General features: G+C 43.9%; 7 protein-coding genes and 1 long non-coding RNA gene across 9 annotated transcripts in view; 2 read left to right on the forward strand and 6 right to left on the reverse strand.

Annotated features, from left to right (window-relative positions):
• Positions 1-2,607: 2,607 nt before the first annotated feature.
• On the reverse strand, positions 2,608-4,689 carry LOC311139832 (homeobox protein Hox-A11b-like; the record flags this gene model as incomplete). Its single annotated transcript, XM_084174808.1, has 2 exons — positions 2,608-2,840; positions 4,056-4,689. The coding sequence occupies 2 exons, from the start codon at positions 4,687-4,689 to the stop codon at positions 2,608-2,610; spliced, it is 867 nt and encodes a 288-aa protein (XP_084030934.1).
• A 7,752-nt stretch (positions 4,690-12,441) lies between these two features.
• LOC311139896 (homeobox protein Hox-A13b-like) lies at positions 12,442-15,053 on the reverse strand. The gene is made up of 2 exons (XM_084174893.1): positions 14,381-15,053; positions 12,442-14,090 (listed from the first exon to the last, which is right to left on the reverse strand). The coding sequence occupies exons 1-2, from the start codon at positions 15,024-15,026 to the stop codon at positions 13,849-13,851; spliced, it is 888 nt and encodes a 295-aa protein (XP_084031019.1). The 5' UTR covers positions 15,027-15,053; the 3' UTR covers positions 12,442-13,848.
• Positions 15,054-22,628: 7,575 nt separating this feature from the next.
• On the reverse strand, positions 22,629-33,434 carry LOC311140771 (3-hydroxyisobutyrate dehydrogenase, mitochondrial-like). 2 transcript variants are annotated; one of them, XM_084175986.1, is made up of 8 exons: positions 33,187-33,434; positions 29,948-30,108; positions 29,434-29,543; positions 29,113-29,234; positions 25,291-25,424; positions 24,993-25,069; positions 24,500-24,656; positions 22,629-23,449 (listed from the first exon to the last, which is right to left on the reverse strand). In XM_084175986.1, the coding sequence occupies exons 1-8, from the start codon at positions 33,254-33,256 to the stop codon at positions 23,279-23,281; spliced, it is 1,002 nt and encodes a 333-aa protein (XP_084032112.1). In that variant the 5' UTR covers positions 33,257-33,434; the 3' UTR covers positions 22,629-23,278. The 2 variants fall into 2 exon arrangements, with proteins under 2 accessions (XP_084032112.1, XP_084032113.1); XM_084175987.1 differs by having other exon boundaries at positions 22,629-23,431; positions 33,187-33,280.
• Positions 33,435-35,268: 1,834 nt separating this feature from the next.
• On the forward strand, positions 35,269-68,880 carry LOC311140772 (tax1-binding protein 1 homolog B-like). The gene is made up of 17 exons (XM_084175988.1): positions 35,269-35,368; positions 39,822-40,015; positions 53,506-53,608; positions 54,224-54,414; positions 54,530-54,814; positions 55,992-56,180; positions 57,905-58,090; positions 58,438-58,689; positions 59,699-59,887; positions 60,022-60,094; positions 60,388-60,506; positions 62,036-62,161; positions 63,658-63,744; positions 65,595-65,787; positions 65,947-66,107; positions 67,087-67,175; positions 67,733-68,880. The coding sequence occupies exons 2-17, from the start codon at positions 39,839-39,841 to the stop codon at positions 67,932-67,934; spliced, it is 2,622 nt and encodes an 873-aa protein (XP_084032114.1). The 5' UTR covers positions 35,269-35,368; positions 39,822-39,838; the 3' UTR covers positions 67,935-68,880.
• Positions 68,881-71,122: 2,242 nt separating this feature from the next.
• Positions 71,123-106,796, reverse strand: LOC311139423 (juxtaposed with another zinc finger protein 1-like; the record flags this gene model as incomplete). The annotated part of the gene is made up of 5 exons (XM_084174299.1): positions 71,123-71,296; positions 76,228-76,406; positions 77,370-77,566; positions 80,248-80,320; positions 106,682-106,796. The coding sequence occupies 5 exons, from the start codon at positions 106,794-106,796 to the stop codon at positions 71,123-71,125; spliced, it is 738 nt and encodes a 245-aa protein (XP_084030425.1).
• A 3,436-nt stretch (positions 106,797-110,232) lies between these two features.
• Positions 110,233-114,332, reverse strand: LOC311139130 (synaptonemal complex protein 1-like). Its single transcript, XM_084174020.1, has 15 exons — positions 114,262-114,332; positions 114,077-114,158; positions 113,311-113,515; positions 113,139-113,201; positions 112,933-113,049; positions 112,741-112,851; positions 112,531-112,623; positions 112,350-112,424; positions 112,174-112,260; positions 111,898-112,077; positions 111,698-111,772; positions 111,489-111,557; positions 111,237-111,344; positions 110,930-111,019; positions 110,233-110,727 (listed from the first exon to the last, which is right to left on the reverse strand). Exons 6-15 carry the CDS (start codon positions 112,765-112,767, stop codon positions 110,587-110,589), a joined length of 945 nt encoding a protein of 314 aa, XP_084030146.1. The 5' UTR covers positions 112,768-112,851; positions 112,933-113,049; positions 113,139-113,201; positions 113,311-113,515; positions 114,077-114,158; positions 114,262-114,332; the 3' UTR covers positions 110,233-110,586.
• Positions 114,333-119,114: 4,782 nt separating this feature from the next.
• LOC311139131 lies at positions 119,115-119,611 on the reverse strand. The gene is made up of 3 exons (XR_014614077.1): positions 119,543-119,611; positions 119,353-119,426; positions 119,115-119,198 (listed from the first exon to the last, which is right to left on the reverse strand). It is a non-coding gene; the product is annotated as an uncharacterized lncRNA (long non-coding RNA).
• Positions 119,612-135,051: 15,440 nt separating this feature from the next.
• Positions 135,052-144,179, forward strand: part of LOC311139291 (cyclic AMP-responsive element-binding protein 5-like) — a gene marked incomplete at its 3' end in the record, with an annotated part of 54,418 nt that continues 45,290 nt past the window's right edge. The window contains exons 1-3 of the mRNA XM_084174177.1: positions 135,052-135,104; positions 140,649-140,726; positions 141,140-141,233. Of these exons, the coding sequence (XP_084030303.1) occupies positions 140,673-140,726; positions 141,140-141,233 (148 nt within the window). The 5' untranslated portion in view covers positions 135,052-135,104; positions 140,649-140,672. The remainder of the gene's footprint in view (positions 135,105-140,648; positions 140,727-141,139; positions 141,234-144,179) is intronic.

Below are 144,179 nucleotides of genomic sequence, written 5' to 3' on the forward strand. Positions count from 1 at the left end.
GACAGTATGAGGCCTATGTTTAAAGCTATTTGCCGTTTAGCATATTGGTTATATTGAGATGTATACTGTATAAAATAACCACAAGCTATTATGTGCTGTGAAACGGTAGGTAGGCCTATTCAGTCGTCCTCTTCCACACGGAATACATTGGTCCTTTCCAGCAATGAGTGGGTCAGCCCGGTCTCCAACTGTACTAATATTATAGGTCCAATAATGTGTATTTGAGCTATATTCTATTTACATTTACGTTATTTAGCAGACGCTCTTATCCAGAGCGACTTACAAATTGGTGCATTCACCTTATAGCCAGTGGGATAACCACTTTACAATGTTTTTTTTTTTTTTTTTTTGGGGGGGGGGTTACTTTATCCTATCCCAGCTTTAGAAATTATGTTGTAGCAGGATGGAAATACTCATTACAAAAACGCCTCACTTTATCCCATTTTACCAAGAAAAAATTGACCACACAAGTATTTTTCTCCCATTTCGAGCAGTTTGAAATATATTTAGATGAAAATAAGATCATATTCAACAATAATACACACATAGGGATAATTACCTGAACAATGAAACCATGTAATGTAATGAGTCTGTGGATCTTTGGATGTTTGATGCATGGGAAGAAGAGTCTCGGCCAGAGTTAGTTTCCGTCCACATCCACGGCATTGATCCATGACATTGATCGGAGTAGCGCCCCCCAGTGGAACAAACAACCACGTTCGAACTGCAGATTCCAACCTGAATATATTCCTGCCCGTGCACGCTGAGCTGCTGAGACAAATGAAGCCGCAAAAGTCCGCGAACACAAGCTTTCACTGCTCCCAGGCGGCAGCCGTTGTTTTTAAAGCCCTTAGTCACAGTTAATAACCTTGGTCTCAGACGGTTTATTGCACTACACTCCAATTGTACAAATGCTCCAGACGAAGACGCGTTTTATGGCCAAGTTGCTGCAGCAACAGGGAGGATGTGTCAGTAAAGGCGGCATTTCGGCTAGCCTGACAGGCCAGGATGAACCATCACGCGTACTGGCTGCAGCAGGCCGTCTACACCAGCTTATTGCTTGTTTTCACTAGCCCACTATTCATGAACGCCCATAGGCTTTGAACTATAAGACATTAACCGAAATATTGCCAAACATCAGCCAGTTTTACACATACGCCTAATACATAATCAGTAGGCCTAATATTAGAATTTGCCAATATAATAAAACAACAACTGATCAAGTTTTTTTTTAAATGTAGGCCTACCTTAAGTGTTTTACTTTATTTATTTAAGGTAGGCTATACATTCTCTTTTATAGGCCTAGTCTTATTTTTGAAACTATAACCTTAAACGCGGGCCATTTAAACTCCAGACGTTGATTCTATATAAAAGTCCTCCCGTGATAGATGGTTTAGCATGGTACATCAAGTTGAATAAAATAACGTGCTAGACAACCTTTTGGGTGGAAGTTCCGTAATGGATATTTAACGTTAATTACAGAGGATCCCATTTCGGCACATGGGGGCAATGTAAAGTCAAATACATCATACATCTGATATGACCCACGCAGCCAGGTTTTATGTCGAGAATCATACAAGGAGATATTTTCTCGAGACATATAGACCCTATAGAAAATAAACTAAGAAAACAAATGGAAAGGTCTCGACCTGTGACTCGTATGTCTCCAATAGGGTGTGTGAAATAGGCTAAGCCTATATAGGGCCTAATCATTCCAAACAACATCGTAGGCTGTTTACACAGAGGAACATTTGAATAGGCTAAAAAATGAAGACAAATAACTAAAATGTCCCACAAATAGGCTATTTCGGCTCAATATATTGGAGCAGCTTATCTCTTGCCACAAACGCAGGCAAATGGCTGACATGTTCCGACATTGAGAACTTAAACAAAACGAACACTTTCAAGTATCAGGGTTGATTGAACTATTTTACAATATAACCTTTGTATGTCGAATATTTCACGAGAACAAAAACAATGGCAATCAATGCATAAATAACAGGCCTATATTAAACTATAGGCTAGTTCTTCTGTGCGTGTGTAATGGCGACAACAAACAACCAACAAAGTTTGGGATAAATCATTCCTTCTCGTCATGGAAAAGGTATTTCCCCTTTGTAATAAATGTAAAGATACAGGTTGTTAAATATTGTACACAGTTAAATGTCGAATTTGACATGAAATAGGCGCGCGTAAATCAAACGTTCGTGTAATTCATGCATTACGCATTGATGACAATGCGATGCTCGAAAATATGACTTTTACGCAAGTTAGGATTCGACCAAATATATTTTCTGTTTTGGTGGCACCACACTTCGTAACAACAAATAGCAAGATCAAATGATCAATACTGTGAACAAGAAAACACCTAAAATGAAAATAGGCCAATAGGTCTAATAATAATAATAATAATAATCATAATAATCATAATAAAACAGTAGATATTACTTCCAAAAAATGAAGTGTGGTGGACAAAGAAATCTACAAATGTCCGTCCATCACAGGAGGGGTGTAATCAGAAATTTGCAGACAGTAACGAACTTGAAATTAGCGATTGAGCTTCATGCATGCCTTGTCTGAGGGAAAGACGAAATCCATCAGTCAGTGTTACAGCATAGGGTTCGTTGTATAATACTGCAAACGGTCTCTGTTCAGTTTCTTCTCTTTCATCCTCCTGTTTTGAAACCAGATTTTAACTTGGCGGTCGGTGAGATTGAGCATCCTCGAAAGTTGAAGACGTTTCTCCTTGTTGATGTAAACACTGAAAAAGAACTCCCTCTCCAGTTCTCTGATTTGGTATTTGGTGTATGGACATCTCTTCTTACGCGTTCTCTGTCCACCTGAAAAGAATAATTGCAATTCAGATAGAAACTGGATAAATCGTTTTGGCCAGGTTTTGCTTTTAATAAGCTTAAATCCCAACATTTCTATGCATATTTAGGGTACATTATGCAACATAATCATGACATTTCTTAGAGTTCAGTATATGGAAATGATGGGTGGTAAAAATCAATAGCCCTAATAATAACACCTCTCGACAACATCAAACACGAGCCCTCACAAAAGGAACATAATTACAAAAACGCAGTGGTAAACGCTTTCTATTGTATACTAGCCTAATGTATTATACTGTGTATGCTGTGCTTTCTACACATTTTCTATGTAATGTGAATGTTTTTATAGATTTTGTGGATCCCAGGACTCCCTGGAAAACAGTGCCGCACTGGGCAAAAACTGGTTGAATCAACGTTGTTTCCACGTCATTTCAACAACAAACAAATGTAATATGATGACGTTGAATCAACGTGGAAAACTGATTGGATTTGCAAAAAAGTCATCAATGTAAGGGAATTCCATAATTTTTTTCATCCAACTTCTAACCTAAATCCAATGACATGGTGAATTGTTTTGTTGCTTTCATGTTGATTTCACGTTAGTTGACAACTCAACCAAATGTAAATCAAAACTAGACGTTGAAATGACGTCTGTGCACAGTGGGTGGCAATTGTTACTGAGTGGACTATCCTCCTGGCTAAATAAATAAATGAATCAATGAAATCAATGAAATGTTAAATTATTTACTTTATCACCTTATACTATATCTCTAAGATTATATTAATATAATAACAATATAACAATCAGGTTATAGGGGGAACCATGCAGCACAAAAACAGAGAAACACGATTCAATTCGTCCCTGAGTTATAATGTATGAAGATATAATTTTGCAATAAATCTATAAATTCATGAAGTTCTCGTTGCAGTCGTTTGATACGTTATGAAAAGTAAGCCGAGCTATGCGTCTATAAACTACAACAACTAATAGGCCTACAAATATGCTCGAATATTTTAGAGGGGGAAATGCTCTGTCTTTCACAGCCAATTTCAGTCCCAAGCACGTGATCTTGTCGTTTATAACAACGTTTTTGTTGGGGTAGATCTACAGCCCCTCAATAAACCTTATGCGCTTATAAAACAGCATATAAACGCCTTAACAGCAGCGCGTTAGATTGCAAACTTTCTCACAGAACTGGTGCGCGTCGTCTTTATACTCACCGCTGCAGCTATATTTCTCCTCATTGTTGCCGGAAGAAGACACCGGGCTGCAGCTCTCCTGGCGCGGCGGTCTCTCCTCTGTACCCCGGCACTTATCGGAGCCGGTCACCGGAACTGGAGGTAGTTTGGTGGCAGTTCTGTCCACGGAGTGTTCGTTTGTTGGTGTGTTGTCTACGCTTCCGTGGGCAGTATCGAAAAACTGATCAAAGGCTTGTGGTAGCACTCCATTCCTGCTCACACTGCCATGGAGACTGGATATGGGATTGGAGGTGCTGGAGTGATAGACATCACTGTAGTTATTTTTCGTGAATATTTCCCCCAAGGAGGTCGAGCTTGATAGACAGTCCCTATGCACCGTGTCCTCAGTGGGGTAGCAGTGTGACATACCGCCCCTATGGTGGTGCCATTTACTGGAGCTAGCAATGTCATGATAGTCCCTGAAAGCTACCTCTCTGACAGACGGAAGCTGTGGCAGAGTTGAGGATGGGTAGGAATATGTCATGGGACTAGAAGACTGACTCTGGTGAGACAAAAAATGAGGGAGGCTTGAGAAGTCTGATCCGGAGATGTAATAGGTGCAGCTGCCGGGCAAATACATATTAGACCCAACTGGGACCCGCTCATCAAAATCCATAATGATTCGATCTTGCGTAGCCTGTAGCCTACTATAATAGCCTACCATGCCTTCCTTCGCATCGTTCCTCTGTGCTGCTAGGCTCCAGTCACTTTGAAGCAAATCCGTTGAGCAACAAATTCTAAGACGTGAAGCTGACGTGCAGTTTGTTCTCAATCCATTCCGTTCCTGAGAGCGCCAGTCATGTGACCAGGGGCAGAATTGGACAGATATGTCTGTTCAACTGATGCGTGGCAATGAGTGAATGCGTTTCTTAATTAAAGTGTGTTATATGAAATAATTTTCCGAATTTATAAGTAACCATACCAAAGAACGTATTAGTATGATTTGAAACACATTTGAAGTCACGGTAAATCAAAGCCTTGCTGCAGCATGTGCGAATAACCTTTGTTATTAACGATAATCTTGGTGTTCGACATTTATTAATACTTTTAGAATATATTTTTCATGTGTTATATTCTCACATCTTTATCTCTGGAACATACATTGATCACTATGGCGCATATGCTGTTGTATGGACACATAAAGGCATTGTAAAGTGTATGGGTAAAATATAATTAAACCAGAACAACCCAGAGCCTTCTATTTGTAATAAAAGGCTCTGGATCAACCCATTTCCACAACCACTATGCCTTTTCCACTAATGTATTACGCTAGTAGTAATATTAGCCTACAGCCTGTGGGCTAAGGCTACAAGAAGAAAATGGTATTATACAGAAGCCCATCTCAATCTAGCGCTATATCAATATATTTGGAGGCATTTCCATTTGTAACAGTAATGGTTAGGCGTTATGCAAATTCAGAATCAGTTTCCGTTTATATTTCCTATTAGGCCTATCCGAAGTTAGAATTGTCAATTGTTGCCAAAACAGACCAAAATAATCTGTCGTCCTAACCCGCTGCACCAAATTGGCTAAACAATTTAGACAATTTGGTTCAGGGCCGAAGCATAGCAAGACTAGTGTCAGATTACAATACTGTTGTGGGGCACTCTAAAAATGAATATTGTGTCGTGCGTCCAACATTACAGAAAATGGGACATCTCTTGGATATTCTAATACACATATAATATATAGCTTAATAATAAACTAAACTGTTGCACATAGTGAGAGAACGATAAATGAATGGAATGGCAGCATACACGCGCCTAATGCATTCTCTTTCCTATCACCTGCATCTCCGGACACGTTTTGTGCTGACATTAGGGTTTTAAAATGCAACAATAGAGTTCAGGGTATATAGCACCAACCAACAAAATCAGCTCGAGTCAGACATGTTTTATAGCACTTTGCCGTTGTCTGTGTCGTTGCCATTGTCAGAACAGACATGTGGGGACTGCTGCGGCCGGCGTGCTCACCAGACGACTAGCTGGCATTCATGAAGTTCAATGAAACGAGACTCAAAACAAGGCTCCGGGTGAGTACTTAGGCCTGTGCGTAAAATGGAGACTGTAATGTCTTGGAATGCATGTAATATAGGCCTATAGGCTACGAAATATTGAACGATTAAATGGTTCGTTAAAGAATATAACTTTATAGCAAAAGCCTAATGTTTTTATTCTCTGTGAGCATGCCTCGAGGCCCTTAGGCTAACTATATATGCTAAAGTATGTCGTTTGTTGTATCCTATAGGATAACACATGGCAACATATAGCCCATCTATCAGACTGCACCGTCAGTCTCTTTTTGCGTGCTGCAGAACTCAAGTTCGGGGAAGGGAAAGGGTCATTATTTGTGAGAAAGGGGTCACAAACACCCCTGCCCCGTGCCCCGGATGAAGTTCATTCCTGTATAAGTTCATTCCTCGTTAACAGTTAATTCCCGTTAACTGTTTGATAGGCCTATTGCAGGGTTTCCCAAACTCGGTCCCGGGTTTGGGAAACCCTGCCCTATTGGACAGGTCACTAGCCGAAATACTTCAATATTCTTTGTGTATTGAGAAACGATTGTCTTTTATAACCATATGTTAAAATGTTGTTAATAATATATCCCAATTTGTCATCACAAATTTGTCATCATGATGGAAATACTACGTCCGTTTTCAAATCTGGCAATCATTTAGGTAGATAGGCCAATAGCGTACCAATTAAACCAGATAGGCCAATAGCCTACCAATTAAACCAGATAGGCCTATAGCCTACCAATGAAACCAGATAGGCCTATAGCCTACCAATTAAACCAGATAGGCCTATAGCCTACCAATGAAACCAGATAGGCCTAACTTTTGCAATGATTTGACATGTTTAACTAAATTATGGCGTTTTCGATGACTTTTCCAATCTAGCCGAATTAAATAAGCCTATACCCATAGCCACAAATGCTGATTTTAAAATGGAATGGTCTCGTTAAGAACTCGTCAACATGTGAGAGGCAGGTGTAATAGAAAAAGTGGTAACTTAGTTATGTAGCTTACACGCTCCATTGCCACTGATTTTAAATAGAAAACATTTGTACTTTACCACTCTCTTTGGGTGTGAGACATTTTTCCACTGGCGCGCTCACATATTTATGCCATTTAGATGTTATTTTCTGTATAGGCGCTATAGGCCTTACTAACTTTAACGAGCATTTCTACAGGCTGGGGTGGGGGGAGTTTAGACTATATTTCTACGACCCAAGTGTCTTGCACTTGGAAATGTGGAACGTCACAGCTTAATGTCTCTCTATACTACCTATACTACCTCTTTACAGTAGATGAGATGGGTGGCGGGAAGATTACAGCTTTAAATCTGTCTCTATACTGCCTCTTTAGGTGAGACGGCTGGCAGCAGGAGAAGCAGAGCACAGAGGAGAAGAGAAGAGGCTGATAGACCTAATCTCATCTCTAAAGGCATCATGATAAAGGAAGACGTACGGCAAGAGATGCTTATATGGAAGATATACGGCAAGATATACTTATATGGAAGATATACGGCAAGATATACTTATATGGAAGATATACGGCAAGATATGGTTATGGAAACGAAAAGGGAGTAACTGAGTATGCTTTAGTTGGGAGTGCCATAAGAACCATGGATGCATTGGATGTGTTGTTGCAACAAGCGGAACTCCCATCACCATCCTCCTAAAAGTCTCGGATAATTAAAGGACATACTTGCGGTCAAGAGCCCTGGAAGCAGGATTTTAAAAGACAGCTTTGGGTGTGGGACGGACCTTTCAACATGTGAACCCCTAGATATTATTTACTTGAGTTATAAGGTTATAATCGTTGTAATAATAAAGTCATATTTGTAATCACACCATTAGCTACCATTATTTCTTATTATAGCCTATTATTATTATTATTAGTAGTAGTAGTAGTAGTAGTAGTAGTAGTAGTAGTAGTAGTAGTAGTAGTAGTAGTAGTAGTTGTAGTAAATAGCAGTATAGTTCTAGCAGGCATACGTAATATTATTTTATTTATTATTACCATAACTGATTATAATGACAAAGGTGCATTCTATAATTTAAAAGGGTTCTTCGGCTGTTCCCATAGGATAACTATTTAAAGAACCCTTTTTGGTTCCAGGTAGAACCCTTTTGGGTTCCATGTATAGCCCTTTCTATAGAGGGTTCTACATGGAACCAAAAAGGGTTCTACCTGGAACCAAAAAGGGTTATCCTATGGGGACAGCCGAATAACCCTTTTCGAACCCTTTTTTTCTAAGAGAGTATAGTGTAGTATTACATTTGATCGAATGATATACACCTTCTCACATTTTAAAAACGGGAATGTTTCTAGACCCCTGAGCCATTTAATTGCATGGCAAAGCACCTTTAACAGTCACTACAATACTTATGTTTTTGGATTGGTGTTGGAAATTGGGCAATAAGTAATGTGAAGAATATTCTAATTCATTCCATTGAAAGTCCAGGCTGTAAGGCAACATGTGCAAGGAGTATTCTTTCCATGGGTACTGTACATGTCCAAGGCAAGCATACAGAAGTTTAAAACAGTTATTTAAACGAGTATATATATTTGATTCAATTAAATTGATGTGTACGGACTTGCTCACTTGAATGTCAAACCACAATTGCATGAATTAGAAAAATCTAAATAGAACAAGAGTATATATTTTTTAAATAAAGTATAGCAGGGATGAATTGGAATTCCCATTGCCCATTTTATTTCAATTATCTTTCTGGTTTAAGAAGATATCTGATGTATCCCCTGTAGCTCAGTTGGTAGAGCATGGCGCTTGCAACGCCAGGGTTGTGGGTTCGTTTCCCACGGGGGGCCAGTATGAAAATGTATGCACTCACTAACTGTAAGTCGCTCTGGATAAGAGCGTCTGCTAAATGACTAAAATGTAAACATGTATTCCATTGACTATTATAGTTATTTGTATCTCATGCAGGGAATTGAGAAGTCCTCTGCTGGTCTGCTATAGACTACACACAAGTGTATACCGCACAAGAGTCACTTGAAATGTTGCTATCAAATTAGACTTTGGGTGGCAGCAAAAACAGTACAATCATAAATCGAATCCATTAGTGCAAAACGTTTTGCAATTGAAAACTTTTCGCAATGAAAACGGGTGTTCAAGTTCAGGTTAGCCTCTCCCTTTTCCAGTTTGTTTTCTTCTCTTTGGTGACTAGTGAATAGGGCCCAGGTTATATACGTAAGAAGCTCCAGTCCAGACTTGCACAAAGTCCAGCACCACAATTTCCCTCAACCTGGCACCTTTAGTGGGACCTCTCCTTGGTGGGACAAACTGAGTAATGTGGGTATGGCATAAAGGGACAGTTCCGCGATTTGACATGTTTACATATTTGTTTCCTTACCTTGAAAGCAGTGACTGCAATCCACCCCATTAGCATGCTTTAAATGAAATCCCCAAAATTAACTCATTATTATAATTTAAAACGAACTCATTGAGTAACAATCCATTTAAGAGATGATTTGGGCATGCCCTTTTAAAGGAGAAGTGAATCCACCTCCTGGACACAGCTGTTCCTAATGGTTTAAACAAGTAACCTGTTTCCTAGATCTACTCTGCCTCCCCATGTCCTTTTCAAATATATAGTTGACATTCCACGGGATTAGTCCTTGTATGATTGTATTCTACATCATGGGTGTCTTCTGATAGATCGAATGTTGACTTTTAAGCACGCATTACGCACGCAACTACACACTATTTTACGCACACATTTGGATATGTATGTATTACCATAGTTGTCTTTGTATTATGACTGTTTATACCATGGCATTGTTGAATACTCCTTTCTGATTGGCTTGAAGGGCATTCTAGAGCGTGCATTATTTCCCTATAGCGCACGGTACATTTGCATGGTAGAATTCAATGGCTATAGTTAATTTTTACATGTTTGTTTGAGCTGCTTTTGAAAGCAAAAGTCGAATTGAAAACAGTATTGGTATTGTTGAATTATATTTTCATAATAGCAAGCTAGGACTGATGGTTTGGTTATCTAAACTAGCAAGTCTGTTTGTTTGGTTACCACTGCAACAAACATTACCGTAGCTCTCTAGTAAACTTGCTAGCTACTTCAGTGGATGTTGAACACATTTCTACCGACAAATGAACAAATGTCTAGTGGCAAATGTGTTCAATTATAGCCATGGTATAAAAGGGATAATCAACGAGGGGCTCTATGAGTTCTCTGGAAAATAATGCACCTCCGTGAAAGGTCAGTTCCACTCGCTAGCACGTCGTGGAACACACTTTCCACTTCGTTCATTATTTTCCATAGAAGCATAGCCCCTCGTTGATTATCCCTTATATAATGTATAGTTTATATTTAGTTATTATGATGTTGTCATGTGATGTTTTGCCTGAGGAAGACCCTGTTCCGTGGAGACGCGTCCTGTTTAAGCCGGTCAATCTGCTTCTCTCTCTCTCTCTCTCTCTCTCTCTCTCTCTCTCTCTCTCTCTCTCTCTCTCTCTCTCTCTCTCTCTCTCTCTCTCTCTCTCTCTCTCTCTCTCTCTCTCTCTCTCTCTCTCTCTCTCTCTCTCTCTCTCTCTCTCTCTATATATATATATATATATATATATATACAGTATAAGCTATGTTTGTAAATAGTTCACAAAAGTGTTAATTGCAAGATACAGGCCTACCTTTTATTGGGTATAATATGACCCCAGTCGGTATAGCTTAAGGTGAAACGTTTGATTTGACCTTCATCCTTTCAGTCGTAGTTAGTGCTGTATATATAATGACTGTAAAAAATATGTTTCTATTGCCCATCTTTTGATTTTAGGTATAGTCTATTGATTCAAGATATATTCTCTCATATTTAACTATTTATTTACTTGCATATTTTTTGCTCTGGTCATTTAATCCATAGAACAGCTATACACCTTCTCTGCCAAATTTATATTTAGTTTTATATAGTTTAATAAGTGATATATAGTATATCCACACTAATTCCCTGAGCATTTCTGAGAATGTTATTATTATTATTATAATGTCCAATTTTCATAACATGACATTTAAAGTAGTTATAGGCCGAACGGAGATAGGATATATTGAGTTGAATTTTAAGGATTGAGCATTTGATCATAAATTATATCCACAATAGTGTCTGCCTTTCTTTAAAAGTGATTCAAAAAACAACTGGGGCGCATCGACAAACCTTACATTTCTATATAGGCCCAGCTTGGAGATTCATTAACGAATCTGTAACAAAACGTAATCAGATGACTAAATATCGTGCACGCATTATTGTCAAATATTAGCCACATTTAAATCAGTGCATTAATTCCCATTTGAAAAAGAAAAAAAAAATCATACTAAGGCTATATCCACAAGGCAATATTAGCTATAGGTTTCCACGACAGTATTACATATTTAAAGTTCTCAATTGAGAAGAGTAAAAATCAGTGTATGCCTTTCCATTTCCTATAGTACTCAATACTGAATCGTTTCCATTCGGCAACATTGCTCACATGAAGGAATCTTGGATAAGTATCATTCCATGTTTTTCACCTGCATGGGTTAAGACATGGTCAGAGCCATATATCAAAATATAAGGAACAAAAATATAAACGCAAACATGCAGCAACATCAACAATTTTACTGAGTTACAGTTCATGTAACGAAATCAGTAAATTGAAATAAATTAATTAGGCCCTAATCTATGGATTTCACATGACTGGGCAGGGGGACAGCCATGGGTGGGCCTGGGAGGGCATATGCCCACCCACCCACAGCCAATCAGAATTAGTTTTTCCCCACAAAAGGGCTTTATTACAGACAGAAATACTCCCCAGTTTCATCAGCTGTCTGGGTGGCTGGTCTCAAACGATCCGGCTGGTGAAGAAGCCGGATGTGGAGGTCCTGGGATGTGGAGGTCCTGGGATGGCGTGGTTACACGTGGTCTGCAGTTGCCAGACCAGTTGGATGTACTGCTAAATTCTCTAAAACGACTTATGGTAGATCAATTAACATTCAATTCTCTGTCAACAGTTCTGGTGGACATTCCTGCAGTCAGCATGCCAATTGCACTCTCCCTCAAAACTTGAGACATCTGTGGCATTGTGTGACAAAACTGCACATTTTAGAGTAGCCTTTTATTGTCCCCAGCACAAGGTGCACCTGTGTAATGATCATATTTAATCAGCTTTAATCCACCACCTGTCAGGGGGGGCCAGTATGAAAAATGTATGCACTCACTAACTGTAAGTCGCTCTGGATAAGAGCGTCTGCTAAATGACTAAAATGTAAAATGTTATCTTGGCAAAGGAGAAATGTCACAACAAGGATGTAAACAAATTTGTGCACAAAATTAGAAAGAAATCAGCTTTTTGTGTGTATGGAACATTTCTGAGATATTTTATTTCAGCTCATGAAACATGGGACCGACACTTTACATGTTGCGTTTATATTTTTGTTCAGTTTGGCAATGGTCAGGCCTAGACCTGAACTCATCAAATGCAATGACGCAGATCCGGCAGCAGATGGCAACATTGCCATCTCGTCATCATCAGTAAGGGATTTCTCCTACAGTAGCCTACTGGTATTATAATGGCTCAATGTTGCAGGCCTCTACAACATTAAATGACAAAAAGGAAAGCTATGTATGTTTGACTCGTTTTATCAACGCTAATCATAGGTCTAATAGGCTTGTATCCTACCTAAATTCAAGAAAAATAAAAAACTAAGAAACTAACCCCGAGATAAACATTCTTACAAAAGCAATGCTCGTTTGTAAAGTCTGACTTTTCATTTGTCTGAGAAAAAATATGAACATTAGGCTACAAGGTAATGGGGTTTCTCCAACTTTTATTGGGAAGAGCTTATTGGCTATATGTTTGCAGTCAAAAACAGGGGAACTTTAAATGTAACTGTTCATTAATTGCAATCAGATACGATGTATTTACATTTGTTATGATAGAAAACGAAATACAGCATTTTCATTTTCAAACGATGATGGCTGCGCAGATAATTGGTGCATAAAACAGAGAGTTAAGATGATAATTATTGTATGGGAAAAGACATAGCCTACTCAGACAGAATAAAAAATCTAATCGTTTATAATTAACCGAATATTCACAGAATGCATAGGGTAAATGTAAAGCAATTTACTAATTAATAGCTCAACCATTTTGTGATGAGAAATGTTTCAGCTTTTAAAATAATATTCGTAGGCCTACAGGATTTGCGGGTTGCGCATTAGCGCTCTCGCCAACATTTCAATATCAATAAATTCAGGGAATCTATATTCAAATTCAACAAATAATCTCAAACCGTCAATATAAATTATGCGCTATTTTTTGTCTCATTAATTCTTACTCTGATGGAGCTAAAATGGAATTGTCCCACGCTTATTTTAGTTTTTACGTTTCCAATTACAGGAGGCTATGTTCTTCTGACTTGAGATTTCATATTTTTGGCTATGAGTTATGTAGAGTATTGGGAACAGATTGTAGAAAATGATAAAAGCTATATGTCCGTTGAAAAGAGTATGAGACAGAATATATAAACAAGGAGGAAGTTATTTCCCCATTTCCTTCAAACACAGGACACCGAATGGTTTCAATTAATTACGACCAAAAAGAAAAAAACTACTGCCAAGTGGACCTCCGAAACCAGAGCCAACCCATGGCGGCCGAGGAGACGCCTTATATTGTGTAATAAATTATAATATAGTTCATTTTCATTGAACACCCATCAAGTCTCTTCTTTTTTTGTCTTTTTGTTTCAGTAGTTCCACATACAGCTAACTGGGACTCTTAAATTTGTTGACGACCTTCTTCTCTTTTACTCGCCTGTTCTGAAACCAGATAGTCACTTGTCGCTCTGTCAGGTTTGACTGATCAGATATCCTTCGTCGTTTGTCCTTTGTGATAAATTTATTGGCGGCATACTCCCTCTCCAGTTCTTTCAGCTGTATCTTGGTGTATGGCACGCGCTTCTTCCTCCCACGTCGAATAGTGCTGCCATCCCCTCCAGATACAGTGTCTGTGTGAAGAGCATAAACACGTGCTTAATTAGCCTACAAACGTAGTATAGTTTCCAATAACGATTGGGTCTGTCGTGCCTATCCACAATTCACATTACGGTGACAAGATGGATGATGATTTCTTCAAACGAATGATTAATATGCTAATTGTAAAAGGAAAAACAAAGCAGGACGAATGATGGTGTTTCTACTTTTGATTTTTTTTAAACTGTGAGGTTTATAATGTTGCAATACAAATAATGCATAAGCTTGTGAAAACATTTAAGAATGTATAGCCGTAAGCCCATACCTTGAATGGACGATTTCCATAGATGGTTTGACTGTGGCTGGTCCTTAGCGCAGTAAACCTGACCATTCCATCCGTTGGTGATAGCCCATGGCTGATAAGGCTCCACCGGCAGAAGAGGCTCATGCCTGGGCTCGGTGGGTCCGCTGAGGGTGGGTACCACCGGGACTTCCAGATAGCTGGAGACAGGTTGGTAAGGGCTGGAGGAATAGCCTTGGTAGAAAGCGAATTCCTTCGCCCTGGACCCTGGGAACTCCTCTCCTGAAACGGATGTGTCCATGTATTTGTCCCCATAGTCAGAGGAGGGCTGCGCGCAGGACTTCACGCTGCCGTGTGACATCCTACACGGGTAGTAGCTGCTGCCAAAATATCCATAAGGCAAGGACGCATTTGAGGAACTTTGAGCTGCGGAACAAGGGCTGCATTGTTTGACAGCTTCGCCCATGCCAGATACTGGCACCTCGCTCGATGTGTAGGTAGTGCTTGGAGCCAGGGACGTCGGATGCGCCAACAAATTCCTGCACTGATTTGCTGCAAAATTGCCTCCTGCAAACCCCTCCATGTTTTTGTTTATCTCATCCAAACCGTTATCATACAGGAACATGACCGGGTCAATCCAGCGCGAATGGAGAAGTAATGACGCTGTCATAGCATGCCCTACATCGAGACAACCAGCTCTTTTTAAAAAATCCCCACGACTGAAAAAAGAGATATGGAATCTGGGAGAGTAACTGATACTCACGCGCCTGTGTAGACCTAAAGATCGCAAGGTTATTGGGCAAAGCCAGGCACGTGATATGCAAAGGAGATGATAAACGTCTAGACTGCAGATAATGCAGATCCATGCCCAAAATGTTTATACGCTAAAACAATATAGCATTTAGGAGGAAAATGACTACATTTTTTAAACAAGATGAGTAGTTTCGAGATATCATACAGGTAACCATAGTTGTGGTTCATTCATCATTGGAATCTGTCTGATGTCATTCTTGGTTTATAGCCTAGAATTTTGCTGAGGAAACATCACATGGATGGAGACTGACACGTTAAAATCCTGTTTGTCAAAATGCTGATAAAAACAGTAGAATGGAGAGGCGGTGGACGCAGATTTATGTATGCAACCATTCCGCATTTCAATTTATCAACAGTTATATGGCCAAGGCCGTCATTGTAAATAAGAATTTGCTCTTAACTGACTTGCCTAGTTAAATAAAGGTTAAATAAATAACATTAAACAAGGCAGTTTGTACGAAATATGTTCAATGGGTTGATTCAAATCAAATTAATTAATTAATATTCTTTTTTTTACTACACCGTGTGAGTCTGGAAAATAATTTTAACGACTTTCTAATTGACCAGAATGCGCAGAGCTTGGAAACAACGTGCTGCAAAATACACCAATCCATGTTTTTGTTCGATACGTTTTTATCCCACATTTTAATTATACACGAAGTATCCTACATTTTGTTTTGGGCTAATAGGAAACTATCAAGGAAGGTGAAACTACATTAAAATGCTTTGGTGGAGAAATTTCAGTCATGCAATCTGTAAAGGAAATCATGAATAGTCTGTGCATAAAATTCACTGAAAAGTAAACCATGCATGCCACGGCATGAAACACACTGCTATTCTATTTACAGTTTACATTTTAGTAATTTAGCAGACGCTCTTATCCAGAGCGATTTACAGTTAGTGAGTGCATACATTTTCATACTATCTGCTGTTCAGTCTCTTATAGGCTTAAATGTTTATAACCTACCGACAGAAAGCAGCTAGCACACTATTGGGCAGCGAGGTCTTTTACATATATGGGTTAGACTGTTGGAGGCCAAGGAGAAGGTCAAGTTGAAAGTTAGTTGCAGTCCGTCTAGCCAGATATGTTGTTGTCATTCAACCACTGACCGTATGGCTTGAATTCCTTCAGGAAAGGTGAGAAAACAACCCCAAGTACATTGTTGAAAATAAACTTTGGTGATCGTTTGACGATGTTTAAAGAAACCTCTGCGCTTATTCAATATAGCCTGTAGCATTTCTTAGTGACTTGGGGGGGAAGAATATGTATTCATTTGTCCATGTGAGCTTTTGGAAAAGTAGTGAGGAAATTATGTAATTGTAGAAACATGCTGAACATAAAAATGTAAGGGCATCCGACCGGTTTTCGTGTTTACCGACGTGGCATTTCTCCAGGGTTAAAGACATAGTTCCTAGTTTGCAAGGCCTAAACCTATTCTATTCGCATTTCAGACACGTAAAACATTAGCGGACAATAGGAAACTGTGGTTTCAAAGAGAAGTTAAACTGCACCAGCTTTTCAGCTCATTAGGAACGAGAGAAACATTCTGCTCTCTCATGATTTGTTATGCACGTGGTAATAACAGGCTATCTCAGTTAGGCTACAGGCTACAAGATGAACAAATTGAGCTAATCAATTCGAATCAATGACAAAGTAACTGTTTGTGAAATTGCATTTTTACTTGTGCACAAATATAAAATGTGGAAATTGGGTCTAAAAGAAAAAGAAAAAACGAAGCTAGACTATATCTTATTTTAAGTTAGAATTAGCAAAAGGCTACAGGTTACAACATCGCCACTGGCTTTGTCTGTGAGAGAGAACGAATGAACAAATTGTACGGCATTTCTTCCATTAGATGTAGTTGGTTGGAATAATTGAATAACAATGTATTCGACATTTTACAAGCATCAGCACCAAGACAATAGGCCGAGAAGGTGCCTTTTATGGTTAAGGTATTTGCAGGAGACAATTAGGATTTGGTTGTGACACTGCCCTAAAATGTCTTAACCTGTATTCTTCATAGCTATTGAACTGCCCATGTTTTCCCTGATACACCGTTCCCAATATATAGCCTGTCCCTATATGTTTGAGATCCAAAAGTAGACATATAGTAGATCTACAAGACTCATGACCCGAATATACAATATCCTGCAAAACTGCCGCCAAAAAAGTTTTTATTTTCGACAACCGATTGTAGCAATTGGACATATCAATTGAAATCTGGTTCCACGGTTTCGGTCGATGCTGTTACCAAGTTCTTTTGGAGGTTATGAGGGATAGGCCTCCGCTTTAGACCTACTGCTATACTATTAATGGTGTTTCATTCCAAGCCTTGGGCGAATTGCCATCCAACCGAGTGGGCAGGAAATATCACAGCCATCGCCATGTCTGCTAAACTCAGTCAGAACTCCTTCCCTTCTCTTCTCTGCGAATAGAGCCGAGTTCAATGAGGCTGGGCTGTCATGTTAAACCATATGTTAGGCCTATGTTATTTATGCCTATATTCATGCGGTTTTGAGATCATTCAATGGTCGCAGTAGAGACATTAGCGGCCCTACCACAGTCATTGAAAAAGCGTCATGTAGCTAGTCATAAATAAAATAATGACGCGATGCTACTACCAACATCGAATATGACCAGACCCCCAGTGCAGTGGTGGAGTGGGCCGGTGAGGGAAAGGAAGGGATCTAACCTATACTCCTATCTGGCATGATGGACACACACTCAGGCTCTTCCTAGATAAATATGGCTTGCGGTGCCATAGCCACACATTGGCTGTGGGCCCTGAATCAGCGTGGGCATAGCGCACACTGTAGAAAGAGGCTATACATTGGGCCTATAGTTTTAACAAATCATATCAGGGTCCTTGCGTAAATTCGTTCATCAAAAGGTTGATAGATCTAGAGGACATAGTAATCGACGCTCAAGTAATTTTCAAAGACACCTTTGACCCGCTGAAATATTGAAAGGGTTATTTTTAACGTCATATTTTAATGCGGTAGGCTATGCACTTTATAGAAATTCGACAGAAAATCAACAATGTGCAAGTATCTAATACCACATATCTACAACACAAAATCCATGTGTTCGTGTGTGTATAGTGCGTGTGTTATCATGTGTGTGTATGCGTGTCTGTGTCTCTTCAGTAGGCCTTCATAGGTGTATTTTTCGTTTCACAAAATAAAACACATAGGCTCACATGATGGTAGAAGTCAATTAAGACCTTTTAATAATTAAAATGGGCAATCACCCCCCTGAACAGGATGCTAGTCTGTCCCAGGGCCTTACCCCCCAATCTATCTCCTTAATGCTGAGTGCCAAGCAGAGACGCATTTTTAGTCTTTGGTATGACTCGGCCGGGGATCGAACTCCCAACCTTCCAATCTCAGAGCCGACACTAACCACAAGGCCACTGAGGAATATATAGTAGGCCTACTAGAAAATAGGCCTAATACTGGAAATACTGTTTTGCGAATGATATAGTCCTATAAAACAACGCCGAATCAGTCTAATCCTATGCATATTGTCATTCTAAAGTATAGTTTTTTTTATAAATTGATGGTCTACTTAAGAACTGAGTTTGAATGTGACTCAAATTTGTAGCTAAGTGGCCTGTGTAGATGGTAATGTACACATTTTGTTCTAATCCAATAAACCAGTTTGAACTGCATTTCTTAAATATGATTGTATTGTTTATTATTTGGCCGTGGCTTATTAAGGACTTCGCTTAATTGCAGCAACCAACTATTTAGATGTTAATTGGCCTATAGCCTACTAGCTATAACATTCGTCTGAGTATGACCCTTCAGATGTTATAGAAATTAAATGTTCGTTAAGGGTACATTTTGAAATAGAAACAGTTCAGAAATACTAGACGATACAACATTTTCCTAAAATATGTTTAGTTTGGCCTAACACAAATGTGAATAACAAACAGCGATGTCCTATGCGAAATTGAATAAATACAATTATTAAACTAATAACATAACTATTAACTTATTATTAAACCATTCATCAATTTATTTTAATTATTATTATATTTGATGTCCAAATTGACATTAATGTTGGCGTAAAAGTAAAAATCAGCGAATGACGCGTCCTGCCGGATGAGCGTTGTTGAATTAATTCCATGAAAACATACAGACTTCTGCTAACTAACTAGTGTGTGTAGCTCTTTAGATAATACAATACAATTACATGTAGATACACCCTACGACAACTTATACGAGAATGGGTGAATGATTATATAGAAAAATGCAATATTGTTTTATTCCTTTGAACGAAATCTCTAGAAAGGAAGGTAATATCACAATATAATCTTGTAGCCTATTTCGTTTTTACAAACACTGGATCACCTGCTTAGTTTATAAATTATAAATAGCGTATGTAATAAACTGTACTTTTCAGTGAGTGGACAGCCATTATTGATCCCTGCTAGTCAGAATGTGTGCTGGCATGGGGATTTAATTCACTAATAGCAACACACATATAGAAAATAGTCATGCATTTTTTGTGGAGCCAAACCTGGTAAATAATTCCCTTTATGTCTAACAATTATGAGCAAAATACTTAATTTCCATAATTGTCAGTTGGCTCCATAAAATTTGAACAGAAAAGCACTAACTTCGGAATATATTGTGAACTTTGAACAGTACACAGTTCCTTACTTACTTCTGTCAGTGCAGTTGGCTGCTGGTCGGGAGGCTACAACCTGCAGAGGTGGAAGAGGTGTCAGTGCAGTTGGCTGCTGGTCGGTAGGCTACAACCTGTAGAGGTGGAAGAGGTGTCAGTGCAGTTGGCTGCTGGTCGGGAGGCTACAACCTGCAGAGGTGGAAGAGGTGTCAGTGCAGTTGGCTGCTGGTCGGGAGGCTACAACCTGTAGAGGTGGAAGAGGTGTCAGTGCAGTTGGCTGCTGGTCGGGAGGCTACAACCTGTAGAGGTGGAAGAGGTGTCAGTGCAGTTGGCTGCTGGTCGGGAGGCTACAACCTGTAGAGGTGGAAGAGGTGTCAGTGCAGTTGGCTGCTGGTCGGGAGGCTACAACCTGTAGAGGTGGAAGAGGGCACACTCCTATTCAAGATCACACCATTTCAATTATCCTTTCGCTAACTGCACTGTATTTATAGTCACAGTAGATTGATTGAGGCACAATGGTGCTTTATCACCGTTGTGCCTAAAAAAAAATAAGAGTCAAGTCCACAACATGTATCAGTGATCCCGCCCCCCTCCCCAACCCAAGCTAAACAACCAGCAACAGCATCTCCTTTGCTCTGCCTCTTCCTGCGACAGTGGTTTCATCTCAGATTGGACCCGATTCCTACAAAGTGCACTACTTGTGACTAGGGCCCATAGTGCTCTGGCACAAGTAGTGCACGATATAGGGAATATGGTGCCATTTGGAACGCACACTCTGTGTAGAACTCCCAGGCTCTCTAGCTAACTCAGAGACACCCAGGGAAACCTTTCACTTTGGCCTGCCTGGCCTGGTTGCTCTGCTCTATAGGATATAGGACCAAAGTGGTGCTCTGTTTGTAATAGCTGGCAAGCAGATAACACTGCACTTAGTCTCCAGTGCTTAATGGACTTTTTATGGGCTAGCCTTGTGATCGTGTGACCTATGGCATCCTGGCCTCTCAGTGTCTCTCTTGGTAAACTAGATCAGAAACATGCCGCTCTCTTCTTTGTCTTGGGCGAGCGAGAGATCAAGGGAAGGAAAGAGAATACAACCGTTTTCTATTTCCATCAGAAAACAAGGACCTCCTTGATACTTGATGACCATTTCACCCCTTAGCTAAAGAGTCCCGACCATTTCACCCCTTAACTAAAGAGCCCCTTCAATCTACAAAATTCTGCTGGTGTATCCTGGAAGCACTTCCTTTCTTGCTTCTACAAGTTTTCTGTTTTCCTGACACACTTTGGAAGGCCTCTCCTACCTCAGGGTTAACTCAGTGTTATATTGGCAAACTCCAATGCATCATATACACTGAGTGGACAAAATATTAAGAACACCTGCTCTTTCCATGACAGACTGACCAGGTGAATCCAAGTGAAAGCTATGACCCCTTATTGATGCCACTTGTTAAATGCACTTCAAATCAGTGTAGATGAAGGGGAGGAGACAGGTTAAAGGGTTTTTAAGCCTTGAGACAATTGAGACATGGATTGTGTATATGTGCCATTCAGGGTGAATGGGCAAGACAAAATATTTAAGTGCCTTTGAATGGGGTATGGTAGTAGGTGCCAGGTGCACCGGTTTGTGTCAAGAACTGCAACGCTGCTGGGTTTTTCACACTAAAGTTTCCAGTGTGTATCAAGAATGGTCCAAAGGACATCCAGGCAACTTGACACAACTGTGGGAAGCATTGGAGTCAACATGGGCCAGCATCCCTGTGGAACACTTTCGACACCTTGTAGAGTCCATGCCCCGACGAATTGAGGCTGTTCTGAGGGCAACTCAGTATTCCTAATGTTTGGTATACTCTGTGTATAAGAACCCCTATTGAATTCTATAGGCTTACGACACAACCACATTCACCCAGTCACGTGCACGCTGGCTCACTCCTCCCCGTCCGGCTGGCTGGTCGCATAGGGCAGCAACAGAGTCGCTCCACTTCTGGCAGTCTTTGGCCATCTTCTCCTCTGCATGTACAGCACACTGCATTGACCAATAGGAAGCAGCTATACTGTAGCAGCCAGCCACACTTCCCGTGTATGCAGAATTCATGAGCGCTTACGTTAAATCAGGGCCGGGTGTATTAATTAGTGCGCAATGTAGCAAAACATTTCGCAAACAAAAACATGCGTTTCTTATTGGACAAGTTCAGGTTATTTCCTCCCCGTTTCAGCTATTTGTTTCTGTTTGGTTCCTAGTGAATACACCCCAGTTCTTATTTCCCAAAATAAAAGCAGTAACCTACAGTGGTTCTCTGTAGCTCAGCTGGTAGAGCACAGCGCTTGTAACGCCAAGGTAGTGGGTTCGATCCCCGGGACCACCCATACACAAAAAAAAAAAAAATGTATGCACGCATGACTGTAAGTCGCTTTGGATAAAAGCGTCTGCTAAATGGCATATTATTATTACAGACATGAAGGACAGTATGTGGGCTGGCTTAATAATGCAACACCTCAGATATCTCTTTTCACCATTCCTTTACTAGAATACATATTTGTACAGTGATGCAAAACTTTAAAGTGCGCTTACCCTCTCTAACGAGGCGCTTAATAAAATAAGAATGATCTAATCATCTGGAGCAGTCTCATCATCAGGCACCTCATCTTCCTCCTGCAAACACAGTACAGACACAGCACATCTCCTCCTGCAAACACAGTACAGACACAGTACATCTCCTCCTTCAAAACAGACTGTACAGCTGTGCGAGGGTTTAGGGCAGTGGGTCAAAAAGCAATCCAATAATCACTAGCAATGATTGACATATCACTGGATGGAAAAAAACACTCCTACAATCTCTCACCTTTTATTAAACATTAAAACACATACAAATAAGACAGGAACATTCTATCCCTCCACAACAGGAAGTGAAAAACAACTCAAACAAATCAATGATCAGGATCAATACACGTGAAGTTGCAGTGAGTGAGTGGTGACTAGAACTAAGAATCATCTGAAGTCTCAGTCGTCTATTGTTGACGAGTGAGTGTGGTCGTTAACAAGTCTAACTTGGGTCATTTCCTTGACAACGCCTGGGTGGCTTTCAATGGCGACGTGTGTTAGGGTAGCACCGATATAGTCACGGTGATAGCGGTAGTGGTTAGCGACAGTGACTTTGGAGAACCTCCCCACACCTCAAACATCCACTGTCTTCTAGCCTAGCGATCTAAAACATTAAAGGAGTGCTACTTTAACAAAACGCAGGATCACACACACAGGTAACATGACCCCCCATCTTAGAGACACAGTGTAGTATAGTACTCTGTTAAGATGATCTGTCACATCACGGCTCTCTTGGCTTTGACCCAATACACACGTCTTGACAAGTCCTGGGGAGAGGGGGGCAAACCGACGCACCCCAACTACATGGTAGTAGTCTTGTATGGAACAGACCCTGGTAAGGCTATGGATGGGGCAGAGGTGGGGTGGTGTTCCCCCGCCCCTATTGGCCTTCCTCCTTATTCTCATCCTCCTGCAGGAACTGGAAGACGGAGGAGAAGTCTTTGCCGGCGTAGCCCCGAGCACACATCATGCGGTAGATCTGGTGGGCCAGGGAGCCCAGAGGGACAGGGGTCTTGGTGTTGGTGGCTGTGGCCTGAGCTAGCCCCAGGTCCTTAAGAGGAGAAACACTCATTAGTGCTCTGCCATCACCGCTTGTTGTACACAGCACAGTTAAACATGTCAAAGGCACATCTCTTTCACTTACATGTAAAGTTATTAATACTATTATTGACAGAGAAATTAACTAAAATAAAGTCACAGGAAATTAAAGAGCCCCTGAAGAATCATCTGCTGTGTCACTCACAATCATTTGTGTACTAAACGTCTTCCAATGGAGAGAGAGAAACAGAGAGAGATGGAGAGAGATGGAGTAAACAGAGAGAGATGGAGAGAGATGGAGTAAACAGAGAGAGATGGAGAGAGATGGAGTAAACAGAGAGAGATGGAGAGAGATGGAGTAAACAGAGAGAGGTGGAGAGAGATGGAGTAAACAGAGAGAGATGGAGTAAACAGAGAGAGATGGAGAGAGATGGAGTAAACAGAGAGAGATGGAGTAAACAGAGAGAGATGGAGAGAGAGAGAAACAGAGAGAGATGGAGAGAGAGAGAAACAGAGAGAGATGGAGAGAGATGGAGTAAACAGAGAGAGATGGAGTAAACAGAGAGAGATGGAGTAAACAGAGAGAGATGGAGAGAGGTGGAGTAAACAGAGAGAGATGGAGAGAGATGGAGTAAACAGAGAGAGATGGAGAGAGATGGAGTAAACAGAGAGAGATGGAGAGAGATGGAGTAAACAGAGAGAGATGGAGAGAGATGGAGTAAACAGAGAGAGATGGAGATAGATGGAGTAAACAGAGAGAGATGGAGATAGATGGAGTAAACAGAGAGAGATGGAGTAAACAGAGAGAGATGAAGAGAGATGGAGTAAACAGAGATAGATGGAGTAAACAGAGAGAGATGGAGAGAGATGGAGTAAACAGAGAGAGATGGAGAGAGATGGAGTAAACAGAGAGAGATGGAGTAAACAGAGAGAGATGGAGAGAGATGGAGTAAACAGAGAGAGATGGAGAGAGATGGAGTAAACAGAGAGAGATGGAGAGAGATGGAGTAAACAGAGAGAGATGGAGAGAGATGGAGTAAACAGGAGTGAGGGAGAGCCCCACCTTGGCCATGAGTTGGGTCCCAAATCCTCCCTGGTAGTTGTTTCCAGAGGGGACTCCCTCCATGACACCAGGTACAGGGTTGTAGGTGTCACTGGACCAGCAGCGGCCTGAACTCATGTTCAGGATCTTAGCCAGTAGCTTAGGGTCAAGCCCTAGTCTGTCAGGGGCCAGACGGACAGATTCAGGAAATCACAAGCATTTTTTTACCATTAGTTTCGGTTACAAGTTTAACGTGGGTTACTGTTTACCGTGTGTCATTTCTCTGATTGCTGGTTTAACCACAACTACAAGTAAAGGACGAGTCATTGACAACATGTAGACATCAGTTGATAGAGTATGTGCTTTTAAAAAGGAGCTTTTCCAGTGGATAGTTACTTTAAGAGTGTAGTGTTACAGATATGTACGATTCTCACGGCATGGTTCTGTTCAGTGCAACACAACATATTTTGTCGGAGATACATTTACAGCAGAGATTGTATTGGCAATACTCAACCTGATGCCAAGGTTCATGGTCTCAGAGGTTCCGATCATGCCTATCGCCAGCAGCATATTGTTGCAGATTTTGGCAGCCTGTAAGAACCAGACCCTTGGTTACATCCTACGCAGTCACACGTCGTTTTGTAATAATCCACCCATAATGCCCCTAGTATAAATGTATTGTGTGCGTCTGAAATGGTACCCTATTCCCTAAAGTGTTTTACTTTTGACCAGGGCCTCTGGTCAAAAGTAGTGCACCATATAGGGAATAGGGTACCATTTGAGACGTAACTCTTGTAAATGTTAATGCCTACCTGTCCAGTGCCGACGGCCCCACAGTACACCACGTTGGCTCCCATACAGGTGAGCAGCTCCTGGGCTGCAGTAAACTCCGTCTCTACTCCCCCCACCATGAAGGTTAGCTTCCCCGAGCTGGCAGCCCCCACACCTGGAGAAAAGGAGGGTGATATGCACATCCTAAACTTGAGAATACCTGATGAAGACTTTGGTGAAGTGGAAACGTTGTACACACACACACACCAGACAGGCGCACGCACAGGCCTTGGGATGGGCCGTGCTTGTAGCATATAAAACACGCATGATGGTTTCATTAGAACACTATGTCTGTCAGTCACTGCTGTCGCTTGTCAGCTCCTCAAAACTGTTATGAGTTAATCACGGAAAAATGGATGCAAATCTACAAAGCACTTTCCTAAACAGTGGTTTGTTCCCTTGTCCCAACACCCACCCTTCGCTCACCAAGTTTGGGTGAGAAAGTAATTTCACATAAAATCAACTGAAAGGAAAAGTGAGGTTGTGGTGAAAGGTAGCTGAACATATTTAGACTAAATGAAGTGAAAGCAAAAAGCTGTCAGAGCACAGAGAGAAAGAGATGTCTCAAATCCCATGCCAAATGTGGTGGGGTAACCATTTTTTAAAAATGGGGGAGATTTTCTCAAACGCATTAAAAACTTGAACAAGCTACGCAAATCGTCAAAGTGCGTACATAAAAAGACAACCCTTTCATTTCTGTTGCCAAAGTTACAGGCTCTCTGTCTCTCTGCCATACTAATGAGCAGTGTGTGTGTGTGTGTGTGTGTGTGTGTGTGTGTGTGTGTGTGTGTGTGTGTATGTGTGACGATTCCAGCTCTGCCATCTCACACAGCCTAGGAACCAACACACACACACCAATGACTGAGTCTCTCTAAGGACGTGTGTTACAGTGAAAGTGAATGTGTTTGTTGGTGGCTACGTGAGTTCTGTGGTCAAACGTTTTCATTCCAGTCACTACAGTAGCCTTTCATGATGAACATTTCCCAAGGTTTTACATACAAGTCCATTCATTGAAATGAAAATGTATAAGAAAACTATTCGCAATGACTGGATTTGGGACTAGGTTATTGTAAGATGACTACCGCTGACAGCGCAGGGGAGCGTCCCAAATAGCACCCTGTTCCCTATATTGTGAACTACATTTAACTAGGGCCCTGTGGGCTCTGGTCAAAAGTAGTGCACTATATAGGGAACAGGGTGCCATTTGGGGACGCAACCCAAGTTGTGGATTTCCTATTATTGCTCCAGAAAACAAGGCATTCCTTCCAACAGTGTGTCTGCTGCCAAACCTCTCTGACGCAATGTGGGCTCTGGGTGGAAGAGGCAACACATGAAAGACAGAGAACCAGAGGGACAATGTTTTTGTTTTTTTACAGTCTCTCAAAGCACAGGGAACATCCTGATTATATACACCATCTCTCACAATAAAATAGCACTATGTAAGTAAGTCTGGGTTGGAGAAGGTACTCTGGATTGGTCTGAATTGGGCTACAGCAAAGCTCCTTGCTGGATTCAGAACAAGCAGAGTTGGAAGTTAAACATGATGTGTGCTCCTGGGTTTGTGTGTGTGTGTGTGTGTGTGTGGTCTCCTTGGTTACAGTACCATCTCCTGGGTAACAATGACACCAGTCTCCTCTCATTCCTCTGTGCTCTATTACTGCCATGCACCACGTGTTGTCCTACACACACCTACACACACACACACACACACACACACACAGTCCTCAAGTGGTTTGTGTTTTCTGACCACTGATAACATGTTCAACCACTGGCATTCCAGCACAGAATCAAGGTAGTAACATGCTGCAATACTTGACTCTAACCACACACACACACACACACACCCCTGTGACCTGCAGCCACCCAAGTTCAATGTGGGAAGCTGGACAGCCTTAATCCATGAGCACTGCCGCAGGAAGGACGCATATAAATCATTACTAATCTTTAGGGCCTGATCGTAAAATAGGCCAACATCAACTCAAAGAAAGTGCCTTTCCTCAAGTTAAAAGGCTGAGTTCAAACAAACAGTGTGTGTAGCGTATGCGACAGTGTGTGTGTGTGTTCCCAAGACTGTGATAGTGAGTTTTACAGCTTGGAGCCTTTCTGAAGGCCAGTACGGCTCGCCCTCATCTTCCCTACCCCCCACACAGTGTCTGCATCCCAAACGGCAGCCTATTCACTATTTAGTGCACTACTTTCGACCAGGTCCTGTAAGGTACTCCTACTGCTCTTTATGACCCATGTTGTCAAGTAGGTAAGGTACTCCTCCTCTTTATGACCCAGGTTGTCAGGAAGGTAAGGTACTCCTCCTCTTTATAACCCATGTTGTCAAGTAGGTAAGGTACTCCTCCTCTTTATGACCCAGGTTGTCAGGAAGGTAAGGTACTCCTCCTCTTTACAACCCATGTTGTCAAGTAGGTAAGGTACTCCTCCTCTTTATGACCCATGTTGTCAAGTAGGTAAGGTACTCCTCCTCTTTATGACCCAGGTTGTCAGGAAGGTAAGGTACTCCTCCTCTTTATAACCCATGTTGTCAAGTAGGTAAGGTACTCCTCCTCTTTATGACCCATGTTGTCAAGTAGGTAAGGTACTCCTCCTCTTTATGACCCAGGTTGTCAGGTAGGTAAGGTACTCCTCCTCTTTATGACCCAGGTTGTCAGGAAGGTAAGGTACTCCTCCTCTTTATGACCCAGGTTGTCAGGTAGGTAAGGTACTCCTCTTTATGACCCAGGTTGTCAGGTAGGTAAGGTACTCCTCCTCTTTATGACCCAGGCAGTCAAGTAGGTAAGGTACTCCTCCTCCTCCTCTTTATGACCAAGGCTGTCACATAGGTAAGGTACTCCTCCTCTTTATGACCCAGGCTGTCACATAGGTAAGGTACTCCTCCTCTTTATGACCCTTGTTGTCAAGTAGGTAAGGTACTCATCCTCTTTATGACCCATGTTGTCAGGTAGGTAAGGTACTCCTCTTTATGACCCAGGCTGTCAGGTAGGTAAGGTACTCCTCTTTATGACCCAGGCTGTCAGGTAGGTAAGGTACTCCTCTTTATGACCCAGGCTGTCAGGTAGGTAAGGTACTCCTCTTTATGACCCAGGCTGTCAGGTAGGTAAGGTACTCCTCCTCCTCCTCTTTATGACCCAGGCTCAACCATCTACATGAGAAGCAGAGACTGGATGGATACACCATTTTGTCAGACATGAAAGGAAATGATCCAGTGTCGGACATTTTAACCTGAACCTATGCCCACATGGGAGTCTGCTGTCCTGGGTAGAGTCACCGATTTGTCAGGAGCAATACAATGCAGTCTTCCTCCCAGTGTAATTCACAGAGATACATGTGGCAACGGACATGAGTACACATATGATCATGATGGAGATGTTTCTCTTTATATAACTTGGTCAAATGGTTTGCAGTAAAAAGATTCGTAATTGTTGTAAAGTTGTGCTATGAGAGAGTGATGAACTGGTAGTAGACTTTCAAAACCAGATGTTTTCAGAAGAAGAGGGGCACAAATAAAGAGAGAGAGAGCAGGAGATTTTTAGGTTGCTGGGATCTGAGAACAGAGCGTTTGGGTGGAAGGGTCATCGGATCAAACTCCAGATGCTGGGTTCTGAAATAATCCACATCGCGGCCCACAAATGCGCTAGAGAGCTCCATCTCCTAAATCTGGTCCATTTCAACAATTAAGGAGTGGAAAGGCTGGTCCTCTCAGATTGCAGCAGAGACCCCCCAAATGGGCCCGGGCCAACACTAGTGCACTATATAGGGATTAGTGACATTTGGAACACAGTATTAGTCCTTACCTCCTGACACAGGCGCGTCCATAAAAACAGCCCCCATCTTCTCCGAGGCCACGGCCATCTCCTTGGAAACGGCTGGGTCGATGGTGCTGGAGTCGATGAGTAGCGAGCCTTTCTTGACCTTCCTGTAGAACAGTAAAGTACCCACCTTATAGTTTAAACAACAGTCTGAAGGGTTTCTGTTAAAGACAGATGGCTAAGTGACTTGACTTGGAGACTGCTTTTATTAGGGCTCTGGTGAAAAGTAGTGCACTATAAAGGGAACAGGGAATATGGTGCCATTTGGGACACAGCCAGTGAGTAATTGAGAGCAAGGGATCTTACTTGAGGATACCGTTGGGTCCAGTGTAAACCTCGATGACGTTGGGACTGGAGGGCAGCATGGTAACGATGCGGTCTGCCTGGTCTGCCACCTCCGCAGGGTTATCCACGATCTGACAAAACAGGGCTTTACTCATTAGGGCACACCGTAGCAAAATGTTTCAAAAACGAGTGTTTCTTATTGGACAAGTTCAGGTAGTCCCTCCCTGTTTTAGTCTGTTGGTGCATAATGAATAAGCTACACCCCAGGCAAGCACAACCATCAGGATTAAAGTAAGAAGTAGATAGGCAATGACGAGAGGCAAATCTTATGATGGACTCAGTTTGTTTGGATTGGACACTAATTAAAGTGGTTCCACCTATCTACAATATAGTTTTCAGTCATGGTATTTTGTTCATGTTTTTTTAGCACCTACCAGCTATCATCACAAAAGAGCGCTATGGTATGCCATCATCCGGTGCATTGCGCTCAATGCGCTGCCATTAGAAAACAAGAAAGATAGTTTTTTTGTCCCACCTGGGCACCCAACTCTTGCAGTTCTTTGCAGGACTCAGGGAAGACGTCAGTGGCGATGACGGGGTATCCGTGCTTCAGCAGGTTCTTGGCCATTGGTTTTCCCATGTTCCCCAGGCCGATGAAACCCACCTGGGTCTTAGAGGCCATGGACCTGCTGGAGACTGGGGGGGTACAGGGGTGTATTCATTAGTGCAAATCGGTGCAATCCGTATCGAAACGTTCCAATGAAAACTAATGTTCCTTATTGGACAAGTTCAGGTAGGCCTAGGTCCCTCCCAGTTTCAGCCCATTTGGTTCCTAATACACCCCAGGAACAACTTGTAAGGAGCGGTGTTATTGACAGATGGCTAGACTACTACTGATGAGACTAGACTACCCTAGGCCTTTTGTAAACCTTTCAGCCAAGCTGAGAAAGCTCTAACACAGCTGTTCTGTGTAGGCTTCACTAACAAAAAGAAATGACCGGAATGTGAAAAACTATAGTCTCTTGCAAAATGCTGTCAAAAGGCTCCCTAGTCCATTGAAACATCAAGGCCACTTCTAATCTAGGCCTTGCACTTCTGTTTCAATGAAATCCAAACATAACCCAGCCCTATCAATAGTTAACCAAGACCTGTATTGTACATTCCAGTGGGTAATGTCAGAGGCAAGCTGGATAAAACAAATTAGGACCAAGGAAAGGTAGCCAGACATTTCTACATGGCTTCCAGACATTCATTTTGTCCTGAGAATAAAGAAACATGTTTAATTGCAAATCCTAAACCATTTGATATGAAAACCCACTGCAGCCCTTGTATGTAGCTGGTTCCAGTCAAGCTAATGCTAACCCGATAATTGCATATCAAAGCAGTAAACCTGTGAACCAGTAGTGAACTCATTCACCATTTCCTATAAAACAGAAGGATAGAACGAAGGTTTTGGATGAAAGTAGAGATGTATTGGGCCAAAGGGCATCTTATAAATACACTGGGGGGCAGGCATCCAGGCTGCAGGTCTCTCACATGGCTGGCTCTCCCAATCAATCTTCATAGTGGCTTCAGTGGAAAGACACACGTGACCTGCCACTGTTGGATTAACGCCGCATTCACACGTTAGTTGGAACTTGGAAACTCTGAAATTTCTGACTCGCTAACTGATTTCAGCCATACACGTGCCACTTTCAACGAATCAGCAAGTCGGAAATGTCAGAGTTTCCTAGTTCCGACTAGCATTTGAACGAGGCATTAGGGAACTACCACACACACACACTCAGAAAGTGCAGCACACAAGACCCCTTGGCTGCGTCTCAATAATCTCTACTTCCTCCTGAAGTGTGTCCTCCCACAAACGTAAAGGCATTGGATTGGTGTAGGCATGGGCTAGAGGGTGTTTCCATGTACCAGTGCCAGTCAATTCAATGAAGGTTATTGGGACGCAACCCCGGTCTTGTGCGCTAGACCTACTGCCATTGCAATTAAGGTCACTAACCCTTGATCATGACTCAGTTCCATTACATTACACAGAAGAGTCACTGGAAGAAGGCGTCTTCTGTATGGGGCAGTTTTATTAAGCGCCCCGATGCTCGGTCTGAACATTAACACACATCGCTTGCGGTACGTTTTTTGGAAGCATAAGGAATGCCATTTATTTCTCTGCTAAATGGCATATTATTATATTATTTATTATTGAAAGGCCCTTTCATATCAGCGAGAAATAATAATAATAAAAAAATGATCCACACCTTTATAGGGTTAGGGTTGGTCTTGCCACATGGACGTATCTACATGTTACAGTTCTTTTTTAACAGAAAACAGACCTGTGCTGATTAGCTATCTAGCATGCTCCGAACACCTGAGTGTAAGGGTATCTGTGCACAATTGCTACAGTAAGTGCATCTTTTATATGAAGGAATCTTTGTCGCTGATGTAAGGACCGTGTTTCGAAAGCCGCCATTATTGTTTTCCAAGCTATAATTATTGACGTTTCTAAAAGTTAAAACACAGCGTCAGGATTGTAGTTGACATGAGCCAGTCGTGGGCGAAGCTAACCGCTGAAAACTGTAGGGAGAAGGCAGAATGCCACCTAGAGTTTGAGAGCTAGGTCACGTTTTTCACAAGGTTGGGTTTTGGTAACAGTTGAACCACCAGTGAGGACAGTAGGTGGGGTTATCATGGTAAGAGTTTAACTACCGTGAGGACAGTAGGTGGGCTTATCATGGTAAGAGTTGAACTACCAGTGAGGACAGTAGGTGGGGTTATCATGGTAAGAGTTGAACCACCAGTGAGGACAGTAGGTTGGGTTATCATGGTAAGAGTTGAACTACCAGTGAGGACAGTAGGTGGGGTTATCATGGTAAGAGTTGAACCACCAGTGAGGACAGTAGGTGGGGTTATCATGGTAAGAGTTGAACTACCAGTGAGGACAGTAGGTGGGGTTATCATGGTAAGAGTTGAACTACCAGTGAGGACAGTAGGTGGGGTTATCATGGTAAGAGTTGAACTACCAGTGAGGACAGTAGGTGGGGTTGTCATGGTAAGAGTTGAACTACCAGTGAGGACAGTAGGTGGGGTTATCATGGTAAGAGTTGAACTACCAGTGAGGACAGTAGGTGGGGTTGTCATGGTAAGAGTTGAACTACCAGTGAGGACAGTAGGTGGGGTTGTCATGGTAAGAGTTGAACTACCAGTGAGGACAGTAGGGGCACAGCACTGGTATGAGAAGAGATGTAAATCAAACATGCAGCAGAACAGACTAGCTATAGTTGGGCTACATCTCAATGATCTGTCCTGGCCACTTAGTCATTTAGCAGATGCTCTTATCCAGAGCGACTTACAGTTAGTGAGTGCATACACCCCTTTGTGCAAACAATCACCCTATTCAATACAGAACTCGCTTGGCAATTACTGAATTGCTGACAAGAGCTGTGGGCTTTGACTTGACCCTCAACTTGTTACTTGTGCGAGATACACACCTCTGATTAGAACATTTGCTGGTGGTGGCTATCGGTTGTCCTGATAAACAATAAAACAAATGTTTCGATCAACCAACGTCCCATGACTTTAGCTAACTAGCTATTTTAGCAAACTAACTAGCTAGTTAGCAGAAGTGAGCGAGCCACAATAGCCAATGCTAATCAACTTTTATTCAACGTTGATTTGCACGCAGCGGTGCCTTTCGTGTCATAAGGGAATTGCCATCAAACAGGTCCTCAACATTGATGGTAGATATTATATATTTTTTATAATTTTTTAACTCCTTACCCAAAGTAAAGTCAACATGTTTGAGGCTCCTTCCCCATAGGTTCCGAGACCCCCTTAAAACAGCGGCCATGCTTCTTTGCTTTCTGACCTCGGATTCAGCGTGACATCCTTGTGTGGGTTGTAAATGACACGTTTTCTGTCCAATCGCAAAGCCGTTTCCCCGGGTTTATATCCAATGAGAAACAGTGGGGGCGGGATATCCGAACTGTATGAACTTGAAGGACATGGCTGATTTCATACCTCAAGCACTGAAATGCAAAATCAGTAGTTAATAACACCAATTCAATAGTCTGCTCAGGCGGTGGAAACGCGTTTTCAATAGCTCAACCATAAAGAAACCTAACGTTATCAGCAAATAAACTATATAATAACGGCATAAGGGGCATACTGTACTGCATCATAATATGACGATCATGTTATATACAGCCTTTGGCAGTCATGGTTTCCCTAAATATGTCAAGCCCCCCTAACTATATCAAGTCTGATCGAGTAAAAGTATATTATGGAGGAACAGTATCTGGGGGAGCAGAATATTATGGAGGAACAGTTTCTGGGGGAGCAGAATATTATGGGGGAACAGTATCTGGGGAGGCGTAATATTATGGAGGAACAGTTTCTGGGGGAGCAGAATATTATGGGGGAACAGTATCTGGGGGAGCGGAATATTATGGGGGAGCAGTGTCTGGGGGAGTGAAATATTATGGGGGAGCAGTCTCTGGGGGAGCGGAATATTATGGGGGACTAGTTTCTGGGGGAGCGGAATATTATGGGGGAACAGTGTCTGGGGGAGCGGAATATTATGGAGGAACAGTCTCTGGGGGAGCGGAATATTATGGAGGAACAGTATCTGGAGGAGCGGAATATTATGGAGGAACAGTATCTGGGGGAGCGGAATATTATGGAGGAACAGTATCTGGAGGAGCGGAATATTATGGGGGAGCAGTCTCTGGAGGAGCGGAATATTATGGAGGAACAGTATCTGGAGGAGCGGAATATTATGGAGGAACAGTATCTGGGGGAGCGGAATATTATGGGGGAGCAGTCTCTGGAGGAGCGGAATATTATGGAGGAACAGTATCTGGAGGAGCGGAATATTATGGAGGAACAGTATCTGGGGGAGCGGAATATTATGGAGGAACAGTATCTGGAGGAGCGGAATATTATGGGGGAACAGTATCTGGGGGAGTGGAATATTATGGGGGAGCAGTTTCTGGGGGAGTGGAATATTATGGGGGAGCAGTTTCTGGGGGAGCGGAATATTATGGGGGAACAGTATCTGGGGGAGCGGAATATTATGGGGGAGCAGTGTCTGGGGGAGCGGAATATTATGGGGGAGCAGTCTCTGGAGGAGCAGAATATTATGGAGGAGCAGTATCTGGGGGAGCGGAATATTATGGAGGAACAGTATCTGGAGGAGCGGAATATTATGGAGGAACAGTATCTGGAGGAGCGGAATATTATGGAGGAACAGTATCTGGGGGAGCGGAATATTATGGAGGAACAGTATCTGGAGGAGCGGAATATTATGGGGGAACAGTATCTGGTGTTGGAACAGTTTGCTATATTATGGAACATTATCTTATGAGAGGAATTATACCACCGCTAAGGGCTGTTCTTATGCATGATGCAAAGCGGGTGCCTTATTGCTATTTATTATAAACTGGTTACCAACGTCATTAGAGCAGTAAAAATACATGTTTTGTCATACCCCTGGCATAAGGTCTGATATACCACGGCTTTCAGCCAATCAGCATTCAGGGCTCGAACCACCCAGTTTATAATTTGCTTTATATCAACAGCATACAGAACTAATGAAACTGAAAAAGGTGGACTATCTTTACCCACAATGGGCCAAATATATTGTCATCTACCACTTTGATGGGTCCTACTCAAATTTCAGAGTTTCTTTCCTGTATCAGAAAGTGGGTCAAATATATATTCTTTGTGCCATTCAGCGTTTTTCAGATCGTTAGCTACACGTTGTTAACAATTTGTTACATTGTAACAAGTATGGAATTCCCAGTTGACCAATAACAGTATTTTTCCGGAAGTGATGTAGCTAATGTTGTTGTTCTATTCCAGGAAGAGAAGACGGGGATTGCGCTTAACATCGAGCAACTGCGTCAATAACAGTTTTGACGACTATCTTTGGTTTTCCTCTACTCTTCAGCATGGCAAATGGGTACGTTATCATTTTATGTGCTCTTGTCGATGAAAAATAACAACTATTGAAAAATGTATTCGTCTTGCCCTGGTAACTTGATATGATAGCTAACTAGCCAAAGGGTCCGTGCTAAAGCCAGGGCAGCAAACAGCTAGCTAGCAGGGTTGACGGACAACTCACGCTATTTTGGGAGGACATAGTACAAGGTTGGCTGAAGTCATTGCCCCGTATCACGTTTTCGAAAATGGTCATTAATCTCTGTTAAAGCTAGCTAGATACATAGCTAGCTATTGGAACAAGCTATCTAGGCTATCATTAGGGAGTTAGCTAGCATATGTTATCTAGCTAGCTAACTAGCCTAAACAAGTAACATTTTCGATTTACAGCAGAATGATAGCTTAACTACACGATTTAGCTAGGCCTTTTCTTTGTTTTGCCACATGGCTGTATTTATGTCTGGAATCTATCTAGCCATATAATACCTTCCCAGTTAATTCTAATGCCATTACTATACATTAACTAACGTCAGCTAGCCATAAAGTTACATCATTGTGTGATTAATTTGGCTCAAACACACTGGCTGACACACGCACTGTGTTGTCAACAATTCAGATAATTAATATTCATGTCACTCATCACAATCCGTATGATAAATGTATAATTTAAGTATAACCGTTTATTTTCTAAGTCCCATACAATTGGCATGTCGAACAATGCTCTGCTATTGTCTAGCAAATTGCATAATTTTGGAAATGATTTAGTACAAGCCTGTTTTTAGACATGACTTAGTATGAGAATAAGTGGTGCGTGTTGTTGGCGTGTTTTACCTAGATTACAACCTCCTGGACTGTGTTTTCTTTCTCTATTCACCAATGTTGTCTTAGATACTTCTCATGTGTACCATTTTCCTGAACACGTCACTGTGACTGAACAGAGAGACTGGACATTCCTGCTAATCATGTCTGATCCTTAGGTCTGGCTTTATGTAGTGTTGTGGTGTCTCTCTTGTCATGATGCGTGTTTTGTCCTACTATTTTTTTTCATACATTTTTTATCCCAGCCTCAGTCCCTGTAGGAGGCCTCTTGGTAGGCCATCATTGTAAATAAGAATTTGTTCTTAAGTGACTTGCCTAGTTAATAATTTTTAAAAAGAGCCTACATACCTTTATTAGACTTTTAGCTAGGGTTCAGTGATATAACTTTTATCTGTTGAGAATGAGATCGAGGACAACATTTTTACACAGGTCCTTTGACTGTTGAAACTTCTTTCTCATTGCAACAGTGTGGAAAGTAGAAACACTTATCTTGTTTCAGGGAAAATGCTGACGGATTTTGTGGCAAGAGGAATTCATCAGCACATTCAGGCTACAGTTTAGGCCAGACTAAATCTATACCCTTTATAGTGCACTATGGGGATTAGCATTTGGGACGCATCTCATTAGTAACAGTAGTTAAACCCTCAAAGGAGTCACAAATTCTGAACCAACAGTGACATTAAACTTTCTCTCACTGTGGTCACTGATCAAGTCCTTTGTCTAAATATACCGACAACCTTTAGTTTGGTTCTTTCCTCAGAGGTCTCAGTGGATGTTCCATCTGGAGGCCGTACCTGGATTACTGTGATTACTAAATAAGAACAGTCTGATTGAGATGGTATCCTTGCTGCTTTGTGTGAACCAACCACACTGCAAAGCTAAATGCAGGAAGAACACCCAGTCCTAAGGAAGTTGAATTGCATTTTTAGATAAGATCTTTGTTGGTACATTTAGATTACATTTAACATTTTAGTCACTAAGCAGACACTCTTATCCAGATCGACTTATGTTGTTGGTGTGTTGAACTTTCCACTTGTTGAGTAATTGATTTGCATAGTTTAGTGAAGAGCTGGGGAACAGACCAGAACAGACCAACCCTTGTGAACTCTAGTCAGGGATGATGAGCGTGTCATAGTCATGCACACCACGCCAACAACAGTAGTCATATACACCACGCCAACAACAGTAGTCATATACACCACGGCAACAACAGTAGTCATATACACCACGGCAACAACAGTAGTCATATACACCACGGCAACAACAGTATTCATGCACGCCACGGCAACAACAGTATTCATGCACGCCACGGCAACAACAGTAGTCATGCACGCCACGGCAACAACAGTAGTCATGCACGCCACGGCAACAACAGTAGTCGTGCATGCCACGGCAACAACAGTAGTCATGCACGCCATGGCAACAACAGAGTAATGAGCCTTAACTGAATGTACCAGACTAATAGGCCCACTGTCAAATCACATTTTATTGGTCACATATACGTGTTTAGCAGATGTTATTGCGGGTGTAGCGAAATGCTTGTGCTTCTAGCTCTGACAGTGCAGTAATATCTAACAATTTCACAACATATACCCAATACGCACAAATCTAAGTAAGGAATGAATTAAGAATATATACACTACCAGTCAAAAGTTTGGACACACCTACTTATTCAAGGGTTTTTCTTTATTTTTACTATTTTTTACATTGTATAATAATAGTGAAGACATCAAAACTATCAAATAACACATATGGAATCATGTAGTAACCAAAAAAGTGTTAAACAAATCAAAATATATGTTATATTTGAGATTCTTCAAATAGCCACCCTTTGCCTTGATGACAGCTTTGCACACTCTTGGCATTCTCTCAACCAGCTTCATGAGGTAGTCATCTGGAATGCATTTCAATTAACAGGTGTGCCTTCTTAAAAGTTAATTTGTGGAATTTCTTTCCTTAATCCGTTGGAGCCAATCAGTTGTGTTGTGACAAGGTGGGGGACGTGTACAGAAGATAACCCTATTTGGTAAAAGACCAAGTCCATATTATGGCAAGAACAGCTCAAATAAGCAAAGAGAAATGACAGTCCATCATTACTTTAAGACATGAAGGTCAGTCAATACGGGAACATTTCAAGAACTTTGAAAGTTTCTTCAAGTGCAGTCGCAAAAACCATCAAGCGCTATGATGAAACTGGCTCTCATGAGGACCACCACAGGAATGGAAGACCCAGAGTTACCTCTGCTGCAGAGGATAAGTTCATTAGAGTTACCAGCCTCAGAAATTGCAGCCCAAATAAATGCTTCACAGAGTTCAAGTCACAGACACATCTCAACATCAACTATTCAGAGGGGACTGTGTGAATCAGGCCTTCATGGTTGAATTGCTGCAAAGAAACCACTACTAAAGGACACCAATAAGAAGAAGACACCTGCTTGGGCCAAGAAACACAAGCAATGGACATTAGACTGGTGGAAATGTGTCCTTTGGTCTGGAGTCCAAATTGGAGATTTTTGGTTCAAACCGCCGTGTCTTTGTGAGACGCGGTGTCGGTAAACGGATGATCTCCGCATGTGTATTTCCCACCGTAAAGCATGGAGGTGGAGGTGCTCTGCTGGTGACACTGTCTGTGATCTATTTAGAATTCAAGGCACATTTAACCAGCATGGCTACCACAGCATTCTGCAGCGATACGCCATCCCATCTGGTTTGGGCTTAGTGGGACTATAATTTTTTTAAACAGGACAATGACCCAACACCTCCAGGCTGTGTAAGGGCTATTTTACCAAGAAGGAGAGTGATGGAGTGCTGCATCAGATGACCTGGCCTCCACCCAATTGAGATGGTTTGGGATGAGTCGGACGGCATAGTGAAGGAAAAGTAGCCAACAAGTGCTAAGCATATGTGGGAACTCCTTCAACACTGTTGGAAAAGCATTCCAGGTGAAGCTGGTTGAGAGAATGCCAAGAGTGTGCAAAGCTGTCATCAAGGCAAAGGGTGGCTATTTGAAGAATCTCAAATATAAAATATATTTTGATTTGTTTAACACTTTTTTTGGTTACTACATTATTCCATATGTGTTATTTCATAGTTTTGATGTCTTCACTATTATTCTACAATGTAGAAATTGTAAAAATAAAGAAAAACCCTGTGTCCAAACTTTTGACTGGTATTGTACATATATGGATGAGCGATGTCATAGTGGCATGGTCTAAGATACAGTAGAATAGTATAGAATACAGTAATACATATGAGATGAGTAATGCAAGATATGTAAACATTATTAAAGTGGCTGGTGTTCCATTTCTTAAAGTGGCCAGTGATTTCTAGTCTATGTCTATAGGCAGCAGCCTCTAATGTGCTAGTGTTGGCTGTTTAGCAGTCTGATGGCCTTGAGATAGAAGCTGTTTTTCAGTCTCTCAGTCCCAGCTTTGATGCACCTGTACTGACCTCGCCTTCTGGATGATAGCAGGGGACTATCAATGCTCTGGAGACTGAGCATTGTTTCGAAATATCAAGACACTCCAGCTTAAAAAAATACCATACAGTCGCACCATGAATTGAAAACCTTGTTGTTGTCATTTGTAGAAGATGCTGTCACCTTTCCTTTTTTGGGATACAGAACTTATGCTGTCAGTTGTTCTTTTCCCATGCAGCCTGTGCTGAGTGATCGATGGCTCTCTTCCTGGACGAGACATCAGTAGGCAGTGCCATGGACACGTCAAACTTTGCACACGTCATCTTCCAGAACGTGGGGAAGAGCTACCTGCCCCACGCTGCTCTAGAGTGTCACTACACTCTCACCCAGTTCATCAAACCACACCAGAAGGACTGGGTCGGCATATTCAAGGTGAGTCCGTCCTCCCTCCTTCCTCTCCCATGCATCTCTTTTAAGGTGGACTCAGAAATACAGCGTACATCATACAGGGTTACTTTCAGCTTACAGAAATCAAACACAATTCCAAATCAGCCAATATTTAGCTCCTCCCAATTAGCTTGAGTACCATTGTGTTTATGCTATCATGTAAACTCCTTGTCACACCAAACATTTTCCCACAGCAATGGAGTTGGCAAGAGCACAAACAGATCTGGGACCAGGCTACTTCCCAATGTGGTCAATAGTGTTAGTCTGGTCAGTTAGGGTCATCATGTTATCGTTGAAGCCTGTAAGCAGGAAGTACCCCCGGCCCGCTGTGTAGAATAATGATGTCATGTTGCTGATTCATCTGCCAATAACAGGTCAATTCTATTATAAAGGACCAAGGGCATCTATCTTCCAGACCTGATTTGATATATATATATACATCAAGTTTTTATTATGTGATGTCTTTTTTGAGGTGTTAGTTAGGTTCTATGGCAAATGTTTAAATTAATTAATTGGTGATTGGGGTTTCTAAATTATCCAAATATATTTTGCCATACTGTCTCCCAATTGATTTGTCTGTCAGCAAGTGTAAAATCATTTTCCCAGACAGTAGATAGAGTTAATGGTTTTTGTGCTGCTAGAATTAATTGACTATAGATATTAGAAACTACTCCTTTTGAGGGGTGTCTGTCCGTTAGAATTTTGACCAATGGGTGTATTGTTAGTCCTGCTCCCCAGGGGACCTCATAGGCTCGCATGGATAGGCGGAGTTGAAGGTAAAGACAAAATGATGCACCTGGGACATTAAAACACTGACAGATTTCCTGGAAACTGAGGAGTCCATTCAAATTGAATATGTCTTTTGAAAGTATAAATACCCTTCTTAGACCAAGAATCTGATATAAATGGTTTCTTACACGTTAAGAATGATTTATTACGCCATATTGGAGAGTATGAATGCCATTTAAGATTAGATCTCATATGCTTCTCTGTAGCTTTCCACACATTTACTGAGGACGCTATAATGGGTCCAAACAATAATGCACATTTTTTTAGGAGTCAATCCAGAAAAGAATACATCTGGTAATCTAATAGGAGAAACTATTGACTGTTCTATAGCATGCCAAGGAACAGAAGCCTCTGGGTTTAACCAGGTCTTCAGGAAATTCGTTTGGAACGATAGGTGATACAATTTTAGATTTGGAACTGCCTCAGAAATCGCGGCAGATATGAAGGACTCAGTTTCAGTGCTGAGGGGTGTCTTCTGACGCTTAACTATAGAGGAAGAAGTCGGAGAAGCGCTGTTTTTCTTGCCTCCTTGGGTAGTCAACATTGTTAATCAGTCTTAAAAAAATAATCCTTATCCAAATAATGTAATAAAATATGAAAAAGAGGTATTGGGCTTGCAGCGCTCTAGTGACTAGCGACCATAACGCCCATTGGTCACGTGACCAGACCCAGTCACTACCAGACTTGATTACATTTCTAGAGTGGAACATGGACACCTATTAATAGAGACTGACCTATCATTTCAATCTGGGCCAGTCCACTCGCTGTGAGCAACCATATTTGAATTGTGTTGTGTCCCAAATAGTTACCTAGACCCTTTTTATAGGGCACTACCTTTGGCCAGGATCCATAGGGCTCTGGTAAAAAAAATAGTGCACTATATAGGGATTAGGGTGCCATTTTGTACTCAACCGTACTCTCAAGACTCCTGGTTTATCTGAGAAAGGTTTGCTTTACACATGTTAAAAAGTAACAATGTTTAAAAGTAAGGTTAACCAAGTCCTGTAATCTATGTGTGTGAGTGCAGCCGCAGTTGGGCCCTCAGTATGAAAAGTGAGGTTGGCAGAGCAGAAGGGAGAGGGGAGTCTTTTTGTCCTGCTCTGCAGACTGGCGCGTCCCAGATGGATCTGGTTATAGGAGCACATTAAATCCAATGCACTGGCACTTATTGATTTGAGCCTCTTCTGTAGTGAAAGATGGCGGGCGGAGTGGAGCTGGGGCCAGCGCTTTCTCCAGCAGCAGCAAAGCTACTTTGGAGGAGAGGTGGAACTGGTGAGATGTGGTCTGTATGTCTGGGCTCACATCTTATCCGACCAGATCAAAGCAGCGGTCTGTTTCTGTTTCCGCTCTGTTTTTTTGTTTCCTCTCTATGTGGGCTGGATTGAACGCAGTTCAATGAACACACACGCACGATTTCTTCTGTTTCTCTGTAGTTTTATGGCACTGCAGAATGTGTTTTTTTATCAGAACGTGTGGCAGAAGCCTACTGTAAAAAATGACTTTCAGTGTCATATAATTATATCTAATTGAACGGATAAAATGATTAAGTTTGAGTTTAAACCATAAATTTGCTCCATAAAAGCAGAACACAAGTTGATTTTAAACATGAACCCTTTGTTTAATCTTCTGTGTGTAGAGTAGCATGGTAAAGAGAAGGCCAAGCTCCAAGTGAGTATTGTGGTTATATTAGGGATGCGACTGTCCCCAATGGCACCCTATTCCCTATATAGGGCACTACTTTTTCCTACCCATAGTAAGGCTCTGGTCAAAAGTAGGGGGAATAGTGTGCCATTTGGGAAGCAACATCCAACACAAGGGAGGATCAGGTAACATCTGGGGATTTGTTTGAAATATTGGAGTCGGGGATTTGATTGGAGTGTTGTCTGATGGCGATGGCATACCACAGCACCTAACTGCAGCAGTGGTGCACGTTTTCCTAAACCCCAAACACGCTAATTCGCGAAGCAGAGCAGTATGGAACATAAATCGTGTAAATGTTCCTGGGCGTGTTGACAGACAGGAGGCTGGGGTGCCAAGTTGAGCTCCAGGCAGCACTCACAGGAGGACAGATACCTGGACCATGACTCACTCTTTCACTGTGGGAAGGGAAGAACACTGCCGCTACCTGACTTGAGGACCAAACTGAATTGAAGAGGAAATTCAGCGATCTCTTGGAGGACAGTGAAAGTTGATAAAAATGCTCCTTTATTTTTTTTAAACTCTGATGAAGGCTACATACCAAAACACATTGATTTTTTACATCAAATTACAAGAGTTGAATTTCTTCTTTACTTCACTCACTGTCCCAAGAGCTGTGTGGTGCAGCTCCACCGCTGAGCCCCATACCTCAGCCTGTAAGGTGCTATCGCCCCCTAGTGACATGGAGCTGCTATTGCCTCATAACAGATGAACAAAAATAAAAAAGTCTATCTTTCAGCCTGAAATGGTTTCCTATCCTTGTCTTTTTGTCTTCATCTGCACTGATCTGATAAGTCATGATAGGGTAGAGCAACACGGTGTTAAAACTATATTGGGTATATAGGGTGGCAGGTTTCCTAGCGGTTAGAGTGTTGGGCCAGTAACCGAAAGGTTGCCAGTTCGAATCCCCGAGCTGACTAGGTGAAACATCTCTCAATCTGCCCTTGAGCAAGGCACTTAACCCTAATTTCTCCGTCAATAATGGCTGACCCCTGGCCGTGACCCCACTCTCCGAGGGTGTCTCAGGGGGAGTGGGATATGCAAAAATACACATTTCCATTCCACAACAATCCTTCCTTTGTCTTAATCAATTAAACTATAAATGTTTTTAGTTGCCCTAAATTCCTCTCAAGCACAGGCTTCTGTCTTTTCCATGATTTAACCTAGTTTCTCAGAACATTTGAACATGTACAGTGGGGGAGAACAAGTATTTGATACACTGCAGATTTTGCAGGTTTTCCTACTTACAAAGCATGTAGAGGTCTGTAATTTCGATCATAGGTACACTTCAACTGCGAGAGACGGAATCTAAAACAAAAATCCAGAAAATCACATTGTATGATATTTAAGTAATTAATTTGCATTTTATTGCATGACATAAGTATTTGATCATCTACCAACCAGTAAGAATTCCGGCTCTCACAGACCTGTTAGTTTTTCTTTAAGTAGCCCTCCTGTTCTCCACTCATTACCTGTGTTAACTGCACCTGTTTGAACTCTTTACCTGTATAAAAGACACCTGTCCACACTCTCAATCAAACAGACTCCAACCTCTCCACAATGGCCAAGACCAGAGAGCTGTGTAAGGACATCAGGGATAAAATTGTAGACCTGCACAAGGCTGGGATGGGCTACAGGACAATAGGCAAGCAGCTTGGTAAGAAGGCAACAACTGTTGGCGCAATTATTAGAAAATGGAAGATGTTCAAGATGACGGTCAATCACCCTCGGTCTGGGGCTCCATGCAAGATCTCACCTCGTGGGGCATCAATGATCATGAGGAAGGTGAGGGATCAGCCCAGAACTACACGGCAGGACCTGGTCAATGACCTGAAGAGAGCTGGGACCACAGTCTCAAAGAAAACCATTAGTAACACACAAGCCGTCATGGATTAAAATCCAGCAGCGGACGCAAGGTCCCCTTGCTCAAGCCAGCGCATGTCCAGGCCCGTCTGAAGTTTGCCAATGACCATCTGGATGATCCAGAGGAGGAATGGGAGAAGGTCATGTGGTCTGATGAGACAAAAATATAGTTTTTTGGTCTAAACTCCACTCGCAGTGTTTGGAGGAAGAAGAAGGATGAGTACAACCCCAAGAACACCATCCCAACCGTGAAGCATGGAGGTGGAAACATCATTCTTTGGGGATGCTTTTCTGCAAAGGGGACAGGACGACTGCACCGTATTGAGGGGAGAATGGATGGGGCCATGTATCGCGAGATCTTGGCCAAAAACGTCCTTCCCTCAGTAAGAGCATTGAAGATGGGTCGTGGCTGGGTCTTCCAGCATGACAACGACCCGAAACACAAAGCCAGGGCAACTAAGGAGTAGCTCCGTAAGAAGCATCTCAAGGTCCTGGAGTGGCCTAGCCAGTCTCCAGACCTGAACCCAATAGAACATCTTTGGAGGGAGCTGAAAGTCCATATTGCCCAGTGACAGCCCCAAAACCTGAAGGATCTGGAGAAGGTCTGTATGGAGGAGTGGGCCAAAATCCCTGCTGCAGTGTGTGCAAACCTGGTCAAGACCTACAGGAAACTTATGATCTCTGTAATTGCAAACAAAGGATTCTGTACCAAATATTAAGTTCTGCTTTTCTAATGTATCAAATACTTATGTCATGCAATAAAATGCAAATTCTAATGTATCAAATACTTATGTCATGCAATAAAATGCAAATTACAGTGGGGAAAAAAAGTATTTAGTCAGCCACCAATTGTGAAAGTTCTCCCACTTAAAAAGATGAGAGAGGCCTGTAATTTTTATCATAGACCAATTGAGGAAAAAAAATCCAGAAAATTACATTGTAGGATTTTTTATAAATTTATTAGCAAATTATGGTGGAAAATAAGTATTTGGTCACCTACAAACAAGCAAGATTTCTGGCTCTCACAGACCTGTAACTTCTTCTTTAAGAGGCTCCTCTGTCCTCCACTCGTTACCTGTATTAATGGCACCTGTTTGAACTTGTTATCAGTATAAAAGACACCTGTCCACAACCTCAAACAGTCACACCCCAAACTCCACTATGGCCAAGACCAAAGAGCTGTCAAAGGACACCAGAAACAAAATTGTAGACCTGCACCAGGCTGGGAAGACTGAATCTGCAATAGGTAAGCAGCTTGGTTTGAAGAAATCAACTGTGGGAGCAATTATTAGGAAATGGAAGACATACAAGACCACTGATAATCTCCCTCGATCTGGGGCTCCACGCAAGATCTCACCCCGTGGGGTCAAAATGATCACAAGAACGGTGAGCAAAAATCCCAGAACCACACGGGGGCACCTAGTGAATGACCTGCAGAGAGCTGGGACCAAAGTAACAAAGCCTACCATCAGTAACACACTACGCCGCCAGGGACTCAAATCCTGCAGTGCAAGACGTGTCCCCCTGCTTAAGCCAGTACATGTCCAGGCCCGTCTGAAGTTTGCTAGAGTGCATTTGGATGATCCAGAAGAGGATTGGGAGAATGTCATTTGGTCAGATGAAACCAAAATAACTTTTTGGTAAAAACTCAACTCGTCGTGTTTGGAGGACAAAGAATGCTGAGTTGCATCCAACTGTGAAGCATGGGGGTGGAAACATCATGCTTTGGGGCTGTTTTTCTGCAAAGGGACCAGGACGACTGATCTGTGTAAAGGAAAGAATGAATGGGGCCATGTATCGTGAGATTTTGAGTGAAAACCTCCTTCCATCAGCAAGGGCATTGAAGATGAAACGTGGCTGAGTCTTTCAGCCTGACAATGATCCCAAACACACCGCCCGGGCAACGAAGGAGTGGCTTCGTAGGAAGCATTTCAAGGTCCTGGAGTGGCCTAGCCAGTCTCCAGATCTCAACCCCATAGAAAATCTTTGGAGGGAGTTGAAAGTCCGTGTTGCCCAGCGACAGCCCCAAAACATCACTGCTCTAGAGGAGATCTGCATGGAGGAATGGGCCAAAATACCAGCAACAGTGTGTGAAAACCTTGTGAAGACTTACAGAAAACGTTTGACCTGTGTCATTGCCAACAAAGGGTATATAACAAAGTATTGAGAAACTTTTGTTATTTACCAAATACTTATTTTCCACCATAATTTGCAAATAAATTCATTAAAAATCCTACAATGTGATTTTCTGGATTTTGTTTTCTCATTTTGTCTGTCATAGTTGACGTGTACCTATGATGAAAATTACAGGCCTCTCTCATCTTTTTAAGTGGGAGAACTTGCACAATTGTTGGCTGACTAAATACTTTTTTCCCCCACTGTAATTACTTAAAAATCATACAATGGGATTTTCAGGATTTTTGTTTTAGATTCCGTCTCTCACAGTTGAAGTTTACCTATGATAAAAATTACAGACCTCTACATGCTTTGTAAGTAGGAAAACCTGCAATATCGGCAGTGTATCAAATACTTGTTCTCCCCATGTACCTAGGCTATGCAAACCTATAGTCGTGTACAACAAATGTCATAATTGCACGGTACCACTCGCCAAGATAAACCAAACATTTCATACAACCATCTATTTAGCGTCAACAGCAAAGCGGTGAGGGTGGGGGACAGACAGACTCTTGTTAGGCTGCACTGTGTCTTGTGCCTATGGCTCTTTGATGTTGGAACGGTTACTGTGAGTTGTGATCTGAGGTGCTCTGAGAGCGCACACACACGAACAAACACCTACACACTGATAGAGGAGTGTCGGGACAGGCAAACACAGCCTTTATAATTAACCTGTCGTAGAGCACAGCCCCGCTGCCTGATTCATGATCCACTTGTCCTACCTGTTTGATTGATACAGTGTGATTCTCCTGCCGTAAGGGTTGTTCTGGCTCGGACTAGGCTACTTAGGCTATATGCTAACAAACATGGCGAACAAGAAAGCCTTCAACTGTTGCAGCAGCTTACTATGCTAGCTACTAGTCCCTAACCTGCAGTTTACTATGCTAGCTACTAGTCCCCAACCTGCAGCTTACTATGCTAGCTACTAGTCCCTAACCTGCAGTTTACTATGCTAGCTACTAGTCCCTAACCTGCAGCTTACTATGCTAGCTACTAGTCCCTAACCTGCGGTTTACTATGCTAGCTACTAGTCCCCAACCTGCAGCTTACGATGCTAGCTACTAGTCCCTAACCTGCAGTTTACTATGCTAGCTACTAGTCCCTAACCTGCAGTTTACTATGCTAGCTACTAGTCCCTAACGTGCAGCTTACTATGCTAGCTACTAGTCCCTAACCTTCAGTTTATTATGCTAGCTACTAGTCCCCAACCTGCAGCTTACTATGCTAGCTACTAGTCCCCAACCTGCAGCTTACTATGCTAGCTACTAGTCCCCAACCTGCAGCTTACTATGCTAGCTACTAGTCCCCAACCTGCAGCTTACTATGCTAGCTACTAGTCCCCAACCTGCAGCTTACGATGCTAGCTACTAGTCCCTAACCTGCAGTTTACTATGCTAGCTACTAGTCCCTAACCTGCAGCTTACTATGCTAGCTACTAGTCCCTAACCTGCGGTTTACTATGCTAGCTACTAGTCCCCAACCTGCAGCTTACGATGCTAGCTACTAGTCCCTAACCTGCAGTTTACTATGCTAGCTACTAGTCCCTAACCTGCAGTTTACTATGCTAGCTACTAGTCCCTAACGTGCAGCTTACTATGCTAGCTACTAGTCCCTAACCTTCAGTTTATTATGCTAGCTACTAGTCCCCAACCTGCAGCTTACTATGCTAGCTACTAGTCCCCAACCTGCAGCTTACTATGCTAGCTACTAGTCCCCAACCTGCAGCTTACTATGCTAGCTACTAGTCCCCAACCTGCAGCTTACTATGCTAGCTACTAGTCCCCAACCTGCAGCTTACGATGCTAGCTACTAGTCCCTAACCTGCAGTTTACTATGCTAGCTACTAGTCCCTAACCTGCAGCTTACTATGCTGACTAGTCCCTAACGTGCAGCTTACTATGCTAGCTACTAGTACCTAACCTTCAGTTTATTATGCTAGCTACTAGTCCCCAACCTGCAGCTTACTATGCTAGCTACTAGTCCCCAACCTGCAGCTTACTATGCTAGCTACTAGTCCCCAACCTGCAGCTTACTATGCTAGCTACTAGTCCCTAACCTTCAGTTTACTATGCTAGCTACTAGTCCCTAACCTGCGGTTTACTATGCTAGCTACTAGTCCCTAACCTGCGGTTTACTATGCTAGCTACTAGTCCCTAACCTGCAGCTTACTATGCTAGCTACTAGTCCCTAACCTGCGGTTTACTATGCTAGCTACTAGTCCCCAACCTGCAGCTTACTATGCTAGCTACTAGTCCCTAACCTGCAGTTTACTATGCTAACTACTAGTCCCTAACTTGCAGCTTACTATGCTAGCTACTAGTCCCTAACCTTCAGTTTATTATGCTAGCTACTAGTCCCCAATCTGCAGCTTACTATGCTAGCTACTAGTCCCCAACCTGCAGCTTACTATGCTAGCTACTAGTCCCCAACCTGCAGCTTACTATGCTAGCTACTAGTCCCCAACCTGCAGCTTACTATGCTAGCTACTAGTCCCCAACCTGCAGCTTACTATGCTAGCTACTAGTCCCCAACCTGCAGTTTACTATGCTAGCTACTAGTCCCCAACCTGCAGCTTACGATGCTAGCTACTAGTCCCTAACCTGCAGTTTACTATGCTAGCTACTAGTCCCTAACCTGCAGTTTACTATGCTAGCTACTAGTCCCTAACGTGCAGCTTACTATGCTAGCTACTAGTCCCTAACCTTCAGTTTATTATGCTAGCTACTAGTCCCCAACCTGCAGCTTACTATGCTAGCTACTAGTCCCCAACCTGCAGCTTACTATGCTAGCTACTAGTCCCCAACCTGCAGCTTACTATGCTAGCTACTAGTCCCCAACCTGCAGCTTACTATGCTAGCTACTAGTCCCCAACCTGCAGCTTACGATGCTAGCTACTAGTCCCTAACCTGCAGTTTACTATGCTAGCTACTAGTCCCTAACCTGCAGCTTACTATGCTGACTAGTCCCTAACGTGCAGCTTACTATGCTAGCTACTAGTACCTAACCTTCAGTTTATTATGCTAGCTACTAGTCCCCAACCTGCAGCTTACTATGCTAGCTACTAGTCCCTAACCTTCAGTTTACTATGCTAGCTACTAGTCCCTAACCTGCGGTTTACTATGCTAGCTACTAGTCCCTAACCTGCGGTTTACTATGCTAGCTACTAGTCCCTAACCTGCAGCTTACTATGCTAGCTACTAGTCCCTAACCTGCGGTTTACTATGCTAGCTACTAGTCCCCAACCTGCAGCTTACTATGCTAGCTACTAGTCCCTAACCTGCAGTTTACTATGCTAACTACTAGTCCCTAACTTGCAGCTTACTATGCTAGCTACTAGTCCCTAACCTTCAGTTTATTATGCTAGCTACTAGTCCCCAATCTGCAGCTTACTATGCTAGCTACTAGTCCCCAACCTGCAGCTTACTATGCTAGCTACTAGTCCCCAACCTGCAGCTTACTATGCTAGCTACTAGTCCCCAACCTGCAGCTTACTATGCTAGCTACTAGTCCCCAACCTGCAGCTTACTATGCTAGCTACTAGTCCCCAACCTGCAGCTTACGATGCTAGCTACTAGTCCCTAACCTGCAGTTTACTATGCTAGCTACTAGTCCCTAACCTGCAGCTTACTATGCTAACGACTAGTCCCTAACGTGCAGCTTACTATGCTAGCTACTAGTACCTAACCTGCAGCTTACTATGCTAGCTACTAGTCCCTAACCTGCGGTTTACTATGCTAGCTACTAGTCCCCAACCTGCAGCTTACTATGCTAGCTACTAGTCCCTAACCTGCAGTTTACTATGCTAGCTACCAGTCCCTAACCTGCAGTTTACTATGCTAGCTACTAGTCCCTAACCTGCGGTTTACTATGCTAGCTACTAGTCCCTAACCTGCGGTTTACTATGCTAGCTACTAGTCCCTAACTTGCAGCTTACTATGCTAGCTACTAGTCCCTAACCTTCAGTTTATTATGCTAGCTACTAGTCCCCAACCTGCAGCTTACTATGCTAGCTACTAGTCCCCAACCTGCAGCTTACTATGCTAGCTACTAGTCCCCAACCTGCAGTTTACTATGCTAGCTACTAGTCCCCAACCTGCAGCTTACTATGCTAGCTACTAGTCCCTAACCTGCAGTTTACTATGCTAGCTACTAGTCCCTAACCTGCAGCTTACTATGCTAGCTACTAGTCCCTAACCTGCAGCTTACTATGCTAGCTACTAGTCCCTAACCTGCAGCTTACTATGCTAGCTACTAGTCCCTAACCAGCAGCTTGCTGAAGAACAGTGTGCTGGCATTACGTCTTATGGGAATGTTAGCAAAGTATTTTAAGCATGTTGGCACAGATGTTTTTTTTCTTCTAAGAATGTGCTTTGCATGCGAAAAGGGTATAATTAGGCTAGATCCTGGATTAGCTAAATGGTTTTTGGTCTGTTGTTTTCGGGAACTCAAGATTCTCACTTTTGTGCACGCTATTGTTATCCCAACCTATCCAGCCAATAGACCTGTATCCAACAGGATAGCCTATCCAGCCAATAGACCTGTATCCAACAGGATAGCCTATCCAGCCAATAGACCTGTATCCAACAGGATAGCCTATCCAGCCAATAGACCTGTATCCAACAGGATAGCCTATCCAGCCAATAGACCTGTATCCAACAGGATAGCCTATCCAGCCAATAGACCTGTATCCAACAGGATAGCCTATCCAGCCAATAGACCTGTATCCAACAGGATAGCCTATCCAGCCAATAGACCTGTATCCAACAGGATAGCCTATCCAGCCAATAGACCTGTATCCAACAGGATAGCCTATCCAGCCAATAGACCTGTATCCAACAGGATAGCCTATCCAGCCAATAGACCTGTATCCAACAGGATAGCCTATCCAGCCAATAGACCTGTATCCAACAGGATAGCCTATCCAGCCAATAGACCTGTTGGATGAAGCTTATCCAGCATGATTAGACCCAGGTATGCACACTGTGTCCACTCCTCTCCTGGTTGTCAGTGTGGCTGTTTACAGGGCAGGCTAGGCCCTCTGGTCCATGGGAAAGGTGCTTTAGTCAGCCCCTGACTCTCACCTCTCTCACCACTAATGAGTGTTGCTGCAGTAACGCCTACTGCTACTAGCCTTCCTTCATTCTGTAATGACAGTCACTAACTATGTGCCTGCTTTAATAGCTTCCTGTTCTTTACTGCTGGAAGTGGGAACGCCTCCCCGGGACAACTACCCAGGGGATTCTCAACAACACTGGCACCATTGTAGCGTAGCACAGGATCATCTGCAACACACACACACACACACACACACACACACACACACACACACACAGCGATGATGCGGTAGTGGAGGAAAACAAGCTGGTCAGACTTATGTGAGGAGTGAGACAGACTGTCAAGTGGCAACAGTGCTGCTTCACACTGACCATATGTAAACAAACTGTGTGGGTGAGAGAATGTGTGTCATAGGGAGAGATTTGATTTTGCTTACATAAAGTCTCATAGGTTAGATCAACGTTTTGGTGTTGTGTGTATCGTAGTTGGACCGACCAGGCTTGTTTTGGTGTTGTGTGTATCGTAGTTGGACCGACCAGGCTTGTTTTGGTGTTGTGTGTATCGTAGTTGGACCGACCAGGCTTGTTTTGGTGTTGTGTGTATCGTAGTTGGACCGACCAGGCTTGTTTTGGTGTTGTGTGTATCGTAGTTGGACCGACCAGGCTTGTTTTGGTGTTGTGTGTATCGTAGTTGGACCGACCAGGCTTGTTTTGGTGTTGTGTGTATCGTAGTTGGACCGACCAGGCTTGTTTTGGTGTTGTGTGTATCGTAGTTGGACCGACCAGGCTTGTTTTGGTGTTGTGTGTATCGTAGTTGGACCGACCAGGCTTGTTTTGGTGTTGTGTGTATCGTAGTTGGACCGACCAGGCTTGTTTTGGTGTTGTGTGTATCGTAGTTGGACCGACCAGGCTTGTTTTGGTGTTGTGTGTATCGTAGTTGGACCGACCAGGCTTGTTTTGGTGTTGTGTGTATCGTAGTTGGACCGACCAGGCTTGTTTTGGTGTTGTGTGTATCGTAGTTGGACCGACCAGGCTTGTTTTGGTGTTGTGTGTATCGTAGTTGGACCGACCAGGCTTGTTTTGGTGTTGTGTGTATCGTAGTTGGACCGACCAGGCTTGTTTTGGTGTTGTGTGTATCGTAGTTGGACCGACCAGGCCAGCACTGAGCCTGTAGCCTAGACCTGTAACCCCAGCCAGCACTGGGATCCTGATTTTGTTTGACAGTTTTATGGCCTTCTGGATGTATTTTCTGTACTCCCCCTCACCAGCCATCAGTTAACAACACATAAAATTAATATAATTACATGTTGGTTTCCATTTTGAAGTATATCATTTTCACCTATTTCCCCCTTCCTGTTGGAGGTGAGCTGTTGGCGCTGTTCTGCAGCGGAGCATGTTGACGAGGCCGGGCCTCATTATAGGCCATATATACGACACGTGGCACGCAGGAATATGGGAATGTTGAAACGAACCCCTTTTTCACATCTAAAACCTTAATATAACCTAGCCTAAGTGGTGGTTTTAGGTTTTTTATATTACAAAGGGTTTTCATGATCGTGGTCCATATTGTGACCTAACGGAGAATAAACTGAAAGCTATAAAAATAGAGTATCTCTCTATCTATACTCCCAGTAATTTATTGGGTAAAACACCAACGTTTCAACATTGCTGTGCGTTCCACAGTGTGGCTGCCACTGTGTCATGTGTAGGTAGGATACTGTTTCACAGCTTTGGGTGGTTTTTCTGTCTGCTAACTTGCTCAATTATTACTGTAATTATGTCCCAAATGGTACCCTATTCCCTATATATTGTGTAGTGAATAGGGTGCCGTTTTGGGTGCAACCTGGTGCGTTGTATTTCCACCTTTAACGCCCCCCCCCACCCTCTGTGTTGCAGGTTGGATGGAGCACAGCGAGGGACTATTACACGTTCTTGTGGTGTCCTGTTCCTGAGAACCACACAGAAGGCACTGCCATCCACAGAGCGCTGGTGTTTCAAGGTGTGATTTGGGCCCACTGAACGCGCCGTGGTTTTATGGAACTTTTACACTTTTTCTAACCTCATGTCAAGAGGCCTGGCCCCTCAGAGGGCTGTTAAGACTTTTATACCAACACAGTAAAATATGAAACTCTACCCATTTAAGGGATATCTTGTTTGGTGTTAACAAGATAGTTTTCATTGTGTTCTTTATTAATAGCTAGCCTAGGACTGGAGCCAGAGAAGGGCTCTGATTGCTAAAGGTTGAAACTGAGATCCTGAGCATTTGTTTTGTTTTACATCACAATTAAAATGATTTTGTGGACAGGGGGGGACCTGATCCTAGTTCAGCTCTCCTACTCTGAGAGGCTTGATGTTTACATGTACATTTTAGTCAATTAGCAGATGCTTTTATCCAGAGCAATTAGGGTTAAGTGCCTTGCTCAAGGGCATATCAACAGATTTTTCACCTAGTCGTCTTGGGGATTCGAACCAGCAACCTTTCAGTTACTGGCCCACCGGTCTTAACCGCTAGGCTACCTGCTACCTGATATGACCCTAGATACCTAGGCCCTGTCCAGAAAGAGCCCGTAGCCCTAGACTCTTTCTGATGTTGTCTGTTCTGTTCCTTCCTCAGGATACTACGTGCCCAACGATGATGGGGAGTTCTACCAGTTCTGCTATGTGACCCACAAGGGGGAGATCCGGGGGGCCAGCACACCCTTCCTGTTCCGGGCTCAAAGCCCCTCAGAGGACGAGCTGCTGACCGTGGAGGATGAGTGCAACTCGGACATCCTGGTGGTGACAACCAGGACCGGATACCTGGAGGTACGTCAGAGAGCGAGCCAGGCTCTGCACTGATACACACACATACACACATACACACGCACAAGCATGAATACACACACACACACACCTCAATGCTTTCTCTTTGTCCCTGCAGCAAAAGATGGAAGAGGCCCACAGAGAGAAGGAGGAAATGGTTCGGACCATGAGCCTCGTGCAGAATGAGAAGGCCCAGCTAGAGGAGGAGAAGGAGGAGATGGTTCGGACCATGAGCCTCCTGCAGAAGGAGAAGGCCCAGCTAGAGGAGGAGAAGGAGGAGATGGTTCGGACCATGAGCCTCCTGCAGAAGGAGAAGGCCCAGCTAGAGGAGGAGAAGGAGAGCCTGCATAAAGAGTGTGAGCAGCAGAAAGAGAAGTGTACCCAACTGAGACGAGAGAACCAGGTGAGAACAACTCCTGGGAGGTAGAGCAAAACGTAGCAAAACCCTTTGATACGGACAGCAACAATGAGTGTTCTTACTGGACAAGTTCAGTTTGTACCTCCCCCATTTCCAAACAATTCTTTCCCTGTGCTGTGCCCACTCACTGAACAAGACTCTGGTGGCAGTTGACCTGAAATGTCTCCATCTAGCCTCTGTCTCTCAGCATCCCCTAGTGTGACACAGACACACACACGCACACACACACACGTTGTTCCACCTCTAACCACTATAACTAAATAAAGAACTAAATAAAGTCCAGTTAGTAATGATCTTGAGTGTGATCACTGTTCAGCACCAGATATTTAATACTTTCACATGTATCTTTTAAAACATTGTGTTTATGATAATGCATAGAACTATTCCGTTCCATAAAGCTGCTGGTTTTGAAAATGGCTTTGAGATGAAAACATAATTACACATTTGGTGGCTGTTCATTTTACGACTACACTTTTTATACGTTTTTTTTAATGCGCTGTGAAAAAAATGATTCCAAAATTCGGCTCATAAACTTACAGTAGAAACAAATTCTAATCTGCTGCAATGCCTTTTGGAGCAGACGTTGTGCAGTCCTGTACTTATGACAGAGCAAGCTTCCCTTCCAGCCTCAAAACAGAATAACACGCCAGATTGAAATGGATGATTTGTAGGCAGATGATTTTACATCTCAAAAGTAGTACGAAAACTTGACACGTTTTTTTCCCGTTCTCCGGCTCACAGCCACACAGTTAGTATTGGATTTACAGGGTGACCGTGTGTGTTGTGTGATTGAATCCATAAAGACCTGGCAGTGTCTCTGTGTTTGACACACACAGGACTGGCTGGGATTTCCTCTAGCGGCCGCCTGTCTGTCACAGCACTGAGGATTTGTTCTTGTTGTGCTTTAGAGACAGGAAGTGATTCAATTGAAGACGTTGCAGATATATATCCTGTATAGACCTGACATGGTTCTCTATTCTAATCTACATGACAGAGAAGCAAACCAACTAAATTCTCCAGGGGAACTAGTAGATGAGAGGAGAACGTTATTGTCCCTTAGGTTCTCACAATTTGTCTCTGGCTTAAAAGGGTAAAACGGACATAAAAAAGACATTTAAGGTTACAGGTTACTAACTCCCTCCCTCTGTCTCTCTGTCCCCAGGAGGTACAGGAGGAGGCCACAGCCAGGGTCCTGCAGCTGGAGGATGACCTGATGGGAGTCACCCAGAAGGGCCTGCAGAAAGAGACGGAGCTGGACAGCCTGAAGGACAGAGTGAAGAAGCTGACTCTGGAGAAGGATGGCATGGAGTCACACCTGAAGGATGAGAAGGATGAGAAGGAACTCTACAAGGTCACACACACACACACACACACACACACACCTACGTTGCGCACACTGCTCCTGTACTATGAGTCATGTGACTGTAGCTGTGAAGGATCATACCTAGGGTTGCAAGATTCCGGTACTTTCCCAAAATTCCCAGGATTCAAGATTTCCTGCAACCGGGATTTATGAAAAACCTGGGAATCTTGGGAAAATGTATGGAATCATACCAGAGATGTCTTTTAGACTATAGTCAAAAGTTAATCTGACCACTTCTCTCAGTCTAGTTAATCTGACCACCTCTGTCAGTCCAGTTAATCTGACCACTTCTCTCAATCCAGTTAATCTGACCACTTCTCTCAGTCCAGTTAATCTGACCATTTCTCTCAGTCCAGTTAATCTGACCACTTTTCTCAGTCCAGTTAATCTGACCACTTCTCTCAGTCCAGTTAATCTGACCACTTTTCTCAGTCCAGTTAATCTGACCACTTCTCTCAGTCCAGTTAATCTGACCACTTTTCTCAGTCCAGTTAATCTGACCACTTTTCTCAGTCCAGTTAATCTGACCACTTTTCTCAGTCCAGTTAATCTGACCACTTCTCTCAATCCAGTTAATCTGACCACTTCTCTCAGTCCAGTTAATCTGACCACTTCTCTCAATGCAGTTAATCTGACCACTTCTCTCAGTCCAGTTAATCTGACCATTTCTCTCAGTCCAGTTAATCTGACCACTTCTCTCAGTCCAGTTAATCTGACCACTTTTCTCAGTCCAGTTAATCTGACCACTTTTCTCAGTCCAGTTAATCTGACCACTTTTCTCAGTCCAGTTAATCTGACCACTTTTCTCAGTCCAGTTAATCTGACCACTTCTCTCAATCCAGTTAATCTGACCACTTCTCTCAGTCCAGTTAATCTGACCACTTCTCTCAATCCAGTTAATCTGACCACTTCTCTCAGTCCAGTTAATCTGACCACTTCTCTCAGTCCAGTTAATCTGACCACTTCTCTCAATCCAGTTAATCTGACCACTTCTCTCAGTCCAGTTAATCTGACCACTTTTCTCAATCCAGTTAATATGACCACTTCTCTCAATCCAGTTAATCCCACTAGTGTGTGTAGCTGCTGTTTCCCTGCTCAGTGGGATCCCACAGTGTTGTGGCTGAACAGGATATGGTCTGTTCCGGCCCTCTTCCGCCTGGTTCTCGCCTGCCGTTTCTGGGGAGCTTTGTAGTGGTGGTGACTGGTGGGTACAGCTCAGGAACTAGGAGTGGTACGCACGCACACTGTCGCCACGGAAGCACAAGTGAAAGCCGCACTTTGTTTAGCCGGCCGCGTCGCTGAGGCTGTGTCCCAATTGGCACCCTATTCCCTATATAGTGTACTACTTTTGATCAGAGCCCTATGACCCCTGGTCAAAAGTAGTGCGCTACAGAGGGTTTAGGGTGCCATTTTGGTGGGACTGCAGGGTAGTTTAACGAGCCCACCTCAATCTCTGTGTTGTAATTAAGGTTATTCTGCATTATTTTAGGAGCTGGCTACATCTTGCTGAAGGATGATGATTAATGTAGTCAGAGGGGTGTCACTGGAACACCAGGCAGAAACATAGCTACACTTTCTAATGATTCATTTGTTATACGAACCCCCTACATCGTCCATCTTTCTGTGACCTTTGAAATGTTAGAATCCTTTTTGATTGTAATGTGATTTTGCCATTCAAAAAAAGTATTTAAAATATTTGTTTGCGGTTCTAGATCCACCTGAAGAACCGTGAGCTGGAGAACACTAAGCTGAGTGCAGAGCTGCAGATGCTGAAGGCTGTGGGTGTAAACAAGGAGAACACCATTGCTCAGTTCAAAGAGGAGGTGGGACGCCTCCGCTCCTGCCTCACTGAGAAGGAGAAACAACACAAGGAGTTCCTGGCCAAGGCCTCCCCCTTGGTAAGAATCAGAATATTATCATGGCTACCTCCTAGATCCCTACTTTGGACCAGTGCATTATATAGGTGGTAGGGAATATGGGCCGCACACCATAATATTCAGACCCCACACCTACAAGAGACTAAAGTCTGGAAGCAACACCGTCAAAGCCGCAGAGCAGCGCCTATGGAGTGGTCCTTGCTCAAAGGCACAACGGCAGTGGGCAGACCTGGGATTCGAACTCACAACAAATGTTAATTCAGAGTGCATGATTTGTTCATCCATACCTGTGTGTATGTGAGAGAGAGATGTACTGACCGTTATACCTGTGCATGTATTTCCCTTTCTCCCCTGGTGTCCCTGTGCAGGGTGAGCTGAAGGTCATGAAGGAACAGCTTCGTCAGAAGGAAGAGCAGCTTCAGGCCAAACAGCAGCAGGCCTCCATGTTGTCTGCTGAGCTGAGGGACGCGTCCAGCGCCCGCGACCGCACCATGGCTGACCTGTACCGCATGAGGCTGGAGACAGACGCCCTGCTGCAGGGGAAGCAGGAGGCCCTGGCACAGTGTGGCCGTCTGGAGCGCCTGGTGGAACAGATGAAGGATGACACCCAGCTAGAGGCAGTAAGGAGGACCTTGATTTCAATGGATTTTGTCTGCGTCCCAAATGGCACCCTATTCCCTATTTAGTGCTCTTCTTTTGACCAGGAGCCAAAGGGCTGTTTGAATTTGGATGTATACTTAGTTTGCACTCAGTTTAGCTTGGAGTTTGAACTTTTGGGACGATTCCATTGGTTCCGTTGTACTGGACAAACTAAATCAAGTGCAGCTGATATATTTGACAGACTAGAGTCCTGTCCAGGGGATGTACTGGTACATCAAGCTGCCTCACTACAGAAACAGGAGATAGACTAGTGTCCTGTCCAGGTGGTGTACTGGTACATCAAGCTGCCTCACTACAGAAACAGGAGATAGACTAGTGTTCTGTCCAGGAGGTGTACTGGTACATCAAGCTGCCTCACTACAGAAACAGGAGATAGACTAGTGTCCTGTCCAGGTGGTGTACTGGTACATCAAGCTGCCTCACTACAGAAACAGGAGATAGACTAGTGTCCTGTCCAGGGGGTGTACTGGTACATCAAGCTGCCTCACTACAGAAACAGGAGATAGACTAGTGTCCTGTCCAGGAGGTGTACTGGTACATCAAGCTGCCTCACTACAGAAACAGGAGATAGACTAGTGTCCTGTCCAGGAGGTGTACTGGTACATCAAGCTGCCTCACTACAGAAACAGGAGATAGACTAGTGTCCTGTCCAGGAAGTGTACTGGTACATCAAGCTGCCTCACTACAGAAACAGGAGATAGACTAGTGTTCTGTCCAGGCGGTGTACTGGTACATCAAGCTGCCTCACTACAGAAACAGGAGATAGACTAGTGTCCTGTCCAGGAGGTGTACTTGTACATCAAGTAACCTCATGCTACAAAAACAGGTGATTAAGCTCCTGCCCCTATGGACTGTTCTGGATCGGACAAGGTTTACCTGCTCAAATATTGGACCGGTCTGATGTTAACATGGAGTGGTCTGTCTGGTCTGTCTCTGTCCTCACTGTCCCTCTGTGTGTTGTGGGAGCAGCAGGCTAAGTCTGAGGTGTGCAGGGTGGAGGATGAGGCAGAGGCTGACCCAGCCACCGTGGCTGAGCTGCAGAGAGAGGTGGAGGACCTGAAGCTCCGGCTGCACATGGCTGCAGAACACTACAAGGAGAAGTACAAGGAGTGTCAGAGGCTGCAGAGGCAGGTGGTCAAGCTCTCTGAACAACCGGGGGTGAGTGAGACGCACACACACGCACTCGCACACACACACGCACACACACACACAGGCACACACACAGGCATGGATACACAGACACACATACACACACACTCATCAACATGTGTCTTCATATTGTTTGTGTCTAGGAGCTGAGGAAGAACCCAGCAGCTGAGACCATGGCCGTCCCTCTGTCTGTCAGTCCAGACACCTCTGTGCCAGGTACACACACATTCACCTCACATATTGCTACCAGTGACACCCTGAATTAAAACATGTCCTCCTTTGTTGTAAAACTTTCAGGTATGGTTTACATGCTAAATGTTTTATTTCTAAGCCCCTATCTATTGAATAGAGTTGAATTTGGGGTCAAAATAATACTTCCATCAAACAAGATGTGCATTTGATCCCAGAGAATAAGACTTGGAAGCATTAACTAAAACACTTTTTCCAAAGAGGTCCTTGATGTTAAAACTATTGATGGGATAGTAACGGTCTGACCTGTGTATCCCCAGGGAGTCCAGGTTCTGCTGACCCCATGCTGGAGGCCATCATCCAGGAGAAACTCAAAGGCTTCAGCAGACAGGCGTCCGACAGGAGCGACAAGTACAGGAAATGCAAACAGATGCTGAATGTAAGAACTCTTCTTGGCTTCCTGTCTGGTGTGTTCATCATCATATTGTCAGAGTTTTTGCATAGTCCATCAGACCAACCAATCAATCTACAAATCTATCAATCATAAAGTGTAGAAAGAGAACACGGTTTCCCCAAGGGTGACCAGAGTGTTGTCTCTAGGAGGAGAAGGAGCGTAGCTACATGTTGTGACCAGAGTGTTGTCTCTAGGAGGAGAAGGAGCGTAGCTACATGTTGTGACCAGAGTGTTGTTCTCTCTAGGAGGAGAAGGAGCGTAGCTACATGTTGTGACCAGAGTGTTGTCTCTAGGAGGAGAAGGAGGGTGATAGCATGACCGTTTTTCCCCACTCCAAAGAGGAGGAAGAGGTTCTGGTTTAAATAGGAGCAGTCAGTGACCAGAGCGTAGCTACATGTTGTGACCAGAGTGTTGTTCTCTCTAGGAGGAGAAGGCGCATAGCTACATGTTGTGACCAGAGTGTTGTCTCTCTAGGAGGAGAAGGAGCGTAGCTACATGTTGTGACCAGAGTGTTATCTCTCTAGGAGGAGAAGGAGCGTAGCTACATGTTGTGACCAGAGTGTTGTCTCTCTAGGAGGAGAAGGAGCGTAGCTACATGTTGTGACCAGAGTGTTATCTCTCTAGGAGGAGAAGGAGCGTAGCTGCATGTTGTGACCAGAGTGTTGTCTCTCTAGGAGGAGAAGGAGTGTAGCTACATGTTGTGACCAGAGTGTTGTCTCTAGGAGGAGAAGGAGCGTAGCTGCATGTTGTGACCAGAGTGTTGTCTCTCTAGGAGGAGAAGGAGTGTAGCTACATGTTGTGACCAGAGTGTTGTCTCTAGGAGGAGAAGGAGCGTAGCTACATGTTGTGACCAGTGTTATCTCTAGGAGGAGAAGGAGCGTAGCTACATGTTGTGACCAGAGTGTTGTCTCTCTAGGAGGAGAAGGAGCGTAGCTACATGTTGTGACCAGAGTGTTGTCTCTCTAGGAGGAGAAGGAGCGTAGCTACATGTTGTGACCAGAGTGTTGTCTCTCTAGGAGGAGAAGGAGCGTAGCTACATGTTGTGACCAGAGTGTTGTCTCTAGGAGGAGAAGGAGCGTAGCTACATGTTGTGACCAGAGTGTTGTCTCTCTAGGAGGAGAAGGAGCGTAGCTACATGTTGTGACCAGAGTGTTATCTCTCTAGGAGGAGAAGGAGCGTAGCTACATGTTGTGACCAGAGTGTTGTCTCTCTAGGAGGAGAAGGAGCGTAGCTACATGTTGTGACCAGAGTGTTATCTCTCTAGGAGGAGAAGGAGTGTAGCTACATGTTGTGACCAGAGTGTTGTCTCTCTAGGAGGAGAAGGAGCGTAGCTACATGTTGTGACCAGAGTGTTATCTCTCTAGGAGGAGAAGGCGCGTAGCTACATGTTGTGACCAGAGTGTTGTCTCTCTAGGAGGAGAAGGAGCGTAGCTACATGTTGTGACCAGAGTGTTGTCTCTCTAGGAGGAGAAGGAGCGTAGCTACATGTTGTGACCAGAGTGTTGTCTCTCTAGGAGGAGAAGGAGCGTAGCTGCATGTTTGCTGATGAGCTGGCCAAGATGGAGGTGAAGCTGAAGGAGCAGCTGAAGACCAACGACAGCCTGAAGCTGCAGCTGGCAGCCGAGGAGGACCGCTATAAGGTACATTGTAGAGCAGTACTACAGACAGGTCTGAGAACAGCTGAGGAGGACCGCTATAAGGTACAGTGTAGATTCTGTAGTTACCAGGCTAGGAGGACCGCTACCACGTACATTGTAAACTATGTATAGCAGTACACAGATCTGAGACCAGCCGACGAGGATCATAAAAGGTCAGTATAGATTATGTTGTGCAGGCTTCTGTTTCCTCAAACCCAAAACTGACAGGTCTGGGATCAGGCTAGGATAATCACTACCAGGTCAGTGTAGAGCAGGGCTACAGACAGGTCTGGGACCAGGCTAGGATAATCACTACCAGGTCAGTGTAGAGCAGGGCTACAGACAGGTCTGGGACCAGGCTAGGATAATCACTACCAGGTCAGTGTAGAGCAGGGCTACAGACAGGTCTGGGACCAGGCTAGGATAATCACTACCAGGTCAGTGTAGTGCAGGGCTACAGACAGGTCTGGGATCAGGCTAGGATAATCACTATCAGGTCAGTCTAGAGCAGGGCTACAGACAGGTCAGGGATGTAGCTCAGTTGGTTGGCATGGCGTTTGCAACGCCAGGGTTGTGGGTTCAATTCCCACGGGGGGCCAGTATGATTTTTTTTTTTTTTTTATAATAATGTATGCACTCACTAACTGTAAGTCGCTCTGGATAAGAGCGTCTGCTAAATGACTAAAATATAAATGTAAATGTAAAAATGTAGGTCTGGGACCAGGCTAATCACTACCAGGTCAGTGTAGCGCAGGGCAACACACAGGTCTGGGACCAGGCTAGGAGAATCACTACCAGGTTAGTGTAGCGCAGGACTCTCCTACTCCAGTCCTGGAGAGCTAGATACTTCAAGAGAAGCCTGGTCCCAGATATGGATGTTCTATCCAACCTCCTCTCCCTGTCATTGTCATGCCATGATATAGCCTGGTCCCAGATATGGATGTGATAGTGATGTAGCCATCTCCTCTGACTTATCATAAGTCATGCCAAACCACACACAGGTCTGGGACCAGGCTAGAATCAGAGCAGATGTTAGGACGGCAAATAAATAGAAAATACTCCAGTTGAAGGCCAACTCCAGTGACAGTTGTGTTAATGTGCAGAGCCCGTTCAGAGGAAGGCTTTATTGCTGTTTATGTAAGTCCTGGAGACCGCCAGGGTCGGACTCTGAAGTTGTGTCCCAAATGGCACCCTATCCTTATATAGTGCACTTCTTTTGACAAAAGTAGTGCACTATATAGATAATAGGGTGCCGTTTGGAACACAGCCGCAGAGACAGCCAGGGACAGGGTTGGACTCTGAGGACTCCTCTCCTGTTGCCTGACTAATGCAGGAGTTGGCATGTTTTTCCTTAATACTGATAGACATTTATTTGATATCAAAATATTTTTCCTCAACGGCCATAATCTTAAACTGATGTGTTCTCCATGTGTACTCCATGTCTCCCTACGCCCTCCCGACTGTCTCCTGACCGTCTCCTGACCGTCTCCCTCCTTCAGAGTCAGGTGGCTGAGAAGGGGCGTGCGCTGAATGAACTGAAGGACACCCTGGCCACTCTGATGAAGGACAAGGAGAGACTTGAGGAGGTTAGTATAGTTGGTGAAGTTAGTAAGTATAGCAACACTACACTATAGCTTTCATTTTCTGCCTTTATAGACCTCTCTGAACTAAAAACACCCCAAAAAGAGCAGCAATTTTCCCATATCCTAATCTGGCTGGGGTTTAACACATCTCTAATTGGTGAAGTAAAGCAAAGTGACTTCTCATTTTCCATTCAATTACTCTGAACCACAGAGAAGTCCAGATTGGGCCCGGGGAATCTGCTGAAGGGGAGCTAGCTAGCGGACGCATTCGTCACTAAGAGTAACAAAACGACCCAATTTGAGGTTGAGACTGTCAATTAAATTGGCGTCTGCTTCAAACTTCCAGTAAAACACAAACCTTCCATTGCCTTCGAAAATGAGAGGATATTCTTTTTTAATGAATGACTAATTAAACTGTTTGTGAGGGAGAAGGGGAGAGAGAGACGGTGCGAGAGAGAGAGGGACGGAGAGAAGGATGGCGAGACGGAGAGAGAGAGAGAGAGAGACGGGGAGAGAGAGAGACAGACGGGGGAGCGAGACGGAGGGAGGGAAAGGGGAGGGAACCGAGGGGGGGAGAGAGTGAGGGGGGGGGACCAAGAGGGGGAGAGAGAGAGAGAGAGAGGGGGACCGAGAGAGGGACCAAGGGGGAGAGAGAGGGCCGAGGGGGAGAGAGAGGGCCGAGGGGGAGAGAGAGGGACCAAGGGGGAGAGAGAGGGCCGAGGGGGAGAGAGAGGGCCGAGGGGGAGAGAGAGGGACCAAGGGGGAGAGAGAGGGCCGAGGGAGAGAGAGAGGGACCAAGGGGGAGAGAGAGGGCCGAGGGAGAGAGAGAGGGACCAAGGGGGAGAGAGAGAGGGACCAAGGGGGAGAGAGAGGGCCGAGGGGGAGAGAGAGGGACCAAGGGGGAGAGAGAGGGCCGAGGGAGAGAGAGAGGGACCAAGGGGGAGAGAGAGGGCCGAGGGGGAGAGAGAGGGACCAAGGGGGAGAGAGAGAGGGACCAAGGGGGAGAGAGAGGGACCAAGGGGGAGAGAGAGGGACCAAGGGGGAGAGAGAGGGACCAAGGGGGAGAGAGAGGGACCAAGGGGGAGAGAGAGGGCCGAGGGGGAGAGAGAGGGACCAAGGGGGAGAGAGAGGGACCAAGGGGGAGAGAGAGGGCCGAGGGGGAGAGAGAGGGACCAAGGGGGAGAGAGAGGGCCGAGGGGGAGAGAGAGGGACCAAGGGGGAGAGAGAGGGACCAAGGGGGAGAGAGAGGGCCGAGGGGGAGAGAGAGGGACCAAGGGGGAGAGAGAGGGCCGAGGGGGAGAGAGAGGGACCAAGGGGGAGAGAGAGGGCCGAGGGGGAGAGAGAGGGCCGAGGGAGATGGGGACCGAGAGAGGGACCAAGGGGGAGAGAGAGGGACCAAGGGGGAGAGAGAGGGCCGAGGGGGAGAGAGAGGGCCGAGGGAGATGGGGACCGAGAGGCGGAACGAGGCAGGGAGAGCGAGAGAGAGGGACCGAGGGAGAGGGAGAGAGACCGACCATAGTTCTAGGAGCTGCTGTGAGGTGGTTGTGGCCAGTCATGTATTGACTATCCTGGAGAGGATGGACATAGAAATGTAGCTGAAGTTAGATATGTAGCTAAGTCTTTCCTTCTTAGGAGCAGCTACACTTTTAGAGTGACGTTTCAGGTGTGGTACTTCTTAGCATCAAAAGATAATATTTACAATATATGAAAAATATGAATACATTTCCTCCACAAGATAGCACAATTCTGTTAGAGAAAATACAAGATCAGTTATTTTAAAGGATTCCCTTTCCAATCATAAATGTATAATAATATAATCTAATAGTTTCCGTTGTCTTGTCTGTCCCCACCAGGATCTCCAGAAGAGCGGTGGTGGTGGTGGTGGTAAGAAGACGGAGGCTGTAGTGTCAGAGGAGATGAGCATTCAGTCTGTGTTCCTGCAGTATCCCCTGCCCTACCCCCAGGACGCCCCCACTCCACTGCTGGTCCCCCAGAGCCCTACACAGCTGCACTTTGGGAACCCTTACTCCACCTCAGATGCAAGAGGTTGGTTCAGATTCATTCAATTGCTATTCATTTCATGTATCATTTCTTGTAGCTTCTTTCTGGAAAACCTGGGAATTTTGGGAAAGGTATCTGAATTTTGAAACCCTAATATGCTTACATTCCTATTGACCTTTGACCCTCTCTTTTCCCTCACTCTAGATGGAGCGGACGGAGAGTTCTCTGATGACCTGCTGCCTCGCTTGCCCCCTGTGGGCCCCCCCTCCTGGGATAGTAACGTAGTCTGCATCCAGCCTGCACGCAACCTCAGCCGGCCCGACGGCCTGGAGGACCCAGAGGAGCAGCAGAACAACAACAACAATGTGAGTTAGCTAGTCTGAAAACAACAATGATAGTTAACTAGTCTGAAAACAACAATGATAGTTAACTAGTCTGAAAACAACAATGATAGTTAGCTAGTCTGAAAACAACAATGATAGTTAGCTAGTCTGAAAACAACAATGGTAGTTAGCTAGTCTGGAAACAACAAATGGTAGTTAGCTAGTCTGAAAACAACAATGGTAGTTAGCTAGTCTGAAAACAACAATGGTAGTTAGCTAGTCTGAAAACAACAATGGTAGTTAGCTAGTCTGAAAACAACAATGGTAGTTAGCTAGTCTGAAAACAACAATGATAGTTAGCTAGTCTGAAAACAACAAATGGTAGTTAGCTAGTCTGAAAACAACAATGGTAGTTAGCTAGTCTGAAAACAACAATGATAGTTAGCTAGTCTGAAAACAACAATGATAGTTAGCTAGTCTGAAAACAACAATGGTAGTTAGCTAGTCTGGAAACAACAATGGTAGTTAGCTAGTCTGAAAACAAAAATGGTAGTTAGCTAGTCTGAAAACAACAAATGGTAGTTAGCTAGTCTGAAAACAACAAATGGTAGTTAGCTAGTCTGAAAACAACAATGGTAGTTAGCTAGTCTGAAAACAACAATGGTAGTTAGCTAGTCTGAAAACAACAATGGTAGTTAGCTAGTCTGAAAACAACATCAACAACGTGAGTTAGTCAGTTAGTCTGCTTTAAAGATAGACCAGAGGAGGCTGGTGAGGGGAGGACGGCTCCTAGTAATAACTGGAATTGAATAAAGTGAACATTATGAAAGCATGTTTGATTTGATACTGTTACCTTAATTCCAGCCATTACTATGAGCTGTCCTCCGATTTTAAAGTGACACCAGCCTCCACTGAGGTTCACTCAGTGATATGTTGCATCATACACAGTGGGATGATTTTCTGCTACAGCAGTTGTGTGTGTGATAGTATTTCTGAAGTAGTTTTCTACCCTCCACCACAGGGCAATGCCAATGAACAGCCTGCAGCAACTACTGAACCCCACAGCCCATTCTTAAATGATGGACAGACTCCCTTTTGCTTTGAGGCCAGGTAACACAAACAAACACACACACACACACACACACACACACACACACACACACACTGAAGGCCTGAGCTCCCCAAAATGCATTGAAGTTGGTCTCTCTCACCCCAGCACAGCAGCTTCCCAGCTCCAACCTGTGTATATCATGATAACATGTGTAAAGTCTTTGTTCTTTAATGTAGGTGTTAACATGAGTGGCCCAGCCCAGCTAGCGGCCCACCCACGTAGAGTAGACCTGACAGATGGCCTTTATTAGCCTGTTAGCTGTCCTGCTCTGCTCCCCTCTGCCAACATCATCACTTGGCTGCTCATTAACACAACGCTCTCTCAATACCTTCTCTCTTTGTTGCTCTCTCAATACCTTCTCTCTTTGTTGCTCTCTCAATACCTTCTCTCTTTGTTGCTCTCTCAATACCTTCTCTCTTTGTTGCTCTCTCAATACCTTCTCTCTTGGTTGCTCTCTCAATACCTTTTCTTTGTTTCTTTCCATCACTCTTTCCTTCTATTTCCATCACTCCTTCCTTCTCTTTCCATCACTCCATTCTCTCTCCCCTCTGTGCAGTGTGAACGTCCAAAAGCGCTGTCCGCTGTGTGAGTTGATCTTCCCGCCCAACTACGACCAGAGTAAGTTTGAGGAGCATGTAGAGAGCCACTGGAAGGTGTGCCCCATGTGCAGCGAGCAGTTCCCCCTCGACTGCGACCAGAAGATCTTCGAGAACCACGTGCTCACCCACTTTGACACCAACGTGCTCAACTTCGACTAAAAACCACATCCACTACACCCTTCAGTTTCTGTCAGTCGCCACTGAAATGAAACTGCCTTGCACTCTCTTTCCCCTGCCATCTGTAACAGGTGTGACGATCTCATTCCGATTCACTTTTAGGACCGTTGACGTTTTGATTAGCGTATTTTATTAACTAAGGAAAAGGTCTATATATTGGGTGGTGTGATTGGTTCTCCATTAAAACCATGTGCTCTGATTTCATGTATATTTCAGACCAGGGCTATCAATCTGTGTGAATCAGAACGTCTTTAATAATAGGTTCTTTAACATGAAGTGGCTGATCAAGATTCTATTAGTGGGATATGATCGATGATGATGTGAAGTACTATGTCATCGCTGTACTTCACCAGTCTCAGACACTACTAGACTATGTAAAGTCAGGGAAAGTAGGCTACATCAGGCGTTTACCAAAACATACATTTGAACTGTTCCAACCAAAATGCTTTCCCCTGAGCTTCATAATAAAATTCAGGTATTCATTCTTTTTTAGAAAGCAGCCGCCTCGGTGCACTATATGCAGACAGACGGGACAAATCATTGCTTCTAAACCTGATTATTGTATTATCTTTAAATAATCTATTTTAGAATAATCTTTTAAAAGCCAACAGTGTTGTATAAGCTTTTGCAATATGTGTATGTATGGTTAGAAAGAGCTGTCATATTTTACTGTTAGTTGATTTTCAGTTTCTTTCGATTCTCATTATTTAATTATCCACCGGTTTGGTTGTGTCTGGCTAAAGAAGTCATGCTTCACCTATCGCTACTGATTAAAATGCATGCCAGGATTCTGTTAGATGAGAAACTATTATTTTTGTTATTTACGTTATTTGCTGCAAGTTATTTCACGATCATAGAAAACCTTTGATTTCTTTGTGTGAGTCCCATGTAATGAAATCTGAACTAATAAAGTCTGTTTGGAACAATGTAGCGTATCAGCCTATAATATACCCAGTCAGTTTATTCAATACCTTGTGCACATACATACTCAGTCAGGGCTCCTTTGTAAAACAGACCTTGGTCTCAATGTTACTCCCTGTTTAAATAAAGGTGGAAAAAAATATGTAATGGTGCAAAAATGTCCAGGGACACATCAGAGGCAATTGTGATGTTTCAAATGTAATCACAGCTACATTTCTAAAGCAGCTTGTTTTGTACATCACCGTCAGTTCCAAAACAACCTCTGGTGTTGCCTTAGTTTACAGAATACATACACACACAGTAAGGGTCATCAATCTCCAGAAACATATAAAAATATAATTTATTGCACTTAGAGACAATACATTTACTATACACAATATATCAAATACTTCCCTCCATATGTATTGGCAGTATAATACTGTCAATGTCCATCAACATAATCTGTGTCCCAAATGGCGCACCCTATTCCCTATATAGTGCACTACTTTTGACCAGAGCCCTATGGACTATATAGGGAATAGGGCAAGGGCGCACACATTAACGTGTAGTTCCATAACAACATTGAATTCCATGCAGTGATGATGTTTTGATGGGTTGTTGATTAGCCCCTTGCTCTCTGATAACCAGTATGGCACATTACCTTTTATAAGACTACATTAAAAGGCTAGAGGGACACAGGAGGAGAAATGGAGCAGAATGGAGATATGACCATCTTTTCTTTACAGGAATGTCTACTCTAGCTCAAATGAGCCGTTCCTGAAGTGTCACTATGGAGCTATACACAGATACTGGATTGGAACTCTGTCTTCTGGTCTACAATTCAAGGAAACCAGATACATAATCTCACCACAACAAACAGGAAACACTGGAGGTCTGAAAAAATGTAAAACTCCCTTGGAAAAGTTGAGTACATCCAGAGTCTGGCTCTCTCTCTAGTTCCTGTGACTGCTGCTGCACACACCGACCAGACATGTAGCAGACAAGAGTTATTGGCAACGAAAACCATCCTAATTCTGTTGCCAACTGGTTACTACAAAGTGCTTAAATGCTTCACAAGGCTATGGCAAAGAAGATAACTGCTCAGCACCCTTGAATGGAAGGGTTCCGGAATACTGGGAATGGGTTCCGGAATACTGGGACTGCTGTGACACCCAATCCCAAGATTCCAGTGAACAGCATAACAGCCGATCCTAAAATACTATTTGTATCCCAAATGGCACCCTATTCCCTATTTAGCGCACTACTTTTGTTGGACCAGGGCCCATAGGGCTATAGTCAAAAGTAGTGCACTATATAGGGAATAGGGTGCCATTTGGGTCGCGTACCTATCAGAACACGGGAAGGATTGTGATTAGGATTGTGGTGCTGAAATGCTGGCGGCAAACTCTCACCTGAGATAGTATTTTGGTGCTAAAACACAAAAAAAATAAAAAATAAAGTAATACTAGAAAAGTGAATCTTAAAACTATACTTTCAGAATGGGAAAAATATATAATAGCCTACTATTTTACCAGACACTCTTATCCAGAGCAAGGGCATACATACATTTTCATACCTTTAAAAAATAAAATGGTCCCCTGTGAGAATCAAACCCACAACCCTGGCATTGCAAGCGCCATGCTCTACCAACTGAGCTACACAGGATGTATAGACATTGTTATATTTCACAAACATTCAGATTTTCTTGCCTCCACTTTGTGGTGGTGATGCTTGCTTTCTCCCCTGGCCTCTCCACTCTCATGCCCTTTCTTTCGAACACAACATTACCTGAACACTCGAGTCAAGTTCAGTAAGTGGTAACGTACACAACATATCTGTATGTAAATATTCCACCACGATTTGCTCTGCCGAACACAGCCCAGGGGCAGGGCTATGAACCTTAACTCATGGTGCTTTCAAGACAACTGGGAACTCGGGGGGGAAAAAAGAGGTCAAATCATGACGTCAGTGATCTTCAGGTCGGAAAGTCGGAGCTCTATAAAGATGCCAGAGTTTCCGACTTGGAATTCCGAGCTGGATGACCGTTCGGAAGTCAGAGCCAGTCACAAAAATAAAAAAAGATCCCTGCACTGAAGTCGAAGAGTTCTGAGTTCCGAGTTGTTTTGAACGCGGCAGTACGCACTATTTCAAACATAGCATCATCATCATCTTAACAGTAAGCACGATGTGCCAAAAATATATCAAAAAGACACATGATAGCTCAAATGTGAAAAAGTACAAAGATATGAAGAAAATGGGGTGGGGGGGTGCTACTGCTGAATCTTGCGGATGTGGGCAAAGACGGGCGGGTGGAAGTTGACGGTGTGGTGCCTCAGGCCCTGGGGCGTCTTGTAGCTCTTCCCACAGCGGCACTTGAAGGGCTTGCGGACGCGGATCTGTGTCCGGTGGCCGTTCTTGGCGTGGTACTTGATCCCGTTCACATTCTGAATGAGGGGGAGGGGACAGTACAGAGTGTAAGTGGGCAGAGTAAGCTAAGGTTGAATTAGTCCAGTGTTCGCCAACTCCAGTCCTGGAGTGCTACTGGGTGTGTACAGGGGCTTTTGATCCAGCCCTGATTCACACACATCTGATTCAAATATTCAACCAATCAGGGTCTTCAACTGGATTTGGAGAACACTGGATCAGTCTCATACAGTGGGGAAAAAAAGTATTTAGTCAGCCACCAATTGTGCAAGTTCTCCCACTTAAAAAGATGAGAGAGGCCTGTAATTTTCATCATAGGTACACGTCAACTATGACAGACAAATTGAGAAAAAAAATCCAGAAAATCACATTGTAGGATTTTTAATGAATTTATTTGCAAATTATGGTGGAAAATAAGTATTTGGTCACCTACAAACAAGCAAGATTTCTGGCTCTCACAGACCTGTAACTTCTTCTTTAAGAGACTCCTCTGTCCTCCACTCGTTACCTGTATTAATGGCACCTGTTTGAACTTGTTATCAGTATAAAAGACACCTGTCCACAACCTCAAACAGTCACACTCCAAACTCCACTATGGCCAAGACCAAAGAGCTGTCAAAGGACACCAGAAACAAAATTGTAGACCTGCACCAGGCTGGGAAGACTGAATCTGCAATAGGTAAGCAGCTTGGTTTGAAGAAATCAACTGTGGGAGCAATTATTAGGAAATGGAAGACATACAAGACCACTGATAATCTCCCTCGATCTGGGGCTCCACGCAAGATCTCACCCAAAGGGGTAAAAATGATCACAAGAAAATCCCAGAACCACACGGGGGGACCTAGTGAATGACCTGCAGAGAGCTGGGACCAAAGTAACAAAGCCTACCATCAGTAACACACTACGCCGCCAGGGACTCAAATCCTGCAGTGCCAGACGTGTCCCCCTGCTTAAGCCAGTACATGTCCAGGCCCGTCTGTTTGCTAGAGTGCATTTGGATGATCCAGAAGAGGATTGGGAGAATGTCATATGGTCAGATGAAACCAAAATAGAACTTTTTGGTAAAAACTCAACTCGTCGTGTTTGGAGGACAAAGAATGCTGAGTTGCATCCAAAGAACACCATACCTACTGTGAAGCATGGGGGTGGAAACATCATGCTTTGGGGCTGTTTTTCTGCAAAGGGACCAGGACGACTGATCCGTGTAAAGGAAAGAATGAATGGGGCCATGTATCGTGAGATTTTGAGTGAAAACCTCCTTCCATCAGCAAGGGCATTGAAGATGAAACGTGGCTGGGTCTTTCAGCATGACAATGATCCCAAACACACCGCCCGGGCAACGAAGGAGTGGTTTCGTAAGAAGCATTTCAAGGTCCTGGAGTGGCCTAGCCAGTCTCCAGATCTCAACCCCATAGAAAATATTTGGAGGGAGTTGAAAGTCTGTGTTGCCCAGCGACAGCCCCAAAACATCACTGCTCTAGAGGAGATCTGCATGGAGGAATGGGACAAAATACCAGCAACAGTGTGTGAAAACCTTGTGAAAACTTACAGAAAACGTTTGACCTGTGTCATTGCCAACAAAGGGTATATAACAAAGTATTGAGAAACTTTTGTTATTGACCAAATACTTATTTTCCACCATAATTTGCAAATAAATTCATAAAAAATCCTACAATGTGATTTTCTGGAAAAGATTTTCTCATTTTGTCTGTCATAGTTGACGTGTACCTATGATGAAAATTACAGGCCTCTCTCATCTTTTTAAGTGGGAGAACTTGCACAATTGGTGGCTGACTAAATACTTTTCTTCCCCACTGTATAACAGTCATGATTCTCTCATAACACTAAACCTAACTACACATCTCTCTGTATGTTTACTGTACAACATAGTGACAGAATAGAATATATAAAAATATACTTGATTATTTGTCCATCTCGCAAAGGATTCAAGAAGCCTATATTTGTCCAGATGTCTTCTGTCAGTTGAACTAACTCAACACAACGTCCTTAATCTCTGCATGCTTCTTGTACAGCCTAGTGAAGGGGTGTCAATTCAATGTTGCCCCGGGGGTCGCATCCGGTCAGCGAGCTGGACACAGTCAAGAAACTGTTTGAATGTAGGTCCAATATAATTTCTACAGTGTTTCGATTTGATTTTAGTCATTTTAAAGTACACTGCTCAAAAAAATAAAGGGAAGACTTAAACAACACAATGTAACTCCAAGTCAATCACACTTCTGTGAAATCAAACTGTCCACTTAGGAAGCAACACTGATTGACAATACATTTCACATGCTGTTGTGCAAATCGAATAGACAACAGGTGGAAATTATAGGCAATTAGCAAGACACCCCCAATAAAGGACTGGTTTTGCAGGTGGAGACCACAGACCACTTCTCAGTTCCTATGCTTCCTGGCTGATGTTTTGGTCACTTTTGAATGCTGGCGGTGCTTTCACTCTAGTGGTAGCATGAGACCGAGTCTACAACCCACACAAGTGGCTCAGGTAGTACAGCTCATCCAGGATGGCACATCAATGCGAGCTGTGGCAAGAAGGTTTGCTGTGTCTGTCAGCGTAGTGTCCAGAGCATGGAGGCGCTACCAGGAGACAGGCCAGTACATCAGGAGACGTGGAGGAGGCCGTAGGAGGGCAACAACCCAGCAGCAGGACTGCTACCTCCGCCTTTGTGCAAGGAGGAGCACTGCCAGAGCCCTGCAAAATGACCTCCAGCAGGCCACAAATGTGCATGTGTCTGCTCAAACGGTCAGAAACAGACTCCATGAGGGTGATATGAGGGCCAGACGTCCACAGGTGGGGTTTGTGCTTACAGCCCAACACCGTGCAGGACGTTTGGCATTTGCCAGAGAACACCAAGATTGGCAAATTCGCCACTGGCGCCCTGTGCTCTTCACAGATGAAAGCAGGTTCACACTGAGCACACCTGACAGACATGACAGAGTCTGGAGACGCCGTGGAGAACGTTCTGCTGCCTGCAACATCCTCCAGCATGACCGGTTTGGCGGTGGGTCAGTCATGGTGTGGGGTGGCATTTCTTTGGGGGGCCGCACAGCCCTCCATGTGCTCGCCAGAGGTAGCCTGACTGCCATTAGGTACCGAGATGAGATCCTCAGACCCCTTGTGAGACCATATGCTGGTGCGGTTGGCCCTGTGTTCCTCCTAATGCAAGACAATGCTAGACCTCATGTGGCTGGAGTGTGTCAGCAGTTCCTGCAAGAGGAAGGCATTGATGCTATGGACTGGCCCGCCCGTTCCCCAGACCTGAATCCAATTGAGCACATCTGGGACATCATGTCTCGCTCCATCCACCAACGCCACGTTGCACCACAGACTGTCCAGGAGTTGGCGGATGCTTTAGTACAGGTCTGGGAGGAGATCCCTCAGGAGACCATCCACCACCTCATCAGGAGCATGCCCAGGCGTTGTAGGGAGGTCATACAGGCACGTGGAGGCCACACACACTACTGAGCCTAATTTTGACATTACATCAAAGTTGGATCAGCCTGTAGTGTGGTTTTCCACTTTAATTTTGAGGGTGACTCCAAATCCAGACCTCCATGGGTTGATAAATTTGATTTCCATTGATAATTGTTGTGTGATTTTGTTGTCAGCACATTCAACTATGTAAAGAAAAAAGTATTTAATAAGATTATTTCATTCATTCAGATCTAGGATGTGTTATTTTAGTGTTCCCTTAATTTTTTTGAGCAGTGTATATTTAGTTCACAGGAGGCTGCTGATAATGGCTGGAACGGAGCAAATGGAATGGCATCAAACACCTGGAAACCATGTGTTTGATGTATTTGATACCATTCCACTAATTCTAGCCATTACCACGAGCGCGTCCTCCCCACTTAAGGTGCCACATACATTGAGTATGTTTGACACCCCGGGCCTAGAGTCTATTACTAACTCTATATCATGTTTCTAGTAAAGCAGGGGTGTCAAACGTAAACTCAGCAGGGGTGTCTGCGGGTTTTAGTTTTTTCCTTTCAAATAAGACCTAGACAATCAGGTGAGGGGTGTTAATTCATCAATCAAGTTCCAAGGGTGGAGCGAAAACCCGTAGACACTCGGCCCTCTGTGGAATGAGTTTGACATCTGGCCTACAGTCTACTACTAAGTGTGTCATCAGCCATAATCCTGTCATTCACGTCAGCAATGCCATTTTCTCAAGCTGAACACCATTTATCCCGGACACACAGCCAACCCAGATGGGAATGGAAAATCCTGTAAAAACCTCCCTAAATCACTGCAGTGGACGTGGATGTTTTGCATTTCAAGATGTTGACATGCTGTAATGTTTGACTAACACCCTGTTTTCTCAACTGCGGTAACTCTATGGCGGTATTTGACAATCCGTTTGAACTGGGTTGTAATATGGACATCACAGTGTCATTACCGCAGCATTTTGGTATTTGGTATTTTATTAGGATCCATATTAGTTGTTGCGAAAGCAGCAGCTACTCTTCCTGGGGTCCACACAAAACATGAAACATGACATAATACAGAACATTAACAGACAAGAACAGAACTACATCAATTTTAAAAAGGCACACGTAGCCTACATATCAGTAGATACACACAAACTATCTAGGTCAAATAGGGGAGAGGCGTTGTGCCGTGAGGTGTTGCTTTATCTGTATGCAGAGCCTTGGTCTGTTTAGGACCAAACCAACATCTTGGGTAATGGATGGTTTTAATTTGGAGTCTTATGAGAAGGAGAAGCAGTCACTTGAACAGAAAGCATAGACTATGTATCTAGCCAATATCCACAGACGGGTAGGTAGGGACAGGAGACTTTCCTGACCACATGACCTGATGAGGAAACACTCTGACTCTTAGTTCAACTCAGGACTCTAGTTAAAAGCTATTTGAGGTTTTTCCATTTACACATGGTATTGATTCATGGACTGAGTGCGGTTGGCCCACCTTGTATCTCTTCTTGCAGCCAGGCACAGGGCAGGCGAAGGGTTTCTCCTCTCCTCCGTTCATACACATGGAGCTGAGGATAGACTCTGAGCTGATGGCACTCTCTGTGGTCCAGGACTCACCACTGTCTGACTCCTCATAGTCCTCCTCCTCCTCCTCCTCCTCATCATACTCACTGCCTGGAGGGGAGAAACACATACAGACACAGGTACACACACACACACACACACACACACACACACACACCACACACACACACACACAACACCCAACAAAATACGATTTGTCATAAAACGTGCTTACTGCCATCCATAAACAATTAGACTAATACTCCTATTTCAGCAGCTCCAGTACTCTGCTCTGATTCAAGCACAGTTAATGACTAAGGCTCAGTCCCAAATGGGACCCTATTCCCTATATATAGTGTACTACTTTTGACAAGGGCCCATAGGGCTCTGGTCAAAAGTAGTGCACTATAATAGAGTGCCATTTGGGATGCATCCTATGGCTGGCATGGGCATCCTAGCCTCAGGGGTTTTGGACCGGCTGATGTGCTGAGACAGATTCAGACTCAAGCCTTCCACATGTGTTCTGGCTGTAGGGTTCCCACAGGGTTCTACTGTTGCCTTGTTACTGAGCCCGAAATTGTGGAGAGACTGTTTTGTGGGAAAGAATTTAGCCCGTTTCACAAGGTCCTAGGGTTAAGGCAATGCAACATAAGATTTGACTCCACAACCACAAGAACCAAAGAGACAGCAATTAGGATTGAAAGACCCAGCATATCTTACTAAGTGGCGACATGGGAAAGACACAAACAATGAACACAAGTAAGCAAATGCCATGGAAACTTAAAATGATGAGATTCTGAGGAATTAAGCTCTGTAATATTAGACATAGCCCTGTACCTTCCCTGTGCAGGCCTCTACCAACTGACCGTGAGAGTCAACCCTCTCTGCTTCTCTAAGGACCCTGCTGTGAGACATTACACATATATTCCCTGTATTCTCCTGAAACTTAAAGAGGCACTTCCTGATCCAAACCAAAATATGGGACAATGAAGTGACATAATCCATATTACATAAACTACTGCCGCCTGCCTCCTAGATGACGGTGGTCTACTCTGTTGTCACACGGTATCTTACACGTAGGAGTGCTGCTACGAAAGGAGGAAGAGGGTGTGATGGGAGGGGTGACAGGCGGGGTGAGGTTCCCACTGCTGTGTCTGGGAGGAGTGGAGATGTTACTGCTACGAGACAGACTGCCTGTCTGAGACAGCTTGGGGTGCACCTTCCTCTTCAGCCTCTCATGGTGCTCCCGACGCGCTGCCTCTGTCATAAACCTGGGGAAGGGAGGAGGCAGAGAGAGATGGATGATGAGAGAGGACACACAACCACACATCATATATGACCAACTCGGTTTGAATCCGGGTCACCCCTCAGAGCCTGGTTCCTCTCTAGGTTTCTTCCTAGGTTTCTGCCTTTCTAGGGAGTTTTTCCTAGCCACCGTGCTTCTACATCTGCATTGCTGCTGTTTGGGGTTTTAGGCAGGGTTTCTGTATAGCACTTTGTGACATCTGCTGATGTAAAAAAAGGGCTTTTTAAATACAATTTGATAGATTGATTGACTTGCGCGCCACAAGGCTGTACTAGCCTGCTGAGCTAAAGCCTAGGTATTAGCTCAGGGAGCTAATGCGTGTCAGGTCTTAGGCAAGGTTAGTCTCATCGTGCCAGCGTGGTTGTTCACAGAACCTCCTCCGTTACAAACTTATACCGCTGAAGTCACTGTACAACAACATATGCTCTGAGTCTATCATTCCCATGTTTAACAGTAGGCCTATATCTCTGACCAAACTTCATGTTTAACAGTAGGCCTATATCTCTGACTAAACTTCATGTTTAACAGTAGGCCTATATCTCTGACCAAACTTCATGTTTAACAGTAGGCCTATATCTCTGACCAAACTTCATGTTTAACAGTAGGCCTATATCGCTGACCAAACTTCATGTTTAACAGTAGGCCTATATCTCTGACCAAACTTCATGTTTAACAGTAGGCCTATATCTCTGACCAAACGTCATGTTTAACAGTAGGCCTATATCTCTGACCAAACTTCATGTTTAACAGTAGGCCTATATCTCTGACCAAACGTCATGTTTAACAGTAGGCCTATATCTCTGACCAAACTTCATGTTTAACAGTAGGCCTATATCTCTGACCAAACTTCATGTTTAACAGTAGGCCTATATCTCTGACCAAACTTCATGTTTAACAGTAGGCCTATATCTCTGACTAAACTTCATGTTTAACAGTAGGCCTATATCTCTGACCAAACTTCATGTTTAACAGTAGGCCTATATCTCTGACCAAACTTAATGTTTAACAGTAGGCCTATATCGCTGACCAAACTTCATGTTTAACAGTAGGCCTATATCTCTGACCAAACTTCCTGTTTAACAGTAGGCCTATATCTCTGACCAAACGTCATGTTTAACAGTAGGCCTATATCTCTGACCAAACGTCATGTTTAACAGTAGGCCTATATCTCTGACCAAACGTCATGTTTAACAGTAGGCCTATATCTCTGACCAAACGTCATGTTTAACAGTAGGCCTATATCTCTGACCAAACGTCATGTTTAACAGTAGGCCTATATCTCTGACCAAACGTCATGTTTAACAGTAGGCCTATATCTCTGACCAAAACGTTGTTACATTGTAAAGTCTTGTGTAAATGTAAGTCATAAAAATGAACTGTTCACACAGACACTGTTAAAGCAGAAGTGAAATGAACAGATGAAAGCTGAAACCGCATCAAGATGTGTGTCTAAAGACGGGGAGACAGACAGTGGTAGCTAGCCCCTTTTTAATAATATAAATAATAATAATATGCCATTTAGCAGACGCTTTTATCCAAAGCGACTTACAGTCATGCGTGCATACATTTTTGTGTATGGGTGGTCCCGGGGATCGAACCCACTACCTTGGCGTTACAAGCGCCGTGCTCTACCAGCTGAGCTACAGAGGACCACGTTTTTCATACAGTTACACTACTGCCTCAGATTGCCTTCGACCTTTTTATATCTCCATATCAAAGAGAACTGGGATGAGATTGAAATGTCATCTTGGTCTATTAATGTAGGACCCAGGGTAACTTAACATCCTGTTACCCAATGCTAACACAATTAAACTGAGTTATCCACCAGATGAGACTGACTGCTGCTAGATGGAAGTTGCTAGTGGAACTAGGCTACACACACACACACACACACACACACACACACACACACACACACACACACACACACACACACACACTGGGACCAGATTCCCTCGGAGGTTGAAGTGCATGGCCCTATGAAACCGAAGTCAATGTGCTGCTAACAGCTTTTCTTCCTCCACTGTCCCTGTCCCCTTACTGGACTCCAACCAGAGGTCTTCTTGACAACGTACCAACCAGTTGTGCTATAGAAAAGGATCCTATTGGATAGCACCATTGGTGAGCTTAAGGCACGTTCTTACCTCCGATACACCTATCATGTAGCATAGACTTAGACCTCAAACACAAACCTTCACAGGGTCATACTGAGATAAGTAACTGTTTAATCAACTATTTACTAATGACATTTGGTCATTAATCCCTTTTCTGGCCAGAGTTAGGACAGTTTAAACTGAACCATAAGAATACCGCTCATTAGGGATTTCATAACCATGATCCTTTGGGACATGGTTAAAGGTCTGATTGGTATATACACTGAACAAATAGTATTTTTGAGGAGTATTTCTGTCTGTAATAAAGCCCTTTTGTAGGGAAAAACTAATTCTGATTGGCTGGGCCTGGGTCCCCAGCGGGTGGGCCCACTTCCCAGTCATGTGAAATCCATAGATTAGGGACTAATTTATTTATTTAAATTGACTGATTTCCTTTTATGAACTGTAACTCAGCAAAATCTTTGAAATTGTTGCATGTTGCGTTTCTATTTTTGTTCAGTATAGGTCAGGGTTAGGCTAGTAGCCTGCTCACCTGTTGATGTAGCTGAGGGCAACATAGGTGGGCTGCTGCTGCTCCTGGTTCTCCAACTGATGAGGATCTGTGTCTGACGAGAGACAGACGGGAGAGAGAGAGGGAGAGGGGGAGGGGGAGGGGGAGGGAGAGGGGGAGGGAGAGAGAGGTTAGCCTGATCATATAACAGCAGACATGACACACACACAGCAACAAAGCTGTCACTGAATGGTCCTCATAACAATCACATGTGGTCAAGAGGGGAGGCAGTGGTTGTGTGTTCGGACTGGGTGTGTGTCACTCTTACCAAAACAACAGTAGCTAGCTAGTGTGATGATGTTTAACAAATTACGTCATGGGCTGCTGTCTAGACTAGCCGTCGTCCTCAAGCTAAGCACAGCTGGAGATCGTCCACAAACCACCTCGTATCCAAACCCCTCTCTCACATCTCATCAACAAACTAGATAAATTAGCTTTTCATTAAAAACGCACAACAAAGAAGGCTGGGTCTAATCTAGGCTACACAACGTATTTAATGAAGCCTTCCATGGCGCTGGCTGGCACTGGGCTTTCTCATAAGTCTTCTGTGGTCCTCTGTAGCTCAATTGGTAGAGCATGGCGCTTGTAACGCCAGGGTAGTGGGTTCGATCCCCGGGACCACCCATACGTTAAAAAAAATGTATGCACACATGACTGTAAGTCGCTTTGGATAAAAGCGTCTGCTAAATGGCATTTTATTATTATTCTGATCTGATCCAACTTTAACTATGCAGCCTCTTCCTTACTGCAGTCACCATGTTGCCCATAGTTTAGACAACCCTCCACACACTGTGCTTTCCCATGCTGTGCTCCAGACGTTTGGCTCGGCTCTGCAGTGCTGCCAAACAACGGACAGCCTCTCTCCCTCCATCCCTCCCTCCCTCCCTCCCTCCCTCCCTCCCTCCCTCCCTCCCTCCCTCCCTCCCTCCCTCCCTCCATCTCTCCCTCCATCCCTCCCTCCCTCCCTCCCTCCCTCCCTCTCTCCATCCCTCCCTCTCTCCCTCCCTCTCTCCCTCCCTCCCTCCCTCCCTCCCTCCCTCCCTCCCTCCCTCTCTCCATCCCTCCCTCTCTCCCTCCCTCTCTCCCTCCCTCCCTCCCTCTCTCCATCCCTCCCTCTCTCCCTCCCTCCCTCCCTCCCTCCCTCCCTCCCTCCCTCCCTCCCTCCCTCCCTCCCTCCCTCCCTCTCTCCCTCCCTCCCTCCCTCCCTCCCTCTCTCCCTCTCTCCCTCCATCCCTCCCTCTCTCCCTCCATCCCTCCCTCTCTCCCTCCCTCTCTCCCTCCCTCCCTCCCTCCCTCCCTCCCTCCCTCCCTCCCTCTCTCCCTCCCTCCCTCCCTCCCTCTCTCCCTCCATCCCTCCCTCCCTCCCTCCCTCCCTCCCTCCCTCCCTCCCTCCCTCCCTCCCTCCCTCCCTCCCTCCCTCCCTCCATCTCTCTCTCCCTCCCGTCACACCCTGAGGTGAACCAGGCCCAACTTCAAACAGCCTCCCCACTGCGATGCCATGTGGGAGTGCGGAGATGCCCCATAAACCCACCCCGTGTCTGCCACTCACCAGCTGTGCCTGCCTACCTAGTGCCTGCCTCTGCCTGGTCTGGCCTGGGCTATGGGAAAGTGCTGCCCCCCTGTGGCCATGAAGAGAAACACTGGCAGCATGTGGCCCCAAGGGTCAAAGGTTATATCCCAAATGGCACTCTATTCAGTATATAGTGCATTACATTTGACCAGGGCCCGTAGGGCTCAGCCTAGGCCATTTGGGACGCAGAAAAGCAACCACAGCCTTTAGGGGAAGGGTTCTTCAAAACTACAGCTCTGGTCTGGAGAGCCACTACTGAGGCAGCCTTTTATTCCAGCCCAGCACTAAACAACCTGATTCAGACAATCACAGTGTATCAATATAATGACACTGTGTATGGTGTTCGCCTCACTGGCAAATCTAGCAAATCTAATAAATAGATAACGCTAAGTGCAGTTTGAGGGTCTTTAAATCACATGGTCAAGTAGAAGAGGAAAGCAAGTAGCAACGTGTTGTGTTGTGTCCCAAAATACACCCTGGTATCCGCCTGAGGTCACACTGATTTATTCATATAAAGCAGAAGCACTTTGTTCTGAAGCACCTCCGTGAACATCTTCAAAGCTCTCCCACTGAGGTGTTGCCCCAGATTCACACTAGATCTGACCTGTAACCCCTCATAAAAACGACTTCTGCAGCTTTTCCGGAGAGCGTTCACTTTGGGTGGGCCCAACATAGAGATCTTATTAAATTAAGTGTTCCTTATGTAATTCTACAGGGCCCAATGTTGTCCATGGACAACAGTAGCTAGGTACGTGTTATGTGCACCAAAACACACCCTAGTACCTTTGCCCATCTTCCCATCTTAGGTCCTGCGGTCTGTGTGTGCAGAATGGTGAAAGTGGACAGTGGGTCTGGTCAGAGGATTTGGGGTGTGTGTGGATGGACATAGTGGCAAGCGTACAAGGCTCCCTCTTACACACTGATGGACGCTCGCATGCACACACACACACACACACACACACACACAGTGTTCACATACACACACGTTGAAGCCGTGCTGGGGTAATGGCTGACAGATGCACCACCAGTCTTCACTGCCATGATTCCATCCCTCCTCTAATGCATCCTATAGGTCTATAGGCTAGGCTATAGCTATAGGTCTCTTAACGCTTGCCTTTATGTTCATTCAGCGTAGGCTAAAGTGTTTAGCAGACACTCGTATCCAGAGCGACTTACAGACAGTGCATTCAACTAGGCCTATGTTGTTTAGTAGGAAAAAAATATCCCAGTTACTCAAGTAGGCTCTTCTACGACCCATATTCAGCTTTGGAGCTGTCATCTTCAGCTTTGGAGCTGTCATATTCAGCTTTGGAGATGTCATATTCAGCTTTGGAGCTATCATATTCAGCTTTGGAGCTGTCATCTTCAGCTTTGGAGCTGTCATATTCAGCTTTGGAGCTGTCATCTTCAGCTTTGGAGCTGTCATATTCAGCTGTGGAGCTGTCATATTCAGCTTTGGAGCTGTCATATTCAGCTTTGGAGCTGTCATATTCAGCTGTGGAGCTGTCATATTCAGCTGTGGAGCTGTCATATTCAGCTTTGGAGCTGTCATATTCAGCTTTGGAGCTGTCATATTCAGCTTTGGAGCTGTCATATTCAGCTTTGGAGCTATCATATTCAGCTTTGGAGCTGTCATATTCAGCTGTGGAGCTGTCATATTCAGCTTTGGAGCTGTCATATTCAGCTTTGGAGCTATCATATTCAGCTTTGGAACTGAAAGCAAACATAGCACATCACCAAGGTCCAGCCCAATGCTGTTACTGTAGATGTGAAATGAGGCTGTCCATGTAGCCTGGAGCTGTAAATTAAGAACACCTCTCCATTAAGAGAGAATGGAGATGATACAACCACTATACTACCACTACCACTATTCATTTGATAACACCTGCTGCAGCCGCTGCAAACTAGCCGACAACAAAAGCTAGCTAGCTAGACCGGGGGAAAACTACTGCTAGCTATTGCGCAGTGACCCGTTGGCCTTCAAGAAGGCAGAAGTTTCGAGGCTGTAATCGCTGCCAAAGGTGCTTCAACAAAGTACTGAGTAAAGGGTCTGAATTCTTATGTAAATAAGGTATTTCTGTTTTTTATTTTTAATACATTTGCTAACATTTCTAAAAACCTGTTTTCGCTTTATCATTATGGGGTAATGTGTGTAGATTGATGAGGGAAAAAAAATGCATTTCATCCATTTTAGAATAAGGCTGTAATGTAACAAAATGTGGAACAACTGAAGGGGTCTGAATACTTTCTGAAAGCACTGTAGGTGTCTTGTTGATAGATGAAAAGGCAGCGAGTCAGTTGGTTCCCGCATTTCTGTACGATGAATCCATAAATAATCTAGACCTACATGCAACAGCATGCGTCATCACTATCTTTCCTTAGCGGTACCTCAAACTGTCGTGATTACCAACTTTTAGGAGTTGATTTTACTCCTGGCTCAGAGCTTGTCTGGGCAGTGTCTTAACATCATCCTAAAACCTACTCTGAGCTGGGAGTATTTTTAGTCATAAAACAGGTTTTAACAGGATTCCTAGGATCTTTTCTGAGATGCTTTGTGGATACGGGCCCAGAGCTCTATGGGCCCTGGTCAAAAGTAAATGCACTAAACAGGGAATAGGGTGCCAATTGGACTGCGTCCCCTTTTCTGGGCACTAGGGCTACACTAGTGCATGGCAGTGCAGTGGCAGTGTTTGCTTGTGGTCTCCCACCAGGTAATATATTGTAGTGGTCCAAACCTCAACCTCAGCGGTCTGGAGGGAGGTAGGTAGGGTTTCTCTCAGAGCTCCACTCGCTGAGACTGAGTGTTTCATTAACTGTGATTTACCCACTGTGAAAAGGACCGCACACCTCTCCTCTCCCACCCGCTCGGAGACATAAAACTAGAAAGACACATTAATGAATGCATTATTCCCCTCCTGTCAAAAGCTGGGAGAGCGGGGTATATGTGGTAGGGTGGGTGTATGTGGGGTAGGGTGGGTGTATGTGGGGTAGGCACTTAAATGTTTTACCTCTCTGTTTAACTCTGTTGCAGATAACTATGCCCCAATATAAGAGATTAAGGGTAAAAGACAGATCTAACTCATGGTTCATGCATGAATTGTCTTAAAGATTTCATGAAAGAAAGTTAGCTTGGGCTAAGGCTAGATTGACTGATTCTACCTCTGACTGGCAGTCCTTCAGACATTTGAGAAACAGATGTCTTACTCTGGTTCTAAAAGCAAAGTCAACATACTTCTTGAATTGTGTATCTGAGAGTGGTGGAAATCCAGCTAAATTCTGGAAAGTGGTCAAAAAATCCACCCCCTCATGGATTGATAATAATTTGACATTTAAAAAACATACGGATGAGCTAGTTAAGAAGCTGAGATTTAAAGTAGGCTTATTTTATAGAAATACAGTGGGGAAAAAAGTATTTAGTCAGCCACCAATTGTGCAAGTTCTCCCACTTAAAAAGATGAGAGAGGCCTGTAATTTTCATCATAGGTACACGTCAACTATGACAGACAAAATGATACTTTTTTTCTCCAGAAAATCACATTGTAGGATTTTTAATGAATTTATTTGCAAATGATGGTGGAAAATAAGTATTTGGTCAATAACAAAAGTTTCTCAATACTTTGTTATATACCCTTTGTTGGCAATGACACAGGTGAAACGTTTTCTGTAAGTCTTCACAAGGTTTTCACACACTGTTGCTGGTATTTTGGCCCATTCCTCCATGCAGATCTCCTCTAGAGCAGTGATGTTTTGGGGCTGTCGCTGGGCAACACGGACTTTCAACTCCCTCCAAAGATTTTCTATGGGGTTGAGATCTGGAGACTGGCTAGGCCACTCCAGGACCTTGAAATGCTTCTTACGAAGCCACTCCTTCGTTGCCCGGGCGGTGTGTTTGGGATCATTGTCATGCTGAAAGACCCAGCAACGTTTCATCTTCAATGCCCTTGCTGATGGAAGGAGGTTTTCACTCAAAATCTCACGATGCATGGCCCAATTCATTATTTCCTTTACACGGATCAGTCGTCCTGGTCCCTTTGCCCTTGTCTGTGAGAGCCAGAAATCTTGCTTGTTTGTAGGTGACCAAATACTTATTTTCCACCATAATTTGCAAATAAATTCATAAAAAATCCTACAATGTGACTTTCTGGATTTTTTTCCCTCAATTTGTCTGTCATAGTTGACGTGTACCTATGATGAAAATTACAGGCCTCTCTCATCTTTTTAAGTGGGAGAACTTGCACAATTGGTGGCTGACTAAATATTTTTTTCCCCCACTGTAGATCATGTCTCTCCCTAAACAGCAGGAAGCAGATTGTACAGGTAACTCTCCTGCCAGTTCTTTACGCCTCTCCAGATACAGCAGGAAGCAGATTGTACAGGTAACTCTCCTGCCAGTTCTTTACGCCTCTCCAGATACAGCAGGAAGCAGATTGTACAGGTAACTCTCCTGCCAGTTCTTTACGCCTCTCCAGATACAGCAGGAAGCAGATTGTACAGGTAACTCTCCTGCCAGTTCTTTACGCCTCTCCAGAAACAGCAGGAAGCAGATTGTACAGGTAACTCTCCTGCCAGTTCTTTACGCCTCTCCAGATACAGCAGGAAGCAGATTGTACAGGTAACTCTCCTGCCAGTTCTTTACGCCTCTCCAGAAACAGCAGGAAGCAGATTGTACAGTCAACTTTCCTGCCAGTTCTTAACTACGGTGACACCATTTACCAGAATGCAGCAGCAACTACTCTTAAACATTTGGATGCCGTCTACCATAGTGTCCTTCGCTTTATCACAGGTGATTGTTTTAATACACATCCCTGGATCCTGTATCAAAATGTTGGCTGGTCCTCATTAAAGTCCCGTAGATCACTTCATTACTCCCTTTTTGTTTACAAAGCTCTACTATACAAGCTTCTGACTTACCTTTGTTGTTAAAGTATAAAAACATGAGATACCAAACACGTTCACGGGGTTGGTTAACTCTTGCGATTCCTCGGGTCTCCACCGAACTAGGTAAATCCGCTTTTAGTTTTAACGCTCCACAATTTTGGAATTACTTACAAAATTCATTACATTTGGATTCCCTGGTGCCACTAGGGCATTTTAAAACCCTGATGATAAAATGAGTTCACCGAGGTGTGCAATTGTTTTGATTGACTAATAATTTGTTTATGATGTTCTAATGCAATGTACTGGTTATTCTATCTTGTATCTTGTAGTTGTATCTTTTATTTTATGTCAGAGCACCATTAAAAATGAGACCCTGGTCTCAATTGGGCTCCCATGATTAAATAAGTGACTAAAAATAATAAAATAATGAGCTGTCCACAGGAGCAGAGAGCAGAGTCATGGAGGGCTGCTCACCGGCCACGCTATTAGCCCTGGATCAATCCACTCACACACACTGTAAATCACATACACCTCAGCTGGCCTGAGTGTGTATCTGGTAGGGGGCCAGCTTCCCAGAGCCCCAACCAACCGCTCCCCTCTGGGGCCACCAGCGCAGAGACCCCCCTGGCCCCCTCTGGTCCCCCACCCCCCTGACAGCCCCCCAAGACCAGGATGTGGACCCACCCATTAGGGCCAGAGTGTGGACCCCCCCATTAGGACCAGGGTGTGGACCCCTGGAGAGGAGAGAGGGCTAAACCATCCACACAGGTGGTCCACAGCGGTGGTCTGTCTATCTGTCTGTTGGTTCTAGGGTGTACAGTGAGGGAAAAAAGTATTTGATCCCCTGCTGATTTTGTACATTTGCCCACTGACAAAGACATGATCAGTCTATCATTTTAATGGTAGGTTTATTTGAACAGTGAGAGACAGAATAACAACAAAAAAATCCAGAAAAACGCATGTCAAAAATGTTATAAATTGATTTACATTTTAATGAGGGAAATAAGTATTTGACCCCTCTGCAAAACATGACTTAGTACATGGTGGCAAAACCCTTGTTGGCAATCACAGAGGTCAGACGTTTCTTGTAGTTGGCCACCAGGTTTGTACACATCTCAGGAGGGATTTTGTCCCACTCCTCTTTGCAGATCTTCTCCAAGTCATTAAGGTTTCGAGGCTGACGTTTGGCAACTCGAACCTTCAGCTCCCTCCACAGATTTTCTATGGGATTAAGGTCTGGAGACTGGCTAGGCCACTCCAGGACCTTAATGTGCTTCTTCTTGAGCCACTCCTTTGTTGCCTTGGCCGTGTGTTTTGGGTCATTGTCATGCTGGAATAACCATCCACGACCCATTTTCAATGCCCTGGCTGAGGGAAGGAGGTTCTCACCCAAGATTTGACAGTACATGGCCCCTTCCATCGTCCCTTTGATGCGGTGAAGTTGTCCTGTCCCCTTAGCAGAAAAACACCCCCAAAGCATAATGTTTCCACCTCCATGTTTGACAGTGGGGATGGTGTTCTTGGGGTCATAGGCAGCATTCCTCCTCCTCCAAACACGGCGAGTTGAGTTGATGCCAAAGAGCTCGATTTTGGTCTCATCTGACCACAACACTTTCACCCAGTTCTCCTCTGAATCATTCAGATGTTCATTGGCAAACTTCAGACGGGCCTGTATATGTGCTTTCTTGAGCATTGGGACCTTGCGGGCACTGCAGGATTTCAGTCCTTCAAGGCGTAGTGTGTTACCAATTGTTTTCTTGGTGACTATGGTCCCAGCTGCCTTGAGATCATTGACAAGATCCTCCCGTGTAGTTCTGGGCTGATTCCTCACCGTTCTCATGATCATTGCAACTCCACAAGGTGAGATCTTGCATGGAGCCCCAGGCCGAGGGAGATTGACAGTTCTTTTGTGTTTCTTCAATTTGCGAATAATCATACCAACTGTTGTCACCTTCTCACCAAGCTGCTTGGCGATGGTCTTGTAGCCCATTCCAGCCTTGTGTAGGTCTACAATCTTGTCCCTGACATCTTTGGAGAGCTCTTTGGTCTTGGCCATGGTGGAGAGTTTGGAATCTGATTGATTGATTGCTTCTGTGGACAGGTGTCTTTTATACAGGTAACAAGCTGAGATTAGGAGCACTCCCTTTAAGAGTGTGCTCCCAATCTCAGCTCGTTACCTGTATAAAAGACACCTGGGAGCCAGAAATCTTTCTGATTGAAAGGGGGTCAAATACTTATTTCCCTCATTAAAATGAAAAAATCAATTTATAACATTTTTGACATGCGTTTTTCTGGATGTTTTTGTTGTTATTCTGTCTCTCACTGTTCAAATAAACCTACCATTAAATGTATAGACTGATCATTTCTTTGTCAGTGGGCAAATGTACAAAATCAGCAGGGGATCAAATACTTTTTTCCCTCACTGTATTGGTTTTGTTAAAGTCACCTGATGCTAAAATGCTCTGATCAAGACAACACACTCCCTCCTGAGTCAGTGGCACGTAGGTACAGGAAGAACACTTTAAAATCAGTGAACGCAACTGCACAAAGTGACTAAATGAGTTGTTGCTTTTAACAAACTTACTGGCAGGCCTGTAACAGGTAGTACGGTGAGACTGAAAACATCCCAGCAGCATAAGTAAGAGGCAGACATGATGTAATGGCCGTGTTCTAGTTAGGCAAGATAGTTAAAGAGAGACCCCTCGCTACGTCCAGACTCCAGCCTGTATGGGCCAGCCAACCACAGGACGGACGGTGATCACCATCATCACACAACAAAACACAACTTGCCTTCCTGAGGCAAGAGAGGAAGTGACGCCCCCTGTACCCCTTCATTACCCCCCACCCAACTTCCCTCAAGACACAGGCCCTACCCCCCCTCCTCTCCACCCACCCTCCCTTCCACGTTTATTTCCACCAACCAGCCAGTCAGTCAGTCACCTATCCCAGCAGCCCCTTCCCCCTCAACCCAGTGCACTGCTGGACAGCGTGGAGTGGTAAGGTTCATGGTGACATGTTTATGGTGGGTCTGAGCAGTGGGGAACACTGGCCAGAGTCCTGGTACAGGGAACACATTGAGACACCACTTCCACAGAGGAAATGAAACCACAGAGTCAAACTGCACTTCACTGGTTGGTAGTCTGGTCCCTGCTGCTGCTACCGCAGGTCCTTAAATAACACGGCTGATTGTACAATGACTGAACCTGAGATGTGAAAATGGACTGAAAACAGATAGGCTATGCATGCACTCACATGTACATACAGGCATTGACACACACACAGACACACACAGTCTTGTTTTACTATCCTTGTGGGGACACACAATTGATTCCCATTCTAAATTAAATTTGACCTAACCCTTAACCCTAAACCTAACCTTAACCCTAACCCTAACCTTTAACCCCTAATCCTAACCCTAATTCTAACACTCATTCTAACCTTAACTCTAAACCCCCTAGAAATAGCCTTTTTCCTTGTGGGGAATAACAAAATGTCCCCAGTTGGTCAAATTTTTGTTTGTTTACTATTCTTGTGGGGACTTCTGGTCCCCACAAGTATAGTTAAACACGTCCACACACAGACACACCCACACCCTCAACCCAGAACCAGATCCCCTAGTGAGTGTGTAATATCAACACCGCCTGCAGGTTATCTGCTACAGCTCCACTACAGTATAAAGACAGTTCTGTTCTAGAGTCAGAGTTAGTCACCTCCTGACTGAGAACAGCAGTGACTGACTGGACTGGTGTCAGCCGGTGTGTGTGTGTGTGTGCATGTGTGTTATTGGTAGGGGTGACTAACTGACTGACTAAACTGAGTGCAGCACTGGTGTCAGCCGGGGGGAGGGGCGAGGGGTAGGGGGGTAAATGTAATTAGGTCCACCAGGTGCAGAGATCGGGGCGCCAGTTACTGCTTCCCAAATTTATTATTTCCGCTCAGCAGATTTTGGGGGGTGCATTCCTCAAGCCCCTAAATGAGCCCCCTGTGTAGAGAGCAGCTACAAACAGGCCCATTGTTAGAGCAGACAGACAGACAGACAGACAGACAGACAGACAGACAGACAGACAGACAGACAGACAGACAGACAGACAGACAGACAGACAGACAGACAGACAGACAGAGAGGCAGACAGACTGGCAGACAGACAGAGAGGCAGACAGACTGGCAGACAGACAGACAGACAGACAGACAGACAGACAGACAGACAGACAGACAGACAGACAGACAGACAGACAGACAGACAGACAGGCAGGCAGGCAGGCAGGCAGGCAGGCAGGCAGGCAGGCAGGCAGGCAGGCAGGCAGGCAGGCAGACAGATAGGCTGGTAGGGATGGAGGTCAGCCCCAGACAGAGACACAGCCAGGGCTACATAACCGAGGATAAGGCTCTCTCTCTCTCTGGTCCTACACTGACCTGTCTCCCACAGAACACACAGAGATCTGAGCCGGGACAAACTAAACCCACCAGTGGTCAGTTTAACCACTACTAGACCACTACAGGACCATTGGGGATATTTAACCACTACTAGACCACTACAGGACCATTGGGGAGATTTAACCACTACTAGACCACTACAGGACCATTGGGGAGATTTAACCACTACTAGACCACTACAGGACCATTGGGGAGATTTAACCACAACTAGACCACTACAGGACCATTGGGGAGATTTAACCACTACAGGACCATTGGGGAGATTTAACCACTACTAGACCACTACAGGACCATTGGGGATATTTAACAACTACTAGACCACTACAGGACCATTGGGGCGCTTTAACCACTACTAGACCACTACAGGACCATTGGGGCGCTTTAACCACTACTAGACCACTACAGGACCATTGGGGCGCTTACTGTAACATGGTGGTTGGGCTGAAATTGGCCTTAAAGCTCCTGTTATTCCCCAGTCCGTTTTAGAGAGCCAGTCCAGGGCTACGTCTCAAATGGCACTCTATCTTCCCTATATAACACACTACTTTTGACCAGGGCCCTAGTAGTGCACTATATAGGGAATAGGGTGCCATTCAGGATGCAGTTCAGGACCCATTAGCACCTGTTGTGATAAACCCTGCTGAGGGTTGTCAGGGGTTACTGGACTTAGTGGACCCGCCAATATTCACATTAGCGGCTTAAGTCTGTTTTCATATCAGAGTTGAAATATAGAGTCTGTAATTAGGGGAAACGTAGGCCGAACCACTAACCAGGCTCCAGTGAAGCCACGCCACCTTGCAACATATTCATTGGAAATGCTGTAGAAGTTGTAATAGACCTCAGCATTTATGGGCGGTGGTAGCCTCGAGGTTAGAGAGATGGGCCAGTAAGGGTTGACGGTTCGAATCCCAAGGCTGATGGGAGAATATCTGGTGGGAGTGAGACCCTGATTAAAAGTTGACACAGCAATTCAAGAGACATAAACATTGTAGGTTAGGCTATGTCCTCAAAACACTTGAGAAGTACTGAAATTAGAACAACGGTAACGTTCTTTACACGCTCTATGGACAGGAACACATTCAGTAGATATATCCAGTCACGTGATCTTATGCTTCTGAAAAGCATCACCTCTTTAGGGGGATCAGGAGAGGGCTGTATGTATCTAGCGTATCAGAGTAAGGGTGCTGATCTAGGATCAGGTCCTCCTGGTCCATGTACTCTTATTCATTGTTCATTCTCTTATCCTTGATCAGCTCTCCCACCGAGATGCTTGATCCATACGGCTCTTTCAATGGGCGGCAGGTAGCCCAGCGGTTAGAGTGTTGGGCCAGTAACTGAAATGTTGCTAGTTGGAATCCCAGAGCCGACCAAGTGGGGAAATCTGTTGATGTGCCCTTGAGCAAGGCACTTAACCCTAAATTGCTCCAGGGTCGCTGTTGATAATGGCCGACCCTGGCCGTGACCCCAGGGTATCTCAGGGGGAGTTGGGATATGCCAAAAACACATTTCCAATTCACACACGTGTATAATACACACCTGTACATGTGAAATAGGACAAATATAAACCCCCACTGTTTTAGCACGGGCCTCTCATCAACAACCCACCGCTGCCACCTACTGCTCACAACCCCAAACAGGAGGCTCCCGGCTGGAACATGGAAGGGGAATACGGGGACAAGAATGCCTTGTGAGCTTGTTTTCCAGGCCCCTTCCCTAATTATACAGCAGAATGTGTTTGAGAGCAGCAGGCCACCAGATGAGGAGGAAGAAACGCCAAATCAAGCACCCTCGTTGTAATCCGCTTGGCAGGATGCGTCAGATTTCGCACTCCTGCGAGGCGAAGGCGGGCACAGGGTAGGCCAGCGGACCTCGGAGGGGGTTCAGTGTGTCTGTGTGTGTGTGAGGCAGGGGAGCCGCTGAGTTTTTCCACTCTGGGCACCACTAATTGGCTCATTATTCCCCAATAAGTCGTTGGAAGTGTTGGGAGCCCCCCTCCTTGGGCTAACACCTTGGACACATGCACAGCACACAAGCAGAGGGTTAAAGGAGGGTATAGAGGATATTGAAGGCTGAGCTGGGCAAGACTGGGCTGGGGCTCGCACTGGGGCTGGGGTTATGGCTGAGGCAGGGGGTTGGGCTGGGAGCTGGGCTGGGGGCTGGGCTAGGGCTGGGGCTGAGGCAGGGGGTTGGGCTGGGGGCTGAGGCAGGGGGTTGGACTGGGGGCTGGGGCTGAGGCAGGGGGTTGGACTGGGGGCTGGGCTAGGGCTGGGGCTGAGGCAGGGGGTTGGGCTAGGGCTGGGGCTGAGGCAGGGGGTTGGACTGGGGGCTGGGGTTATGGCTGGGGCTGAGGCAGGGGGTTGGACTGGGGGCTGGGGCTGAGGCAGGGGGTTGGACTGGGGGCTGGGCTAGGGCTGGGGCTGAGGCAGGGGGTTGGGCTAGGGCTGGGGCTGAGGCAGGGGGTTGGGCTAGGGCTGGGGCTGAGGCAGGGGGTTGGACTGGGGGCTGGGGTTATGGCTGGGGGCTGGGGTTATGGCTGGGCTAGGGCTGGGGGGCTGGGGTTGACATGGGAGTAAAAATTCATCCCGCAACAGTTATATAACTCCCAAAACTTTTCTGTCCTGATAAAAATCCCTTCCGTTCCGTCCTGTCCTGTCCCTCCCCCCATGCTGTGTGTGTGTTTTGTCACGAACCGGCTCAAGTTCGTAACAAAAGGGAGACACGTGGAGACAAGGAATACTTAAAGTATATATTTATTACCTAAAGTAAACTAACTCAAATAACGATGGGGTGTGTAATCAGTAATCAGTAGTGTAAGTGAGTGTTTGCTTGCATAAATGTAATATGGAAAAGTGTTGAGAGGTGCCAAAGCAAACAACCAAAAAGGCCACAAAAATACCACAACCAAAGTCAAAGTATCTGCCTGGAGAGAGTCTTCCCAATGAATGTGGAAGAGGTCCATTTATGCTGGGACACACCCGGCCCAGGTGTTTCCCATGTAGCTGACGACCCTCCCAACTCCGCCCACCGGCATCCTAATAAGGAAACAAGAGCAAAGAGAGAATACGGCAGACAGAGTGGGAGGGTCGTCACACCCCCCCCCATAAGACCGGGGACCAACAAGGACCCCGGACCAACGTACCAGCCCCTGCGTCCCAAACCGACAAATTGTACATGTTCACACCTCCACTTGCCCCACCCATCATCCTCCTCTCCAGACCTCAGCAACCTTTACACAGGAAGCAACCTTTAAGAGGAAAGAAGAACACAAGACTAGGAAGGGACAAACAGGAAAGATAGAACATGACAAAATCAAACAATGGTCGGTCACATCAATATTCATGAACAGGGCGCACGAGAGAGCGCATCAGCAATCACGTTATCAGTCCCCCGGATGTGCCGCACATCTAGATGGAAGGATTGTAAAAATAAACACCATCTCATTATCCTCTGATTAGGGCACCTCATGGACCTCAAAAAGGTGAGAGGGTTATGGTCGGTGTAGACCACAATAGGTACTACACCCGACCCAACATACACTTCAAAGTGTTGTAGCGCCCATATAAGTGCTAATGCTTCTTTTTCAATGACCGAATAGTTCAACTGATAATGGTTAAACTTTTTGGAAAAGAAACTAACAGGCCTCTCAACCCCAGCCACATCTGCTTGCAGCAAAACTGCACCCGCCCCCACATGACTAGCATCCACCTGCAAGGTAAATGACAAATCCACACGAGGAGCAGCCAGTACCGGAGTTGAAGTAAGCAACCTCTTTGCATCTTCGAAAGCCTGTTGACAATGAGAAGACCATACGTACACAGCCTTAGCTTTCAGCAAATCTGTCAAGGGAGCGACCACAGTAGAGAAGTTCCTACAAAAACCACGATAATACCCAATCATTCCCAAGAAACGCATCAGTTCCTTTTTAGTAGCTGGTAGTGGAAAAGCATCAATAGCTACCACTTTAGCCCGAACAGGACGCACTTCACCCTGCCCAACCACCTTTCCAAGGTATGTAACAGTCGCCTGAGCAAACTCACATTTAGCCAAATTTATCGTGAGGCGACCCGCAGCCAGACGTCCAAACAAGGCTTGAATACGGGACAGATGTTCCTCCCAAGTATCTGCATATATCACTACATCGTCCAGATAAACAGCGCACCCGGCCAGACCAGAGACAACCCTGTTCATAAGTCGCTGAAAAGTGGCAGGCGCATTACGCAGTCCGAAACTCATAACCGAATACGAGTACAGACCAAAAGGTGTAATAAAGGCAGAAATTTCACGTGCCCTACTCGTCAGTGGCACCTGCCAATAGCCCTTTAACAGGTCAAATTTGCTCACAAACTTAGCTGCGCCGACTTGATCAACGCAGTCCTCCATCCGAGGAAGAGGAAATGAATCCGGCTTAGTGACATCGTTTACCTTACGGTAGTCCGTACAAAATCTATTTGTTCCATCCGATTTACTGACCAAGATACAGGGAGAAGCCCAACTGGAGAAAGAAGGCTCTGCTATTTTACTCTCCAGCATGTACCGGACCTCAGCATCCAGACAACGCAGTTTCTCTGAAGAAACTCTATAGAACCGTTGACGAATGGGGTCAGCATCTCCAATGTCAATATCATGTTCTATTAAGTTTGTACGTGTAGGTGTATCAGAAAACAACCCTGGAAATCTCCGAATCAAACCAACTATCTCTTTCCGCCCATCAACAGGTAGATGCGTAAGAAGGCTATCTAAAATCTCCAGTGTCTCTGAATTTTTCAATCTACCCTGCAGTATGCAATCGTCGGGACCAGAAACATCTTCCCGCTCCTGCACAGACCTAGCATGACCAAAACTCTTGGAATAAACAGTATCAGCCAAAAGAACAGCCTTACCGTCCTCTGTAGACTCCCACTGTTCAGTCTCAGAGGAACGTGCATAATAGGGTTTTAACAAATTTACATGGCACAGTTGGTGGGCTTTCCTCCGTTCTGGAGTGGCAACTAGATAATTTTGCTCAGTGTACTGGCGCACCACTGTATATGGACCTTGAAACTTGGCTTGAAAAGGAGAACCAACAATTGGCAGCAGAGCCAGAACCTGATCACCTGGACTAAAGTGACGAGGCTCAGCTCGGCGATCATATATGCTCTTCATCCTGTCCTGTGAAGATGATAGCTTCTCTTTAGCCATTTCACCAGCGGCATACAAGCGTCACCGAAAATCACCCACATATGATAACAGGGACTGAGGAGGCTCGGGAGACTTCCAGTCATCCTGGAGAACAGATAAAAGCCCACGCACCCGATGTCCAAACACTAGGTCATTTGGGCTAAAACCCGTGCTCTCCTGTGAAACCTCCCTAGCAGCTAACAATAACCAAGGCAACCCCTCCTCCCAATCCTTTTCCATCTCAGTACAATAAGCTCTCAACAAAGACTTAAGTGTTTGATGGAACCGTTCCAGTGCTCCTTGACTTTGGGCATGATAGGCGCTAGACAAGTTGTGTTTAATATGGAGTTGTTGGAGAACCTGACCAAAGAGATTAGAGGTGAAATTAGATCCTTGATCACTTTGAATGACCTTAGGGATTCCAAACAGTGAGAGAAACTGAGTCAAAGCTTTTAACACAGCCTTAGTCGTGATAGACCGGAGAGGATAGGCAGCAGGAAACCTAGTGGTCTGACACATCACAGTCAACAAATAATTACTACCCTTTCTAGAACGAGGCAGAGGACCAACACAATCAATAATCAAATACTCAAAAGGTTTACTGAGTACAGGAATAGGGAACAGTGGTACCGGCTTAATAGCTTGATTAGGTTTACCAGTTAATTGACAGGTGTGACAAGTTTTGATGAAATCAGAAACATCCCTCTTTAATCTTGGCCAAAAGAAATGTCGTAATATACGATTGTAGGTTTTTCTCACACCCATATGCCCAGCAACGTCATTGTGAGAAGTTGTTAGCACCAACTCACGAAGCTTAACTGATACCACCACCTGACTAATCGCCTCCCCCAGAAAACAACTACCATGAGACATCCACTTTCTCATCAGGACCTCTTCTTGGAGAAAATAGCCCTGTGCGACATCTCCCAACTGTTCCACAGGCACAATTTGGTCCCGCAACTCTTCTAATGTAGGGTCAGTCCGTTGCGCCTCGATTAAATCGGAGCGGGATATAGATAACGGGATAACAGGGAAAACAGTAACAGACTTCTTTGTGGTATTCTCGTTAGCCAGCTCCGTGACCAGGTCGTCATGGATCATAGAACACGTCACTGCACACGCAGAAAACACCTCTGGGAAATTCTGCGCACTCTCATCAGGAATCCCTACAATTGACGGCTTAGTGGAAACCACTAAAGATGGAAACGCGATAGGCCACACACGCTCCCCAGCCAAGTTATTTCCAAGGATCACGTCAATACCCTCAATAGGCAATGAAGGACGCACCCCCACAACAACCTCACCTTTCACCAGTCCACAATCCAACATCAGTTTATGCAATGGAACTGACAGAGTGTTCAAACCTATTCCCCTAATTAGAACACTATTCCCCGAATCAGTCTCCGCAGAGAAGGGTAACACAGATTCCAACACAAATGATTCAGAGGCACCTGTGTCTCTTAGGATCTTTACTGGCACTAGGTTCTTACTTCCTACCATAGACACAAAACCCTCCGTAACGAAAGGTAAATAGTCGGGATCAATATAACCTTTCACCTGGCTCTGGGCATGAGACAATGCGTCAGGAGTGAACTGATGTGGAACAGGAGCTGCTAACGCTGCAGGCCTCGATTTACCATAAGCACCTGTACTGAATTTACCCCTAGACCTAAGAATCGGACATTCATTTTTCCAATGACCTAATTCTTGACAGTAGTGACACTCTTGACCAACGTCAGTTTTACCACGGGTATCAGGCTCAACCCTAGTTGAATGAAACTCTGCCCGGGAACCGAAGTATCTCGGCGAGCGAGGCCCAAATCTCTGCGAACGCCCCCACTCACTCCGAATACGGGGTTCTGCAAAAACATTTTTGTGAGTCAACACATATTCATCTGCCAAAACCGCAGCTTCAGCGACAGTCTTTATTTTTCGTTCGTTAATGTACGTCGCTATACGATCAGGGATTGTGTCCTTAAATTGTTCTAACATAATCAGATCACACAGCCCTTGGAAAGTCATAACTGCAGAGGCAGAACACCAGCGATTGAACTGTGAAGATAATATTCGCGCAAACTCAACATGAGTCTGCTGATCATCCCTTTTTAAAGTTCTAAATCGTTGGCGGTAAGCCTCAGGGACCAATTCATAACTCTGTAACACAGCTGTTTTAACCTTCTCATAACTAACACTGTCTGCTACACTAAGAGCTGAATATGCTTCTTGCGCTTTACCAGTCAGCACACACTGCAACATCAAAGTGCGATCAGAATCAGGCCAACTCCTAGCGTCAGCAACACGCTCAAACAACGAAAAAAATGTCTCCGGGTCCTTTTCATTAAACTGGGGCAACAACCGTAAATTCCCTACAACATCAAATGTGTCTGGATTACGACCAAAAGAGGAACGACCCCTAGGTAACTCTGGGTCACCTTCCCAGAGCAAACTCTCCCCTGAGAGCTTTCCTTCCCTAACCAACTCTAGTCGCTCTTGTTGCAGCTTGATTTTAGCACGCTCCATATCCTGTTTAAATTCCAATTCCCTTTCATATTTTACACGATCATGCTCCATTTTAGCTCTTTGTCCATTTCGTTCATGCTCCATTTTAGCTTGTTCATGCTCCATTTTAGCTCTTTGTCCATTTTGTTCATGCTCTAGCTGTAACAGAAGCAGTTCTTTCTGCTGTTCAAAAAGAAGACTACTATGACTAACCGATGGAGCGGTCATTGTAACATATCGGGGAGACAACGTGTCCTCAGCAGAGGCTGCCCCAGTGGTAACATCCAGAATACCACTCTCCATCAAATTGGCCTTCAATATTAACCTAATATAATTTTTTAGGCGTTTATCACTAATTTCAACCTTGTAGTGTTCAGCAACCTTCAACAGCTGTTCTTTAGTACATAATTCTAACAGTTCTTCTGATGGAAAGTGAATGAACTCGTCTACATTAGACGCCATAGTCAGGAAAAAAAAAAATAGATTTATATATATCATAATAATCTTGCTCAACCCCTCTGCTGAGCACACCAGACACAAGAGAAATGACAATCACACCGAGCACCACAGAAGAGAGATGGGATATGGAGCTTCCCCATAACCTACAATAACTCAACCCTAGTCTTCGTGTAGATTCGCGGTGGGTAATTACGCACTGTAGCCCGCTGGCAAGGAATTAAACCCCCCAGCACGCTGGTAGATTCCACCAAGCCACGGATGTGCCCCCGAGACAACTGCTCAGCAACAGACTCGTTTTGGGCTGCTCATGAGACCAGAGAGAGAGCAGTTAGCTCGCTGTTAGCTAACTACTTTTCATTGCCTGCCCAGCAGATAAAGGCCAATTATAATTGTTTTATTAGAGATTGAAGCCTGTTGGGAGAATTAGGGGCTGGGGGCAAAAACATTAAAAAATGATATGACCTCCTAAAACTGCTTATAACACAAACGTAACTCAGTTTAAAAATAACACATTCCTGTACTTCCCGTTCCTGTGGACTGTTGATCTTGTCGCGAATTTGACTCTATAATTTAAATCCCGATCCTTCAGGAATCCTGTTCCTGTGTCAACCTCTAGCTGGGCCTGGGCTTAATATTGGGCTGGGCCAGAGCCTTTGATTGGGCTGGGCCAGGTTTGCTTCCATACTGTAGAAGTATTGAGCCCTGGGATGGTGGATTGATTGGGTCAAAAACTGCAGATATAATGTAGGCTAGGCCTACGTGTAAAACTGGAGCATATGTAGTGGATACTTTCAAAACTATTTTCAAGAGAGGCTAGTTTGACTGTGTAGTGCTCAGTAAATTTGTATCTAGAATGTGCTTCAGCTTCCTGGTGATTTGGAATTCCTCAGGTGTTGTATTCTAGGAATGGCCCTCATATTCCAGCTGCTCACTGTGTACTGTGGCAACCTGAAGTGTTGCAGGCAGTTTCCCAGCTGTCTCACTGTGTACTGTGGCAACCTGAAGTGTTGCAGGCAGTTTCCTAGTTTATGAAGAAATACAACTAAACATTTTGAATGTATACTAATCAAACTAGGACCCCTACGAATACTGGGGAAATGCATGGGATTGAAATTGTCATCTGAAATGACAGTTTAGGCCTAGATTGTGTCATTACTAATACAATGATCAATTATTCTACAATACTATACATTATAGACACCATTAGGGAGGCCACAGCCATATCACGGCTAAACGGTGGTATAGTCAGGCTATCACAAGAGAAACACTTCTTGTGACTTGAAGACCCCATGTAGCCTTTCCCAGACAGACAGACCCAAACCCCCCTCAGTCTCAATAGAGTGAAAGCATACCCAGACGCGCTTCAGCCCAGCTTGAACAAAAAAGGGAATAAGGTGCCCGACTGAGGGACTGGATAATCTAAAAAGCATTCCTCAGTCTCTCTCTCCCTCCTCCCTCTCTCCCCCTCTCTCTCTCTCTCTCCCTCTCTCTCTCTCTCTCCCTCCTCCCTCTCTCCCTCTCTCTCTCTCTCTCCCTCCTCCCTCTCTCCCTCTCTGCATGCCTGCAGAAAGACTTACCCAATGAATCATGCAACAATAATAAAGACAGACAGACAGACAGAGCACTGCTAATGGACTCCAGCCTCGTCACCATACACCTCCTTTCCCTACTGATCCTGAGAAAACCCCACCACGCAAAATGAACACACACCATTAAAACTAGGGCACGTGCCCCCTCAATTTGATCCATTTAAAATACACACATACAAATAACAGGCCTACAAGATATAGGCTAGTCTACACAGCATTAAGATATAGGCTAGTCTACACAGCATTAAGATATGGGCTAGTCTACACAGTATTAAGATATGGGCTAGTCTACACAGTATTAAGATATAGGCTAGTCTACACAGTATTAAGATATAGGCTAGTCTACACAGTATTAAGATATGGGCTAGTCTACACAGTATTAAGATATGGGCTAGTCTACACAGTATTAAGATATAGGCTAGTCTACACAGTATTAAGATATGGGCTAGTCTACACAGTATTAAGATATGGGCTAGTCTACACAGTATTAAGATATGGGCTAGTCTACACGGTATTAACATATGGGCTAGTCTACACAGTATTAAGATATGGGCTAGCCTACACAGTATTAAGATATAGGCTAGTCTACACGGTATTAAGATATGGGCTAGTCTACACAGTATTAAGATATGGGCTAGTCTACACAGTATTAAGATATAGGCTAGCCTACACAGCATTAAGATATGGGCTAGTCTACACAGCATTAAGATATGGGCTAGTCTACACAGTATTAAGATATGGGCTAGTCTACACAGTATTAAGATATGGGCTAGTCTACACAGTATTAAGATATGGGCTAGCCTACACAGTATTAAGATATAGGCTAGTCTACACGGTATTAAGATATGGGCTAGTCTACACAGTATTAAGATATGGGCTAGTCTACACAGTATTAAGATATGAGCTAGTCTACACAGTATTAAGATATGGGCTAGTCTACACAGTATTAAGATATGGGCTAGTCTACACAGTATTAAGATATGGGCTAGTCTACACAGTATTAAGATATAGGCTAGTCTACACGGTATTAAGATATGGGCTAGTCTACACAGTATTAAGATATGGGCTAGTCTACACCGTATTAAGATATGGGCTAGTCTACACAGTATTAAGATATAGGCTAGTCTACTCAGTATTAAGATATGGGCTAGTCTACACAGTATTAAGATATAGGCTAGCCTACACAGCATTAAGATATGGGCTAGTCTACACAGTATTAAGATATGGGCTAGTCTACACAGTATTAAGATATGGGCTAGTCTACACAGTATTAAGATATGGGCTAGCCTACACAGTATTAAGATATAGGCTAGTCTACACGGTATTAAGATATGGGCTAGTCTACACAGTATTAAGATATGGGCTAGTCTACACAGTATTAAGATATGAGCTAGTCTACACAGTATTAAGATATGGGCTAGTCTACACAGTATTAAGATATGGGCTAGTCTACACAGTATTAAGATATGGGCTAGTCTACACAGTATTAAGATATAGGCTAGTCTACACGGTATTAAGATATGGGCTAGTCTACACAGTATTAAGATATGGGCTAGTCTACACCGTATTAAGATATGGGCTAGTCTACACAGTATTAAGATATAGGCTAGTCTACTCAGTATTAAGATATGGGCTAGTCTACACAGTATTAAGATATAGGCTAGTCTACACAGTATTAAGATATGGGCTAGTCTACACAGTAATAATGCAAATATATTGAATTTGGATTTCAGTGTTCCCTGAACAATTTTTGGTAATGTCATTGTTATAAACTAAGTGACAACGGATGGGGTGGAACAAACCAGACATAGGCCTAGTCATTAAACCTATGTCCTCTAAAAGTAGCAGAAATCAAATGGTGCCATGACACATCTATAGAACTAGGCCTATGCATTGATGTCACCATACTAACCTAAACACCACATTTAATATGTCTGCGTCTCAAATGACCCCCTATTCCCTTTAGAGCTCTATGGGCCCTGGTCAAAAGTAGTGCACTATATCAAACTGCTCTGCCTGCTAAACTTTGATTTAGATTAGAACCCTGCCAGGACTTCTCCCTGCATTCCGCCCAGTGACATGGTTTATCTTCCGTGGCGTGGCAGCCATGAACCTATCTCAGGGTTTTGGTCTGGTCAAGGGGCGGATGGTTCATAATTCTGGACTGGGGCAATGTCATGGAGCTAAAAGGGCAAAAATACAGATAGCCTATGTCTTGAGCCAGAATCCTGTCAGGCTTGACTGAATGCAGTGGTTGATTGGAGTATTTAGGAATGGTTGCCAGCTGATCAGAGATAGGTATCATGTTCCCAATGCATACAGTCTCACACTCAGATACACAGCTCAGTTCACACAGTATACACCCAGAAACACTGTTGTACCCACTGTAAACATAGTATACACTAAGAAACACAGTAGTACACACAGTAGTACACACTGTAAACACAGTTTACACACAGAAACACAGTAGCACATACTGTAAACACAGTAGTACACACTGTAAACACTGTAGTACACACTGTAAACGCAGTATACACTCAGAAACATAGTAGTACACACTGTACACACTGTAAATACAGTATACACTCAGAAACACAGTAGTACATACTATAAACACAGTATACACTCAGAAACACAGTAGTATACACTGTAAACACTGTAGTACACACTGTAAACACAGTATACACCAGTGTTGGGAAGCTACTCTGAAAATTTAGCTCATCAAGCTACCAATTACTTCACACTGGAAGAAGTTAAGCTACACTAAAGCTACTCTTAAAAAAAGATAGTTTACTTAACCTAAAGTTATTTAGAAAAAGTAGTTCACTACATCCAAACTACTTAGTGAAATTTTTTTTTTGATCCCCTGCTGATTTTGTACGTTTGCCCACTGACAAAAAAATGATCAGTCTATAATTTAATGGTAGGTTTATTTGAACAGTGAGAGACAGAATAACAACAACAAAAATCCAGAAAAACGCATGTAAAAAATGTTATAAATTGATTTGCATTTTAATGAGGGAAATAAGTATTTGACCCCTCTGCAAAACATGACTTAGTACATGGTGGCAAAACCCTTGTTGGCAATCACAGAGGTCAGACGTTTCTTGTAGTTGGTCACCAGGTTTGCACACATCTCAGGAGGGATTTTGTCCCACTCCTCTTTGCAGGTCTTCTCCAAGTCAGTAAGGTTTTGAGGCTGACGTTTGGCAACTCGAACCTTCAGCTCCCTCCACAGATTTTCTATGGGATTAAGGTCTGGAGACTGGCTAGGCCACTCCAGGACCTTAATGTGCTTCTTCTTGAGCCACTCCTTTGTTGCCTTGGCCGTGTGTTTTGGGTCATTGTCATGCTGGAATACCCATCCACGACCCATTTTCAATGCCCTGGCTGAGGGAAGGAGGTTCTCACCCAAGATTTGATGGTACATGGCCCCGTCCATCGTCCCTTTGATGTGGTGAAGTTGTCCTGTCCCCTTAGCAGAATAACACCCCCAAAGCATAATGTTTCCACCTCCATGTTTGACGGTGGGGATGGTGTTCTTGGGGTCATAGGCAGCATTCCTCCTCCTCCAAACACGGCGAGTTGAGTTGATGCCAAAGAGCTCAATTTTGGTCTCATCTGACCTCAACATTTTCACCCAGTTCTCCTCTGAATAATTCAGATGTTCATTGGCAAACTTCAGACGGGCATGTATATGTGCTTTCTTGAGCAGGGGGACCTTGCGGGCGCTGCAGGATTTCAGTCCTTCACGGCGTAGTGTGTTACCAATTGTTTTCTTGGTGACTATGGTCCCAGCTGCCTTGAGATCATTGACAAGATCCTCCCTTGTAGTTCTGGGCTGATTCCTCACCGTTCTCATGATCATTGCAACTCCACGAGGTGAGGTCTTGCATGGAGCCCCAGGCCGAGGGAGATTCACAGTTCTTTTGTGTTTCTTCCATTTGCGAATAATCACACCAACTGTTGTCACCTTCTCACCAAGCTGCTTGGCGATGGCCTTGTAGCCCATTCCAGCCTTGTGTAGGTCTACAATCTTGTCCCTGACATCTTTGGAGAGCTCTTTGGTCTTGGCCATGGTGGAGAGTTTGGAATCTGATTGATTGATTGCTTCTGTGGACAGGTGTCTTTTATACAGGTAACAAGCTGAGATTAGGAGCACTCCCTTTAAGAGTGTGCTCCTAATCTCAGCTCGTTACCTGTATAAAAGACACCTGGGAGCCAGAAATCTTTCTGATTGAGAGGGGGTCAAATACTTATTTCCCTCATTAAAATGCAAATCAATTTATAACATTTTTGACATGCGTTTTTCTGGATGTTTTTGTTGTTATTCTGTCTCTCACTGTTCAAATAAACCTACCATTAAAATTATAGACTGATCATTTCTTTGTCAGTGGGCAAACGTACAAAATCAGCAGGGGATCAAATACTTTTTTCCCTCACTGTAAATCTAAAATGTCATAGACAACAAATTGCAAGAACATATCACTCTGTAGTTAGACGTTAACAGAATGTGTAATTTATCCTATTAATCACAAAAACAATGTTTTAAGTGAAAATTAGGCAGGTCTGACACCAAAAAATAAAGGACATTATTGCCTATTTCACCCATAATTTATTTTATTTTTGCAAAAAGAGTTGTGTGTAGTTCCAGTAGTTAGCTACACCACTACATGGCAAAAAAGTAATTAAATACTGAAAACACTACAAATTACTGCAAAATGTAGTTAGTTGAACTACATGTAGTACACTGCTCCCCAACACTGGTATACACACAGTTTATACAAACACACAACAATCCATAGATCCATAACACTGAAAAGTCAATGACTGCAGACAGTGTTGGATCATAGGATACATGTAGGATAAAGCCCCCAAGGTAGAAGCTTAATCAATGTGGGAGGATCTTCAGTTACTGTGACCCTTGAGGGACAACATCATGTGTGAGTGAGAAGAGGTGGTGTGACCCACATCCAGGTTCATCAATATTGGGTAACTCATCTGCATCAGGACAAGACTCACGCCCACACGTCTCCCAGGGTGACTGAATTTCACCTCCACTGTTCTGTACTCCTCTACTGTCTGCTGCACACCTGCATTCTCTAGCAGTTTGTGTGTGTGTGTGTGTGTGTGTGTGTGTGTGTGTGAGAGAGAACCTCACAAATTATCAATGCAATTATAATGCATGAGTATAACATTGTAACATTGTAACTAAACTTGAATTGCACTGTGATCTGAGCCCCATGGCCATTGTAATCTCATAATATCGAGGAAGGCACCGTTAGAACAGTGTAATAACAGTCATTGTCAACAAACTAACTGGTTACCAAGGGGCTTGCGAACTTCAACACTAAATACAGCTTGGTAGTTTATTAAATTAATCTTCAATTAGGTTTCTTTAAAGCTACACAAGTTGTCAACAATGGTTCATTCCATCATTGCGCTGTCTAGTTGCAGTATCTAGCAAGTGTTTGCAACGAAACTTGCGCAGGCCTAGCGCTGCAAACATAGACAGGGCTGCAAATGGCAATAGCTAGCGCGAGCAATAGGTTCCGTGCGTAAATGTTGAATGTATTGACCAACTGGCGCTTCCGAAGTGCGAGATGGTTCCTAATCGTGCAGTTTGTAGCTATACATTGCAATGCTATAGCGTGACAGTAAATATACCAAATCTAAAGACAAACGTCCCATCAATACACCTACCAACAGCGCTGTCAGACGCAGGAAGTAGCTATAGCTAGCTAACTGGTTCGTGCTAGCCCTAGCCACGGCCATTGCAGAAGTGCAGTGAGCAGATTGACTGTTTCTGTCTGGTTCGTTCAATGCTTACCGATGTGGTTATCCTCAATATGCACGATGAGTTCGGCCAACGATTCGAAGTGGAGTCCGCAACCACCGAATCTGCAACTGTTGGAGAAGAAGGAGGCAGCGGCGATGCCTGTCATGGTCTAAGCTACCTGTACATTGAATATGTGGGCTAGAGAGGGGAGCCAGCTGCAGACACCAGCAGGCAGCTGCGCAAGCAGCTGGAGCGTAGTCAGCGGTGGGAGAGCGGAGCAAGGAAGGGCAAAGGGGCTATGCCGCGTTCAAATGCTAGTTGGAACTAGGACACTCGGACATTTCGATTTGCTAATTTATTGAATGCGGCACGTGAATAACTACAACAAGTTAGCAAGTCGAACATTTCCGAGTTTCCTAGTTCCGACTAGCACTTGAACGCGGCAATAGTGACAGTGACATCAGCATTACGTGTTGAGCACCCGAGGTAACTCACTTTTATTATCAACGTCAAGAATATACTTTATGTATCTGTGTTGCGTTGCAATATTGTGAATTGTAGGTCAGAACAGTAGGGAACACATTTATAAAAACACCATACCTATGTCCTCTGCTCTTATCCTTCTAGACCTGTCTGCTGCCTTTGATACTGTGAACCATCAGATCCTCCTCTCCACCCTCTCCGAGTTGGGCATCTCCGGCGCGGCTCACTCTTGGATTGCGTCCTACCTGACCGGTCGCTCCTACCAAGTGGCGTGGTGAGAAGCTGTCTCCGCACCACGTGCTCTCACCACTGGTGTCCCCCAGGGCTCAGTTCTAGGCCCTCTCCTATTCTCGCTATACACCAAGTCACTTGGCTCTGTCATATCCTCACATGGCCTCTCCTATCATTGCTACGCTGACGATACACAACTAATCTTCTCCTTTCCCCCTTCTGATAACCAGGTGGCGAATCGCATCTCTGCATGTCTGGCAGACATATCAGTATGGATGACGGATCACCACCTCAAGCTGAACCTTGGCAAGACGGAGCTGCTCTTCCTCCCGGGGAAGGACTGCCCGTTCCATGATCTCGCCATCACGGTTGACAACTCCGTTGTGTCCTCCTCCCAGAGTGCGAAGAGCCTTGGCATGACCCTGGACAACACACTGTCGTTCTCTGCTAACATCAAGGCGGTGACCCGATCCTGTAGGTTCATGCTCTACAACATTCGGAGAGTACGACCCTGCCTTACACAGGAAGCGGCACAGGTCCTAATCCAGGCACTTGTCATCTCCCGTCTGGATTACTGCAACTCGCTGTTGGCTGGGCTCCCTGCCTGTGCCATTAAACCCCTACAACTCATCCAGAATGCCGCAGCCCGCCTGGTGTTCAACCTTCCCAAGTTCTCTCACGTCACCCCGCTCCTCCGCACACTCCACTGGCTTCCAGTTGAAGCTCGCATCTGTTACAAGACCATGGTGCTTGCCTATGGAGCTGTGAGGGGAACGGCACCTCCGTACCTTCAGGCTCTGATCAGTCCCTACACCCAAACGAGGGCATTGCGTTCATCCACCTCTGGCCTGCTGGCTCCCCTTCCTCTGCGGAAGCATAGTTCCCGCTCAGCCCAGTCAAAACTGTTCGCTGCTCTGGCACCCCAATGGTGGAACAAGCTCCCTCACGACGCCAGGACAGCGGAGTCACTCACCACCTTCCGGAGACATTTGAAACCCCACCTCTTTAAGGAATACCTGGGATAGGATAAAGTAATCCTTCTACCCCCACCTTTACCCCCCCCCCCCCCCCAAAAAAAAAAAAAAAAAAAAAAACATTGTAAAGTGGTTGTACTACTGGCTATAAGGTGAATGCACCTATTTGTAAGTCGCTCTGGATAAGAGCGTCTGCTAAATGACGTAAATGTAAATGTAAATGTAAATGTTTGATTTATGTGATACGGTAGTAGGAAAACTAGTTTTGGTCAGTGTTTCCCTAGGACCCTAATTAGGGAGGGTCACATTAAAAGGTATAAAACAGGGATGTATTAGTCGGATCCCTTTTCCGTTGCAAAAGGGAGAATATGACAATCTGAGTAAATACAAATAAATGACTATGACAAATTGAAGCATCATTTTATTTGGTAGTAATATAAATAGTAATAAATAACAATTCATCACACAATGTTGCCAAACATCTCATTACAAAATCATGGGCATTAATATGGAGTTGGTCCCCCCTTTGCTGCTATACCAGCCTCCACTCTTCTGGGAAGTCTTTCCACTAGATGTTGGAACATTGCTGCAGGGACTTGCATCCATTCAGCCACAAGAGCATTAGTGAGGTCGGACACTGATGTTGGGCAATTAGGCCTGTCTCGCAGTCGGCGTTCCAATTAATCCCAAAGGTGTTCGATGGGGTTAAGATTTCCCTTCACTGGAACTAACGGGCCTAGCCCAAACCATGAAAAACAGCCCCAGACCATTATTCCTACTCCACCAAACTTTACAGTTGGCACTATGCATTGGGGCAGGTATCGTTCTCCTGGCATCCGCCAAACCCAGATTTATCCGTCAGACGGTGAAGCGTGATTCATCACTCCAGAGAACGCGTTTCCACTGCTCCAGAGTCCAATGGGGGCAAGCTTTACACCACTCCAGCCGACATTTGGCATTGCGCATGGTGATCTTAGGCTTGTGTGCGGCTGCTCGGCCATGGAAACATTTACATTTTTTACATTTTAGTCATTTAGCAGACATTTTCCATACTGGCCCCACGTGGGAATCAAGCCCACAACCCTGGCGTTGCAAGCGCCATGCTCTACCAACTGAGCTACAGGAAACCCATTCCATGAAGCTTCCGACGAACAGTTATTGTGCTGAAGTTGCTTCCTGGGCAGTTTGGAACTCGGTAGTGAGTGTTGCAAGGACAGACGATTTTTACGTGCTACGTGCTTCAGCACTCGGCAGTCCCGTTCTGTGAACTTGTGTGGGCTTCCACTTCACAATAACAGCACTTACAGCAGTTCTAGCAGGGCAGAAATTTGACGAACTGACAGGAAGGTGGCATCCTATTACGGTGCCCTGTTGAAAGTCACTGAGCTCTTAAGTACGGGCCATTCTACTGCCAATGTTTGTCTATGTAGATTGCGTGGCTGTGTGCTGTGTACTCTCCCGAGTGGCGCAGTGGTCTAAGGCACTGCATCACAGTGCTAGCTGTGCCACTAGAGATCATGGTTCAAATCCAGGCTCTGTCGTAGCCTGCCGCGACCGGGAGACCCATGGGGCGGCGCACAATTGGCCCAGGGTAGGGGAGGGAATGGCTGGCAGGGATGTAGCTCAGTCGGTAGAGCATGGCGTTTGCAATGCCAGGGTTGTGGGTTCCATTCCCACGGGGGGCCAGTATGAAGAAAAATATGTATAATGTATGCACTAACTGTACGTCACTCTGGATAAGAGCGTCTGCTAAATGATAAAAATGTGTGCTTGATTTTATACACCTGTCAGCAACGGGTGTGGCTGAAATAACCGAATCCACTCATTTGAAGGGGTGTCCACATTCTTTTGTATATAAGCTTTTGTATTTATAGTGTATAGGTTCATAAAAACCACACAAGCAAAAACAATGTTACGAACAAATACATTACATTTAATGAAAACATGAACTTATTCATGTTGAATGGACTCAAAAGTGGCAAGTTTGGTCAAAACAACAAGCATTTGACATATTTTCCCATTAATAATATGAGTAAAGTTGCTAAACAGTAACAACAAAACAAGATAACATACTTGGTTCATTTGAAATTTGTTTGACTTGCATTTGAAATTTATATTTTGGTCAACAGCTTTCCCAGCATCAGACAACTATAGACATGAATGAACTTGAGTGCAGTGGTGTAATGAAAAGAGCATAGACCGTTTTCGCTGTTTTTTCCCCCAGACACACAGAAAACAGTCTATCTTGAAAAGCACAGCACTTGCTTCTTATGCAAAGATCTTTTCAACTGATTTTTTCTTCTTCTTTTCAGCACCAGTGACAGATGTCCAACCAGCATCCCGCATCCTTTTCATTGCAGCGAGCTTTAAAGCACTCCCAGGTGATTTCTGAATGGCAGGGCTCTGGATCTGAAACATTACAGACTAATACTGACCTGGACATCACAGCATTAACTACTTTTACAAGTTACAGACTATATTTTAGAAGTTGCAGAGTATAGACTATACCAGAAAATGCAATATGGTATTCCACAACTTATTTCATAATGCAGAGGGAGTACTGCCAAGTAAGTCAAGTATTTGGTGTTAATGTAAGGCTGGCTCATTCTACCTTCCTGAATATGTCCACTTTTTGATGCTGTGCTGCTGGGACACTTGGCTGCAGGCTGCTCTCGAATGGATCAGTTGCAACTGCAATGCTCTGCCATTATAAGAACCAGAAAGACCCAAGTTAGAAGATGTGATATGTAAAGCAAAATGATTTCCACAATTAAATGTGCATGTACATTCCATCCAGCATGCATATAAAGTTATGAGTTTAATTTATTTGTGGTCATTGGGAGTTTTAAACCAATCCAATGTTTTAAGCAAATCTAAGTTAAAGCAGTGTGTTCATTAGATCTTGAAGCATTATTTACCAATAAATCATTATGTTCAGAGCTGTCAGACTTGGGGTCAAGCTCCAGGGTGCTCTTCCCCCAGGGCACAGACTTCCCAGTGGACGGAGGAGTTCTGATTCTGTAAGACTGTGGAGAAAATCACTCAATCACTCACAAAGAAATAGGATGGAGAGAATCCTCTGGGGGAATGGTTCACATATCACGGTCAACAAATGAAAACACAGTTAATGAATACTACACATAAAGAAATCTAGCAACATATTCCAATACCTTAATCCGTGGTGTTGCGCCAACTATATTGGTGGAGCTCCAAGATGGAGTTCTGAGAGCTTCGGTTTCCTTTGACACATCAAACATACGACGTCAGTTAATCTAATAAATTCTACAGTGATCATACAACATACAGGTCATTTATTATTGAATAGCCTAGCTTATGCATTATGAATACAACACACAAAATAATCAACCAATTCCAATACCTTCATTCGTGGTGTTGCTGCAACTCTAGTCATGGAGCTCCAAGATGGAGTTTTTGGGGCTTTGTTTTCCATTTCCTTTGACATGTCAAAAATATCAGTTCATCTAATACAGTGATCATGCACATGGATGTAGTGGAGAAACCTTTCAGAAAACGTTTGACCTGAACACAATCATTTTTAAGAAGTTCATGATCACTTACATTAATGTTTGGAGTTAAAGCAACTATTTTGTCTGAGCTTTGGGATGGGGTTACAGAGGCTTTCGGAGTTTTTGGCTTTCTCTGACTGTCCTTTGCCAAACGGAACACAGGCATCTTGGCGGAGGAGGATACTTTGGGGGTTTCAGAACACCTCACTTCTTTGGACTTTGGCTCAGGCAGCTAATTTGTAAATATAACAAATTAAAAACATTTTTTGTCAGACACTTTTAAACAACACAAACTGTTGTTGTAATGCTCTGAAATCTGAATATATACCTGTTTATCCTGTGTCTCCAGTTGCCTGCTCATTTTCTGAGATGTAATCTCTTTTTTCAGGTCTGTAATCTCTTGTAGTAAGCTTTCCTACAACCCAACATGACACCATGACTGAGTAAATAGACAACATTTGTCACTTGACACAGCTTTGTCAGCATGGGACATGACACACTTACCCTCTCATTCATTTCTTTCTTTAGTTGTTCCTTCAAACGGTCATTCTCAATGTTCTGCTGTGACAGCTCCAATTCCTGAGGAAAAATCAGAAAAATATCCAAGAAGCAGAGCTATGACACTACTGAAATACTCCCAGTTAATCCAATCTCATGTGTATTTCTCTACTATAATGTATCATACCAGTGATGTTCTATTAGCAGTAGCCTCCATGTCTTTCCTCTTCTTCTCATCAAGCTCTGCATCTTTCTCCTCAACCATTTTGTCATACTGGTTCTGATACCAACAGAGAACTAAATGTTAACAAACACACATGGAGAACATTTCCTACAACATGCAAGATGGCAGCAGTGTTGGTGTAATCTGTGGATATTGACCAAAAGATAACTTTACCTTATGCTTTTCCATCAAGGCAACCATGTCTGCTATCTTGTTCTGACATTTGATTTCAACATCTTCCTTACTCTTGACTGCATCTGTAGCTGTAAACTGTAGCTTTTGCACCTGCACGGATCAAGATGTGCAGTAAGTATATTGCCACATCTACCAGAATGTACCTTCCAGAATGTAACTTCCAACAAGCACCTTTTTCTGAAGCTCTGCCTCAGATGTTGATTTGGTTCCAAGATCATCAAGCAATCTTTTACATTCCTCTTCATTTGATCGTTGAACATTTTCTGACTCCTCTTTCAATTTGTTTATCTGTAATGGATGAAAAACCAAGTTGCATCACAACTGCATTACAATGTTGCAATTGTCTTGTAAGTGATCATTTAAAAGCCACACGGTACCTCATTTTCAAGTTCACTGGATTTTGCTGTCTCAATTGCAATTTGTTTCTTCAACGTTTTGTTCTGAGAACAAACAAGTAAATGAAAAACAGGTTATAGAAAGCTGAATGTTTTATATTACTGTATAATTAATTAGTAATTTTATCAACAACAAAAAATTGTCAACACAAACCTCTTTTTGGTATTCGTCCTGGACTTTAGTTTTACTCTCTAATTTTATCTTCAGGTTGGACAGCTAGAGAGAAAAAGCAAAGTGTTTGATAAGATAATTAAAGAGAAAATAATCCAGGTGTAGACATGACTTTGATAATGACCTTTGACTCCACTGCTTTCATTTGTTTCTCTTTCTTTGCGAACTCAGCTTGCAGATCTCCACACTACAGAAATAAAGTAAAACAGAAAATAGTCAACTTGATTTACTATCACTCATTTGTGTGAATATAGAATAAAACTGACGTGCATTTACATTTGGACATTTATAGTACATGGCCATATCATTTTGTGTTAAACAGACATCATGTTGAAAGTTCCAATACAGACGTTTTAATTTCAATATCAAATCATTTCTGGGTAACAATTAAGTATCTTACTGTGACTGTTTTCAAATAAAATAGTAAAAAATAAACAAAAATAGCTTCTTAGCAAAGAGCAATTTCTCAAGCAATAATTTTGCTAGGACTGTCTGGGAGTTGTCTGAGTGGGGAGGGGGAAATTGAAAACTAGCTGTTATTGGCAGAGGTTTGAAAGTCTCTTTCTTATTGGTCTATTAACTAATTTACCACATGGTGATGACACCAGGCAGGCCAAAACTCCATTCCACCAAAACAGGCAATAATTTCAGGCGGTCTTTTCAAACTTTTCAAACACTAAAAGGGAATTATCATAATTTTCACAATTTCACAGTATTATTACAACCTCCAGACAGTTGATTTGCTTACACTTTCTTCAAGTTTCTTCTGCAGATTCTCAGTGTCTTGGCCTTGCTCTTCAACTTTGGCATTTAAGGATTTCAATTCCTCTCTACAGGAAAGAAAAGGTGAATGATTTTGAAAAAAAAGAATGTTGCTGCATTGTATAATTACTATAATTACTAAAGATTTATAAACAATGAACTCTAACTGACCGTAATTGTTGGTTTTCTTCTTGGAGTCTTTCAATTTCCTTCTTCATCTTCATCTCTTTTGCCTCGCTCTCCTGAATGAGAAAAATATTCCCATTACAACACACTACCATGAATTATCAACAAACTGCTAAATTATTCTGTATTATACTATACAGACAGCAACACATGTTCAATTCATACAGACCTTAAGTTGTGCTATCAGAATGGTTGCCTCTGAAGATTCATTCTGAATCTGCTCCAGAATAGTCTTCTTCTCAAGTTGCAGCTGATTGAAACTTGCTGATAGCGCCTCATACTTCACCCTGGGGAAGAATTCACATTCAGCATTATTTAAAGAGACATGGACGAAAACTATCCCTCAGGTTTTTGAATAATTGATATTTGAACATCAAAGGACTCACTCATGCTGTACAATGTCTGTCTTTAGATGATCTTTCTCCTTGATGGATCTTTCATCTCTTCTCATTGCAGCAGATAACTGCCCCTCAATCTCTTTTATTTTCCTCTGTGGGATACAACATATGAAAAATCTATTTCCTGGACTCATGCATGTAGAGGTGTCAAACAAAAAATTTAAACACAAATATGCACTGCCAATATTGTGCAAGGAAAATACAATTAATAGAATCAAACCTCAGTCATATTGGATTTTTCTTTCAAGTCGTTTTGCATCGTTTCAGCCTTTTCAAGAGCCTTTTCCAGTAAAATTTTTTCAACAGACATGGTTTCCACTTTATTCTAGAAGGGTACAACATATTCCAATATTAAAAGATAATAAGATTTATGCAAACAATATCCTTCTGAATAAGTAGCGCTACAAATGTATCTACACAACGATCATCTGAACATCATCTCACCTTGACTTGGTGAATTTCAGCATGTTTCCCCTCAAGCTCTGTGGTGAGTTCTGATGTTCTGGTCTCCACAATTTTAATTGTTTCCTCTAGTGACTGTATGGATTTAGTTTTGACATCCTAAAGGCAAGAGTTAAATAATGTATCTTTCATTAACCTCACTACATGGACTAGGCATGACATTTATGAGGGAAGTGCCAATATATATACGGTAATCTTTACCAATTCATCTTCAAGGATTTGCAGCTGGCTGTCTTGGTTTTCTTTCTGTTCTTTGAGCTCTCCTAGAAAACAAAAAGTATATTTAATCTATGGTTGCATACAAGCTAAAAACAAATGTCAATGTTTGGAAAATAAAGCAATTATAACACGAGAGGGTGTGTGATACACCTTTTTTAGCACGGCGGTAGGTACGAGGCGAAGCCGAGCAATACTTTACCTAATTCAATGTTTTTCCAGTCAAGTTCCTCTGTGACTGCAGTAAGCTTCAGTTCAAGTTCTTTTGCCCTGGGAAACAAGTTAACATTCAAAGTAATATAAGAATCTTGATTACCATTCTGACTATTTGGGTTCACCAAACATGAATTTCCCACCTCTGTATCTCAACTGTTAATGATGTCTGAAATTCCTGGGCTGTGGCCTGAATCTCTACAAGCTTGTCTGCTTGTTGATCTTTTATTTTGTTGAGCTCTTCCAAGCTTGAGTCTTTCTTGGCAATGACCTTTGCATTCTCCTCTTTGTTGCGCTCTAATGCTGTCGCAATAGCTTTTCTATTTCCCTAAAGAGATTCAAAGTAACAATGCATGTTTTCCATTGTCTCATTATGTACTGTCCACAGCCGCATAAAGATAAATAACACTTTAGAATGTAAAATGACAAACATATGCCCCCTTGGAATATGCATGATGAATTGCATAACTTGTGATTTAAATATTATTTTCATCAGCATATTAGAGTACAAGAAAACATACTAACCTCACATTCTTCATTGAGTTGTTCTGCACTTTGCAGACTTTCTAACAGGGATTCTTGTTCTTGTTTGCAACATTGAAGGGCTTCCTGATGTTGCTCTGTCATGATATTATACAGGAGTAAAGCAGTTAGGATGCAGCTACCATGCTTTAAGTTTAACTTCCAGTAAAATGCATGAAATGGAGGTAAAGGTTCACCAAGACCTATTCGGACGGAATTAGTTTTACTGGGGGTAATGTAATTATGTGCACGAGAACAAAACACCACATCCGTAATCTTTGCTTAGTTGTGCACCGGGGCCTCCCACTCCTCTTCAATTCTGGTCAGAGCCAGTTTGCGCTGTTCTGTGAAGGGAGTTGTACGAGATCTTCAGTTTCTTGGCAATTTCTCACATGGAAAAGCCTTCATTTCTCAGAACAAGAATAGACTGACGAGTTTCAGAAGAAAGTTATTTGTTTCTGGCTATTTTGAGCCTGTAATCGAACCCACAATTTCTGATGCTCCAGATACTCAACTAGTCTCAAGAAGTCCAGTTTTATTTAACAGTTTTCAGCTGTGCTAACATAATTGCAAAAGGGTTTTCTAATGATCAATTAGCCTTTTAAAATTATAAACTTGGATTAGCAAACACAACGTGCCATTGGAACACAGGACTGATGGTTCCTGATAATAGGCCTCTGTACGCCTATGTAGATATTCCATAAAAAATCAGCCGTTTCCAGCTACAATAGCCATTTACAACATTAAGAATGTCTACACTGTATTTCTGATCAATTTTATGTTACTTTAATGGACAAGAAATTAGCTTTTCTTTCGAAAACAAGGACATTTCTAAGTGACCCCAAACTTTTGAACGGTAGTGTATGTGGACACCTGCTCGTCGAACATCTCATTCCAAAATCATGGGCATTAATATGGAGTTGGTCCCCCCTTTGCTGCTATAAAAGCCTCCACTCTTCTGGGAAGGCTTTTCACTAGTTGTTGGAACATTGCTGCGGGGACTTGCTTCAATTTAGCAACAAGAGTATTAGTGAGGTCGGGCACTGATGTTGCGCGAATCTGCCTGGCTCGCAGTCGGCGTTCCAATTCATCCCAAAGGTGTTCGATGGGGTTGAGGTCAGGGCTCTGTGCAGGCCAGTCAAGTTCTTCCACACCGATCTCGATAAACCATTTCTGTATGGACCTCGCTTTGTGCACAGGTTTTCCCTTCACTGGAACTAAGTGGCCTAGCCCGAACCATGAAAAACACCCACAACTATTATTCCTCCACCAAACTTTATAGTTGCCACTATGCATTGGGGCAGGTAGCGTTCTCCTGGCATCCGCCAAACCCAGATTTATCTGTCGGACTACCAGATGGTGAAGTGTGATTCATCACTCCAGAGAACGCATTTCCACTGCTCCAGAGTCCAATGGCAGCGAGCTTTACACCATGCCGATGCTTAGCATTGCGCATGGTGATCTTAGGCTTGTGTGCAGCTGCTCGGCCATGGAAACCCATTTCATGATGCTCCCGACGAACAGTTATTGTGCTGAAGTTGCTTCCAGAGGCAGTTTAGAACTCGGTAGTGAGTATTGCAACCGAGGACAGGCGATTTTTACACGCTACGTGCTTCAGCACTCGGCGGTCCGGTTCTGTGAGCTTGTGTGGCCTACCACTTCGCGGCTGAGCCGTTGTTGCTCCTAGACGTTTCCACTTCACAATAACAGCACTTACAGTTGCCCGGGGCAGCTCTAGCAGGGCAGAAATTTGACAAACTGACTTGTTGGAAAGGTAGCATCCTATGACAGTGCCACGTTGAAAGTCACTGAGCTCTTCTGTAAGGCTATTCTACTGCCAATGTTTGTCTATGGAGATTGCATGGCTGTGTGCTCTATTTTATACACCTGTCAGCAACAGGTGTGGCTGAAATAGCCGAATGCACTAATTTGAAGGGGTGCACATACTTTTGTATATATAGTGTATATTTCATATGACTGGCCTGCCTTTATCAACTTTCATACTGAATACTTTTCTTTATATGTTTTGTGCCAGTGAATTGAAGTTGAACATCGCCAAATGTGTCAGCTTAATTAGGCCTAAATGCGCAATAAAAAAGTATTGCGGTTATAGGCTTATTTAAAGGGGCAATCTGCTGTTGCTACATCCATTTTGGGATTTGTGAATTATTGATATGTACCCATTGATTCTTGACGAATACAACTTATAAATGCCTCATGAGCTTAGTTCAACTGTCGTACCCCATCAGAACCTAAAATGTAAGCTTGTTTTACTCTGATGTTTGTAAACAATGTAAATGTAAACAAACACTTTATAGCCTAAAACTATAATTTTGATATCATGGATGCCCAGACTTTGCATCCATAGCTATGTCTTTGAATTTGAGAGTGGTTACATTTCTTCAGCCCCATCCCTCAGCTTTTTACCAAAACAGAAGCGGGAGAAGGCATTGTTATTGTTTAAACTGCTGATTGCCGCTTTAATGAAACCCTGGCTGTTGATGTAGTAGGCAGTAGATTAATAGATCACAAAGCATCCCGATCCACTGAGCTCAACTTTTTTGGAAATGGCAAGTTCACTTTCTCATCCATAAATGTATCTCAAGTGCAAATAGGCCTACTGTTCAGCAGCTCATATCAGCAGGATTGGAGGCATTTTTATTCGGAGGGACTTCTACCGTGGATCGCTAAAATAATGATTTTGATCACACTTCCTCAATTTAAATATTATGGGGACACCTATAAATTTGGCAGCCAAGCACGAGTTATCAGTGTAGCCTACTGTCTAGACATGACGTTGAAATATCTTCACACCTAGAATAAAAACCTCCAGGCTTCTGTCATAATGGTAAATTGAATGAAGGGAAAAAAAGAATAATGGAGGCAGTTTGGAAAAACATCCTGTGCAAATCGTCCTATGGAATAACTCACATGCTGGGATAATAATTACATAACCAACGTCTCTAGTAATATTAGTCTCGTCCAAATAGTGACCATCTTACTTTCTGCCTGTTGTAACCGTTTGCAACTCTCTTGGGTTTCATGGAGGTTGAGCAGGATTGCCTGAAGTTCTTTTTCTTTGTCCTTCATTTTCATCTGAAGTATCACAACCTGTAAGAGATACTTTCAGTTTGCATAGTCTACATACACAATGTCAAATACTGTTCATATTGTTTGTGACAACAAGGTTTACAAAAATGTTTGTTTTGGGAACCACTCAGAGAGAGGGTGTCCATTACTCATGTTGAGTCAGTTATAGACGAACCTCTTCTTCTTTCATGCTGAATTCTTTCTCAAATGTCTCCTTTAGAATGGCACATTCTTGCAAATCCTCTTTGACTGTAAAATGTTCACATCATTGGAGTTATTGTTCTCTTTTTATATACTGTGTAAAGTGCCTAGTGTTATGTTCACAACAACACAATACAAGTGCATTGATGATGATATATACATACCTTTCAGCATTTCATGGCGGTCAGTTTCTGCTTGAATACGTAGGCTCTCAAAGGCAGCACTCATCCTCTATAACAATTAATTAACTTTTTTTTTTTATTGTTCTTCACTAGCATCATGTAACTGACGCCATACATGCTTTATTAATGAAGATAACAAATACATTATATCATTTTAATCAAAAGAACAGGAAATTATAATATTCACCTGAATACTTTCACTGTTGTCCATGAACAAGTGATGGGTTTCCTCTCTTTCAGATTCAACTAAGAGAACATAGGTTGGTTTGAGGACAACGTAGACTACGAAATGTCATCATTTTGCATTCAGGCAACTAGCATGTACACTTAGGCTGAGTAGACGGCATGTTTTACTCACATAGATGGATTTTCTCCGCTGATCTTTCAAACGTATCCTTCAGTATATTACATAGGTTCCGTGTTGCATTGTTTCTGTTGAAGAAATAAACATTACAGATAAAAGCAGAATGATGATGATACAATCTATAGTGACAGTATCATGTTATAATCAAATACATACTTGTTCTGCAGATCATCATTCTCACTGATCTGATCTTCTAGTTTTATGCTGAGGCTTTCATTTCCGAACTGAACATAAAGGAAAGGAAACATAGGATAATAATAATAATAATATATTTTTTTAAGGACTATAGCATTTTTACTCTGTCGTTTCAATATAGGCCTATACCAGTACATTTACTGGTACATACCTGCAATTCTTGAATGGCTTTGCGTTGGGTTTCAATTGTTCTTTTGTTTTCCTGCAGCTTCCTGTCTTTTTGCACAGCCTCTGAGTCCACTTTGACTTTCCAATATTTTACTTTCTGAACTTCTTCAAAAAGTTTTGAATACAGCTGACTGGGTTTGAAATTGGTCTAGGAAGATTTAGAAAACACATATCAGAACTTTACAGCATAATCTATGCATAATCACATCAGCGAAGGCTGGTGGGAGGAGCTATAGGAGGACAGGCTCATTGTAATGGCTGTAATGGAATCAATGGAACGGAGTCAAACATGGTTTCCATATGTTTGATACTTTTCCATTCCAGTCTTTACAATGAGCCCATCCTCCTATAGCTCTTCCCCCACCAGTCTCCTCTGAATCACATAGCCTATTATTTAAAACTAATGCTCCTGAGAAGTGAGATAAATTGAGATAAAGGCTCATTTGCTCACATGCGACTAATCTCGGTTAATCTCGCGTAATTGGTCAGATGCTCGATTAAGTTCTGGGTCCATACATGTGAAGAGAAGAGATAGAACGAGGAGCTCCACCCTCTCTCTTTGCAAGTTACGGGTAAGTCTATGGGCCAAATGTCCCCTCCCCTTCCGAAATTCGACACACCACACCAAATCTAGATTTTTCCAAATAACCGGTGAGGAAAAACCCAAGGACCGGAACTAATGCTGCTCGCTATCTCCCGCATCCCGTTGTATCATGACAGACCTACGGTACCATTTATGTTTACGTAGTCTCTCCACCAGAGACTAACACTCAACTAATATTGGCTTGCTGGTGAGTTGTAGAATGTGTTATCTATCTAGGCCAGTGGTTTTCAAACTTTTTCAGCGGGGACCCCATTTCTTTAGCCAGAATTTCTGATGACCCCACCCCTCCCCAAATCTGATGACACAACCTTAAAATCAGTCAATTTCTTTCTTATCAATGTATCTTTCCCAAAAACGTTTGTATATTGTCCCATACAATAATCTGTCCTCTTAATTTTTTGTTCAGCCCAAAAGTATTATTATTATCAAAAAAGTGCATTCGGAAAGTATTGAGACCCCTTGGCTTTTTCAAACTTTTGTTGAGTTACAGCCTTATTCTAAAATGGATTCAATTGGTTTTTTCCCCTCATCAATCTACACACAATACCCCATAATGCCAAAGAAAAAATAGGTTGTTAGAAATCTTTGCAAATGTATTCAAAATAAAAAACTGAAACATCAAATGTACATAAGTATTTATAACCTTTACTTTGTTGAAGTACCTTTGGCAGCAATTACAGCCTCGAGTCTTCTTGGGTATTACGCTACAAGCTTGGCACACCTGTATTTGGGGAGTTTCTCCCATTCTTCTCTGCAGAGTCTCTCAAGCTTTGTCAGGTTGGATGGGGAGCGTCGCTGCACAGCTATTTTCAGGTCTCTCCAGAGATGTTCGAACGGGTTCAAGTCCGGGCTCTGGCTGGGCCACTCAAGGACATTCAGAGACTTGTCCCGAAGCCACTCCTGCATTGTCTTGGCTGTGTGTTTCGGGTCGTTGTCCTGTTGAAAGGTGAACCTTCGCCCCAGGTTTTCATCAAGGATCTCTCTGTACATTGCTCCGTTCATCTTTCCCTCAATCCTGACTGGTCTCCCACTACCTGCCTCTGAAAAACATCCCCACAGCATGATGCTGCCACCACCATGCTTCACCGTAGGGATGGTGCCAGGTTTCGTGACGCTTGGCATTCAGGCCAAAGAGTTCAATCTTGCTTCTCATGGTCTGAGAGTCCTTTAAGTGCCTTTTGGCAAACTCAAAGCGGGATGTCATGTGCCTTTTACTGAGGAATGGCTTCCGTGTGGCCACTCTACTATAAATGACTGATTGGTGGAGTGCTGCAGAGATGGTTGTCCTTCTGGAAGGTTCTCCTATCTCCACAGAGGAACTCTGGAGCTCTGTCAGAGTGACCATCGGGTTCTTGGTCACCTCCATGACCAAGGCCCTTCTCCCCCGATTGCTCAGTTTGGCCAGGCGGCCAGCTCTAGGAAGAGTCTTGGTGGTTCCAAACTTCTTTCATTTAAAAATGATGGAGGCCACTGTGTTCTTGGTGACCTTCAATGCATCAGACATTTTTTGGTACCCTTCCCCAGATCTGTGCTTCGACACAATCCTGTCTCAGAGCTCTACGGACAATTCCTTCAACCTCATGGCTTGGTTTTTGCTCTGACATGCACTGTCAACTGTGGTACCTTATATAGACAGGTGTGTGCCTTTCCAAATCATGTCCAAACAATTGAATTTATCACAGGTGGAGTCCAATCAAGTTGTAGAAACATCGCAAGGATGATCAATGGAAACAGGATGCACCTGAGCTCAATTTCGAGTCTCATAGCAAAGGGTCTGAATACTTATGTAAATAAGGTATTTCCGTTTTTTATTCTTAATACATTTGCAAAACAATCTAAAAACCTGTTTTCGCTTTGTCATTATGGGGTATTGTGTGTAGATTGATGAGGGAAAAATTAATTGAATCAATTTTAGAATAAGGCTGGAACATAACAAAATGTGGAAAAAGGGAAGGGTTCTGTCACGATCGTCGGGAACAGAGGACCAAGGCGCAGCGTGGAAGGTGAACATATTTTATTAATTTGAATGATAACACGAACAAAAACAACAAACGATAACGTGACGTCCAAAGGTGCAAAACACAAACCTATACAGGAACACGGAACAAGATCCCACAAACACTGTGGGAAAACTGGCTGCTTAAGTATGGTTCCCAATCAGAGACAACAAGCAACAGCTGATACACGTTGCCTCTGATTGAGAACCACACTGGCCAACATAGAACTACAAAACTAGAACGAAAACAAATGAAAACTCACACCCTGGCTCAACATACTAGAGTCCCCAGAGCCAGGGCGTGACAGTACCCCCCCCCAAAGGCGCGGACTCCGGCCGCGCCAACCAAACACCACAGGGGAGGGACCGGGTGGGCACTCCGCCTTGGCGGCGGATCCGGCTCCGGGCCTGATCCCCACTCCCTCTCCAACCTCCCAAAGTACCCCTGGTCCGGTCTGGCCCCGCTGGCCGGAACTGGACTGCACACTGGTGGAGCGGATTGCTCTAGCTCCAGTGTGAAGCAGCTGACCGGTGCCGGACCAGGCACCGGTGGAACAGGCACGGGCCGTGCCGGACTGACGACGCACACCACTGGCTTGGTGTGGGGAGCAGGAACGGGCCGGACCGGGCTGGCGACGCTCACCATAGGCTTGGTGCGGGGAGCAGGAGCGGGCCGGACCGGGCTGGCGACGCGCACCATTGGCTTGGTGCGGGGAGCAGGAACAGGCCGGGCCGGGCTGGCGACGCGCACCATTGGCTTGGTGCGGGGAGCAGGAGCGGGCCGGACCGGGCTGGCGACGCGCACCATAGGCTTGGTGCGGGGAGCAGGAACAGGCCGGGCCGGGCCGGCGACGTGCACCATTGGCTTGGTGCGGGGAGCAGGAACGGGCCGAGCCGGGCTGACGAAGCGCACCACTGACTTGGTGCGGGGAGCAGGAACGGGCCGAGCCGGGCTGACGAAGTGCACTACAGACTTGGTGCGGGGAGCAGGAACAGGCCGGACCGGGCTGGCGACGCGCACCACAGGCTCGATGCGAGGGACAGGAACAAGCCGGACCGTACTGGGGACACACACCACTGGCCCTACGCGGGGATCAGGAACGGGCCGGACCGGACTGGTAACACACCCCAGTACCTCTCGCCGTGCCTCTACACTTTCCTTCCCCTTTAATACCAGTGGCCCCCGTAACCTGGCGGCCTCCTCTGCCAACCCGCTGGACCGCTCTATCGCGGCCTCCTGATGCCCCGTCGTCCCCGGCGTGAGCCCCCCCCTAAAAAATGTCTGGGCGGCTCTCCTCTTGGACCAGGCCTCCATGTCTCTAGCCAGACATTCACTCCACTGCTTCAAAGTCCAACCTCTCTGCTCTTCACTTGGCTTGGCCCAGTCGAGACTCTTACTCCACTGCTCCAAAGTCCATCCTCTCTCCCCTTCACGCTGCTTGGTCCAGGTATGGTGGGATCTTCTGTCACGGTTTCGGCCGAGGCTGCTCCTCCTCCTTGTTCGGGCAGGCTTCGGCGGTCGTCGTCTCCGGAGTACTAGCTGCCACCGTTCTTTGTTTTCGATGTTTGTTTGGTTTGGTCTGTTTGGTACACCTGTTCATGTTTAGTGTTGATTAGGTGTCCTATAAATTCTCGTTGTTTCTGTCATGTGTTGTGTGTAATTGTTTTCACCTGTCTGTTGGTGCTGTTCAGTTTTGCCCGTCGCTTGTTTGTACCGTCGCACTGTTGTTTCGTGCGCAGTCGGGTTTTTGGAGTTTTACGCACTGTTGCGTATTGTTCGCCTCCGGGTTTGTTTGACCCGTTTGTTATTTTGTTTATTCTAGTAAAGTCTGGTTGACTTAGCTCCTGTGTCCTGCACTTGATTCCACACCACATCCGCATCAGAGCCTTGACAGAATTACACACCACTTTATGGAATCAGCAGAAGCAACAGCAGCGCCTGTGTCGCTGGAGGAGCACGTCCGCGGCCAGGATGATCAGATCCGTCAGCTTGGGACCGCGCTGCAGGACGTCATCAACACATTACACCGATGGGAGTCCAGAGGGGTACCCACACCCCCATCTACCTCACCACCACCATCGGTCGGTCCGCCCATCCCAGGTCCGGAACCCAGTGGGATTCGGCTCTCGCTCCCGAGGGCGTATGACGGCACAGCTGCCGGGTGTCAGGGGTTCCTCCTGCAGGTGGAGCTCTACCTGGCCACTGTACACCCGGTGCCCTCGGGACACGAGAGCGTTTCCGCCCTCATCTCCTGTCTCACGGGCAAGGCGTTGGAATGGGCCAACGCCGAGTGGAGGAGGATCGACGCCACCACCATCTCCTACGCGGAGTTCTCCCGTCGCTTCAAGGCCGTGTTCGACCATCCACCTGAGGGCAAAGCGGCGGGGGAGCGTCTCTTCTACCTCCGACAGGGGAGGAGGAGCGCACAGGCGTTCGCACTGGAGTTCCGGACTCTAGCGGCAGATGCAGGGTGGAATGAATGGGCCCTCATCGATCACTTTCGATGTAGTCTACAGGAGGACGTTCAACGTGAGTTGGCCTGCAGGGACACCAATTTCACATTCGACCAGTTGGTCGACAGGTCCATCTTGGATTCGAGACGTCGGATGGGGGGTCTCCAATATCTCGTGGAGTGGGAGGGGTACGGCCCGGAGGAGCGGTGCTGGGTGCCGAGGAGGGACATCTTAGACCCGTCTCTTCTGACTGAGTTCCATCGTGGTCATCCCACGCGCCCTGCTCCGCGTCCTCCTGGTCGTCCTCGAGGCCGGGGTCGGCGCACGGCTGGAGCCGCGCGTCAAGGGGGGGGTACTGTCACGGTTTCGGCCGAGGCTGCTCCTCCTCCATGTTCGGGCAGGCTTCGGCGGTCGTCGTCTCCGGAGTACTAGCTGCCACCGTTCTTTGTTTTCGATGTTTGTTTGGTTTGGTCTGTTTGGTACACCTGTTCATGTTTAGTGTTGATTAGGTGTCCTATAAGTTCTCGTTGTTTCTGTCATGTGTTGTGTGTAATTGTTTTCACCTGTCTGTTGGTGCTGTTCAGTTTTGCCCGTCGCTTGTTTGTACCGTCGCACTGTTGTTTCGTGCGCAGTCGGGTTTTTGGAGTTTTACGCACTGTTGCGTATTGTTCGCCTCCGGGTTTGTTTGACCCGTTTGTTATTTTGTTTATTCTAGTAAAGTCTGGTTGACTTAGCTCCTGTGTCCTGCACTTGATTCCACACCACATCCGCATCAGAGCCTTGACAGGTTCTGAATACTTTCCGAATGCACTATATATTGTTGCGTGCTAAAGTTGACGTGACCATTGCAGTTTTTCAGAAGCAAATGTTTAGAACATGCCAAGTGGTTTTCTAAAGACCCATTGGAAATCACACCCCACTTCTGATTGCTACTCATTGGTGTAATATAAACAGGTGAACATATAGGGCAACGTCAGGAATCAAGGGGCTAGGCAAAGCAAACATCCCCCTCTGCTCTCTATAGCAGGTTTATTCCCCCACGTCCCACCCTACGTCCCACCAGCTCCAAGACACATCACATACTATTATGTTTTTATCTGTGTTCACACCAAACTAAGTTTACTTACTTCTTCATTTTCCATTGGTGGCACAACTTTCATCTTGAATACATCTTCTGAGGGGAGAGAAAATATATGAGGAAATAATTCAACCTCGAGATGCATGTGCAAGATGCAGGTTTAGCTGATCGCTATTTCTTTGACTAAAAAGCACCTTCAATGGAGTATCTGGGTCTGACAAACCAGGCCTAAAAAAATTGTTTTAAGTGTGAGCTTTCTGAAATTAAAGTTCCATATTAATTTGAACTGGGAGTAGCACAGTCACGTTCTGTATGTCGAATGTCCCTGTTGGGGCGGCAGGTAGCTTAGTGGGTAAGAGTGTTGTGCCAGTAACCGAAAGGTCGCTGGTTCTAATCCCTTAGCCGACTAGGTGAAAAATCTGTAGATGTGCACTTAAGCAAGGCACTTAACCCTAATTGCTCATGTAAGTCGCTCTGGATAAGAGCGTCTGCTAAATGACTAAAATGTAATTTTAAAAGTATAATGCATATGATAATAAAATACCTGATCTGGTGGATTTTGTTGGCACAACCGTATTCATAGAGGGAAAAGGCATGTTTGACTCTTTGTCCAAACATTTATTATAACCCTAAGACATGAAATAGCACATCAATGTAAGGTCATTCATATTGAGAGAATACCAAAATGTTTATTTCAAACAAAACATATAGCTGAGATACCTGCTGCAAAGTTTGCATGAAACATCCCCTATCCTCGACTGTTTCCTGTGGTTTGACGGTAGAAACCTGTCCTGGGAGTGGGTTGACTCTAGGAGGCACCAACAGCTTGAAGTTGAATCCTCTCTCTCTCTCCATCCTGAAAACGAAATGGTAACGTTAATGTTAGCTAGCTAGCTAGCTAATTGACAACAACACCCTATTGACAGTTGGTAAACTAGCAAGCAAGGGCCTTTGGCAATTATTTTCTTCAGAAAACGTTAGTGAGAAAACTGAAATGTTGGTACAACAGCAAACAGCTAGCTAATTTTAGCTAGCTACTGTAGCTAATGTCAGCTAGGCTGGCTGACATTAGCTAACTAGCTACTAGAAAAATAAATGTTGCGGTCAGAGACTGGCAACATTTACAGGAAAACGAAATATTTTGCAATAACATATTTAGCTAATTAATATCTAGCTAATTGTGAATTATTTGCTAACGTTAGCTAGTAGCACTGTACCTGGAGGTGAAGAAGACAGCCAACGGTTTTTGAGTTCAAATTCAACGGCTGAGCTCAACTGCAGGCACGGGCAGATCTTTTTTTAAATGAGCGCGTGGAAGGCGATTATTTCTTCACTTTCCAAACCTAAACCACAGACGACTTCTAAACTTTATTCCATCATAAACGACATTTTAAAATATCTAAAATATCGATATTTTTGTGTGCGTGTGCGGAATGTAGCTATCAAACGGATGCATTTGAAGAAATAGAAAGTTACATTATACCAGTAATTTATATGTATTTTATGGAAACATTGTAGACAGTTATTTTATACTTTGGCCACAGTAAATGACTACAGACCTTTGATCCAAAATAAATGACAGCATGTTCATTTGTTTTGTTTGTTTGTCATTGCATTTTCTTCCTCCTGAATATACAAAACATTAAGAACACCTGCTCTTTCCATGACAGACTGACCAGGTGAATCCAGGTGAAAGTTATGATCCCATATTGATGTTATTTGTTAAATCCACTTCAATCCGTGTAGATGAAGGGGAGGAGACAGGTTAAAGAAGGATTTGTATGCCTTGTGACAATTCAGAGGGTGAATGGGCAAAACAAAAAAATGAAAGTGCCTTTGAACGGGGTATGGTAGTAGGTGTCAGGAGGCGCACCCGTTTGTGTCAAGAACTGTAACGCTGCTGGGTTTTTCACGCTCAACGGTTTCCTGTGTGTATCAAGAATGGTCCACCACCCAAAGGACATCCAGCCAATTTGACACAACTGTTTCAAGCATTGGAGTCAACATGGGCCAGCATTCCTGTGGAACGCTTTCGACACGTTGACAAGTATATGCCCCGACGAATTAAGGCTGTTCTGAGGGCAAAATGATTAAGAAGGTGTTCCAAATGTTTGGTATACTCAGTGTATGTCTTAAATTCCATCATAATATATCTCCTTGCTATATGAACACAATATCCCATATCTGTTTAGTTTTTTTGTGTAAAGACCACATTATTGTCATCATCAATGTATGAAACACATTATTAAAAGTGTCTTTATGTGCTTATTTACTGACGTCAAAGTGCCTCCCGCCAAGTCCCTTGAGCATATGAAAATGATGATGACGACCAAAGATTGTCCCGTCCATAGAATTTGGAATTAGAACAATTTAATAGGATCACTACGTAAAACTGCCCCTTAGACAAATGTGTAGTGGCTGTGTGTGATCGTTGCTATGCTGTGTCTGGTTGAGAGTACCAATGCTGTTTTGGTATCTATTTGCTTTGATTATCAGTGTTTGTTTATTCAAACAAAAATACTATTTATTGCGTAGAAAGTTATGCCACTGCAGTAATGTATTTTTGTTTGCAGTTTGTGTTTAGAGAAATGTTGATGGGGGTCCAAGCAGTATTGAACCTGTCCTCTATTGAGGTTAGTCTTTTAGTTATGTATTCATATTTCTAAAATATTCACTGTTTATGTTTACATGTAGTGGCTAACCTTCTCTTTCTTTCATGCTATAGTTTTGTTTTTCACTGTGTGGACACGTGTGTGTGTATATCTCTTTATGTGTCTGTGTCTGTGTGTGTGTGTGTGTGTGTGTGTTTGACAGACAGACATCTAAGAGAGATGTTGAAATGCACCAATTTGTAAGTGGCTCTGGATAAGAGCGTCTGCTAAATGACTTAAATATTAAATGTAAGATGAAAATATATTTCACTTCTTTCTTGGACAGTTCTTGGTAATGACCACAGGGAGGGAGTGTGTGACAGAAAACAGAAAAATAAATAATTATACATTGGGCCCCTACCTACAGAAAGCTTCCTACAGGACTGACTAAATACAAGCAGGATTATTATGAAATGGGCATCCTCTACATAAGGCGTGATCAGCATTTATTGTTTTCATATTTATTGTTTTCAGAAATGAAAGACATTGCTGTCAACAAACAAAGTCATACAGACACAGTGCAGAAGGTTGACCATGAGTGCACACAGCAATCCACAGGGAAAAAGTGACATCTGTAGTCTACCTCAGATTGCAGGCCTGAGGCCCTGTCACAACTGATGAACTCTCTCTCACTTCAGTTCAAACATGAAAAATAAACCAACCATGTTGTACCTTCCCCTCCTCTACTCTTCCACCCAGAACCGGACGTAGGAGGCAGGGAAGGACTGTGGTCTGTCATGGAAAACCATCACCAAAAAGGCAGGATATTGGCAACAGTAGCGCTCTCTCATGGAAGCCTTATGTTCCACATAGGAAAGAAGAGGGTTAATTAAGGAAGTAAAACTCTTCCATCCATTCCTACCAAAGCTACAGTACCTTTCCTTCTCTCCTTACTTTTCCTTTCACGTTCTTTGGCACATGGCTCAGCCCTGGTTGTGTGCCCGGTGGTGGTGTAATGGACTGGGTCCTCCTCACCGGCCCAGTTCAGGCAGCATCAGAACTGGCAGCATCATGCTTGCTACTGGTAAACCTGTTTTTTCCAGGGCTGCGTCCCAAATGACACCCTATTCCCTATGTGGGGCTCTGGTCAAAAGTAGTGCACTCTATAGGGAAGGGACCTGGTTAAAAGTAGTGCACTATATAGGGAATAGGGTGTAATTTGGGACACAACCCAGGGCTGCTGGGCTGAGTAGTGTGGGATCTTTACAGTGAAAGCGTCATGGCATAATGACATCACAGTCATCGCCCTGTACTGTTTGAGAGAGAGAGAGAGTCAAGGCCTTTCATATGAAATGCTGCCACTGCTGCCTCTTCAGTCTCCACGGCTATTTGTCCATGGTCGTTCTTGATAAGTAAAGCTGCTACTAATCAGACATCATTCACTACTGTGCAATTCATTACAGCTCATAAAAGCGGATGAGGTCATAGCTGTTATGTGTGATTTTCTGCATCAGAGATTTAGTGAAGACGTTGAATCTCTGTGGCAAACCAACCCACACACTAGTTCTATACTATGTGGTATTGAGGGGAAGACAAACTACTGTAAGTATTTGATTGGGAATTATAACTTCCACAGATATCCTTATGGATTTATCTACTGAATCCCACTACCACGGTTCTGGTCCATAACTGCTCTATGACCGTTGAAATCATGTTCATTTTATTTTGTATTTTATCTTTATTTATTCAGGAAGTCCCATTGAGGTGAGAAGACTTATTTTACAAGGCTGACCTGGCCTGTTCATGCAAAGCCATATATCTTGGCTAGACAGAGAAGCTTCTGATCCCAAAGAAAATGTCACAAAGCCCCCAAAATAAGCACTAGGAGGAAAGTATCAGACCCACAGGTTTAGCAGAGCAGAAGACCTCCTGGGAACCCAGTATTTGTTTAAATTCCAAATCCATACCTTGTGTTTATTTATCAAGTGTAATCTGGCGTAGTTATCAGTGCTGGAAGGGCAGCTTAGAGTTTACACACCAAGTTGAAATATTGCATTTTCAACGCAGCGAGCAATTGCAATATGTCCTCACATGAAATTGGATCTCTTGAAAGAGCAAGCGAAAACAAACCATCGGATACTTGCTAATGACATCATTATGTGCATACCTGGATATCATTACTCTATACATTAAGGTACTATGGTTCTGTACAAGGCTCAACTTTTCACCAACAAACAAAACATTGCTGTTATATCCTATTATCCATATTATTATATCCTAAATCTTCAATGTATTCCTAATACTGCATATAATAAATATGACATTCTCATATCATAATCTTCTATTGTCTGGACATAAAAACTCATGAGTTGCCTCCCTTTGTACCTTTGCAGCGCACCAAGACATTAGTCAACATCAATGTAGCTACAGATGATACATTAAAAAGAATACAAAGGCCTATGTATTACAGTAACAGGTAAATGTCTGGCTCTGCCTAAGGTACGCATTGTCTCCGTCCCAAATGGCCCCCTCTCCCTATGTAATGTACTACATTTGACCTGGGCACTGGTCAAAAGTAGTGCACTTTAAAGGGAATAGGGTGCCATTGGGACATAGCCATTGCCATATCGAGGGACTGTACAGAGGAAAGGCTATGTATGTTACAGTATTACATAAAGCCTAACGCCTCAACGTTTCCAGCCCTGCAGGCACAAACCAGCCATCATTTCCCAAGGTATGGAAAGAGGAAAGAGGTCAACCCCCTGACACTGTAACATTCCATCAACAAGATCAAACAGAGAAGCCATCCACAGCCCTGCCCAGGTATTAAACAGTACAGTACACCACTGTCTTCATAGGGGCGTGCTTTAAGAAACCTTTCCAAGGTGATCCCATTCAAAAAGCACTGTGGAAAGCAAAGCACACATTCAGGAGGAGGAGGAGGTAGGCTAAAACGACGTCCCGTACAATATTGATCAAATCTCCTTTAGTGGAGGTCAACGACCCCTCACTGTATGCCTCTTTTACCGTTAATAGTCCCGTTCTCCGGGGATATGATGTTTGGATTGTTCTGGAAATATATAGGCAATAAAGGACAAAAGGGTGTCATAAACGTTGATTAAAGCTCTTCTTAAAAGAGCCAGGCGGGAGAGGCTCCTGAGTTATGGAGGCGTTTCAGTCGGCGTTATTGTTTCTGTGACAGAGACCTCTTAGTGCTGCTGCCTGCGCCGTCCTGGACGACACAGTGCAGCGGTAAACATCTCTCTCTCTTTGAGGAGAGGAGACAGTCATTAATCCCCAGGCTGGGACCAAGGAGAGGAGGAGAGGAGATAGTCATTAATCCCCAGGCTGGGACCAAGGAGAGGAGGAGAGGAGACAGTCATTAATCCCCAGGCTGGGACCAAGGAGAGGAGGAGAGGAGACAGTCATTAATCCCCAGGCTGGGACCAAGGAGAGGAGGAGAGGAGACAGTCATTAATCCCCAGGCTGGGACCAAGGAGAGGAGGAGAGGGGAAGATGAGAGGAGAGGGAGAGTAGGGCTACACGCTGGTGCCTGGATGGTCTCGGTCTCAGTCAGACATCACAGCCGCCCAGCCAGCCAGCCCAGTCAATCAGCCAGCAACCCAGCCCAGCCTCCCAGCCCCCCAGCCCCCCAGCCCAGCCCCCCAGCCCAGCCTCCCAGCCTCCCAGCCCCCCAGCCCCCCAGCCCCCCAGCCCAGCCTCCCAGCCCAGCCCCCCAGCCCAGCCTCCCAACCTCCCAGCCCAGCCTCCCAGCCCACCAGCCCCCCAGCCTCCCAGCCCCCCAGCCTCCCAGCCTCCCAGCCCCCCAGCCTCCCAGCCTCCCAGCCCCCCAGCCTTCCAGGCCCCCAGTCCCCCAGTCCCCCAGCCCAGCCTCCCAGCCCCCCAGCCTTCCAGGCCCCCAGTCCCCCAGTCCCCCAGCCCAGCCTCCCAACCCCCCAGCCCAGCCCCCCAGCCAAGCCTACAAGCCACCACCAGCAGGTCACACTCAGCTCCAATTTGCATGATTTTTCAGCACCCAGATGTCTGGGGCTTTTTTATTGTACATTTTAACCGAGGCTTCAATTTCAATGATCCTGGTGGTGGTGGTAGTGGTGGTGACATTGTTTACATGGCCTTTCTATTAAATTACATGATGGTGATAATACCTCTTGATACACTGTCCATATCAGGGAGGACTATTTTTAAAGACAATGTCATCCAGCATGTCATCACATTTCATGTCTCTTTAGGCCTGTGTCACATTTATAAAGAAAAATTGAGGAAGTGATGATATGTAAGATAGCTGCAAACAGTTGCATGAATAAGACTCAAGATCATTAAGTGATTTACCTATCCTCCTGGCTCCTGCATTAACAGATGAAATAAATAATGGCAGAGTAGAGGAAACATAATACTGCTCTGTCTGGAAACATGAGCGTATCTTAGAGAGTGACAGAATTAGGGGGCAGAGAGGGAGAAGGGATGATCATTGTACAAGTGACAGGCAACTCAATTGTCCATATCCATCACTAAGCACCTCTCTTGTGTGTCATCCATTTAATGTGCACACAAACCACCCCCCTGACATAAACATGGAGAAGTGCCATAGATAGAAAGGGTATGTACGAGTTCTACAGACAGATGGTTGTTTAGTTTGATGGTAGAACCAGGATGATGTTCTACAGACAGATGGTTGTTTAGTTTGATGGTAGAACCAGGATGATGTTCTACAGACAGATGGTTGTTTAGTTTGATGGTAGAACCAGGATGATGTTCTACAGACAGATGGTTGTTTAGTTTGATGGTAGAACCAGGATGATGTTCTACAGACAGAAGGCTGTTTAGTTTGATGGTAGAACCAGGATGATGTTCTACAGACAGATGGTTGTTTAGTTTGATGGTAGAACCAGGATGATGTTCTACAGACAGATGGTTGTTTAGTTTGATGGTAGAACCAGGATGATGTTCTACAGACAGATGGTTGTTTAGTTTGATGGTAGAACCAGGATGATGTTCTACAGACAGAAGGCTGTTTAGTTTGATGGTAGAACCAGGATGATGTTCTACAGACAGATGGTTGTTTAGTTTGATGGTAGAACCAGGATGATGTTCTACAGACAGATGGTTGTTTAGTTTGATGGTAGAACCAGGATGATGTTCTACAGACAGAAGGCTGTTTAGTTTGATGGTAGAACCAGGATGATGTTCTACAGACAGAAGGCTGTTTAGTTTGATGGTAGAACCAGGATGATGTTCTGTCTGTCCTTGATTTCCCCTGCATCACATTACCTCTAGCCTACCTAGCATTATGCCAGGACAAATATCTCACTTGTTCTTTGTCTGTGTAACACCATCTCTTAAATCCAACACTTAGAGGTAGATATAATGTCTCCAATTATTTATTTACTCAAGGCAGCGGCATGATTATTCATTATTAAGAGGTAGAAGATGGAGAGAGGAAAACATTATCTCGCTCTCTCTCGCTATCTCTCTCTCTCTCTCTCTCTCTCTCTCTCTCTCTCTCTCTCTCTCTCTCTCTCTCTCTCTCTCTCTCTCTCTCTCTCTCTCTCCCTCTCTCTCTCTCTCTCTCTCTCTCTAAGACAAGGTCCAAGTCTGCTATTCAAGGGTAACTTTCTTGTATTTGTGAACTTGGGTAATTGGAAATGAATTGAATTGCTATCGGTCTTCTATACTACTGTATATTAAAACATGAAATATAAATTTCAATGTAAACTTTATTTACCATCTTAAAAGCAGCCACTATTCTGGCTGATCCGGTTTTTTTTGCAAACAAGAGGTGAATACCCTATGATAAAACATGTTTTTGTATAGGGTAGCCTTTAAATAAGTATTGGGGCAAGTTGATAGTGGGGTACCCTCTCAGTTGTGTGCCCTACCTTACGTCCCAAACTCTGCCTTGCTCGCCCCAACAGCCCGCCTCCAAGCGGACCACAATGATTTAGAAGTTCAGGAATCCCACGTGACGTCACCGAGGGGTGACGTAATGCTTCTCTAAATAGAACGTATTGTAATCTTTTCTCAGTCCAACGTGGTTCCTTCTGAGAGGCTGTTGCATATTTTCTACACTTGTTTGGTAAGTTAAAAGAATTGCATTCCACTACAGTAAATTATAAACTTGCAATTATAGATTGTTAATTTCGTTTTGTACAGTTGTGTTGTTATATTTTCACTTCGGTTGATGTGACAAGTTGCTCAGAGAATCGCATCGACTGAATGCTGCGGCGTTCTGTAGATTTGTTTGATTTAATATTATTGTCTGTTGTCTCGTGCATATTGTATTATGAGCAGAATTGTGTTTATGTCAGTTATTTCTTCGTATAGTAGCAGGCTTGCCATCTCAGTGCAATACTTAGAAGTTTCAGGACGCGCGTGGACTGACTGTTGAATGTTGTTGAAGTTGAGCACGGAGATGTCAAGTGATGCTCGCTGCTCGCGAGCTGTCAGTGCCGTACCGTAGCTATTAGCTACCATGGTAATTTACCCCACAAACTGTATGTGTGAGTAGGTTAACTATGTGTAGTATCGACAGTAGTATCGAGCGATGTGTCAGTGCAGGGTAGCCTATGGTGCGCAATTACTAAAGACAATATTTGGAGGAATTAGTTCGCAATGGTTATCAACTGCAAATACTGACACAGGGTGGGCTAACCTATAGGAGTCGACTTAGCCATTTTTTGTAGAGCATTACAAAGTAATATTTTTAATGATTCTCAAGTTTGCAGAATTTTGCATCATTGTTCCCCTGTCCCATCCATGGATGGATGCAGCCCACGTCTAGATGTTGTCCTGTGCAGTTTACGAACGGTCACGTCCTCGACAATGGTAAAAGTAGCTTAAGAGGAGCTGTCATTCCATCCATAATACCAATACATGTTTATGATACTGTGGTAGCCTATAATACTGTTCACATTTCATTTTGAAGAGGAATCTAACCGAAACATTACGTCATTCTGCAAGCCAGCAGTCGCTATTTGATTAACCGCCGCCGAGCTATTGAAGGTTCCAGAGGGGTTCTGCTGACGGGGCACACTTGACTTTAAGTGCCTGCGGCTGAAAAATATGTTTTAATCTTATGATTAGATTGTCATTGAGTTTAAATGATGGCGAACCATTCTCCATTTATCAGTTTCCAGTTTAAAAAAAAAATTGTAGCCTATATCTATCAAACAATCTCTCTCTGTAAGTTTACTGTGGTGCCTCTCTTCTGCAATTACTATTCACTAATGATGAAGATGATGATAATGATAATGTTAATGTTAATAACTAATATTATTGTGTTAGTGGTTTAACTAAATATGATTCATGTGCAACATTATAATATCTGATGATGAATCCATCTTCATAAATAAAATAGAAACTCACATTAAATAGCCTAAATTAAATAGAACATTACCAAAATTATTTGAGGCATATAACTTAAAAGAAAAAATAATCGTTATAAGACTACTAGAAGTTAGGGAAAGAGAGTGTACTGGAATTAAGGCCTACTGAAAATAACTGGTCTGACTGATGGAGGTAAGATTGAAAAAAGTTCATTGTTATTGACAGAATAATTATTATTATAGTGGGTAAAATAAAAATACATCTAACACAAGACAGAGGTAGACTGAAGTATACTTCTTAAAAATGTGTTTATTTCTAATTTAATTATTATATATGAAGATATTAATCAAATCTGTCACTATAGATAAGCTACCATGATCATAAACATTGGTATAAAATAATTAGCACAGTAACACAGAATAAAGAATTTACTTAATCAACTACCTAAGTTAACTTCATCAATTAAGTTAAGTGAATACAACCGGTATACACCACTGTTTGTGTGCATTTGACCAGCTGTAAATTTGAGCACTTTCCAGGTTATGATTTTGAGTCTATTCAACCAGGTAAAGATTAGGATGTGATGTTATAATAATCCTCATGGTTTTACATATTATACTTTGGGTTTGTTAGGGTCCCGTGTGGCTCAGTTGGTAGAGCATGGCGCTTGCAACGCCAGGGTTGTGGGTTCGATTCACACAGGGGACCAATATAGGGAAAAAGTACAAAAATTTATCCACTTACTACAGTAAGTCACTCTGGATAAGAGCGTCTGCAAAATGTTTGAACTGTTAGCAACATGTTTGCATTTTTATGAGAAAAAAAACAATTTTAATAGCCTACTTTTACAAAAACAAACTCTAATAACATAATTATAAAGAAGATGATTCATACAATTTGCCATGAGTGATACCGTCCACACAATCACAGTCCCTTCTATAAATAAAGGCAGATCTGACTTCAGGTATTGTGGTAGTGTAAAAAGGCCCTATGCTGAGTGTGTATATACCGCGGCCCTCCGCAGCTCAGTGTTAGTTAACTCCTTGTTATCCTCTATGTGGATGTGAGTGTGTTGACTGGTGGAGCCCTGGGGTGGAGAAGTCTCTATGCTTGTTGGAAGTTCACACACACACACACACACACACATACACACACACACACACACAGTTTACACACAGTGCAGGGACAGAGAGGTGGTGATTGACAGTGATTGAGGGTTGCCTCTCAGGGGCCCCTCTGTCCTGTGTGTTTACAGTGTACTATAAGGCCTACATGAGGAGTTGACAGCACACACAGCATTGTCTGAGCGAGCCGTGTTCCTCGCCTCAGGGCTCGCTGTGATCCCACCATGAACCTGCGCTGTTGAAGGCCCCCCCCCCCTTCACACACGCCGAACACACACACACACCGATCACGCACACGCCAAACACACATCGAACACACACACGCCGAACACACACACGCCACACACACACACCGATCACACACACGCCAAACACACACCGAACACACACACATGCCGAACACACACACGCCGAACACACACACACACACACCGATCACACACACGCCAAACACACACCATACTGTATGAATTGTAATATGTGCCTTACCTGGAGAGTTCGTTCCCTGGTCCCTGTTGAAATCGTACTCCGCTCACTAATCCTTCCCCTCTCTCACATCGGGACCCAGTTAATGTAAAGTGTAACCAAATTTCCTCTGCTAAACTAAAACATCTATATCAAGTGAAAGCCAAGTGCCCCATTGAAGGGAAAAGGCGTTGTGCTCTGGCGATTTAGAGGCGAGAGCAGCAATTGGGACAACTCACTGGGGCTTACATGGAGCCCTTGTTTCAGTGTTTTATGTGTATGATGGTTTGAATTTCCTTTTCAACATGTTGAGTTGAGGTATTTCTGAAAGAAAAGCCCCACATCAATAATTTTCCCTATTCTGGTAATGACTTGTGAATAAAGTTTAGGCCTAACGTGTGGAAATGGAATATAAAATGTTTCTCTTTGGATATTAGTCTGGTGGTTTTCGGATTGACATTTGGAGAGAAGCTTTTGGAACATAAGCCGAATCAGATTGTCAAAACACTTGATGGACTAGTTTAAGTTGTTGATAATACTGTGAGAAGAATTCTACTTAGTGAACAAAGCTTGATGAACTGAAAGTATCCAGGTTAGAGAATAGATCATGCTGTTCAGACCAATCTTTTTTATATTATATCTGGGCTACCAGTATTAGACCTACAGTATGTGGAGAGTCTACTACCAGTATTGGACCTACAGTATGTGGAGAGTCTACTTCTTTGTCTTGGAGTGGCCAAGGCTCACTAAGTGTACAATTAGATAATACTCGATCGATAAGGTTGTTGCTGTTGCTCTGGAAAGTGTCGTTTTAGGTAGTAAAGTGATAGAAGGAGAAAAAGGTGAGGGAGGGAGAAAGAGAGAGAGGGACGGGAGACAGAGAGAGAAGGACGAGAAGAGAGAGGGAGAAAGAGAGAGAGCGAAGGAGAGAGAAGGATAAAAAGAGAGAAGGGGGGATAGATAGAGACGCATACCTCCTTGCCCTCTGACAGAGGGACCCTGTCCAGACCTTTCCTAGCAGAAGTAGCCTGTAAGGAAAAAGGCTCTGGTTAACTTTACACACCATTTCAATGTTTTGACCTTGTTAGAGGAAATAGTCTGTACAGGTCAAAAAAATCACACATGTTAATCATGTATGAAGGTATTCATGCTGAACACGTCATGTGTGGCCTTGGCTCAAATGTTTAGTTTATTCAAATACAGAGACGAAAAAATTGGCACTTTTGTGGGATTCAATCAGATCACACATGGTGGAAAATGCGGCTTTTAAACACCATTTCCAATTGAGCCGATATATGCAGCATTTACCGTTGTCGAGAATGAGCAATCGGATTGAATCCCGGCCTAATGTGGTTGTCTGTGTGTACATTTGAAGAGTAATTTGTGTTAGGCTTTATCGTATGAGTGCTTCTCAGTGGATTCATTTGGTTCCAACATGTCCCACCCATTTTCATCCAAAGAACAAGGGCGCCTGCTCCCTAATCAATGACAAAACAGGATTTCAAAAAGAGTCTTTAACATTTTTATCCCCCTCTCAGGCTACAAACCAGGCAGCTAAGCAGTTAGGCCCTAGTCTCCCAGAGGGCTGAATGGCCTGGCAGTGTGCTGAGGGTGGAGGGGCTGGTTAGAAGACAGTAGAGGTTAGACTGCAATAAGACTTAGTGAGACGTAGAACCTCTAGTCTGAATAAAACATGAAGTCCCTGTGGTCACGTCATTCCTGGAAATAGTCATTCCAGGAAATAGCAGTTAAATGCGTGCTGATGTTTTGTAAACTCTAGTCTAATCTGCTCCTACTATTATATGTGTTGTAAACTCTAGTCTAATCTGCTCCTACTATTATATGTGTTGTAAACTCCAGTCTAATCTGCTCCTACTATTATATGTGTTGTAAACTCTAGTCTAATCTGCTCCTACTATTATATGTGTTGTAAACTCTAGACTAATCTGCTCCTACTATTATATGTGTTGTAAACTCTAGTCTAATCTGCTCCTACTATTATATGTGTTGTAAACTCTAGTCTAATCTGCTCCTACTATTATATGTGTTGTAAACTCTAGTCTAATCTGCTCCTACTATACTACCACACGTAATCAACCCCCCCCCCCCCATTCCCCCCACCCAGGCGCCATCCCAAATGGCACCCTATTCCCTATATAGTACACTACTTTTGACTAGAGCCCAGGGCCCTATAGGGAATAGGGTGCCATTTGAGACGCAACCCCGGTCATAGAGACCAGGCCGGGCCCTGCCTTTAAGCTGTAACATCTTTTTTCTTGATGTCATGTCCTGTCGCTCTCTGTATGAACTAATGAACACCTGTCTGTAGGCTACTGCCATGAGGGAATGGAATACTATATTTTGTATGTTTACGACTGAAAATAACTACGAAGTCTGCTATTTTCAGGCACAACATCAATAGAGTAATCTAGAATGACACAATGAAAGAAAGGGATGTCTACGTCTTCATGTGTGCTGGGAGCTAAACTCTCCTCTTTTCTCTCTCTCTCTCTCTCTCTCTCTCTCTCTCTCTCTCTCTCTCTCTCTCTCTCTCTCTCTCTCTCTCTCTCTCTCTCTCTCTCTCTCTCTCTCTCTCTCTCTCTCTCTCTCTCTCTCTCTCTCTCTCTCTCTCTCTCTCTCTCTCTCTCTCTCTCTCTCTCTCTCTCTTTCACTCTCTTTCTCTCTCTCTCTCTCTCTGTTTGTAGTCTTATGAGGAGTTGGTGAGAGTGATGAACTCTGAGCAGGAAAGGCCGTTTGTGTGCAGTGCCCCTGGCTGTTCTCAGGTGAGTGTCGACACTGTATGTTCAGTGTTAAACTCCCAGGTATTTTGTCCACATGCTGGAGACATTAAGAAGATAGATTACCGCAAAACAACACATTTGTACTTACTCAATGATCATAGACAACCACAAAATTCACAGGAATTTGTTTCTGGAGTGCAGTATTCCTTTAACGGTCTCTGTGCATGCCTTTTTAACCTGGAATTCACACTAGTGAATATCATACAAAATATAACTGAATATCACTGGATTCCAGGCTTGAGACTCTGTGCGTAGAGAACTGAGTGGTTGTGTTCTTTATCGAGGAGGACCACATTGGAAAAGAACTATATTTATTGTTTCCTGTGTTATCCTCTTTTTTTTAACAGTACAGTTTTCTTTACCCCAAAATGAATCTAATAATTCTGTCCCAACAGCGATTCCCCACAGAGGACCACCTGATGATTCACCGGCACAAGCATGAGATGACCCTGAAGTTTCCCTCCATAAAGATCGACAACATGTTATCAGGTGACAAACGGCTTCAGACATCCCATGCTGTAACATCACTCTCTAGTGTGCATCCCAACTGGCACCCTATTCCCTATGTAGTGCACTACATTTGACCAGGGCCCATAATAGGATGCCATTTGGGACACAGCCTCTATATAGTCTAGTCCCATCGTGGTGTTCTGGAATAGATGAGTGTTGTATTTCTCTCTCAGGAAGTAGCAACTGTCCCCGCCAGGCATATAGTAAGTCAGGCTATAAACAGAACTGTGTAGCCTACACCAGGGTTGGGGTTGATTCCGTTTTTGATTCAGTCAATTCAATGAAATTCACTTAATGAATGACTGAATTCAGGCCAACTGTGCTGTGCGTTGTGTTCAGGAGAGTTTGTGGTTGACTGCTATACTGTATCTCGACTCTGTTGTGGCTCTCCTCATTTCCCAATGGTGAAAGCCTCGTTGTGTATTGAGTCTAATCTGTAACCCATACCTTGTCGTTCTGCAGTGCTCAGCAGGACAATGAGACATTGATGTATCGCCGGAGAAATTCATATTTTTCCTTTTTCCAAATTAAGATACATGTTTTGTCATAGACAACATTTCTCTTCCTTGCTGAGTTGTGCCGCTGGTTTCCTGTCATCATCACAGATCTCATTAGTCTTGCTGTGACAGTGGGGAGGGGATGAATGGGTGGAGGGGTGGTGGAGGGGGGGTTCCCCCACCCTGCCCCACCCTGCCCCACCATACAGAGGGGAGGAGATGTGGTGTGGTTGGGGATGACATATTGACCCACAGTTCAAAGGAAGACCTGATTTATACTGTCTGTGTACAGCACCTGTAAGTGTCAATCCCAAGGCAAAATCATACTTCCAGATCTTTAGTGCCTAGACAGAGCCCTGCTGATGCAACAGAAGACTGGTGTGTGTGTGTGTGTGTGTGTGTGTGTGTGTGTGTGTGTGTGTGTGTGTGTGTGTGTGTGTGTGTGTGTGTGTGTGTGTGTGTGTGTGTGTGTGTGTATGTGTGTATGTGTGTGTGTATATATAGATGTATTTAAAAGTGTATTTGAGGTTTAAAAAGTATTCTGAAGTTCTACTATATCAACCCCTACAAAAATGTCCATTAATTATAATCCACATAATAACTGTACTTTCCTGTTGCTGCAGGATTATTTTCCTGCTGTACACTCTTAGAAAAAATGGGTCCAAAAGTGTTCTTCGGCTGTCCCCATAGGAGATCCCTTTTTGGTTCCAGGGAGAACCCTTTTTGGGGCCACGTAGAACCATTTTGGGTTCCATGTAGAACCGTCTGTGGAAAGGGTTATTCTTCAAAGAGTGTAGCAAATTCGCTCAAATTAGGATACAAATGTATGTATGTACAGTGCCTTCAGAAAGTATACACACCCCTTCACTTATTCCACATGTTGTTGTGCTACAGCCTGAATTCAAAATTGATTACATAAAAAACATTTTCTCACCCATCTACACACAATACCCCATAATGACAAAGTGAAAACATGTTTTTAGGAATTTTTGCAAATGTATTGAAAATTAAATACAGAAATATCACATTTACATAAGTATTCACAGCCCTGAGTCAATACATGTTAGAATCACCTTTGGCAGCGATTACAGCTGTGAGTCTTTCTGGGTAAGTCACTAAGAGCTTTGCACACCTGGATTGTACAATATTTGCCCATTATTCTTTTCAAAATTATTCAAGCTCTGTCAAATTGGTTGTTGATCATTGCTAGACAACCCCTTTCATGTCTTGCCAAGGATTCTCAAGCAGATTTAAGTCAAAACTGTAACTCGGCCACTCAGGAGCATTCACTGTCTTCTTGCTAAGCAACTCCAGTGTAGATTTGGCCTTGTGTTTTAGGTTATTGTCCTGCTGAAAGGTGAATATATCTCCCATTGTCTGGTTGAAAGCAGACTGAACCAGGTTTTCCTCTAGGATGTTGCCTGTGCTTAGCTCCATTCCGTTTATTTTTTATCCTGAAAAACTCCCCAGTCCTTAAAGATTACAAGCATACCCATAACATGATGCAGCCACCACTATGCTTGCAAATATTGTATTAGATATGTTGTATTGGATTTGCCCCAAACATAACGCTTTGTATTCAGGACAAAAAGTTATTTGCTTTGCCACATTTTTTGCAGTATTACTTTAGTGCCTTGTTGCAAAAAAAATTAATAACTTACATCATGCTGAAAGGGATGTTCAATGTCTGCTCTTTTTTTTTACCCATCTACCAATAGGTGCCGTTCTTTGCGAGTTATTGGAAATCCTCCCTGGTCTTTGTGGTTGAATCTGTGTTTGAAATGCACTGCTCAACTGAGAGACCTTACAGATAATTGTATGTGTGGAGTACAGAGATTAGGTAGTCATTCAAAATCATGTTAAACACTATTATTGCACACAGAGTGAGTCCAGAGTGAGTCCATTTACTCCTGAACTTATTTAAGCTTGCCATAACAAAGGGGGTGAATACTTATTGACTCAAGACATTACAGCTTTTCATTTTTAATGAATTTGTAAACATTTTGAAAAACATGATTCCACTTTGTGTAGGCCAGTGACAAAAAAACAAAATTTTAATCAATTTTAAAGTCAGGCTGTAACACAACAAAATGTGGAAAAAGTCAAGGGGTGTGAATACTTTCTGAAGGCACTGTGTGTATGTATGTGTGTTTGTGTGTGTGTGTGTGTGTGTGTGTGTGTGTGTGTGTGTGTTAGGCTGATGCTGACTGAGATTGTCTTCTTTATTATTTACACTGAGCGACCAGGAGAATCAGGTTTCTGTCCCGGCTGAGTCAGTGTCCTCATTCCCCACTCTCTCTCTTACTGCTCTGTCCATTTCTCTTACTGGAAGAGGGTCGACGATCATAAGTCACCTGTCTGTCTGACTCTCCTGTTTAGGGTTAACACAACTTCAACATGTCACCCAGAGAGATTTAAACTGCCCCAG

The sequence above is a fragment of the Coregonus lavaretus genome (genome assembly GCF_964263955.1).
Source record: "Coregonus lavaretus genome assembly, chromosome: 13".
Lineage (NCBI taxonomy): Eukaryota > Metazoa > Chordata > Actinopteri > Salmoniformes > Salmonidae > Coregonus > Coregonus lavaretus.

Bases quoted from the DNA above. Each gene is read 5' to 3' on its own strand.
- LOC311139896 (XM_084174893.1), bottom strand. From the start codon at position 15,026: ATGACAGCGTCATTACTTCTCCATTCGCGCTGGATTGACCCGGTCATG. The intron at 14,091-14,380 runs GTATGGGCTTAC...CTCTTCACACAG, and splicing joins ATGGAAATCGTCCATTCAAG to ACACTGTATCTGGAGGGGAT.
- LOC311140771 (XM_084175986.1), bottom strand. From the start codon at position 33,256: ATGGCCGCTGTTTTAAGGGGGTCTCGGAACCTATGGGGAAGGAGCCTC. The intron at 25,070-25,290 runs GTAGGCATTAAC...TGGTTCTTACAG, and splicing joins GGGCCGTCGGCACTGGACAG to GCTGCCAAAATCTGCAACAA. The intron at 24,657-24,992 runs GTTGAGTATTGC...GGCCCCTGACAG, and splicing joins ACCATGAACCTTGGCATCAG to ACTAGGGCTTGACCCTAAGC.
- LOC311140772 (XM_084175988.1), top strand. From the start codon at position 39,839: ATGGCTCTCTTCCTGGACGAGACATCAGTAGGCAGTGCCATGGACACG. The intron at 40,016-53,505 runs GTGAGTCCGTCC...TCTGTGTTGCAG, and splicing joins ACTGGGTCGGCATATTCAAG to GTTGGATGGAGCACAGCGAG. The intron at 66,108-67,086 runs GTGAGTTAGCTA...CCTCCACCACAG, and splicing joins AGCAGAACAACAACAACAAT to GGCAATGCCAATGAACAGCC.
- LOC311139130 (XM_084174020.1), bottom strand. From the start codon at position 112,767: ATGGTTGCCTTGATGGAAAAGCATAAG. The intron at 112,425-112,530 runs GTATGATACATT...ATTTTTCCTCAG, and splicing joins CTGCTAATAGAACATCACTG to GAATTGGAGCTGTCACAGCA. The intron at 112,261-112,349 runs GTAAGTGTGTCA...GTTGGGTTGTAG, and splicing joins AGAAAGAAATGAATGAGAGG to GAAAGCTTACTACAAGAGAT.